General features: G+C 42.1%; 3 protein-coding genes across 3 annotated transcripts; 1 reads left to right on the top strand and 2 right to left on the bottom strand.

Annotated features, from left to right (window-relative positions):
* Positions 1–29,418: 29,418 nt before the first annotated feature.
* LOC134571401 (uncharacterized) lies at positions 29,419–41,686 on the bottom strand. The gene is made up of 5 exons (XM_063429606.1): positions 41,634–41,686; positions 32,938–33,325; positions 32,237–32,363; positions 30,976–31,049; positions 29,419–29,783 (listed from the first exon to the last, which is right to left on the bottom strand). The coding sequence occupies exons 2-5, from the start codon at positions 33,248–33,250 to the stop codon at positions 29,419–29,421; spliced, it is 879 nt and encodes a 292-aa protein (XP_063285676.1). The 5' UTR covers positions 33,251–33,325; positions 41,634–41,686.
* Positions 41,687–65,093: 23,407 nt separating this feature from the next.
* On the bottom strand, positions 65,094–87,539 carry LOC134571400 (uncharacterized). Its single transcript, XM_063429605.1, has 5 exons — positions 87,440–87,539; positions 85,477–85,840; positions 76,990–77,116; positions 67,416–67,489; positions 65,094–65,527 (listed from the first exon to the last, which is right to left on the bottom strand). The coding sequence occupies exons 1-5, from the start codon at positions 87,485–87,487 to the stop codon at positions 65,094–65,096; spliced, it is 1,047 nt and encodes a 348-aa protein (XP_063285675.1). The 5' UTR covers positions 87,488–87,539.
* Positions 87,540–95,096: 7,557 nt separating this feature from the next.
* LOC134572089 (guanylate-binding protein 3-like) lies at positions 95,097–128,531 on the top strand. Its single transcript, XM_063430901.1, has 13 exons — positions 95,097–95,282; positions 99,510–99,707; positions 100,079–100,200; positions 100,283–100,392; positions 104,637–104,821; positions 108,467–108,700; positions 110,081–110,361; positions 111,191–111,403; positions 113,515–113,596; positions 114,193–114,519; positions 114,793–114,907; positions 119,267–119,340; positions 128,239–128,531. Exons 2-13 carry the CDS (start codon positions 99,515–99,517, stop codon positions 128,448–128,450), a joined length of 2,148 nt encoding a protein of 715 aa, XP_063286971.1. The 5' UTR covers positions 95,097–95,282; positions 99,510–99,514; the 3' UTR covers positions 128,451–128,531.
* The last annotated feature ends 15,648 nt before the right edge of the window (positions 128,532–144,179 follow it).

Genomic DNA, 144,179 nt, shown 5'->3' with positions numbered 1-144,179 from the left:
TACTCCCAGTAATGTGTCTGAGTGTATAACAGAGCCCCACAGCAATAATACTCCCAGTAATGTGTCTGAGTGTATAACAGAGCCCCACAGCAATAATACTCCCAGTAATGTGTCTGAGTGTATAACAGAGCCCCACAGCAGTAATACTCCCAGTAATGTGTCTGAGTGTATAACAGAGCTCCACAGCAATAATACTCCCAGTAATGTGTCTGAGTGTATAACAGAGCCCCACAGCAATAATACTCCCAGTAATGTGTCTGAGTGTATAACAGAGCTCCACAGCAATAATACTCCCAGTAATGTGTCTGAGTGTATAACAGAGCCCCACAGCAATAATACTCCCAGTAATGTGTCTGAGTGTATAACAGAGCCCCACAGCAATAATACTCCCAGTAATGTGTCTGAGTGTATAACAGAGCCCCACAGCAATAATACTCCCAGTAATGTGCCTGAGTGTATAACAGAGCCCCACAGCAATAATACTCCCAGTAATGTGTCTGAGTGTATAACAGAGCCCCACAGCAATAATACTCCCAGTAATGTGTCTGAGTGTATAACAGAGCTTCACAGCAATAATACTCCCAGTAATGTGTCTGAGTGTATAACAGAGCTCCACAGCAATAATACTCCCAGTAATGTGTCTGAGTGTATAACAGAGCCCCACAGCAATAATACTCCCAGTAATGTGCCTGAGTGTATAACAGAGCTCCACAGCAATAATACTCCCAGTAATGTGTCTGAGTGTATAACAGAGCCCCACAGCAATAATACTCCCAGTAATGTGTCTGAGTGTGTAACAGAGCCCCACATCAATAATACTCCCAGTAATGAGTCTGAGTATATAACAGAGCTCCACAGCAGTAATACTCCCAGTAATGTGTCTGAGTGTATAACAGAGCTCCACAGCAATAATACTCCCAGTAATGTGCCTGAGTGTATAACAGAGCTCCACAGCAATAATACTCCCAGTAATGTGTCTGAGAGTATAACAGAGCTCCAAAGCAATAATACTCCCAGTAATGTGTCTGAGTGTATAACAGAGCTCCACGGCAATAATGCTCCCAGTAATTTGTCTGGGTGTATAACAGAGCTCCACAGCAATAATACTCCCAGTAATGTGTCTGAGTGTATAACAGAGCCCCACAGCAATAATACTCCCAGTAATGTGTCTGAGTGTATAACAGAGCCCCACAGCAATAATACTCCCAGTAATGTGTCTGAGTGTATAACAGAGCCCCACAGCAATAATACTCCCAGTAATGTGTCTGAGTGTATAACAGAGCTTCACAGCAATAATACTCCCAGTAATGTGTCTGAGTGTATAACAGAGCTCCACAGAAATAATACTCCCAGTAATGTGTCTGAGTGTATAACAGAGCTTCACAGTAATAATACTCCCAGTAATGTGTCTGAGTGTATAACAGAGCTCCACAGCAATAATACTCCCAGTAATGTGTCTGAGTGTATAACAGAGCTCCACAGCAATAATACTCCCAGTAATGTGTCTTTAAACTACAATAAATGTTTTTACAAATCTGTCTGTGTAAATAAGATACATAGTTCTTCTTCTAAATTACATTTTAGTTCTATAAATTGTTAAAAGTGTAACGGCTCGTACCCCTATTTACCACGATAACGTCTTAAAGCATAGAATACAGATATATTAGCAATAAAATTATATAGTTGGTAAGAGTTTCTCTATTTAAAATACATTAATAATTAGAATACAATGAAAATAGGGAATTTGAAACAATAACCTTTTGCCTTTCTAAAATATTTTATTTAATATAAATGAATATACATCAATGAATATAGACATATAAAGACTTAATAATCCATTAATATTTCATAAAGTGGCGTATATAGAATTAAATGAATATATTTTTGCAATATATATAAAGTATTAGTCTAACATCCCCTCCTGATTATACAGGTAATCTCTGAGTATGTCACCAGAGTTGGTCATTAAGTCTCTGTCCAGCATTATCAAGCAGGTATAATCAATACTGGTAGTATATGGGTTAATACATCTTAGGGTTAAAAGCCGTTCATATATGGAAACTAAAGGAAAACATCCTTATCAGTCTATTGTCATAACCTAGACATCTTTAATCTTTATTTGGACTAGATGTTAGTGTTACGGACCGTTTCAGCATAAAAGGGGAAAAATCCGTTTAGGCGATAATCCCCTTTTCCCAAACAAGGCACAGCTACTATAAAAGCACCAAAACTCACGAATTCGGATATAAATGAATGCACCAAACTCCCGAACTGCATACAAGGGAATAAGGTAGCACTCCAGCTGGAACCTCACGAATAGCTGCTAGCAGATGAATAGGGAAAAGCAGACATCAGCTTACACTCCTTAGCAATCAATCTCCAACAGCATACAGTGAATCCCCCCAAGAACGAGACAAGGCTCCGTGTTGAAGGTCAAGCAGTGGTCTGTTTATTCAGGGCTACCTGCCCCTGTATTTATGCAGGTCTCCCACCTGGTGGACACTCCCCTAGGGGACCAGATGGAAGACTGAAACAGCAGACAGACATGTATCATTTTCGTACACACAGCCACAATACTTTCCCACAATGCATCCTGGTTTCCTCCTCCCTGCCCTGGAGATAATTAATGAAGTAATTCAATTATCTCCTAAGACAAAGGCCAGACTCCATTATGCACATGGTGACACAGAAACAGACTATCACTTTAAAATACATACAGACACATTTTATACATAAAACACAGACATGTAACATATCCCCAGATAGCTCAGGTCTGGGCGCACATTATTAGGTGAATGGCACCCAGACCACACAAATACATTTTAATTGCCATGGAGCTAAAGTCTTTAATTATACGAACAGGCTCCATGGCAGGCTATCTGGGTTACTACAGTTCACATAAACTACCGAATTTCCCTGCATTCACCAAATCCATTCGAATTAGAACCAGGGGCTGGAGGTTCAGCGGTGCCTGCACGTAAAAGTGTCCGATTTTGGTGCATGAAAGCCGGGCAGAAAAGTGTTGGCTGCCCGGGGAGCTCCAGAACAGCGCCACCTAGCGGCCGCTAAGTGTAACAGCGGCCACACAGTTAACAGGCAATTAACCGCAGCTTCAGGGAGGTAAATGGAGGGCACACTCCAGCTTCTGGGTGGCCAATTAACAACGCCGGCCGGCTTCCCACGGCTCTGGGGAGGTTGGTGAACGGCTGTTTGTTCGGTAGATGAAATCTACCGAACTGCTGTGCAGAAAGGGAGAAATAAATCATTCTGCACAGTAAAATTAACCCTTTAGCTGCCGGTCCATAGTCCAGAGGTAGCAGGCGGGCAACCAGGCTCCTCCAATACAATGTGGCGAGATTGGTTTCGTCACATCTCTCCCCCTTTCCAAAAAGACTAACAGGGTACCTGACCTCCTGCCGGTCAGTGCCCTTGTTAGTCCAGCAACCCACCCACAAAGCAAAAAAAACAGTACAGCCCACCCACAATAAATAGTTACTACACCTGGGTAGAGGAGAAGTTTGTCCCGGTCCAGGTGCCTCACCACGGCTGTGTAGGGGACTGGTAGGCTGCCTTGGTGGGTTGCTGAGTGGGCAGAGACCAGCGGTACTCTGTCCTGGTGCCAGCACTACCACCGGAGTAGTCTGGTTGGAGCCTGGTTGCTGGAGACGGACTGTCTCCCCCTTAGTTGCATAGCTCTGCTGCTGAGTGGGGAGACCGGTTGTCTCCCCCTTGGATACACAGCTCTGTCGTGGGGGGGTAGGACCGACCATCCCTACCCCCTGTGTGGTAAGTGCAGAGACCACGGTCCCATCTGCACTGGTGGGGGGTTTACAGTCTCCCCCTGGTACATTAAGCTGCCGCTGGGGAGAGGGGGTAACAAGTTCCTCTCCCGATAGAACACTCTGCACATTAATGATCCGCCGCTGGGGAGAGGTGGTAACAAGCTCCTCTCCCATACATATTCCTAGTCTTTGCGGAGGGAGACCGACTGTCTCTCCTCCCAATACAGAGTCCTGCCGCTGGGGAAAGGAGACAGGGCTCTCTATTCCCTGCTGGATACTCTGCCGCTGGAGAATGGAGACTGGGCCCCCAATTCCCGAAAACTCACGCTGCCGCTGGGGAGGGAGGACGCTGCTCTCCTCTCCCTGTATTCCACATTGCCCTCCTGGCATATCACTCTGCTGCTGGGGGGCAGGAACAACTACCTCTGCCCCCTGTAACTCAGCCTGCCGCTGGGGAGGGAGGCCACTGCTCTCCTCTCCCTGCACTTCACATTGCCCTCCTGGCATATCACTCTGCTGCTGGGGGACAGGAACAACTACCTCTGCCCCCTGTAACTCAGCCTGCCGCTGGGGAGGGAGGACGCTGCTCTCCTCTCCCTGCACTTCACATTGCCCTCCTGGCATATCACTCTGCTGCTGGGGGGCAGGAACAACAACCTCTGCCCCCTGTAACTCAGCCTGCCGCTGGGGAGGGAGGCCACTGCTCTCCTCTCCCTGCACTTCACATTGCCCTCCTGGCATATCACTCTGCTGCTGGGGGGCAGGAACAACTACCTCTGCCCCCTGTAACTCAGCCTGCCGCTGGGGAATGGAGACTGGGCTCCCAATTCCCTGCAGGCTCGGTGGAGAGACCTCGGTCCCATCTCCACTGGCCACCTGGGGTTCTTCCCAGTAAAATTGTACAATATCTTCCCAGCTGAAGGGGTCTGGATCTGGGTCTGCGCTTCCCTGTTGAGCCTTCTCACTGGAGTGGAACAGATTTTGGTAGTCCTGTTCCAGCTCCATCTCTAGGGTTACTAGGTGGACCAGGTCTTGCTCAATTTCATGAGTGTCGTCCCAGTCATACCTGCTCTCCCTCCACTCAAAGAGATCACTGAACCGGGCTTGTGTGGGGCTCCCAAATTCAGGCTCTGCAAAAGTCTCCCATAACAAGCCAGGACCATCAAACTCCTCTCCCTCTGGCTTGTCATGCTCGGCTGTCCAGGGCAGGTGCCGTGCAACATACCACCAAAGCGCCTGGTAGGCATCCTCCAGCCACATCTCCTGCCATACCCGGAGCTCCAATTCTTTTACCCATTCCTCCCTGGGCTGCTCTCCACAATGTCCAGTGCCTGGTACCAGATGCCTTTCCTTAACGCCTCCCGGTCATCCATGTCACCCTCATCGTACTCCACTGCTGGTTCCATGCTGTTGCTTTTAGGGTCGCTGTACTGGGACATGCGTTGCCCTCAAATTGTAAAAATCCAAAGCAATGGTGTTCTGTAGCTGTCCTTCTGGCTGTAGGAACGATCCCGCCGCTTGCCACCAATTGTTACGGACCGTTTCAGCATAAAAGGGGAAAAATCCGTTTAGGCGATAATCCCCTTTTCCCAAACAAGGCACAGCTACTATAAAAGCACCAAAACTCACGAATTCGGATATAAATGAATGCACCAAACTCCCGAACTGCATACAAGGGAATAAGGTAGCACTCCAGCTGGAACCTCACGAATAGCTGCTAGCAGATGAATAGGGAAAAGCAGACATCAGCTTACACTCCTTAGCAATCAATCTCCAACAGCATACAGTGAATCCCCCCAAGAACGAGACAAGGCTCCGTGTTGAAGGTCAAGCAGTGGTCTGTTTATTCAGGGCTACCTGCCCCTGTATTTATGCAGGTCTCCCACCTGGTGGACACTCCCCTAGGGGACCAGATGGAAGACTGAAACAGCAGACAGACATGTATCATTTTCGTACACACAGCCACAATACTTTCCCACAATGCATCCTGGTTTCCTCCTCCCTGCCCTGGAGATAATTAATGAAGTAATTCAATTATCTCCTAAGACAAAGGCCAGACTCCATTATGCACATGGTGACACAGAAACAGACTATCACTTTAAAATACATACAGACACATTTTATACATAAAACACAGACATGTAACATATCCCCAGATAGCTCAGGTCTGGGCGCACATTATTAGGTGAATGGCACCCAGACCACACAAATACATTTTAATTGCCATGGAGCTAAAGTCTTTAATTATACGAACAGGCTCCATGGCAGGCTATCTGGGTTACTACAGTTCACATAAACTACCGAATTTCCCTGCATTCACCAAATCCATTCGAATTAGAACCAGGGGCTGGAGGTTCAGCGGTGCCTGCACGTAAAAGTGTCCGATTTTGGTGCATGAAAGCCGGGCAGAAAAGTGTTGGCTGCCCGGGGAGCTCCAGAACAGCGCCACCTAGCGGCCGCTAAGTGTAACAGCGGCCACACAGTTAACAGGCAATTAACCGCAGCTTCAGGGAGGTAAATGGAGGGCACACTCCAGCTTCTGGGTGGCCAATTAACAACGCCGGCCGGCTTCCCACGGCTCTGGGGAGGTTGGTGAACGGCTGTTTGTTCGGTAGATGAAATCTACCGAACTGCTGTGCAGAAAGGGAGAAATAAATCATTCTGCACAGTAAAATTAACCCTTTAGCTGCCGGTCCATAGTCCAGAGGTAGCAGGCGGGCAACCAGGCTCCTCCAATACAATGTGGCGAGATTGGTTTCGTCACAGTTAGGTTGACATAGGCAAGGCCTTGAATTTTTGTTGCATTAAACTTGGAACACTATAGGTTCAGGAAACTATAGTGTTAAAACCACAATCTAGCCCCCCTTACACCATTTTGCCTCCCTAAATATAGTAAAATCTTGTATTAAAATCTGGAGCTGCTGGCTCTGCCCCTGTCTGCCTCAGACCTGCCTTCTGTCAACTGACATCATCAGAAGTGGTAGCCTGATCCAATCACAATGCTTTCCCATAGGAGACTGTCAAGGAAGCAGATCAGGGGCAGAGCCAGCACAAGTCTAACACAGCCCTGGTCAATCAGCATCTTCTCATAGAGATGAATTGAATCAATGAATCTCTATGAGGAAAGTTTAGTGTCTGCATGCAGAGCGTGGAGACACCGAATGTCAGTCACACTGTGCAGCACTGCCCCAGGAAGCACCTCTAGCAGCCATCTGAGGAGTGACCAGTGAAGTTATCACTAGGCTGTAATGTAAACACTGCATTTTCTCTGAAAATACAGTGTTTACTGCAAACAAACTGAAGGGGATGATTCTACTCACCAGAACAAACTCAATAAGCTGTAGGTGTTCTGGTGACTATAGTTTCTCTTTAACCCCTTAAGACCGCAGCCAAATGTACAAGTTGTGAACGAAACAAAACGTAAACAAAACCTGGCATTTGCGCTATATGTCTGTCAACCGTAATTCACCTCTTTCATATTAAATGCACCCCCCCTTATTATATATCATTTTATTCAGGGGAAACAGGGCTTTCATTTAATATCAAATATTTAGCTATGAAACATAATTTAATATGAAAAACATGGGAGAAAATAAGAATTTTTTTATTTTTTTAGTTCTATGTGACATTTTAACTGTCAATGTCATAATACTGTTTGCTTTTACTGCAATAAAATACACATATTTGTATTCAGCAAAGTCTCACGTGTAAAACAGTACCCCTATGTACAGGTTTTATGGTGTTTTGGGAAGTTACAGGGTCAAATATAGCGTGTTACATTTGAAATTGAAATTTGTCAGATTGGTTACGTTGCCTTTGAGACTGTATAGTAGCCCAGGAAATAAATTTACACCCATAATGGCATACCATTTGCAATAGTAGACGACCCAAGGTATTGCAAATGGGGTATGTCCAGTCTTTTTTAGTAGCCATTTGGTCACAAACACTGGCCAAAGTTAGCGTTAGTATTTGTTTGTGTGTGAAAAATGCAAAAAAAGCCAATTTTGGCCAGTGTTTGTGACTAAGTGGCTACTAAAAAAGACTGGACATACCCCATTTGCAATACCTTGGGTTGTCTACTATTGCAAATAGTATGTCATCATAGGGGTAATCTTCATTCTTGGGCTACCATAGGGTCATAAAGGCAACGTAAGCAATCTGGCGAATTTTAATGTGAAAAAAATGAAACACAAGCCTTATATTTGACGCTGTAATTTTTGAAAACACCATAAAACCTGTACATGAGGGGTACTGTTGTACTCGGGAGACTTCGCTGAACACAAATATTTGTGTTTCAAAACAGTAAAAAGTATTGCAGCAATAATATCGTCCGTGTAAGTGCTGTTTGTGCGTGAAAAATGCAAAAAACTTCACTTTTACTGGCGATATCATCGTTGTAATACATTTTACTGTTTTGAAACACTAATATTTGTGTTCAGCGAAGTCTCCCGAGTAAAACAGTACCCCCCATGTACAGGTTTTATGGTGTCTTGGAAAGTTATAGGGTTAAATATAGTGCTAGCAAATTAAATTCCTTATACTTTCGGCATGGGTTGTCAGGCAGGTCCCGCTAATTGTAATTAATTAGGATACCTAATTATGTAAAATTATTACATAAATATATGTGTAGAATTAATATATGTATATATATACATATGTGTATATATACGTATATATATATATATATTTTTTTAAATATTTTTATTTATATATAGGTATATATATAGTGATATATACGTATATATATTTATGTATATAGATATATATATTATTTCGTTCTACGTGTATTTTGATATAAATATATATATTAATATCACAATACAGTTAGAACGAAATAAAACACATCTATATATTTTTTAATATTTTATTTTTAATTATTTTTTTTATTTAATTTTTTTACGTATTTACATATTTTTTTTATATTATTTATAAACATATATATAACAATATTTATATATATATATATTTAATCAGTATCAGTCTACGTGTAATTTGATATTAATATATATATATATATATAATTATATATATATTAATATTAAAATACACCTAGACGGTGTATGTGTATGTGTGTATATGTGTATATATATACTTAGATCATATATATATAATATATATATATGATCTAAGTATATATATATATTTTTTTTTACACTTTTAACTTTATTTTATTTTATTTTCAGCCAGCAGGGGGACCAACTGTCATTACAGTTGGTCCCCCTGCTGGCAATGCCTGAGCCAGCTATACCGGCCATGTGATTGTGAGGTCCTCGCAAGGACCTCACTCTCACATGACCGGGAGGGACCGGAGGAGGCAGATCTGCCGCGGGGGGGCCCCCTGGGAGTCCCCCCAACCGCAATCGCCGGCGTGGGACCACCGGCGACCGGGTAAGTTAAAAAAAAACGGCGGGCGTATATTTACGTCCTGCGGCGTTTAGAGCCGCTTTTAAAAGGACGTAAATATACGCCCGGCGGACTTAAGGGGTTAATGTAGGTAAAGACGGGGTGTAAACATATAATGCATTGAAAATACGTACAAGGTTATTAATTAAAGAACTACAGTTTAAAGAAATACAATTTAGCAATATTTATTATACCTATGATTGCCTATCACAATCGTAAGTTGCCTAAAAGTTCTAAGAACAGCCCCGCCTCTGGCCACACCCACTGACACCCCTAAAATTAAAGTGTCTCTCTTTGTCCATGTGAAATGTTGGGAGGTATGTATATGTAATGGCTACCAAAGGGTGTCTTCTATTGCTAGCTGAGACTGCCAATGTGTCATTTTACAACGGGCACATTGCAATACCTCAGGGCACCAGCAGGTAAACTCAGATATAAATAATTAGCTACATTTATCTCTGTTGTAATCTAAAACAGATTTGACCATGAAATACTTAGGTGAAAAGTAATGATATACATTAAGGTCACAATGCAGCCCAGTGGGTTCCTTTGACGTTTAAAACTATATAAAACAATAAGCTGCAGTAGGATATAATGATGCATTATACATAACCCCATGCTCCAGGACTATGGCCCATGTGTTAAACCTTGGTTCAGGACTGTGGAAAGGCTTTGTTTGTGCCTTTTTTTTTTCTTATGGTTCGGTATATGGGGCTTACCGAATGGATAATACTTATTGCGTTCGTATATCTAATAAACAACCGAACAGTCGGACCACCCGCAAGTGGAGAGTGCAGCCTATTAACCTCCCAGACTTATGGTTAACCACAGCTTAATTGGCGAACAGCTGGGTGTTCGCCGTTCGTATGTACGAACACGTGGCGGCTGCCATCTTGTTTTGTAAAAATGTGACTTCCATAAAAATCTTGAACCCCTGAACCGATCTGGGTGATCTTTGGATATGTTGGTTACCCAGATCGGGGCTATCAGGAGATATAACTTTTATGTGGTTTCCATGGGTTTTAGGGGTACTTTTAGGGTACTGTTGAAATGTGTGCTAATTGAATTAGAATAGTACATTTCCTGATCCAATTATCTCCCAACACAGAGGGGGGGTTATCTGATTATGTATGGGAGTGTCCTGGACCTGAGAGCCAATGCAGTTGTGTGTATGTTTTTACTGTAGTCTACTCTCAAGTCCAGGGGGGAGTTCCCCTTGCATGGGGATTGTCATAGAAGGCCAACTGTGGCTGCCATTAAGTCTAGGCCCATGTTTGGGGGATTGGAGAGCTATATTCACACTCTGGGGATTGCTATAATCACTATACTCCCTTGGATCACAACACTTGCTTATATAAGAGCAGCCTACTTCACTCTCTGGACTCGGAGAGGTCTGCCCACTGGAAGGTGGATCCTGGTCTTGGGTCCATGGTGGGTGGAGGACAGCGAGACCCCAACCAAGCTGCAGCGATTTGTGGGGTTTACGGTGGTTATGGTGTTCCAGTGCAGTACTAGGAAGCAGCGATTGATGGAGGTACCCGGTCAGGTTGCAGGAGGTCCGTCACATATAGATAGATAGATAGATAGATAGATAGATAGATAGATACTGGATAGATATATAGATACTGTATAGATAGATAGATCAATACTGTATAGATAGATAGATAGATAAATAGATAGATAGATAGATAGATAGATAGATAGATAGATAGATAGATACTGCATGGATATATAGAAAGATACTGGATAGATATATAGATACTGGATAGATACTGGATAGATAGATAGATAGATAGAGAGAGAGATGATAGATACTGTATAGATATATAGAAAGATACTGTATCGATATATCGATACTGGGTAGATAGATAGATATATACTGTATAGATAGATAGATAGATACTGTATAGATAGATAGATACTGTATAGATATATAGAAAGATAATGTATAGATATATACTGGATAGATAGATAGATAGATAGATAGATGGATAGATAAATAGATAGATTGATAGATACTGTATAGATATATAGAAAGATACTGTATAGATAGATAGATACTGTATAGATAGATAGATAGATACTGGATAGATAGATAGATACTGTATAGATATATAGAAAGATACTGTATAGATAGATAGATACTGTATAGATAGATACTGGATGGATAGATAGATAGATACTGTATAGATAGATAGATAGATAGATAGATAGATAGATAGATACTGGATAGATAGATACTGTATAGATAGATAGATAGATAGATACTGGATAGATAGATAGACAGACAGACAGATAGAGATGGAGATATCTGATATTATTTCTTCCTATACATTTTTCTATCAAGGCGATATATGCAATATTTATAACACACAATACAACCAATCATTCTGTAGGAAATTGTGGGGGTTAGTTTAGACGTCTTTCTGCTTTATTATGCTGATAATAAGGAGTTTAAAATGCATTAATTATCAAAGCTAGATATATAGATAGATACTGTATAGATAGATAGATAGATAATGTATAGATAGATAGATAGATAGATACTGTATAGATAGATACTGTATAGATAGATAGATACTGGATAGATAGATAGATAGATACTGGATAGATAGATAGATAGATAGATAGATAGATAGGTGGATAGATAGATAGATACTGGATAGATAGATAGATAGATAGATAGATAGATACTGTATAGATAGATAGATAGATACTGGATAGATAGATAGATAGATAGATAGATAGATAGATAGATAGATAGATAGATAGATAGATAGATAGATACTGGATAGATAGATAGATACTGGATAGATAGATAGATAGAGATATATAGATATATAGATAGATAGATAGATAGAAAGATACTGTATAGATATATAGAAAGATACTGGATAGATAGATACTGTATAGATAGATAGATAGATAGATAGATACTGTATAGATAGATAGATAGATACTGTATAGATAGATAGATAGATAGATAGATAGATAGATAGATAGATAGATAGATAGATAATGTATAGATATATAGAAAGATACTGGATAGATAGATACTGGATAGATAGATAGATAGATAGATAGATAGATAGATAGATACTGATAGATAGATAGATAGATAGATAGATAGATAGATACGGTATAGATAGATAGATAGATAGATAGATACTGTATAGATAGATAGATACTGGATAGATAGATACTGGATAGATAGATAGATAGATAGATAGACAGACAGAGATGGAGTTAACTGATATTATTTCTTCGTATACATTTTTCTATCAAGGCGCTATATGCAATTTTTATAACACACAATACAACCAATCATTCTGTAGGAAATTGTGGGGGTTAGTTTAGACGTCTTTCTGCTTTATTATGCTGATAATATGGAGTTTAAAATGCATTAATTTTCAAAGCTAGAAGTGATTATGGTTATTTTACTGGCTGGGAATATTGTATCTTGTTTATTTTGGAGGATGAGACCTGGGTGGTTCTGAAAGCTCACACTCTAATTCTTTATTGGTCAATAGATGTTTTACATTGAGTCGAGAATTTTCTGCCACAATTAAGAGTTGTGCTAAGAGTTTTCTTTTTTACTGTTACAGGTAAGATTCATCTGTAGGAAAAGGTTACTGATTGCACAAGGTTTGATTTCCTGTTGGTAATTATAAGGCATTTGATTGGATTAGGTAGCTACTTGCTATTGATTGCTGTGTAAATTAGCTATTGTTTGCTAATACGCAGAGGCCTACCCAGGTGTTAAACATTCCTAGTGGGAGGTGATTTTAGGAGTATATAAGGGCTGTTGTCATTAGCTTGGCTAATAGAGCTTGGTTGCTTCATCTAAGTGTTGCTTCTAAGTGTGTGTGGTTGGAGATATTCTGGAGGTAATCTGAGGTATTCAGGAGGATAAATAAAAAGTTAAGATTCGTTTGATTTAAATAATTGATCTTATTGGAATGGCAGACTTAGTTCAGTGTAATAGTTGTGTGACAGACCCCTTTTGGAGTGGCAGATACCATCTCGGAGAATTGCCGTTGTATGTGGATTATTGTGGATTTCGGGTACTTGTGGATCCGTACGGTACACACCGCCACGTGGAGAGAACAATGGGTCGCGGCCATTTTGACCGCATGGACTAATGAACGAACTTTCCACACGACGAATTTCAACCTTCCCGGTAACGTACGCCCATGCTGGTCGGCAGATCCAAAGTACCGAAATAAAGACATCGGATCCAAGAGAGAGTTTTTGTTTAGGTTATATGGTTCTTGAGTAAATGGTGCAAACGTGTATCTAGCGAACGGCCCAACCGATCTAGGGGATTTTCACGTATGTTGCTCCCTTAGATCTCCGTTCCCTAATACACGTAGCACATTGTGTTTTCGTTATATATTGTGTGTATTATTAAACCTGTAATAATTGTGAAATATTCTGCCCGGTACAGTGGGAGTGACTCCCACTGTAAATGTATTATCTCCTCCGGATACGGGGAGGAGTTGTTGTACGGCATAAAAGCCCGCGTTGCAGAATAAACTTTATTCCTACTTTGACCTTCAACACAGAGTCTCGTCTCGTGCTTGGAGGGGATGGCTATTACTTGGATTCGTAATTATTGGGAACCTGTTATGCTTTAGCTGACTTCAGCTTGTGGGGGAAAGGACACCTTCTCAGCGGCGTAAACCCCTACTACACCGGGGTGCCGCTACAATTGGTGGCAGCGGTGGGATCGTTCTTTCACCCCAGAAGGACAGCTACCGAGAGCAAACAGGATGGAGGCCTACTACGGAAGGTTGAAACGATCTACCCTAAAAGACTTGTTGGAGAGCCGTGGTCGTTCGGCTAGCAACAAAAAGAAACGAGACATTTTGGCAGAGTTGGTCGCATTGGACTTAGCTGAGCATAATGGCGAACTGGGTGTCGAACCAAACCCAGAACCGGAGATCGCATTGGTCCGAACCCCGGAAGACGAACGATTCGACCACGAGGTGAGGGTAAGGCTGGCTCACTACGGACCCAACCCCTCACCTAGGATTGTAACCCAAGTAATTGCGGCGGTCGATGCCAACCGGCGCCAGACTTCCACCAGCGCCAGTCCAATTGCTGGGACTTTCCAAACTCCCGAGGAAAAGAGGAAAGTACACTTTGCCGCTTTTAAAAATTTTGTGGAAGCAGAGGGGGAGATTGACCAATACCTAGCGGACTTTGAACGTCAATGTGCCTTGCATAAAGTACCCTTCGAGGAGTGGGTCAAGATTTTGTCTGGCAAATTATCCGGACGAGCCAGTGATGCTTTCCGGGCGATCCCGGACCATGAGGTGGGAAACTATCGATTGGTAAAGGAAGCTCTATTGTCCCGATATGCGGTAACCCCCGAAGCATATCGGAGACGCTTCCGAGAATCCCGAAAGCAAACCAGTGACTCTTACACCGAATGGGCCTGCCGATTACAACGCACGGCTGGCCACTGGATGGATGGGTGCCAAGCTACCACCGCGGAGGAGGTCTTACAGTTGTTTTTGTTGGAGCATTTTTTTGAAAAGGTGGACAAGGAGCTCAGAGAGTGGATTCGGGATAGGAGACCCCTTACCCTACCCGAAGCCGCACGGTTGGCCGACGAGTACGCAGACGCCCGCAAACCCGATCTCTCGGTCCAAAAGACAGCTGCCCGAGTAGAAAGCCGCCCCGTCGGCCCTACTCCAACCACCCCCGCTACTCAACCTAGCTACAACACGTCCTCCCGCTTCGCCCAGTCCAGTGTCCCGGACCGCCGGCGGTGCCATAGGTGCCAACAGGTGGGCCACCTGAGAGACAAATGCCCACTTGATCCAGCTCGACAAACTTCCTGGAGGAAGCCCACTGAAGGGAACACCCGGGCCTTTACCCCGGGGGCCCATTGCATTGAAGCCCAGCCCCTGGGGGAAGAGCAATGGGAAATTTTGCACGAGGCCAACCCCCTATATGCGGCTGCTGTAGACAACCGTCAACATCACCGACAAACAGTCCGAGTAAATGGACAAGTTGTCAGTGGATTACGAGACACTGGGGCCACCCTAACCTTGATTCAACACGACCTGGTCCCCGAAAAGGAGCATACTGGACAAACGGTGGCCGTTAGAGTGGCCGGGGGTGCGGTGCATCGCCTCCCCACGGCCCGAGTGCATTTGGATTGGGGGGTGGGAGCTGGCCAAGTGAATGTGGGCCTGATGAAAGGGCTACCAGCGGAAGTACTCTTGGGAAATGATTTAGCCCCGCTGTTGTCCGCTTTTGCTCCTCAAGGCCCTGCTGGAGCCTGTCCTGTCACCACCCGAGCTCAGGCTCGTGCCATTGGAATCGGCCCGCCGGTCGTGGAGACCCAGGTAAGATCTAACCCTCCGACTGTGACCTTAGGACAGACCCCCTTAGACTGGGATACCCCTGAGACTTTCGGGAGGGAGACGCGGGGAGACGCCACTCTACGGAAGTATAGGGATAAAGCTGACAAAAAGGAACTAGGGACGGATGGGGAAAGCTACGAGTGGGTGGGGGATAGACTGTATAGGATCCCCCAGGAGCCCGCAACAGGTAAAAACCCCGTCCCACAGAAGCAACTAGTGCTACCGAAAAAGTACCGACAAGAGATCATGAGGATAGCTCATGATATACCCTTAGCTGGCCATTTAGGAGTACGTCGCACGGGCCATAGGATTACCCAGAATTTCTTCTGGCCAGGGTTTAACCGGGACGTACGACAATATTGCAGAACCTGTGACACTTGCCAACGGGTGGGTAAGAGGGGGGATCGCCCAAAGGCCAAATTAATGTCGATGCCGATCATTGGGGAACCTTTCTATAGGGTCGCCGTCGACATTGTAGGCCCCCTAGCACGACCCAGCCCATCCGGTAAGAAGTACATTCTTACTGTGGTGGACTATGGGACCCGGTACCCCGAGGCAGTACCCCTGTCCAATATTGAAGCGGAGACAGTAGCCGATGCCTTGGTTAAGATATTCACTCGGGTGGGGTTCCCTAAAGAAATCCTATCCGACCAGGGAACCCAGTTCACTGCCGTACTCACACAGCAGTTATGGAAAGTGTGCCACATTAAACCCCTGCTCAGTTCCCCATACCACCCCCAAACTAACGGTCTCTGTGAGCGCTTTAATGGGACTCTCAAACAAATGCTGAGGACCTTTACGGACGGTTGCAGAGACTGGGAAAGATTCTTACCCCACCTGTTATTTGCATATAGGGAGGTCCCCCAAGAATCTACGGGTTTCTCTCCCTTTGAGTTATTGTATGGGAGGAGGGTGCGAGGACCCCTCGATCTCATTCGGGACCACTGGGAAGGGGAGACCGAACAGGCAGGGACACCTATTGTGCCATATGTCCTGGAACTCCGGGACCGCATGGAGCAACTCTCCCTATTGGTAAGGGAGAATCTCCAGGCGGCCCAGGGGCGACAGAAACGATGGTACGATAGGGGTGCCCGGCAACGACTATTCCAAATAGGGCAGAAGGTATTGGTGCTAAAACCGGTGAAGGACAACAAACTGCAAGCTGCGTGGCAGGGTCCTTACAAGGTTTTAGCCCAACTCTGTGATACCACCTACCTTATTGCCAGCTCTGCAGATGAACGGATCCAACGATCCTTTCATGTGAACATGTTGAAGGAGTACCAAGAACGGCAAGAAGATATTCACGCTGTTTGTGCCCCAGCTACTGATGACCCCGAAAACTTACCCCTACCAGACCTGCTAGAAGGGGAGACTCACCCCGACCCAGTTAGCCTAGTGAAGCTGGGAGAGCGGCTGAACCCTACGGAGCTGGAGCAAGCTAGACAGCTCCTATGGGAGAAACAGAGTACCTTTTCCCAGGAGCCAGGATACACCACCCTGGCCATACACAAGGTAGAAACCCCAGGGCAGGCCCCCCTCCGACAACCCCCGTACCGTATTCCGGAAGCCGTCCGGGACGGGATGCTAAAGGAAATACGGGAAATGACCCAGCTGGGGGTCATTGAGCCATCAGACAGTCCCTGGGCCTCTCCCGTAGTCCTAGTCCCCAAGAAAGACGGAACCACTCGGTTCTGCGTCGACTACCGACGACTGAATGAGAAAACTACCACTGACGCTTACCCCATGCCCCGGGTAGACGAACTATTAGATCGCATAGCCAGGGGTAACTATCTTTCTACCATAGACCTCTGCAAGGGTTATTGGCAGATTCCCCTGGCCGAGGATGCCGTCCCCAAGTCGGCATTTGTCACCCCGTTTGGCCTATACCAATTTAAGGTCATGCCATTCGGGATGAAAAATGCCCCGGCTACGTTCCAGCGAATGGTGGATCGGCTCCTCGATGGATTCCAGGAGTTTGCATGTGCATACCTGGATGACATTGCGATCTACAGTGAGTCTTGGGAAGAACATTTAGTCCACGTAGGGGTAGTATTAGATAAGATTCGGGCCGCGGGCCTGACACTAAAACCCGAGAAGTGCCATTTAGGAATGGCCGAGGTCCAATACCTGGGTCACCGAGTAGGTTGTGGAAACCAGAGGCCGGAGCCTGCCAAGGTTGAAGCAGTAGCGAACTGGCCCACACCTAATACCAAGACCCAAGTATTGGCCTTCTTAGGGACCGCCGGGTATTATAGGCGCTTTGTCCCTGATTATAGTACGGTAGCCAAGCCCCTGACTGACTTGACCAAGAAGAATTTACCCAGACAGGTCCTGTGGTCTCCCGCTTGCGAAGTCGCATTCCAATCGCTCAAACATGCACTTGTTAATGCTCCTGTTTTGGCTGCCCCAGTACCTAACAAACGTTTCCTTGTACATACAGACGCTTCCATGTATGGACTGGGGGCTGTGCTGAGCCAAATCGGGGAAGATGGAAAGGAGCATCCGGTCGCATACCTCAGCCGAAAGTTGTTACCGAGGGAAGTGAGTTATGCGGCCGTAGAGAAAGAGTGCCTGGCCCTGGTATGGGCATTGAAAAAACTAACCCCTTATTTGTATGGACAAGAATTTTCCTTGGTAACCGACCACAATCCATTGGTATGGCTTAACCGGGTCGCAGGAGACAATGGCCGATTGCTAAGATGGAGCTTGGCCCTGCAAACGTACAATTTCACCATCAGCTATCGACCCGGTAAGCTAAATGGCAACACCGATGGGTTGTCCCGACAACTTGACAATTCTCCGGACAAGTGAATTCCGGTCATCCCTAAGTTAATCCGAAAGGATTAAGCCAGGTCTGCCGGAGTGTACCACTAGGAGGGAGCCGTGTGACAGACCCCTTTTGGAGTGGCAGATACCATCTCGGAGAATTGCCGTTGTATGTGGATTATTGTGGATTTCGGGTACTTGTGGATCCGTACGGTACACACCGCCACGTGGAGAGAACAATGGGTCGCGGCCATTTTGACCGCATGGACTAATGAACGAACTTTCCACACGACGAATTTCAACCTTCCCGGTAACGTACGCCCATACTGGTCGGCAGATCCAAAGTACCGAAATAAAGACATCGGATCCAAGAGAGAGTTTTTGTTTAGGTTATATGGTTCTTGAGTAAATGGTGCAAACGTGTATCTAGCGAACGGCCCAACCGATCTAGGGGATTTTCACGTATGTTGCTCCCTTAGATCTCCGTTCCCTAATACACGTAGCACATTGTGTTTTCGTTATATATTGTGTGTATTATTAAACCTGTAATAATTGTGAAATATTCTGCCCGGTACAGTGGGAGTGACTCCCACTGTAAATGTATTATCTCTTCCGGATACGGGGAGGAGTTGTTGTACGGCATAAAAGCCCGCGTTGCAGAATAAACTTTATTCCTACTTTGACCCTCAACACAGAGTCTCGTCTCGTGCTTGGAGGGGATGGCTATTACTTGGATTCGTAATTATTGGGAACCTGTTATGCTTTAGCTGACTTCAGCTTGTGGGGGAAAGGACACCTTCTCAGCGGCGTAAACCCCTACTACACCGGGGTGCCGCTACAAGTTGCTATGCATTTGTTTCGCGTTCCACTTTTTGGAGGTTTGGTTGTTGTCTAATCTGTAGACAGTTTTCTATCTTGCGGCAGGAGATTGTATTTTTGAAGTCTGGGATTTGTAAATTATCTGGTAAACAAACTCAGGCTGGAACTGCTGCAAAGCCACTGCCGCAGAGACATACTAGGAATGGCAGATGGATTACTGTAGGATCTGGTAGACTTAGAGTTGTGGATAAAAGGCATATTGCACAGTCTGTTGCTCTACATAATTCATTTTCTGTACTTTCAGAGTGTAATGGTGTCATGGAGACAGGCACTGAGGGTAGTGGTGTTGTAGAGAGAGGCACTGAGGCTAGTGGTGTTGTGCAGAGAGGCACTGAGGCTAGTGGTGTTGTTGAGAGAGGCATTGAGGCTAGTGGTGTTGTGAAGAGAGGCATTGAGGCTAGTGGTGCTGTGGAGAGAGGCATTGAGGCTAGTGATGTTGTGCAGAGAGGCACTGAGGCTAGTGGTGTTGTGCAGAGAGGCACTAAGGCTAGTGGTGTTGTTGAGAGAGGCATTGAGGCTAGTGGTGTTGTGAAGAGAGGCATTGAGGCTAGTGGTGCTGTGGAGAGAGGCATTGAGGCTAGTGGTGTTGTGGAGAGAGGCACTGAGGCTAGTGGTGTTGTGGAGAGAGGCACTGAGGCTAGTGCTGTTGTGGAGAGAGGCACTGAGGCTAGTGGTGTTGTGGAGAGATGCACTGAGGCTAGTGGTGTTGTGGAGAGAGGCATTGAGGCTAGTGGTGTTGTGCAGAGAGGCTTGAAGACTATGGTGAGGTCTAATAGAAAGCAGTTGTTGTTGGGGGATTCCATCATAAGAGGTGTGGAGATGGACAATGGTGGTCTTGTGAGGTGTCTTCCCGGAGCTACTGCTCATAGAGACAGGAGACGTATCTGTAATATTGTTAAGCAAGCAAAGCAGGAAGGGGAATTGGATGTACTTGTCCATTTAGGGACAAATGACTTGGCTTGCAATGAGGGTTCAGAGGTTAAGGAAGTTTTTTGTGTTTTTGCCAATGATATACGGCAGGTTGCTTCCACACTGTCATTCTCTGAAGTTCTGCCTGTGCATAACACTCAGAATGACAGGCGGATGCGTATAAGGGACTTTAACTTGTGGCTTGGTGAATGGTGTCGGGAGCAAGGATTTGGCTTTATTTCTCATGGTAGCTCTGTTTGGAATAAAAATAAACTGTACAAAAAAAATGGTTTGCATCTTTCTCAAAAGGGAACACATGTTCTCAGTGAGCAGTTCAGAGGTTTTGCTAGGATGTATTTAAACTAGGAGGGGGGGAGGCAAAAGGGTGATAAAACATCAATCCAATTGTCCCCCAAAACAAGGACAGAAGGTGTCTGTAGCAAGTGTGTTAAAAAATGATAAGCTTAGAGTCATGTCTACAAATGCTCGCAGTTTAGGGAATAAGATCCATGAACTTGTGGCAATAATGGCAACTGATAGTGTAGATTTAGTTGCTGTTACTGAGACATGGTATAATGAGAAAAATGACTGGGACATAGCAATACCAGGGTACTCTTTATATAGAAAAGACAGGGAAGGCAAGAAAGGGGGAGGGGTGGCCCTGTATGTGAAGGATAGCATAAAATCTAACCTAATAAAGGTTAGTGAGGCGAACATAGAGTCCGTTTGGGTTACGTTAGAATTTGGTAATCACACAGTAACTCGTGTAGGTGTGATTTATAGGCCCCCAGGAAAAATTGAAGAGTTAGATAATCTACTAGTTGAGGAAATAGCTAAAATGACAATGAAGGGGGAAGTTATCATCATGGGTGACTTTAATCTTCCTGATGTGAATTGGAAAACAAAAATAGCTACTTGTGCCAGGAGCACACATATTCTAAACTCCCTACTGGGATTGTCTCTAAAATAAGTCGTTGAGGAGCCAACTCGTAAAGAGGCCATACTAGATTTAGTGTTAACAAATGGAGATTTGGTATCCGATATTACTGTAGGTGAAAGTTTAGGATCCAGTGATCATCAGTCAGTGTGGTTTAATATAAGAACAGTGACTGAGTCGCACCACACAAAAACAAAAGTTTTAGACTTTAGAAAAACAAACTTTTCTAAAATTAGAATATGTGTAAAGGAGTCATTATCAGACTGGAGCAATTTAAATGGCGTCCAAAAGAAATGGGACTATTTAAAAGTTGCACTACTGAAGGCAACAGAAAATTGCATTAGGCTTGTCAGTAAAAGCAAAAAATTCAAGAAACCACTGTGGTACTCCGCAGATGTGGCCAAAATAGTAAAAAAAAAAAAAAAAAAGTTAGCATTTAGTAATTATAAAAAAAAACAGAGTGAGGAAGGCAGAATGACCTATAAGATTAGACAGAAAGAGGCTAAGCAAGTTATAAGAGCTTCCAAATCACACACAGAAGAGAAAATAGCACAGTCAGTAAAAAAAGGGGGACAAAACTTTTTTTTAGATACATAAATGAGAAAAGAAAAGTAAAACAAGGATTAGTTAGATTAAAAACAAAAGAAGGAAGGTATGTAGATGAGGATAAAGGTCTAGCTGACTGCCTCAATGAATATTTTTGTTCAGTATTTACAGATGAAAATGAAGGAAAGGGACCTCAGTTAAGAAAAAGGATAAATGAGTCATTTATTACACGTGAGTTTACAGAGGAAGAGTGTGGCAAACCTAGCCACTTACGAAATGTCCTTGTATATATCTTGCTATTACTGCATTGCTATTCCTATCTGTGGCCAAACCAGCCACTTAAAGTGTAACCCCCCATGAATGTAATTTGATGTAAAGTGTATTCCTGTGTACTGCTTGGTATCTCCTAAGGCAGGAGATGGCTATCTGTAACCCAACCCCCTCCTGCCTGGGACTAAGGGAAGTGTATTGTGTGGAATGCAGACCCACCCTTGCGGAGGTCTGTGCTTAAAGTAAGCTGTAATCAATAAAGAGAGTGACTCAGCCTGGTGAGATGCCAGTGTTTTAACATCCAAGCTATGTGTCGTCTAGTTTTTGGGAGAAAAGGATTTTAACTACGCTACCTGCATTTTACCTACATTTCACCTGCTTTATCCTGTCTACCAGCGGAGATACCGTGGATAATACTACTACTCCGCTACAATTGGTGACAAGCGACGGGATTCAAACCACACAGCAAAGCAGAGTTTGGCAGGGATTGATGCGAGCAAAGGAAAAGAAACAGCAATTCGTGAAACAACCATTCAGATGAAACCGGAGTTCAGGAATACGTGGAATCACACGAACAGCCGGTGAATGGAAACGAATTATGCACTTTTGAAACGGAGTACACTGAAGGAATTACTAGAGGCAAGGGGAACAATAGCCAGCAACAAGACAAAGGCTACCCTTATTGCTGAGCTCATGGAAGGAGACAGAGCAGCGGCTGCTGCAGCACCTCCAATGGAGGAAGAGCAAACAGAATTTCAGAAAGAGTTCAGGAGCAGGATGGCACTGTACCCAACCACACCACCCCAAGCAACCTTTGACAGGATCATGGCAGATGTGCAAGAATACATCATGGGCAAACGGTTCCAACAAAACCAGCAATCCAGAGAGGGGTCACCGGCTCCACCCAGCATTATACTGGGAAAACCAAAAATTCCCTACCAAGCCTTTAAAAACTTCACGGACACAGAGGGTGATATTGATGGATATTTGCAGGACTTTGAAAGACTGTGCCAGCTGCATGATATCGGGCCCCAAGACCAGGTACCACTGCTGGTCGGTAGATTATCTGGCCGCGCAGCAGAAGCCTACCGGGCAGTGCCTGATGAGGACAGCAGAGACTACCAGAAGGTAAAGCAGGCCATCCTAGTCTGGTATGCCATTACCCCCGAGGCATACCGACTCCAATTCCGGGACCTGAAAAAACAAGAACAGGACTCCCACGCAGAGTTTGCACACCGCTTACACCGAGCAGCCACAGGGTGGATTGATGCGGCGCAAGTAACTACCCGGGAAGATCTCATTCAATTACTTTTGTTGGAACAGTTCTACCGGAGACTAACTGCTGATATGCAGAACTGGGTAAGAGATCGTAAACCACGCACCTTACAAGATGCGGCTAAATTAGCGGACGAACATCAAGACACCAGGCGAGCGCAGCGCCCACCACCCAGGGTATTCCCCCAGTCGACAAACCACCGGCCTGCCTTGGCCGAAACAGCTCACCCACGATCCGGGGGAGCTAACAACCAATACCAGCCTAGGTACCCCACCTGGGCACACATCAGATGCCACACCTGCAAACAACGGGGGCATGTACAACGAGAATGCCCCCGAAACAGGGCACGACAATCATGGCCCAAGCAAGGCCGACCCCCTGGCACTCGGGCTGCGGTACACTATCAGAATGAATCATTCATGCAGCCCTCCACAGCCACCCAGGTGGAGGAACCTTTAGGCACCCTCCATGAAGTTAACCCCGTCCAAGCAGCGTCCGATAACCACCAAAGCCACCGCCAAGTCATCCACGTAGAAGGAAAGCGTATGGAGGGACTGAGAGATTCTGGGGCCACCATCACCTTGGTCCGAAACCACCGTGTCCCAAAGGACCAGCTTGCTGGGGATTGTGTAGCAGTACGGGTGGCAAGGGGAGCGATCTACAAGGTTCCCACTGCCAAGATACATTTGAATTGGGGAGCGGGGTCAGGGAACTTGGAGGTGGGGATGATGCAAGACTTGCCCGCAGATGTTATTTTGGGAAATGACTTGGGGGAGCTCACCTGCGCTTTTGTTCCGCGAACCACTGTACAGGAGGCCTACCCAGTCATCACCAGGCAGCAGGCCCGCACCACGGCCCCATCCAGTGACTCTGAGGCTCAGGTAAGCAATATACCCCATAACCACACTGCCCTTCCCTGGGATGCCCCCCTAGAATTTGGTAGCGAGGTCGCTCTAGACCCATCCCTGCAGGTTTACAAAGACAGAATAGACAAGAACCAGGCAGGCTTAGAAGGAGAGAGATATGCTTGGGATCAAGGGTTATTATACCGGTATGCAGAGAAGGTAGTAGCCGGGTCTATTCCCATACCCATAAAGCAGTTAATTGTGCCTCGAAAGTATAGACAGGAGTTACTGCGCATAGCGCACGATATACCCTTATCCGGTCATTTAGGGATCAGCCGAACTAAACATCGGCTGACGCAGAACTTCTTCTGGCCAGGTATCTCCAAGGATATTAGGCAATACTGTAACACCTGTGATACCTGCCAGAGGGTAGGGAAGAGGGGAGACCGTTACAAAGCCAAACTCCATTCCCTGCCCATAATAGAAGAGCCTTTTAGTAGAGTAGCGGTGGACATAATCGGACCCCCGAAAAAACCCAGTCCCTCTGGCAAGAAGTACATCTTGACCTTAGTGGACTACGCCACCAGATACCCCGAGGCGGTGGCTCTAACGAATGTACATGCAGAGACCGTAGCGGATGCCCTTATGCAAATTTTCTCCCGCATGGGATTTCCACGGGAGATTATTTCGGATAGGGGTACCCAATTCACTGCAGAGGTCGCCCACCAGCTCTGGAAGGTCTGTGGGGTAAAATCTAGCCTTAACTCGCCCTACCACCCTCAGTCCAACGGTCTCTGTGAACGGTTAAATGGAACACTTAAGCAGATGATCCAGACGTTCATAGACACGCAGAAGGACTGGGACAGGTTTTTACTCCACTTGCTGTTCGCCTATAGGGAAGTTCCCCCAGAATCCACTGGGTTCTCTCCCTTTGAATTGTTGTTCGGAAGGAGGGTGAGGGGCCCCCTAGATTTAATCAGAGAGCACTGGGAGGGGGAGTGACCACTAATGGTACCCCTATTGTACCCTATGTGCTGGAGTTCCGGGAACGCTTGGAGACTTTGACCCAGACCGTACATACCAACCTCCAAGCGGCCCAGCAAAGACAGCGCAGATGGTATGATAGGGGGGCCAGGGACCGCCTACGACCCGTCCCTAATGACAAGCTGCAGGCCTCCTGGCAGGGCCCATTCAAGGTGGTAGAGCAAATCTGCGACACTACCTATGTAATTGGCCCGTGCGCTGGAGCAGGGGGCAGACGCATGCTCCATGTGAACATGCTGAAGCCTTACCACGAGCGCACAGAGGAGGTGACTGCGATTTGTGCCACTGCCGCAGAGGATTTTGATAATTTGCCCCTCCCAGACCTCCTAGAGAAAGAAGGCCAAAATGAGGATCGGGAAGCAGTACAGCTAGGAGAGCGCTTGAGTACCCAGGAGCGGGCCCAGGCCCAAAGCTTTTCTAACCTCCCTGGGTATACCCCATTAGCCACGCACCATGTAGAAACCCCAGGGCAGACACCCCTCCGCCAGCCTCCTTACCGCATCCCTGAGTCTGTAAAAGAGAATAGGTGTAAGGAGATCGAGGAAATGTTACAATTGGGGGTTATAGAACCTTCTGATAGCCCATGGGCCCCCCCAGTAGTTATGGTCCCGAAGCGGGATGAAACTACCCGCTTCTGCGTAGACTATCGAAGGCTCAATTATAAGACAGTCTCTAATGCCTGGCCGTGGTGTGGGCCCTCACAAAGCTGCAGCCCTATTTGTACGGAAAACCATTCTCGCTACTCACAGATCACAACCCGTTGGTGTGGCTGAACCGGGTGTCAGGAGACAATGCCAGGCTGCTGCGCTGGAGTTTGGTGCTGCAGTCTTTTGAGTTTACCATCCACTACCGCCCTGTGAAGCAAAATGGCAACGCCGACGGGTTATCCAGACAAACTGAACTTGAAAAGTGATTTGTGAGTACTCCTCCGGACATCCCCAAGCCGATCCGTTGGGATCAGACTGTGTATGCCGGCTTGGTTCTGGGGGAGCATTGTGGCAAACCTAGCCACTTACGAAATGTCCTTGTATATATCTTGCTATTACTGCATTGCTATTCCTATCTGTGGCCAAACCAGCCACTTAAAGTGTAACCCCCCATGAATGTAATGTGATGTAAAGTGTATTCCTGTGTACTGCTTGGTATCTCCTAAGGCAGGAGATGGCTATCTGTAACCCAACCCCCTCCTGCCTGGGACTAAGGGAAGTGTATTGTGTGGAATGCAGACCCCCCCCCTGCGGAGGTCTGTGCTTAAAGGAAGCTGTAATCAATAAAGAGAGTGACTCAGCCTGGTGAGATGCCAGTGTTCTAACATCCAAGCTATGTGTCGTCTAGTTTTTGGGAGAAAAGGATTGTAACTACGCTACCTGCATTTTACCTGCTTCATCCTGTCTACCAGCGGAGATACCGTGGATAATATTACTACTCCGCTACAGAGGTTCTATTTGAACTGTCAAAAGTAAAGACAAATAAGTCAATGGGACCTGATGGAATACACCCAAAGCTATTAAAAGAGCTTAGTGGTGTACTAGCAAAAGCATTAACAGATTTATTTAACCAATCGTTGATAACAGGAGTAATCCCAGAAGATTGGAAGTTAGCGAATGTTGTGCCCATTCACAAGAAAGGTAATAGGGAGGAGTCGGGCAACTATAGGCCAGTAAGCCTAACTTCAGTAGTGGGGAAAGTAATGGAAACCATGTTAAAGGATAGGATTGCTGAACATCTAAAAACACATGGATTTCAAGATCAGAGACAACATGGGTTTACTTCAGGGAGATCATGCCAAACTAATCTTATTGATTTTTTTGATTGGGTAACTAAAATTATAGATCAGGGTGGTGCAGTAGACATTGCTTACCTAGATTTCAGTAAGGCTTTTGACACTGTTGCACATAGAAGACTTATCAATAAACTGCAATCTTTAAGTTTGGATTCCAATATTGTTGAATGGGTAAGGCAGTGGCTGAGTGACAGGCAACAGAGGGTTGTAGTCAATGGAGTATATTCTAAGCATGGTCTTGTCACCAGTGGGGTACCTCAGGGATCTGTACTTGGACCCATTCTCTTTAATATTTTTATTCGTGATATTGCAGATGGTAAGGTATGTCTTTTTGCGGATGATACTAAGATATGTAACAGGGTTGATGTTCCAGGAGGGATAAGCCAAATGGCAAATGACATTTAATGTGGATAAGTGAAAGATAATGCATCTTGGACGTAAAAACCCAAGGGCAGAGTACAGAATATTTGATAGAGTCCTAACCTCAACATCTGAGGAAAGGGATTTAGGGGTGATTATTTCTGATGACTTAAAGGTAGGCAGACAATGTAATAGAGCAGCAGGAAATGCTAGCAGAATGCCTGGTTGTATAGGGAGAGGTATCAGCAGTAGAAAGAGGGAAGTGCTCATGCCATTGTACAGAACACTGGTGAGGCCTCACTTGGAGTACTGTACACAGTACTGGAGACCCTATTGTTACAAATCGCTATTTGTAACTGGCCCTTTAAATGGAACATTTCCCTGCTTCCCTGGATTGTGGAGAAGCCTATTTGCCAGCCTCCTTCCTCATGACTATGGCCCCTGGAAGATTGTGCCCCTGAAAACTTATTAACTTTTATTGGGTGTGTATGGCCCTTTAACCCCTTAAGGACACATGACATGTGTGACATGTCATGATTCCCTTTTATTCCAGAAGTTTGGTCCTTAAGGGGTTAAGAACCGTCTGGGGACATATTGTGACTTTGCTGAACAATGTCCCTTTAAGACTATGTTCCCAGACCTGTAAAATAACTTGCCCCTGGCTCTCTCCCACTTGGTTCAGTAAATAGGGCTTACTGAACCAAGTACCACACAGGCGGACCACCCAGAAGCTAAAGTGTGCAGGCAATTTACCTCCCAGGCTGTGAGGTTACTGCAGGTTAAATGCCGAACGCTGGGTGACCGCCATTCGACAGTCGAACACGTGGCGGCGGCCATCTTTGTTCATTCGAACGCAGTCAGCGGTGTATGCTAAAGATTCTGTGGAACTGAAATCGGCTACACATTTTACCGAACACCGCTGACCCTTACCTTCTCCCATACTGAACTTGCAGCTCCAGAGACTAAGTCCCGTTCGAAATGGGACTTAGTCGTTTTTTCGGCATGAAATTGACCGGCCGCACAGCCCAAATCTATGGAACTGTTTCGGGCAGGAAATTGTGCTTGCGGTCGGTCATAAAGGACTTCCAGCTAACTTTTGATCCACTGGAGGGATTTGGCTGATTTTTGGAAGTGTTTATGTTTGATGTATGCGGAGTCTGAATGTACTTTTATGGAAATTGGATGTATGGTTTTAAAGTTACAGTGTGTGTGTAAAAACCTGTATTTTTATTGTATGTAATAATTGGTTTAACTGTTTATCTGAGGGGAGGGGATGTGTGGGTTGCACCAGATGTGTTATTGGTGATTTTATGCCTCCCCCTGGGAGTGTCCTGTTTGCATGTAACCTCAATAAAAGCCAGGCTGGGTGTTCCAGCATCTCAGACCTCTTCTGACCCTCTAACTCGCAGCCTTGACTCATGTTTGTAGGGGACAGCTATAATCACTACAGGGATTGCTATGCTCTTCATACTCCCTTAGCTACTGAGCTCTTGTAAGAGCTCTTGTTCCTGATCCTGCTTCGCTCTACAGAAGGAAGAGGTTCGCCTATTGGAACCTGGAGCCTGGTCGTAGGTTCAGGGCGCAGAGCAGACGGCGAGATACCAGCCCAGCAGCGGTGGTTCGTGGAGTCTGCAGTGCTTATGGTGGCTGCGGTGCTGATGGTCCTTTGGTGAGCGCTAGGAGCATCCTTTTCTACGTTCCAACTTCCAGCCAGCCTGGAGGCAACCGTAACACCTATCTTCAGAAGGATATTGATACCTTAGAGAGAGTTCAGAGAAGGGCTACTAAACTGGTTCATGGATTGCAGGATAAAACTTACCAGGAAAGGTTAAAGGATCTTAACATGTATAGCATGGAGGAAAGACGAGACAGGGGGGATATGATAGAAACATTTAAATACATAAAGGGAATCAACACAGTAAAGGAGGAGACTATATTTAAAAGAAGAAAAACTACCACAACAAGAGGACATAGTCTTAAATTTGAGGGGCAAAGGTTTAAAAATAATATCAGGAAGTATTACTTTACTGAGAGGGTAGCGGATGCATGGAATAGCCTTCCAGCTGAAGTGGTAGAGGTTAACACAGTAAAGGAGTTTAAGCATGCGTGGGATAGGCATAAGGCTATCCTAACTATAAGATAAGGCCAGGGACTAATGAAAGTATTTAGAAAACTGGGCAGACTAGATGGGCCGAATGGTTCTTATCTGCCGTAACATTCTATGTTTCTATGTTTCAATTATTACTGCACGGGGCACTTCCTTTGCATCCTTTCTATTTCTTCCGCCATTCTTTCTGTTTCTTCTCCAAATTCCTGGTTTCTCTTCTCATCATCGGCCGCCTTAATGTATTTAAGAATAAACTTCATCCTGTCTTTCCTTTCACATTTTGGATCTCTCTGCTTCGCCATGCAGAAACTGACTTCCTTCAGAACCTGGCAGAGAAAAGACAGAATTTCCTCGTGTTTTCCCAGCAATTCTCGGTGATCTTCTGAGGTGTAATTTTCAATCGCGTAGATCTTATCGGATCCCAGGTCTTCAAACACTTTTCGCACCTCATTTAGATTGCCGGAGGTTTTATGAGTTAGAATAACTAGGGGATTGATACCTGGAGAAACATAACACATGGCAGTATTATGGTCATAGAAATGAGAGGAAATATGTTACAAAATGTACTGCACAGACAAGGGGGAGTTTATAAATAGAAACATAGAATGTGACGGCAGATAAGAACCATTCGGCCCATCTAGTCTGCCCAATTTTCTAAATACTTTCATTAGTCCCTGGCCTTATCGTATAGCTAGGATAGCCTTATGTTATTTTGGTAAAGTTTAATTTAAAGGAGATAGTTTTAGGATGATTTTTCTTCAACTTTGCTGATGGCTGAATAGGATAGATCTCAGGTTTTTCTTCAGACCTTGATTACTATGTAACTCTCTATCTTGTTGGTCATATTGCATCAATGTGAATAGTGACATAGTTACATAGTTACATTGTGACATAGCGACATTGTTACATAGTTACATAGTTACATAGTTACATAGTCACATAGGCTGAAAAGAGACTTGCGTCCATCAAGTTCAGCCTTTCTCACATATGTTTTTGCTGTTGATCCAAATGCAGGTAGAAAACCCAGTTTGAGGTGCTTCCAATTGTGCAATAAACTAGGAAAACATTCCTTCCTGACCCCAGAATTGCAGTCAGATATCTCCTTGGATCACAGCAGTTGGGGCTTTGTTAACATTGATGTTTGTAAATATTTTTTCAGGGTTTGAGACACTAAGGTTTAGGACTGAACATATTTCTAGCTGAACAGTTTATTATTACTATTGTTACTTTATGACGTGTTTACATGAAATATACTGCAGATCGGTCTCTGCTAAATTGGAGTTAAAGAGACACTGTAGTCACCAAAACAACTTTAGATTAATTAAGTGGTTTTGGTGTATAGATCATGCTCTTGCAGTTTCACTGTTCAATTATCTGCCATTTAGGAGTTAAATCTCTTTGTTTTTGCAGTCTTGATCACACCTCCCTGCAGGTGACTTACACAACCTTCCTAAGCACTTCCTGTAAAGTGAGATCTAATGTTTACACTTTCTTTTATTGTAAATATTGTTTAATTTAGAATTTAATATCTTCTGCTCATGTTAATAGCTTGCTAGACCCTACATGATCCTCCTGTATGTAATTAAAGTTCAATTACAGAGCATATAAGATAAACTTGTTTTGGTGACTATAGTGTAGTCCCAGTGTATAGTAGCTTTCCCACTGTAATAATTCAGGCTGAGCATATTTACCTGTCAGGTCTGTGGCAGTTTTTAGAATATTTCTGTATGTATCAACTTCATGTCCTGATATTTTGTTTTTTATGCTAAAAAAAGTAAAACACAAATATATTAATGAAACAGAAAGACAGATAAATTGAGTGAAATAATTGCTAATATCAGCATAATACAAACTGGGAGGTTCTGGGCGTAACATACATCATGAGGTCCATTCTTCAGTACCCCAACATATTGTATTTCCTTTATCACTTTCTTACCCTTTTACATTTTAATATTCAGTTAGTTCCAGTTATTTGTCTTGTTTGTAAAGCAAAATTCGCCTCCAGCGTCGCAGATGCGCCTCTAACGGCTGTCAGGAAGACAGCCACTAGAGGTTGGGTTAACCCTGCAATGTAAACATAGCAGTTTCTCTGAAACTGCTATGTTTACATCTGAAGGGTTAAAACCTGGGGACCTGGCACTCAGACCACTTCATTGAGCTTGGATTTTGCTAAATCTTATAAATAGGGCACTGGGCTGTTTGTGAGCTGTTTGCTACTTTTGTTTTATCGTTACATCGTGTTTTATATTTACATCTATAATACATCACACAGATGGGGTACACGACTGCCTAACCCCCATCTTCCTTGTAGACCCAGCTGGCATTAGCTGTCTGGTTTTTCATCTAAGGCAAAGAAAAGTTTTTTGTTTTTTTTTACAATAAGAGCAATAAGGATGTGGAATTCTCTGCCTGAAGAGGTGGTTTTATCAGAGTCCATACAGATGTTTAAACCGCAATTGGATAAATACTTGCAAAAACATAATATACAGGGATATAATTTATAATTAGTGGGGTAATAGCTGCTTGATCCAAGGAGACATCTGACTGCTATTTTGGGGTCAAGAAGGAATTTCTTTCCTAGTTTGTTGCAAAATTGGAAGCGCTTCAGACTGGGTTTTTTTGCCTTCTTTTGGATCAACAGCAACAACATATGTGAGGAAGGATGAACTTGATGGACGTAAGTCATTTTTCAGCTTTGTAACTGTAACTATGGTTGAACTGGCTGTCACCAGATAAGCACCAGCAATGATAGATATTGGAGCAGATTTGTACCAACCCAAATTAATGTAAACTATTAATAAAATATATCAGAGATAACTCTTTGTTATACTCTATATGCAGTCTTGATTCTCATTGCTGATTTTAGACTAGGTTTCCCATAATTCTCTCTCTATTTGAATCCCAAAACAGACATAGAATGAAAATAGGTCATAATAAGCAATAATCACTGACCTGTGCACAAAGATCGGGACAATAAAATCCTTGTCATCGGCCGTTTTATCTGCTTCCATCAATCGATCTACATTCTCTGAATAATCTTTACACCATGTCACAGTCTCATTAAGAGGCAATAAATTGGCTGAAATTACACATTGACAAAACATAAATCTCACTTCCATTTATATGATTTGATCAGCAAGATACAATGGGTTCATCGAGCCTCTTACTGAATAATACAGAGCTGTCTGACTTACCTGGTGTGAATGGACGGACTTTATCTGACAAACATGGTAGTGATGGAGCAAACTAGACTTACATTTTATAATACCATGAACTATTTTATCAGGGCTTTACCCCGGGATACCCAGACCCTTCACTTTGAGATCACGTTATCAGTGGGCAGGAATTGTTCATCTCACCATCCTAGTCTAGTTTTATTTAATCAAACTCCACCCAGTCTAATTGATTGCCTATTACCCAACCTTCATTGTAAACCTTTATAGTGCTCTGTGCTTTCAGTTAGTGGAATGATGCCTGTAGAACCATGAGGTGTCAATTACGGTAGTGTTCATGTACATTTTATACTGCCCCCTTCTCGGCCACATTGGTAACTCAGTTGACTCACTTTTCCAGCGTTGTTTCAAAATGGCTTTATTATAGGTATCTGTCAGTGTATCTACAATTATTGTTTTTATTAGACTTTGTTAACTTACCAAGTTGGGCAAAAATCTCTCCTGTCTCGTATTTGTCGAGTGTCGGACAGCCACGATTATCAACCATCATTATAACATTGGTGAGCTCAAAGGGCACTCTCCTTGTAATACATCCACCATCCGATGCCCTTGCTTCTGCAAATTCTCTGTAAACTCCGTCCAGGACAAACTTACAGGAGTTGATGAAGGATGACTTGCCGTTACCTGGTAAACCGAACAGCTGCAAGAGAACTCGTTCGAAGCCCTGATTCCCATGTTTACAGTTATCCAGGCTGTAATTATTGATTGTCTGTCTGTATTCATCAATACTCATATTGGATGCACCAATATTCAGGTATTGATCAGCTGGAAAGATCTGATTATGGAGACTGTTTCTATTATTCTCTACCTAAATAAACAACACAAAACAAAGAGACAGAATGTGGTAAAGTCTGATCAGAGCTGTGTCTTTCAAGATATCTATTAAAGCACATTGAAAAGGAAAGCTCTATCAGAGCGGGAGAGTACATCTTCCAGGACATTAACATTAAAATATGCGATTTACCAATGGGTAGAGATCAGAGGCGTAGGGTGGGGAGTGCAGGGGGGGCCAGCCGCACCGGGCGCAACATCTGGGGGGGCGCATTAGCCGCGAGGCACACAAGGCATGTGTCTTTCAAGATATCTATTAAGGCCTTGGCGGGAAATTTTCCAGGGGGCGGCAAAAAAAGCCGCCCCCAAATGCCCAAGGCAAATGTCTTGTTAGCCTTGCGGCTAACAGACATGCCGGCGGGCTGCTAGGCTGGGCGGGCGGCATTGGTGGGCGGCCGGCGAGGGAGCACTTCCTCTGAGCTGTCTGCTCAGCTCCCTCGCGCGCCGCAGAGTGAGGCTGGGAGCCGGAATATGACGTCATATTCTGGCTCCCAGCCTCACTCTGCGATGCGTGAGGGAGCTGAGCAGACAGCTCAGGGGAAGTGCTCCCTCGCCAGCCTGCCGCCCACCAATGCTGCCCGCCCAGCAGCCACTGGACCACCAGGGAGGAAGAGAACCCCCTCCCCCCCAGCATTTCCAAAGGTAAGGATGCTGGGGGGGGGTTACATTTAAAAAAAAAAATATGTGTTAAAAATGTGAGTGTGTGTGTATGTCTGTAAGTGTGTGTGCGTGTATGTATGTCTGTTAGTGTGTGTGTGTGTATGTATGTCTGTTAGTGTGTGTATGTATGTCTGTTAACACAGAAAAAAGAAAAAAATATACTAGTTCACTGACACATATGCCCAGACGGGTACTGTGCCAGGAAAACGTTGTACAACCCTGTAGAAGTATGCTAAACAGTTAAAAGAAAAATATTTATTGAAACTAAAATCACTTAGTCTCCTGCCAGAATAGATACAAAAGTAGGGTAGGCATCAGCCAATAGCAAAGCTGCAGGTAACAGTCCAAGGTAGAAAGGACTAATATATGTATACTGCAAGCAAACAGTCTATATACACTACATAGTCTGGGGATCACCCAAGAATCTCTCTGTCTGTTACTCCATACTAACAACTAAAAAGCTGCCTAAGACGGAACTCTGTTACCTCAGCATAGCATAATGCTAATGCCTACTATTACTACCAGATCTTGATACGCTGAAACGCGCGTTGGGCTTTTTTCTTTATTTTATTTTATTTACTTTGATTCTTTTTTTCACTATGCACTGGGGTTGTGGGTAGTAGCACTTAGATATTTATCTTAGTCCCTCATTAGATCTGGTAGTAATAGTAGGCATTAGCATTATGCTATGCTGAGGTAACAGAGTTCCGTCTAAGGCAGCTTTTTAGTTGTTAGTATGGAGTAACAGACAGAGAGATTCTTGGGTGATCCCCAGACTATATTGTAGCCCCATGTAGCTAGAGCGCAGCTAAGCAGAAAAAGGCCTTGACAGGGGTTAGGAGGCGGGCTTAGGAGGAAGTAAGCAAGGGTTGGAATTATGGGTAAGTAGGATTGGCTATTTAAATGAGCAGCCATTTTAGGTGAGTCATTCTAACTTTCTACCTGGTTGTGTTCACCTTGGTGTGCGCGGACTTTGCTTGGTCGGATTTCTTTTGTCTCCTCTGCAGGGCCAATGGACGACGTGGAGCGTTTGTTGGAGGGGATCAGGTCGGCAGCACGGCATCAGGGTGTGGACTGGCTACGGGCACAGCTAGGCCTTGCCCTGGCGGAGGCGGCGGATCGGGACGGCGATGGCGGGAGACGGCGATGGCGGGAGGTCCGGGCCCGGAGGCCCCCGAGGAGGCTAAGCCCGGGCGCGGGGCCCGGTGAAGTTGTCCCTGGAAGCAGTGGAGTTTCGGTTGCGACCGGCAGCAGGCCCGGGAGCCGCGTGGTCGAGGCCTTGCCTCCCTGCGTGCGGCCGGAGCCTCGGATGAGCACTCGGCGACAGAAGGATATCGTGGACGGGGGCGCTGCTGCTTTCGGGTCGGAGGTGGCCGGGCGGCCCCCTGGTGGTTCGGGACCCACGGAGGGGAGGTCTAGGAGGGCTTCCCCCCCATCGGAGAGTGACGATGATGATGAGCCTGGATCCGGGAGACCGCATGGCCGGCCTGGGAGGCAACAGGCAAGTGCAGAGGGCTCCGGCCGGGGCCCTCTTGGCGGGAAGGTCGCTAGGGGGAGCTATGCCACAGGGGGGGGCAGGAGTAGGTATGGTCGGCAGGGGCGGCCTGCTGGTAGTGACGGGAGGAGTCGTAGCCCCAGGGGTTCCCAGGTGTCACGTGGTGGTAGAGGTCAGCGGGAGGCTTCGGTGCAGAGCAGGCGCTCCCGGGGTCGTGACGGGAGGGGTATTGATGTCCGTTACACCCTACCCAGGACTTCTTCTCCTTGTCCTAGATCTCGGAGCCGTTCTGCCTCCTCGCAGGCTGGGCACCGGGTGGGCTCCCCGGTCGGCGGGACAGCGGCGGAAGTTCCTCTTCCTGGACGTCGGGCGATCTGCACTGCAGCCCCCACCGTTCCGGTGTCGGGGGGCTTGGCCGGTGAGTCCAGTGGGTCACTACACTCTAGTGGGTTTCCACTCTTCAGGCACTACTCCACTCATTGGGGGTGGGGGGTGACACTAGCGGCATTGGTCAGGTGTGGGCTCCGGGTGCTGTGGCTACGGGCTCTCGGGGCGGGAATTCCACAGGGCCTAGTTCGGGCGGGGACATGGTGGTGCCGCAGGAAGTAGGGGAGGCTGGGAGTGAGCGGGCTGAGTTGACTGGGGGTATCCCCGACGCGGCTAGACAGCACGCGTATGTATCTTTTGCGGGCCCGCTGGGGGTTCATTTGAAACAGGACGTAAAGGATAAGATATGGAAGGGTGAGTTCTGTGAGATCTTCTCCCTCCTCCCATTGGAGGACTTTATTGACCTCAAAGAGGAGGATAAGAAGGACGAGAAAAAGGAGGAGGAGGAGAAGAGGAAGCGGTATCGCAAGATTCCGAAGTCCTTTGGTAATTGGTTGAGGGCCTTTTGCGTGCTGGCTAGCGTGCTCGGCGAGAAATCACCGGGGTTGTGCTCGTCTCTGTTTTGCTATTTGGATGGCATTTGGGAAGCGTACCGGACTTACGGGGGGTTGGCGTGGTGGCGGTATGACGAGCAGTTTAGGCAGCGGCTGGCGGCTAACCCGGGTATGCGGTGGGACCAAATGGACCTGCCGCTCTGGATGAAGCTGATGATGGCGCAAAAGGCGCAGCCCTTTCAGAACTCGGCCGGCGCAAGGGGGCAGTCCGCCTCGTCGGCCACCTTACCAAAAGGGCTTATGCTGGCTCTATAATGAGGGCCAATGCAAATGGGGGGCCACCTGTCGTTTCAAGCACGAGTGCTCCGGCTGCGGAGGCGCTCATGGGCTCAACCGCTGCTTCAAGAAGGGTAAGTCCGGTGGCGCCGGTGCGGCTGTCGCGGCCGGGGGGGGGGGTGCATCCGCTTCCCCTGGGCTTAACCCCAGTGAGGCTAAGCGCGATGGAGCCGTGGCTAAGCCGCTACGGTAACAGGGCGGATGTTGCTGTGCTCCTGGCGGGTTTTGCGACAGGGTTTTTTATTCCGTTTCAGGAGCGGGAGGGGGGTTCGGGGAGGCTGCGCAACCTTAAGTCTGTGGCTGACTTCCCGGACGTGGTTAGGGAGAAGCTGGGCAAAGAAGTCGGGCTGGGCCGCATGGCGGGCCCGTTCGCAGTGCCTCCGCTGGAAGGCCTGCGGATTTCCCCACTTGGGGTGGTTCCCAAGAAGGAGCCGGGTAAATTTAGACTCATTCACCATCTCTCGTACCCGAAAGGGGAGTCGGTGAATGACGGTATTCATAAGGTCTTGTGCTCGGTGTCATATGCATCTTTCGACCGGGCGGTCGATCTGGTTAGGCGGGCCGGGCGTGGGGCTCTGATGGCTAAAGTGGACATTGAGGCCGCGTTTCGGCTGCTGCCGGTCCACCGGGACTGTCATCACCTACTGGGGTGTTTCTTCGAAGGGGCCTACTTCGTGGACTTGTGCCTGCCCATGGGTTGTTCCATTTCGTGCTCCTATTTTGAGAAATTTAGCACTTTTCTCGAATGGGTGGTACGGGTGGAAGCGGGGAGTCGTTTTATTGTGCATTATCTGGATGATTTTCTGTGTGTGGGGCCGGCTGATTCCTTGGATTGCCTGCGCCTGCTGTGGACGGTTGAGTGGGTGGCGGGCCACTTCGGGGTTCCGCTGGCGGCGGATAAAACTGAAGGCCCGACCACGTGTCTGAGTTTCCTGGGTCTGGAGATTGACTCTGGGTTGGGCGAATTCCGGCTGCCCCGGGATAAGCTGGACAGGCTTAGAGTGGCGGTGGCTGCTGTGGCCGGGGCGCGCAAGGTTACTCTGCGGCAGCTCCAGTCTCTGATTGGGCTGCTCAATTTTGCGTGTCGGGTCATTCCAATGGGGAGGGTCTTCAGTCGCAGTTTGTCGGCCGCTACCGCGGGGGTTCGGTCCCCGCACCATTTCATCCAGGTGTCGGCGGCCATGAGAGCGGACTTGGGCATTTGGGATGCCTTCTTGCGGGATTTTAATGGGACGGTGTTGTTCCGGCAGGAGGGCCAGTCGTCGGCCGAGCTGGAGCTTTTCACGGATGCATCGGGCAGTGTGGGCTTTGGGGCATATTTCGGTGGCTGCTGGTGCGCGGAGAGGTGGCCGGAATCTTGGGGTTCGAGCCCTCTTATGCGCAACTTGGCTTTCCTTGAGTTGTTCCCGTTGGTCGTTGCGATGGCACTGTGGGGCGACGGGCTGCGCGATCGGAAAGTGGTCTTTTTCTCGGATAACATGGCAGTGGTTCACGCGGTGAATCGTCAGTCTGCGGCCTCGAGGCCGGTGGTTAAGCTGCTTAGGCGCCTGGTGTTGCTGTGTATGTCTCGGAATGTTGTTTTTCGCGCGCGCCATGTTCCCGGCTATTTGAATGAGGTGGCTGATGCTCTCTCTCGTTTTCAGTGGTCCCGATTCTGGCTGGCAGCGCCGGGGGCATCGAAGGAAGGGCAGGCTTGCCCGGACGAGATTTGGCAGCTGGGAGCATCCTGCTTGGAGGACTTGTGAAGGCTTCTCTAGCACCGGCCACTTGGGCCTCGTACAGTAAGGTTTGGGGCTTGTGGGAGCGGTCGCTGGACGGGTTGGCCATGGACGGCGGGGATGCCCTGCGGGATGCTTTCCTGTGGTACACCTGTCAGTTGCTGGCACAAGGGGCGTCGCCTGCCGTGGTGGACAGGTCCATGGCGGCAATGGCGTTTTGGTTTAGGTGGCATGGGAAGGAGGACTTTACCAAGACCTTCATCATCAGGCAAGCCCTGAAGGGTTATCGCAGGGGACGCAGGTCGCCAGATACCAGGCGCCCGGTGTCGGTTCGGCTACTGGGGGATTTGGTGGGTCTATTGCCTGAGATCTGTTTCGATGGGTTCGAGGCTTCGCTGTTCAAGGTGGCGTTTATTTTGGCGTTTTTTGGGGCATTCCGGATTGGGGAATTGGTGAGCGCTAATAAGATGGTGCAGGGGGGCCTGCAATTTTCGGGGGTTCGTGTCTTGGATAGGAAGGTGGTGGTGCACCTTGGCAGATCCAAAACGGACGTCCGCGGCGTGGGCCGGGACGTGACACTGGGGGCCTTGCCAGGCTCGGCTTTGTGCCCGTTGGCTGCTACGGCGGAGTACCTGGCGCGGAGGCCAGCGATGGGGGGTTCCTTGTTGGTACATGCCGACGGATCGTCCCTTTCTCGGTTCCAGTTCACGAAAGTTTTTCGGTTGGGCTTGGGCAAGTTAGGGCTTCGTGCTCAACGATTTGGAACGCACTCGTTCCGTATTGGGGCGGCCACGGAGGCGGCACGGTTGGGATTGGGGGACGAGGTGGTGAAGCGGATCGGGAGGTGGGAATCGGTAAGATTCCGTTCCTACGTCCGGTTGGGTCTGTTGGAGTGATGGACTTGGGGACCGTTTTATGCAAAAAAAAAAAAAAAAAAAAAAAGAAATAGACTTGTAACTGGCTATATTGATATGGTTCACTGTGTTGTTTGGGCTGGGGTTGGGGTCTCTGTTGGACTTCCCTCATCATTTGTTTTTCCCCCCCAGGGCGTGTGGCATGGATCGTGGGCCATTCGTTTGTCTTCTGGGCCGAGAGGAGGGCCGCAGCTCGAGCGCAAGGCCAGCAGCTGGGTTTTCCGAGGGGCCAGTTGGCAGTTCGTTGGTTTGGGTATCGGGGATTTTGCTGGGGGGATGTTTGTGGTGCACTGTTTGGGATGCTGGCAGCAGGATACACGCCAGACTTGCTGGTCCTACATATTGGGGGTAATGACCTGGGCCGCAACGCCGCAACGCCGGCTGGTGAAGTGGATGAAGCAGGACATCAATAAGTTGAGGGGCCTGCTTCCGGGGGTCATGTTGGTCTGGTCGGAGATTGTCCCGCGGCGCCGGTGGCGGCACGCTCGGGATCTGGTGGCTATGGATAGGTGCAGGAAGAAAGTGAATAGCTTGATGGCAAGCTTTGTCCGGAAGGTAGGGGGTGTGGTGGTAAGGCACCTTGAGCTGGAGGAAGGGTTGCCAGGATACTACCGCTCGGATGGTGTTCACCTCTCGGATGTGTGTTTGGACCTGCTCAACTTGGGTTGGCAGGATGGTATACGGATGGCTCTGTTTCTTCGGGGTGGCGGAGCTCAGACGGCTTAAGGGGTCAAGGTCTGAGCTTGTGGCGGGACGGGGAGCTGAAGGAGAGGAAATAGGCTCCCCTGGATGAACGTGAGGTGGAATAAACTAATTGTGGTCATCGGTGGTTGAGAGGTTTCGAGTCCTGGAGGTGGCTCAGAACCTGGTGGGGCAGGGGTATCCGGGTATACCCCTGCCGTGGTTAATGGATGGTTGGCACTTTGGAATAATGTTGGTGTATGTTATAAATATGTATATGTGTTATTATATGGGGGTCATTGCCTTTTGTATGGTAGCCGAAGGAACAGGATGCGAGGGGGCGGAGTATGGGGGGCAATGACCCATGTTTATCTGTTAATTTATTATCGTTATTAATTATTATTATTATTAATATTATTATTAATTATTGGTTAATAAAGCTGTGGACAAATTTCCCCATATTACTTAGTGTCTGTGTGTTATTGGGTTAGGATATGGGGGTGGTTTGTCCTGGATTCCGACTGCCCAAATGGCGACTATACACCTGTCAAGTGTATATAGACTGTTTGCTTGCAGTATACATATATTAGTCCTTTCTACCTTGGACTGTTACCTGCAGCTTTGCTATTGGCTGATGCCTACCCTACTTTTGTATCTATTCTGGCAGGAGACTAAGTGATTTTAGTTTCAATAAATATTTTTCTTTTAACTGTTTAGCATACTTCTACAGGGTTGTACAACTTTTTCCTGGCACAGTACCCGTCTGGGCATATGTGTCAGTGAACTAGTATATTTTTTTCTTTTTTTTGTGTTTACTAATTAAGGGTTACCCCCTGCTCATTAGTACAACCCGGTGACTTCCTTTTTTGGACTTCAGGTTTTCATTTGGAACCGGGAGTCTAGCTATAGAATGTATGTCTGTTAGTGTGTGTGTCTGTTAGTGTGTGTATGTATGTCTGTTAGTGTGTGTATGTATGTCTGTTAGTGTGTGTGTATCTGTTAGTGTGTGTGTGTCTGCTAGTGTGTATGTGTCTGCTAGTGTGTATGTGTGTATGTATGTGTGTGTGTGTCTGTTAGTGTGTGTGTGTGTCTGTTAGTGTGTGTGTCTGTTAGTGTGTGTGTGTGTGTGTGTGTCTGTTAGTGCTAGGTTACTACATTTGTATATTTGTATTCATAGACCTGCTGAAAATGTGGAGAATGTGTAATGCATGTTCGCACTCAATAACGTGTTGGAAAATAAACTTGTATTTAGATGCATTTTACTTTAATTACATAAGTATTTTCATAACGAACAATACATGTGCTTGGCAGTAAGGGTTTCTTTAACTAATCTGGTGGAAGAGACTCGAGTGCTAAAATCCACGGGTTAGGGGGCGCAAATTACTTGCCTTGCCCCGGGTGCTGACAACCCACGCTACGCCACTGGTAGAGATAGAATCCCACTGGTAGTGCCCTAGGGAGCTTAGAGTCTTGTTGTGCGTGCCGGGGAGATCCAGGCCACCCATCACCTCCTTACTGCCCAACACTCAGACCCTCAGTGATCCTGGTCCCGACATTCCACTGTGAAACATGGGCCAAACACAGAGTGCACCATGTATACCAGGTCTTTGACAGGGTCCGCCTGTTGACATTTCCGGAGGCCCAGACCCAATACAACCTTCCACACAGGTCCCTGTTCTACTATTTACAATTGAAATCATTCCTAATAGGCAAGCTCTGCATACCACCAAACTCAACCAACCAGAAGCACATGCCCCCTAGGAAGCTCATATCTCAGGGATACACCCTGTTGAATGGGGAGGCGGATCTCCCACTAGACAATATTCAGAGGGCATGGCACAAAGAACTAGGGTACAATATAGAGGAGGAGGGATGGGAAACAGTGTGTGTAGGCTTAACACAAAGGCTTAACTGCTTGTGTCTCCCACCTAGAACTCCAGCACAAGCTCCTATATCACTGGTACTTGGTGCAGGACAGGCTGCTCCGAATGTGGACATTGTCCACTAACATTTGCTGGAGATGCAGAAAGGCAATAGGCACTATGCTCCACATCTGGTGGTCATGTCCGACTATCCAGCCCTTCTGGAACCCCATAATGAACCTGCTCAAAAAAAATAACCCCCATGCCCAGGTTAGATAATACAACGGTGTGCATCTTATTTATGTTGCCACAGGTCCTCCCGAAATGGACCCGAATGATACTCTACTACACCCTAATATCAGCTAACTTGTTAATCTCAAGACTAAAAAAAAAAACAAATCCCGACTGTGGATGACCTCATTAACCACGTAGACCTGCACTGGTCGTATGAACGTATGAACGCAATGCTGTCTGCGCAAAGGGATCATACATGCAATCAGGGAGTGGTACTCAAAAATAAAGGGCAGTTGAAGTAAAAAAAAAAAGAGACACAGAGTTGTGTTTTCAATCCCTGGACCGCAATCCAATGACCCCTAGACCAGCCAACGAAGATAGGGTTGTTCTATAGAGGGCCAACATTACCCGAGCACAAGAACTCTTGACAGAAAGTTACTGCTGGCCTCCCCGACCCTCTGGGGTGGGGCCCAGCACTGGTCTGCCAAGCAGGGACTGTTCCCAGTACACCACATACCTCCTCTTCCCTCCCCCTCCACTCGCTCCATAGCAGGTACCAATCCATGCTAACCCGACCTTGGATAATTCACACTGCTGTGGAATAGCCTGGAGGGGCACATACACTGAATGCCACAAACGCACAACCCCTTGGGGGACATGTCACGCAGTACCCTCGGTCCCTGTCAAGGGTGGACAGACACAACTCGGAAAAGTCATACATAATGTGAGGTGATGGACAGATGTATTCAGAATGGAAAGTTGTAACTGTACCATTGTGTTCCCCTTTGCTTTTACCTTTTTCCTTCTGTACCCCCCTTGTTACTTGAAGAAAACTAATAAAAATTTCAAATTGAAAAGAAAAAATATGTGATTTAGAATAATTTATTTTAAGGTTGGATATTGAGCCGTATTCTTTAAATGCTTTAACAATGTTCGTTAGGAAGACCTCAGGGTTTTTGACAAAAAAGCATAAGCTGCTATTTTATGTTGTGTTTCTTTTGTGTCAATGCCTGTGATATTCAGATTCTGTCTGACAAAAAGCAGTGGGGAGGTTCCATTTCGGAGCTGGAAGCACTTCATTAGCGCTCCATTTACTATTAGCTGTGCCTTCGGTTCTCTATGTAGGGCCCCAATTCATTTTCTTAGTGAGTACCTACTCCCATATGATTAAGAGATATTACCAGCAAACTCTGTAGAAAGCTTTCTCAGCAATAGAAGGCCCCCTGCCCCCTTACTTTTTCCATGTGTGATAATGAGTGTTTGACTTGTGTTATTTTATGATTCCCTGTTTTTTTCGAAAACCACTCGATCTGGGTGTATAAGTTGTGGAATATGAGGTTGAAGGCGTAATGCCAGAATCTTCGTATGATTAGTCAAGATTTTGGCTCGAAAAGAGGTACTCAATACACTTAAGCCACTACGAGAATATAGCTTTCGACAGCGATGAGATGTAACATCTCATCTTTCCCTTCCCCGCTGCTGACACACAATGAGGATTTTTACTTCTGGAACTAGACTGAAAGGCATTGCAAACTTTAGGCCCAGATCCTACACCGAGATCTTGCCACATATGCTCCACATCTGGACTAAAGACATTAGAGAATCTTTTATTTATTTTCATTTATCCAATCCTTTAGATACAAACAACTATTCAGCTGTGCTCACAAATTACCCTTAGTTAGTCTATAAACATGCCTATATCCTGACCCCCCCAATACATGGAGTGTCCTATCTGTGCTCATTATTTTAGACACCAACACCCCCTAAGACACTGTGATGAACTCACTATTAAAACTTTATCGGAAAGAATTCCCCTAGTTCGTTTCACAAGTTTCAATTAATCCAAAATGCTATTATCTGGTTTGGTTTTTGAAAACTACCGAACATCAACCACTCCCCTGGCTTGTTAACTACAAAGAAACCACAAACATAAGTGCTCTTTATGGGTGGCCACCATTCATTTAACCAAAAACAAAATTTTCAGGGCATGGCAGCCATTTTGTCTGCCGAACGCGGGCAGCAGTACTTCGTTGTCGAGTTCATGGAGTCCAGATACCTGACTTTGTGAACATTCTATTACCTTCTCTATTCCTAGACAAGCCAAAAGAGTGCTTGTTGGTGAACAGGCACTCCAAAACAGAGAGAGATCATTCACTGCCTACGAGCCAGGGGAAACCTTAGTTTGTTTTCATATAGGAACTCCCGAAAGTTAACCGAGCACTACCTACTTTTCTCTGGAACTATTTTGGGCAACAGCCACGTGCACGGTCAGCCAAAGCTTTATCCCGGTGGCGATTCGGATAGAATGGATATGAGCGCTATTTGGACAACTTGGATGCTCAGATCTGGGCTATCCAGGGATATAACACTTGTGAGGCTTCCTACTGTTATTATATGTATTTTTGGGTGTTTTGTATCATATTTTGTTCCGGTAGTGCCTAGGAGATAATTAGTTTAAGCCAAAGTAAACTCACCTATCTCCCAGACATTTAGACGCCTGGGTGGGCTTACCGTTCTAATGAATGGATACCCCATGCTGGGGGTCTGTGTATATAAACAGGCAACTTGGCCCTAATAAAACAGTTCATTTCGTATCCTTCATCAAATCTTGAGTCATGTTTGGGTATGTAAAAGTTATAATCACTGCTTCACTACAGGACCTGGGAGATTCACGAGCTGAGGTACCACTCAGTGTACTGGGGCTCCGTTACAGACACCATCATTTATGGGCAGATGGCAGATGTACATAGGAGAGAAATTTACTGATATAGAATGGGACAAAATATGTGACCTTACACAGCACTGCTTCATGTCAAGCAAGACATAGGAAACGTCCTACAAACTATTAACATGCTGGTACAACACACCTCGATACTTGCAGTCCATTGACCCGACACATGTAGTCTTATGCTGGAGGCGCGGGAAAGAACTAGGGACACTATTCCACCTCTGGGGGATATGTCCAATGATCCAAATATATTGGACAACAATATATAATATAATAAAATAAATAAGTTCCCTGATGCACCATCTCCTTTTAGACCAGCCCCAATGCTATTACATCATAACACCATCTCACAGTCAAGATATAAGAAATCACTAACAATTTGAATCTTAAATGTGGCAAAACAAATTATCCCTCAATATCCCTCAATATCGGAAACAGGCTGTCACCCTTCCCCCTTCCCGGTGTCAATGTGGGTTAGACAGATCTCCGCATGAATGAGGAACTCTACTTTGGAGCTACTAATAAAATGAACGTGTAGTCAGAAATCTTGGCGCAATGGTTACTGAATAGTTTACCTTCTAATTAGTCTAATTACTGTAGACGTCCATGAAAACAATTTTGGTAAGTTAAAACAAATCCATGCAAGGAAAATAGAGACAAGATCACAAATAAGGAGACGTAACACTCGACCCTGGACTATTATAAGAGATAAAAGATGAAACCTTAGTTTAACCTGTAGAATAAGAACAAGAGAGAGAGGAAGAAACAGGTATGGACCACCTGGCACACCATCCTCAGCCAGCAGCTTTCAGCACTGAAGAAATGTACACTGCTGAAGAATAAAGGTAAATGTACAGGAGGATAATTGCAAATATAAACACATGTGCCTGTGCCAGTTTGTGTATCTGTGTGTCAGGGTGTGCGTATGCGTCACTGTGTGTGTATCTGTGTGTCACTGTGTGTATGCCAGTGTGTGTATCTATGTGTATGTGTGTAAGTGTATCTGTCAATGTGTGTGTGTGTATGTGTGCCTGTTTAAGTGTGTGTGTGTCAGTGTGTGTGCCTGTTTAAGTGTCTGTGTATCTGTCAGTGTGTGTGTATGTGTCAATGTGTGTATCATTGTGCCAGTTTATGTGTATCTATGTGTATGTGTGTAAGTGTATCTGTCAATGTGTGTGTGTGTATGTGTCAATGTGTGTATCATTGTGCCAGTTTATGTGTATCTGTGTGTGTGGTTGCCAGTATTTGTATCTGTGTGCTAAGATGCAAGCTGCAAGTTGCAGACGTATAGGCAGAGGGGTCGATAACACATATATGATAATGTATATGTAAATGATTATAGACTCTGCGGGGGAAATGTCTGACATTGTTTTCTTATCCGTAACTTTGTTATTTGGTAAATGATGTCTTTAAAGCCCACCCAAATTTTTTATTTTTGTTTCAAATAACCCCTTCACACCGGCACTTATGTATACACGACTGCCAGGCTACACAACCATATCGAGCAATCGGGTATAAATGGATTTACATTGTAAATGATGCCATAACTACAGTCAGAGAGCTCACAGCACAGCGACACACTTCTCCAACAACTGATTAGGAATGGCTGCCCTGTCACTAGTTTAAAACATTCAGTCGATATGCCTTCACCTGACACAAGCAATACGGTGGATATTTATAGTTTTTTATTATTTTTTTACTTTTTAATGTGGCCGCTCACTAGCCGGCGCTGGCCAGCCACCACATAATTAACCCTTGCACTGCCAGTGTTTTTTTTTTACTATTTCCCTGCTGGCTTCTAGCGCTGCCAGTGGGAAATGAGTTCATTAAATTATCAATTTACAAGAAAAAGCCAGTAAATGATAATTGGAGAATGTGTATTCTGTAGTCGTTGATACATTTTCGATTCCTACGTTTTATATTGGTTCGCATGCAGATATTACTGATTTTTACAAACACGAACGAATGAGACAGAATCGGTCAGAACGAACAAAATGCAGACCTTATTTGACTTTAGTAAATCTGCAAATATACAATGCGTTCACAATTTGTTCATTTTCACATGGTTCCACTTTTAAAGAAAAGAAGACTCTCATGAGGTGGCAACCAAAAGAAAACATTTCTCCCGGCTAATCCACTTCACATGAAAGACTTGGACTTGGCCCCATTGAGGCATTTTCATTGTAAGGGTGCCTTATAGAAAGCATCAATCCAATGGGAAATGGGAGATAAGACTTGGAAATTGCATATTCACAAGCAGTACCCGCCCAACCAGACTGAACAAAGTCATTTACCAAAAAGAACCGTCAAACTTTGTTGGATTCTCATTTCCAAAGCTGTCAGATACTCAGAATAACTTGCGGATGTAGCTGCAGCCAGACTGTGAATCTCCCAAATATTGACTCCCCAGGATAAATACGCCTGCAATCTATAAATGTCTAGTTTGCTTTTTATGTTTAATTTTAATACAGATTTTTTGTTTATTTAGAATGTTAGATATGTTTTGTAAATAAATTAGTAATTATCACAAAGGCTACAATATAGAAACAGTCTATGTTGTATGAAGCGTCACACGGGGAGGGACTACATACATTATGGAGAGGTGACTGGAATTCTGGCTTTGTACCGCCCTGCATACTCTGTTTGAACCTTGAACAGCAGAGAGCCCCAGAGCTCGTACATCCCAGTGGGTTAATCACATGGGAGCAGGCTCTAGTAGGTTATAGTGTAGAACCTTATAAGGTCTGCCTTACTGTGGTTAATGCAACATATGATCTTATCTTGTAACTAAATCTCCATTATTTTACTTAAGTCAGGGTTTTAATGTTATGTTCTATGAAGCTAATCTGGAGTTGTATGGGTGTACACATGCATATTTCTATGTGTTTATAGTATCTATAAATACTCTGAATGTTCCCAGGAGTGAGGCTGCTAGAAGCACAGTGTTCTGGAATGCTGAGCACATCCTGTGTTCTAACCAGGTCATTTTACTGGGGTGCACAGAAAAAAATAGATATGTACAAATAAATCCCTCCTGCAAATCCCTCAAATAAAACAAAACAGAACAAAATAACCATTTGATTTGGTCCCTGAGGAAGTCCCTTGCAATGGAAGAATGTGTACGAACTGTTTGTATATATATTTCATTTTAATTTAGATAAAGTAGATTTTCTACTATCCCCCCGCTGGAGTTCCTGTGATCCTTGCGATGTCCCACTCCTTCCATGGTGGATCTTCAATGTATTCTGGGTAGAACTCAGTAAGAGCCTCACAGCAAATACCGTGATATGTACAGACATCATATAAATCCAGCTATCTATGTAAACACTGCAACGCACTGACACTGACTGTTCCCCGGTTTAAATAGAACAATATAATATACCTCGGTGAATACATAGATCTAATAGCTAAATAATGCATTAAATAGAGATACACGTGTATACATTTCCCTATTATAAACTAACATTACTATAGTAGTGATTAAACCATATACACATCCCACATATACAGATATATACACAGCCACGCTGTACATACCTAGACGTTTCTTAGTCCTGCGACTGAGTAACTGTTCAATGCACTGGGCGAGCGTAATAAGAACCTGCAGCCAAGTCAAATGGAAAGTGAAAGAGATTTTAATTTGGTTTTTAAACGTACTCCTATTTAACATTTAACTAACGGATATCCTGAGCTGTTTCTTCAAAGATCCAGGAAAAAAAAAAAAAAGTGTAAAAATTAAATAAATATCTACATGCTGAGCTCACCATTAAACCGAAGGTAATGGGGACCAGGGGGCCTACACTGTGCTTTTAGGACCATAGTATCAGGAATACACGTTTTCATTCCTCACAGTATTGTGTTCCTTTAAGGAGTCTCATTCGTTGAGGTTCAAGTCTCCCACAATTCCTCCCCTCTCCAGCCAGGTAAGACTGACGAGGTATTGACGTACATAGCCATTCGGATAGCAAAATCTGGACATCGACCAAGGAATTCAACAATGTCTGGATTTTGTGAATCACACCCCACGGGCCCCTGAATTTGTTCTGGATTACATTGTGCCAATCGCTGCCAGACAGCTACAGACAGAATGCTGCAAATCGGGTGCAGGAAGCTTCAAATCCTCACCCAGATATCAAAAAATCAGTGCTATCAAAGAGCGGGCAAATAGATAAAATCCCTCAGAAGCCACATTAAGTTTTAAAAAATAATACATTAATATATTTGGATCAACAGCAAAAACATATGTGAGGAGGGCTGAACTTGATGGGCGCAAGTCTCTTTTCATGTAACTATGTCACTATGTCACTATGTAACTATATGTAATCTAAAAACCCTATGAGGATCACTAAAACCCTTATATTACGATTATGGAGGGATTTTATCCTATTATGCCCACACTGCAATCAGGGGAATATTTACTAAATGTTTAAAGCTATCGACTGGGCAGCCATTGTTTCAAGAGAAACCTGTCAATTACAGTGAACACAACATGTTTAGTTAAATAATATACACCAGGTATATGGTTAGTGTTATGGCGGCACCTTTCCCACTGCAATAGAGACCCCATATAACTGGGAAGGGTCCAGTAAAGGTGTTTTGTGAGTTTATTTTGCTGTACGTTACATTAGAATAAAAGAAGGGGACTATAATTACATTTGAACATGTACCGTCACGCTAATACCATGAAAAACAGGCTGAGAACCTCATCCCAGAGGGCCTCATCTTTCTGTTTATTAAACTCTGGATCTTTAAATGAACTATTCTAGTAAATGAAAAAAGATTGGTCAGACAAAGACATTTAGATTAAAATCACTTTATTGAATATTAGAACTGCTTTCAGCTTAACAATCAGAGTCTGAACATGTTTTTTACGTCCATTTATTAATAAGAAAATGAATCTTCTTTCTTGCCTTACTCGGCTCCTTTTACTATTTATCTGCTTACTTCTTGTTTTTTATCTTAGGGATCTCTCCCATAAATCCTACGGTGGTCTGACCGCACTGCGCACAACCTTCCAAGACATGGGATTCGATAAGATCTACGCCACTGAAAATTACACAGAAAACGATCATCAGAGAATTCTAGGAAAACATGAAGAAATTCAGGAACTTCTCTGCCAAGTTCTAAAGAACATGAGAGGAGCGCTAGGGTGACATTAGTTTAGAAATACAGAAAGGATGCTGGTGGTGAGAAGTGAACGGCAGAATATGAAGAGAAGATGGAGAGATCTCAATATCTGAATAAATATAAACCTATTATTACGAGATATGGATTAAAGCTGTGAGATTTGTGCAGAACAACTTAGAAATAACCAAATAAAAAAAGAACCCCCGGAAACGTACACAATACTCTATTCCCCTTACTTCCTAACTTAATTACAATAATTAAACATCTAATATTTGCTTTTTTTCATATATACACAAGATCCAGCGCACGCCCCCATTTACTGCACAGCAATTTCAAGGCTCACATTCGTTTCTTTAAAAACACCAGACATCAAATACAATGGGGGTTTAGTTACAGTATATGATCATACATTGTATAAGCCTGCCACACCGTCAATGTACCCCATTCTTGGCAGGTCCTACTTGTAACGATCTCTTACCTTTCTCCATCGCACTCACATGGTGTAGGATCAGAGGCAGACTCCTCACACAGCCAGACACACACACACACACACACATACATACACACATACAGACACACCCACATACATACATACACACACAGACAAACACATACATACAAACACACATACACATACATACATACATACAAACCTACACACATACAGAGACACCCACATGCATACATACACACAGACAGACAAACACATACATACATACATACATACATACACACATACATACATACACACACACACACACACACACAGACAGACAAACACATACATACATACATACATACATACATACACACATACACATACATACATACAAACACAGACACGTACATAGACACACACACACACATACATACATACATACAAACACACAAATACATACAAACACACACACACACACACACACATACATGCAAACACAGACAGACATACACACACATATACAAAATATTTAAGTCACTTCCCTGGGTTCCAGTGGTGGCTCAGCCTGATGGGAGTCAGAGTTCCCACTCTGACTCCCTTCTTCTTCCTCCCGCGCGGTCTCTGTGTGATTGCTGGGAGGACTGACCGGGGCTGTCACTTCCTCCCAGCAGCTGATGTCATTCAGGGGGCCCGGTCGTGCTGTTAAAGCGCCATTGCGCTGACCGGGACCCCTGGAAATTCATAGCCATCGGGTGGCCCTAACAGCATGGGTCCCATGATGGACCCCTGAACACACTTCCCTGGCTGCACAGGGGTTAAATATCCCTCGATAGAGAGAAGGGTGACTGCAGGGGTTAAATATCCCTTGATAGTGAGATGGGTAACTGCAGGGGTTAAATATCCCTTGATAGAGAGAAGGGTAACTGCAGGGGTTAAATATCCCTCGATAGAGAGATGGGTGACGGCAGGGGTTAAATATCCCTTGATAGAGAGAAGGGTGACTGCAGGGGTTAAATATCACTTGATAGTGAGATGGGTAACTGCAGGGGTTAAATATCACTTGATAGCGAGATGGGTAACTGCAGGGTTTAAATATCCCTTGATAGAGTGGAGGGTGACTGCAGGGGATAGTGAGATGGGTGACAGCAGGGATTAAATATCCCTCGATAGAGAGGAGGGTGACTGCAGGGGTTAAATATCCCTTGATAGGGAGATGGGTGACTGCAGGGGTTAAATATCACTTGATAGCGAGATGGGTAACTGCAGGGGTTAAATATCCCTTGATAGAGTGGAGGGTGACTGCAGGGGATAGTGAGATGGGTGACAGCAGGGATTAAATATCCCTTGATAGAGAGAAGGGTGACTGCAGGGGTTAAATATCCCTTGATAGGGAGATGGGTGATTGCAGGGGTTAAATATCACTTGATAGGGAAAGAGTGACTGCAGGGGTTAAATATCCCTTGATAGGCAGAGGGGTGACTGCAGGGGTTAAATATCACTGGATAGGCAGAAGGGTGACTGCAGGGGTTAAATATCCCTTGATAGTGAGATGGGTGACTGCAGGGGTTAAATATCCTTTGATAGCGAGATGGGTGACTGCAGGGGTTAAATATCCCTTGAAAGGCAGAAGGGTGACTGCAGGGGTTAAATATCCCTTGATAGGCCGAGGGGTGACTGCAGGGGTTAAATATCACTGGATAGGCAGAAGGGTGACTGCAGGGGTTAAATATCCCTTGATAGTGAGATGGGTGACTGCAGCGGTTAAATATCCTTTGATAGCGAGATGGGTGACTGCAGGGGTTAAATATCCCTTGATAGGCCGAGGGTTAAATATCACTGGATAAGCTGAAGGGTGACTGCAGGGGTTAAATATCCCTTGATAGGCAGAGGGTTAAATATCACTGGATAAGCTGAAGGGTAACTGCAGGGGTTAAATATCACTGGATAAGCTGAAGGGTGACTGCAGGCAGGGGTTAAATATCACTGGATAAGCTGAAGGGTGACTGCAGGGGTTAAATATCACTGTTTAAGCTGAAGAGTGACTGCAGGCAGGGGTTAAATTCCACTGGATAAGCTAAAGGGTGACTGCAGGGGTTAAATATCACTTGATAGGCAGAAGGGTAACTGCAGGGGTTAAATATCCCTTGCTAGCGAGATGGGTGACTGCAGGGATTAAATATCCCTTGATAGCGAGATGGGTGACTGCAGGGGTTAAATATCCCTTGATAGGCAGAGGGGTGACTGCAGGGGTTAAATATCACTGGATAGGCAGAGGGGTGACTGCAGGGGTTAAATATCACTGGATAAGCTGAAGGGTGACTGCAGGGGTTAAGGATTGGTTAATGTGGAGAAGGGGTTCTCTAAGGGTTAAACATTGAACAATAAAATGTGAGGGAGTGAAAGGAGGTGTAAGTTTTTACTCCCATGTAGAATCGCCAGGAAATACAGTTTTCCTCTAATGGAGATTTATTTTCAATTCACTAAGAAAGTACAGAATAAATACAAGTTCTGCTTTGAAGATCCGGTCTACTTTCAGATTGGAAGGATAACAGGAGACCCACGTTACAGTCAGTTCTCGGAAATGAAGCGGTTTCATAGAATCCCAAATCCTTTCACTTTCACTTCTAACAAAACAAATTGAAAACCTAATGGGAAACCCTTGACTGCTGACTCCTTCGATCACCAAATCCCGTAACCCTTCCATTCCCAATAAGTAACGCAACACCATGTAACGCAGTGGCGGATCCAGAGCCTGATCTCGGGAGGGGCACTTGTAGATTATTTAAAAAAAATAATCCTAGCACAATAACCACTACAGCTCAGTGTAGTAGTTATGGTGCCAGTAGTGCCAGGATCCCACCCCGGAGTAAGTAGTCATACCGTTTAAGAACAGTTTGACAACTTACCTGGGGTCTGCTGGGATATAGGGCATAGGAGAAGTGGTGTGTGTTAGGGGTGAAGTGTGTGTGAAAGGTGCAGTGTGTGTGTGAGTGGTGAAGTGAGTGTGAGTGCGTAAGGGTGGCAGTGTGTGTGTTAGGGGGCAGTGTGTGTATGGGGGCACTGTATGTCTGTGTGGGGCAGTGTGTGTATGGGGGGGCACTGTATGTCTGTGTGGGGCAGTGTGTGTATGGGGGGCACTGTGTGTATGGGGGGGTCGTGTGTGTGTGTTTGGGGCAATGTGTGTATGGGGGGGCAGCAGGGTGTGTAGGGCACTGTGTGTGTATAGGTGTGCAGTGTGTGCGGGGCAGTATGTGTATGGGGCAGTGTTTGTGGGGCAGTGTGTATGGGGACAGTGTTTGTGGGACAGTGTTGTATGGGGACAGTGTTTGTGGGGCAGTGTGTGTATGGAGGCAGTGTTTGTGGGGGCAGTGTGTGTATGGGGTCAGTGTGTGTAGTGTTTGTATGTGGGGCAGTGTTTGTGGGTCAGTGTGTGTATGGGGTCAGTGTGTGTAAGGGGGAAGTGTGTGTATGGGGCAGTGTTTGTGGGGCAGTGTGTGTGTGGGGCAGTGTGTGTATGGGGACAGTGTGTATATGGGGACAGTGTGTGTATGGGGACAGTGTGTATATGGGGACAGTGTGTATATGGGGGCAGTGTGTGTATGGGGGCAGTGTTTGTGTGTATGGGGGCAGTGTTTGTGTGTATGGGGGCAATGTTTGTGTGTATGGGGGCAGTGTGTGTATGTATGGGGGCAGTGTGTGTGGGGTCAGTGTGTGTATGGGGTCAGTGTGTGTATGGGGTCAGTGTGTGTATGGGGTCAGTGTGTGTATGGGGTCAGTGTGTGTATGGGGTCAATGTGTGTAGTGTGTGTATGGGGTCAGTGTGTGTATGGGGTCAGTGTGTGTAGTGTGTATGGGGACAGTGTGTATATGGGGACAGTGTGTATATAGGGACAGTGTGTGTATGGGGACAGTGTGTGTATGGGGACAGTGTGTGTATGGGGACAGTGTGTGTATGGGGGCAGTGTTTGTGTGTATGGGGCAGTGTTTGTGTGTATGGGGGCAGTGTTTGTGTGTATGGGGGCAGTGTTTGTGTGTATGGGGGCAGTGTTTGTGTGTATGGGGTCAGTGTGTGTATGTATGGGGTCAGTGTGTGTAGTGTGTGTATGGGGTCAGTGTGTGTATGGGGTCAGTGTGTGTATGGGGTCAGTGTGTGTGGTGTGTGTATGGGGTCAGTGTGTGTATGGGGTCAGTGTGTGTAGTGTGTGTATGGGGTCAGTGTGTGTATGGGGTCAGTGTGTGTAGTGTGTGTATGGGGTCAGTGTGTGTATGGGGTCAGTGTGTGTAGTGTGTGTATGGGGTCAGTGTTTATATGGGGACAGTGTGTGTATGGGGACAGTGTGTATATGGGGACAGTGTGTATATGGGGACAGTGTGTGTATGGGGACAGTGTGTGTAGTGTGTGTATGGGGACAGTGTGTGTAGTGTGTGTATGGAGACAGTGTGTGTATTGTGTGTATGGGGACAGTGTGTGTAGTGTGTGTATGGGGTCAGTGTGTGTATGGGGTCAGTGTGTGTATGGGGTCAGTGTGTGTATGGGGTCAGTGTGTGTATGGGGTCAGTGTGTGTAGTGTGTGTATGGGGTCAGTGTGTGTATGGGGTCAGTGTGTGTATGGGGGCAGTGTATGTTGGGCAGTGTGTATGGGGGCAGTGTATGTGGGGCAGTGTGTATGGGGGCAGTGTATGTTGGGCAGTGTGTATGGGGGCAGTGTGTATGGGGGAGGGGAGGAGGGAAGGGAGGCTTTTTAATAAAAAAATAAAAAAAAAATGTATTTAATAAAATATATTATGTCCCCCCTCCCTTCTTACCTTTATTGAGGAGGAGGGGGGACATTTCTGGATCCCTGGTGGTCCCAGTGGGGAATCCTTGGTGGTCCAGTGGTTCCAGTGAACTCTAGCCCGCGCTCCAGGGCTAGAGTTCACTCTCGCGAGATTTGGAGCGTTGCCGTGGTAACCGCGGCAACGCTCCAAATCTCGCGAGAGGAGGACCCGGAGGAGCTGCTGGTAACAGCTCCCGGGTCCTCTCTCCCTCCCCTGCCGGTCGGCTGTCAGTAATGTGCCTGCGGACCGGGGAGGGAGATCACTGATCACTGATCTCCCTCCCGGTCTGCAGGCACAATGCAGGGCTGGCACTTGGGCAATGTCAGCCCTGCACTAGCCGGGGGGGGCAATTGCCCCGTTGCCCCCCCCCTGGATCCGCCAATGATGTAACGTGGGTAAGGGCAACGGCCACAGCTTTATTTAAACCAGCATAACCAAATACTGCCAGCTGCTGGTGTTACACTTTAAACTTCTTCCAGAACCTCTTCAGCCTGTCCTTCATCATCCACCAAATTCAGGCTGCGACTCCCCAAGCCCGTCCGGACATTATTCATTTACCAAACTTGCTGGTGCAGGAAACCCGCCACCGCAGACCCCACCCCTACTAGAGGGAGGGGGACGCGCCCCCAAAAGCCAGGCGAGATCACAAAAGAGGAAAGATTATTAAAACTTCACTTTTAATGTAAATAATTAGAAAGGGGGTATACAAACAAATATGTGTAGAAAGATTAATTCAAATGACTGTTGTAAGAAATCCTCAAGTGATGCAGTTACACTGCCTGTTAACAGAGTGAAATGCCACTGTGGGAACAACAGCTACAAATTAGTAGTGTCAATAATGTATCGATATACCAGTACCCGGGCTCAAGGAAAAATAGCCAGTCCCAGTGAGCTGCACTGAGCTGCACTGAAGCTGATAACAATGTTTACCGAAACTGCAGTGTCTGAACTCCAAAACAAGCTTGAGAGCGCCAGAGAGTGTTAACCCCTTAAGGACCAAACTTCTGGAATAAAAGGGAATCATGACATGTCACACATGTCATGTGTCCTTAAGGGGTTAAAGACCGTGAGAAATAGTATCTAGAGGTATGTGCTGGCGGGAGTATCTGCAGTATGGTAACTCGGAGGTGCAAACTGCAAAATGTTGCCTGGTAGATTCTGCAGTAACTGACTTAATAACCAACAAGCTATGGGTAGACTTAGGAGACAGGGACCTTTCAATCAAGTCAGTCAAGTTCCGAAACTGAGGTTCCAGAAGCATTCAGGGCCCTCCACAAGCCTCTGCCTCTGGAGTCACCTCGTGAAATTCCTCCTACTGGAAGTGAGAAAGAGAGTTGGCAATACATTGACACACCTGGCACCTGCACCCAAACAAAATATTACATTCCAAGCAATGCAGAACCAACCATCGCAATAAGGCCCATCCCAGAAGAGAACCCAGGGATAACTGGTTAACGACATGAACCGCACTAAGGTTATCTGCACGGAAAAGAACCTGCTTCTTTGCCAAAGCTGAGACCCAGAGCTTGACCGACACTACAATCAGGAATAGCACAAAAAAGAAATCTGACCACGCCAATGGCCCGCACATCATAGCCCTCAGAAAAAGCACCAAGACCAACCGAGCCACAGCCTCCGTGAACAGCTCAAAGGCCAAGTCAGACACTGTTTTACTGCGCCAAAATGTCTGACCATTGTAACCCACGAGGAATAAAACTGCAAACTCCCAAAAGTTGAGTAAAGTTAAAAGGTAGATGAATACAAACCAAAGCCAAGGAAAGTCAGTGACTTAAAGCACACCCCATGGGCATGATTTACAGCCAAAACTCAAATGGCCCTGTAGGGATTGCAGAATTCAAATAGCCCAATAAGGAGCCCCCTAGATATGACACTAGATATGACAACCTGAAGCTTAGTCTCCGGCAAGTGAAACTCTTTATTAGCCAATTGTATCTAATTCCCTAGGAAGAAAAAAATCATATTAGGACCCTCCGTTTTTTCCACCATAACCGTATGAAAGTGGAACACCAAGTCCGTACAAACCTGAGAACCTGACTAGTGTTGAAAGAGATGGACAAACCACTACACTGTGAGGAATTAGCCAGAACGACAAACAAAAAGTCGTCGAGATAGTGAAGGAGGGAAGAACAGCCCAACACCAACGCCACGATCCATTCCAACAAGGAACTGAAAACTTCAAAATAAAAACAAGAAATCGAACAACCCACGAGAAGGCACATACAAAAATAATCTGAAACTGACACCCCAACAGATGAAAATTGTGAAAAGATCTCGCCACTGTGCATTGAAGGAGCCTGGTTGCCTGCCTGCTGCCTTTTGACTATGGACCAGCATTTAAATACTTTATTTTCCTATGCAGAAAGGTCTATTCATGTATTTCTGCCCTGGCATTCGGTAGATTCTCGGATTTACTGAATGAACTCATTTAACCCAGATAGCTATGCCATGGAGCCTATTCGTGTAATAAAAGACTTTGGCTCCATGGCAATTGAACTGTATGTGTGTGGTCTGAGCACCATTCAGTAATAATGTGCGCTCAGACCTAAGCTATCTGGGGATATGTTGCATGTCTGTATTTTATGTAATAAATGTAACCTTGTGTATTTTATTGTATTGTACTGTATTTTGCTACCATGTGGCTAATGGAGTTTTGCCTCTGTCCTTGGAGATAATTGGATTACTTCTCAATTACTCCAGGATAGAAGACTCTGTGGAACTGGTTTTGGGCAGAAAAGCCATGGTTCATTTGGTCACAAAGGACTACGATCTATCTTTTGAACCAATGGACCAATTTGGATGATTTTTTGACATATGTTTGTATTTGGAGTGTGCTGATTCTGAAAATGTAAGTATTTCATGTGAATGTGATGCATACTTTTAAAGTTATGAATAATGTGGAAAAACTGTATTTCTCTGCCTGTGATAATTGCATTACCCATTGTGTAAGGTAATTGTATCACAGGCAGAGGGGAGGATTTTGTGTGGGAGTGTCTGAGTGTATTGTATGTGTTTATTGGTTGTTTTTCAAAACCCTGTGGGTGGTACTAATTTGTAAGAATTGTGTATATAAGAACAATAAACCCACAGCTCTGTCTGTTCCTGCTTGACCCTCAACACGGAGCTTTGTCTCATTCTTGGGGGGATTTATTGTATGCTGTTCCAGTTCGACTGCTAGGAGTGTAAACCTTTCGTATGGTTTTTCCTATTCGGCTGTTTACGACATTCATCTCCTTAACGGCTTTTAACCCCTTTATGCCTGGGGGTGCCGTTACAAAAATAATCTGCGGGTACTAGCAGCAACTGAAAAGCCGACTGTATATCGGACGTTGCCAACAGGGCCCCGGGTCCTACTCTGTGAACCAAATCCTGTCTTTACGCCCTCACTGGCGTCCTCTCCCCGAGGAACGTCATCCTTGGACGCTGACCTCGGGAGGGGTTTTAAAACAATGGACGGCTGGGTGAGCCCCATCACAGTAGGAGCACTCATGCTTAACGTGTGTTGAGCTGCTTTATTATATCTGCACTTTTCTTTGCACATACTTATTTGTGTAGGATTGGGATACCTGCACGTGTGTTGAGCTGCTTTATTATATCTGTACTACTACTAAGCGCCTGTTTATATACTACACAGAGCACCCTCCTTTTTTTTTGCACTCATGCTTAAACCTTGTTAAAGAGCCAACAGATGCCCTTCTTGTGACCTGCCGACACTCCTCTGGAAGTGCTGGTGGTCGACAGAAAGTAAGAAGCCGACGGACGACAAGGATTAATGAGAAGCAACCACAGGTTTCCGACTTTCACACCGAAATCCAAGTTTGGCCTAACCGCCATATTTTTTTTTTTTTTAATGTATTTATTCATTTATTATTATTATTATTTTAAAACTGCTGGTCATATTTAAACCAGCATTGCCCCCCCGTCCACCTTATAAGCCCCCCAAATCAAGTCCGTATGCAAAAACAGTGACAGGGCCTTTTCCGGAAACCTAGCTAATAGGATGCTAGCATAGGTAGCAAATCCTTGCAACCAATTCCCAAAGGTATGGGGAGCTGCTCACCTTTTTCGCCCTCAGCCGCGTCACACCGACTCCTTGTCAAATGATACCAAGGATAGTAGGTCCATATACACACCCTTAAGTATCTTTTCTCTCACCTCTAAAGACACATGTCACCCCAGGGGGGCAATGTCACAGACAAGTCCGCCCGAAGTATTCACCTCACCTGTACCTGAAGGGGAAGCCCCAGAGGGAAGCGCTGAGCCCTGCACGTCGCCCACCGCCCCAACGGTCCTTGCAGATGCCAACCGGCCAAGTACTTAGCAATTGCACCATTTCTCCTTGACCCTCCCCCACCAGCCCTGAGTCCCCGCCGCACAGCTCACACATAACTGGCCGGGATTTCAGGAGCCTGACTGAGCAATTATTAGGGCTGTCAGCCCAGCCCCAGGTGCCGCGGCCCACCGGGAAATCTCCCGGTATCCAGGTGGGCCAGTTCGACCCGGCTCACGATGCCTGCATCATGCCGTCCGGAGCCAGCCTCACTCGGCCCCAGAACCTCTAGCGATGTCCACTCCTGGTCTGCACCTCCTGCACCGGCCCCTCCTGAGCAGCCTGCTCGCCCTGTACACTGTGGAGCAGCGAGTTGAAGGATTCAGCCCCATGGGTCCTCTGAAAGGCCTACAATATGGTAAGCAGGGGCTCCCCAGACACAGCAGGGGTGTGTGCCATCCTGTACTCTCTCTATAAGTCCATAAGCCCCAACTCAGATCCTTAAAGGGCAATACATCCCAGGGCCATAGTCGCAGGGCAGGATGCTGGCAAACAGGCACCTCCAAAAACCAGTGGCGAGGTTACATTTGTCACAGTGCCGAATCTCTCTGTGTGTTGGGGTTGGTGGTTCCAATTCTCTGTGTGTGTTGGGCTATGTGGTGCAGATTCTTTCTGTGTGCTGGTATATGTGGTGCAGATTATCTGTGTGTGCTGGGGTACATGGTGCAGATTCTATCTGTGTGCTGAGGTATGTGGTGCATAATATTTCTGTGTGCTTGGGTAAATTGTGCAGATTCTCTCTGTGTGCTGGGGTTTGTGGTGCAGATTCTCTTTGCTGTGCTATGCAGATGCAGATAATTTTTGTGTGCGGTTGGGTATGTGGTGCAGATTATCTCTGTGTCCTGTGTGTATGTGTTGCAGATTCTCTCTCTATGCTGGGGTACGTGGTGCAGATAATCTCTGTGTGCTGGGGTACATGATGCAGATTACCTCTCTGTGTCGAGGTATGTGGTGCAGATTCTCTCTGTTTGCTGGGGTACATGGTGCAGATTCTCTTTCTGTGCTGAGGTATGTGGTGCAGATTCTCTTTGCTGGGCTATGCAGATGCAGATTCTCTCTGTGTGTTGGGGTACGTGGTGCAGATTGTCTGTGTGTGCTGGAGTACATGATGCAGATGATCTCTCTCTGTGTTGAGATACAGTCAGGTCCATAAACATTGGGACATCGACGCAATTCTAATCTTTTTGGCTCTATACACCAACACAATGGGTTTGAAATGAAATGAACAATATGTGCTTTAACTGCAGACTTTCAGCTTTAATTTAAGGGTATTTACATCCAAATCAGGTGAACGGTGTAGGAATTACAACAGTTTGTATATGTGCCTCCCACTTTTTAAGGGACCAAAAGCAATGGGACAGATTAACAGTCATAAATCAAACTTTCACTTTTTAATACTTGGTTGCAAATCCTTTGCAGTCAATTACAGCCTGAAGTATGGAACGCATAGACATTACCAGACGTTGGGTTTCATCCCTGGTGATGCTCTGCCAGGCCTCTACTGCAACTGTCTTCAGTTCCTGCTTGTTCTTGGGGCATTTTCCCTTCAGTTTTGACTTCATCAAGTGAAATGCACGCTTAATTGGATTCAGGTCAGGTGATTGACTTGGCCATTGCATAACATTCCACTTCTTTCCCTTAAAAAACTCTTTGGTTGCTTTTGCAGTATGCTTCGGGTCATTGTCCATCTGCACTGTGAAACGCTGTCCAATGAGTTCTGAAGCATTTGGCTGAATATGAGCAGATAATATTGCCAGAAACACTTCAGAATTCATCCTGCTGCTTTTGTCAGCAGTCACATCATCAATAAATACAAGAGAACCAGTTCCATTGGCAGCCATACATGCCCACGCCATGACACTACCACCACCATGCTTCACTGATGAGGTGGTATGCTTTGGATCATGAGCAGTTCCTTTCCTTCTCCATACTCTTCCCATCACTCTGGTACAAGTTGATCTTGGTCTCATCTGTCCATAGGATGTTGTTCCAGAACTGTGGATGTTCTTTGGCAAACTCTAATCTGGCCTTCCTGTTTTTGAGGCTCACCAATGGTTTACATGTGGTGAACCCTCTGTATTCACTCTGGTGAAGTCTTCTCTTGACTGTTGATTTGACACACATACACCTACCTCCTGGAGAGTGTTCTTGATCTGGCCAACTGTTGTGAAGGGTGTTTTCTTCACCAGGGAAATAATTATTCGGTCATCCACCACAGTTGTTTTCCGTGGTCTTCCGGGTCTTTTTTCTTGTTGCTGAGCTCACCGGTGCGTTCTTTCCTTTTAAGGATGTTCCAAACAGTTGATTTGGCCACACCTAATGTTTTTGCTATCTCTCTGATGGGTTTGTTTTGTTTTTTCAGCCTAATGATGGCTTGCTTCACTGATAGTGACAGCTCTTTGGATCTCATATTGAGAGTTGACAGCAACAGATTCCAAATGCAAATAGCCCACTTGAAATGAACTCTGGACCTTTTATCTGCTCCTTGTAAATGGGATAATGAGGGAATAACACACACCTGGCCATGGAACAGCTGAGCAGCCAATTGTCCCATTACTTTTGGTCCTGTGAAAAGTGGGAGGCACATATACAAACTGTTGTAATTCCTACACCGTTCACCTGATTTGGATGTAAATACCCTCAAATTAAAGCTGAAAATATGCAGTCAAAGCACATCTTGTTGATTTAATTTCAAATCCATTGTGGTGGTGTATAGAGCCAAAAAGATTAGAATTGTGCAGATGTCCCAATATTTATGGACCTGACTGTATGTGATTCAGATTCTCTCTGTGCTGAGGTATGTGGTGCAGATTCTCTTTGCTGGGCTATGCAGATGCATATTATCTTTGTGTGCGGTGGGGTATGTGGTGCAAATTCTCTCTGTGTGCTGGGGTACGTGGTGCAGATTCTCTCTGTGTGTTGGGGTACGTGGTGCAGATTGTCTGTGTGTGTTGGGGTACATGGTGCAGATCCAATCTGTGTACTGGGGTACGTGGTGCAGATTAGCTCTGTCTGTGCTGAGGTATGTGGTTTAGATTCTCTTTGCTGGGCTATGCAGATGCAGATTCTCTCTGTGTGCTGGGGTATGTGGTGCAGATTCTCTCTGTGTGCTGGGGTTTGTGGTGCAGATTCTCTCTGTGTGCTCAGGTACATGGTGCAGATTCTCTCTGTGTGCTGGGGTATGTGGTGCAGATTCTCTCTGTGTGCTCAGGTACATGGTGCAGATTCTCTCTGTGTGCTGAGGTACATGTTGCAGATTCTCTCTGTGTGCTCAGGTACATGGTGCAGAGTATCTCTGTGTGCTGGGGTATGTGGTGCAGATTCTCTCTGTGTGCTCAGGTACATGGTGCAGATTCTCTCTGTGTGCTGGGGTATGTGTTGCAGATTCCCTTTGTGTGTTGGCTTACATGGTGCAGATTCTCTGTGTGTGCTGGGGTACGTGATGCAGATTCTTTCTTTGTGCTGAGTTATGTGGTGAGGTTCTTTCTGTGTGCCGAGGTATGTGGTGCAGATTCTCTTTGCTGGGCTATTCAGATGCACATTCTCTCTGTGTGCTTGGCTACGTGGTGCAGATTCTACCTGTGTGCTGGGGTACGTGATTCAGATTCTCTCTCTGTGCTCGGGTATGTGGTGCAGATTCTACCTGTGTGCTGGGGTACGTGATTCAGATTCTCTCTCTGAACTCGGGTATGTGGTGCAGATTCTACCTGTGTGGTGGGGTACGTGATTCAGATTCTCTCTCTGTGCTGGGGTACGTGATTCAGATTCTCTCTCTGTGCTGGGGTATGTGGTGCAGATTCTCTCTCTGTGCTGGGGTATGTGGTGCAGATTCTCTCTGCATGCTGGCGTATTTAGTACAGATTCTCAGATTCTGTATGGCAGATGATAATTAACCAAATGCATCCAGGAAGATGCTCATTCACACATTTTCATTTACTTACTATTTTCAGTTAAAAAAAACCTTGGTGCTAGGGATGGGGCCTGAGAAATATTAAAATAGGGGGATACTTTACATTTTAACAAGGTTTACCTAGCAATGCTGATGGGTGGGTACTTAATAGTTATAAAAAGTGGGGACACCTAGTGTCCTCTCCCCCAGCCCTAACCAATGCCAGTGGGTGTGGGCCTTTACTGCTGTATAGATGGGGCATATTGTTCCCTCCACGTGCTTCCATCTATGCTGATGAGAGGGTGCCCTAATATGTATTGTTTAACCTACTGTCCCCTACCCTCGCCCATGTTGGCAGGTGGAGCCCCTAATATGTATGGGAGGGGCTACTGTTCCAGCTATCTGGTGGGTGGAGGGCCCTCCTCGGACTCCAATCATGCCAGGTTGGTGAGGGCCACAGTGGGTGTGGACCCTAATATGTATGTGTCCTTGTGTCCTCTACCCCTACCCCCACCCATGGCGGTGGATGGGGCCCCTAATATGTTTTATAAGGGGGTCTCGAGACTTGGCTGTCAGTGCACTCTGATTGGTTGGATTACTAGCTTTTAATTTCTAATGGTATAATAAGTATAATTTTAGTTTTTTACAGGTTTTAGATTTTTGCCCACCTCCTCACTAATTTAGGTGGGTGCCAAGGGAGGGGATACTTGGCCCTCCTTACATATATTAGGGCAGCCACCCACCGGCATGGATGCGAGTTTGGGGAGGGGACATTAGGACTTTCTCCATTTTATAACTATTAAGGCCCCCACAGTCAACATGGGTGGGGACCAGGGAAGATGATGTAAGGTTCCCCCCTTAAAATTTGAAGAAGTCCCCACCCGATGTTTGCGGGTAGGGGCATGGGGGGACTATGTCCACCCTGTTATTTCACTGGGTGGACATAGTCCCCCCCAGAGACTGAGCACCAAGGCCGGCCCAGTCGCCCAGTCGTTAGTTTACTTGTTTAGCAGACATGCCCCCACCTGTCTTACTGCAGATAGGGGTATATTGATGTAAAATACCTTCTTTCAAGTCGCCGCTTGCTATATGGCACACAAATCATGGAAATGTGTTACAGTTATATTTTATAATGTTTTGTAAACATCATTTTACTGTATTTATTTTTTTTTATAGCTGTAGCGTTACTGGGATTAGTGAATTTTGAGCAGCGAGTGGGAAATAAAGCAGAGAAATAAATTCATGAAAAACAAAAACCTAATAATGTTTAACCCCTTAAGGACCAAACTTCTGGAATAAAAGGGAATCATGACATGTCACACATGTCATGTGTCCTTAAGGGGTTAATGAAATACGTAAGAAGTAAAAGAGAGTCCACCATAATACACAAACACACAATGAGGTGGTTAGTAATACACAAACACACAATGAGGTGGTTAGTGATGCACAAACACACAATCAGGTGGTTAGTGATGCACAAACACACAATCAGGTGGTTAGTAATGCACAAACACACAATCAGGTGGTTAGTAATGCACAAACACACAATCAGGTGGTTAGTGATGCACAAACACACAATCAGGTGGTTAGTGATGCAGTGATCTAATATGAGGATTTACATTATCGTGCATGTTGATTCTTCTCCCACTACTTTTCCCTGAAGATTCGATCCTTCATGTCCATCTGCAACTTGAAACTTTCTGTAACTCAGATGTGGACGTGAATTACTTAATCTCTCCATTTCCTCTTCATATTCTCTCTTTTTCTTCTCATCGTCAGCATCCTTTATGTATTTAATAACACATTTCATCCTTTCGCCCCTTTCATGTTCCCGATTCCTCTCCTTTTCCATACAGAAATCAACGTTCTTTAGAACTTGACAGAGAAGTTCCTGAATTTCTTCATGTTTTCCTAGAATTCTCTGATGATCGTTTTCTGTGTAATTTTCAATGGCGTAGATCTTATCGAATCCCATGTCTTGGAAGGTTGTGCGCAGTGCGGTCAGACCACCGTAGGATTTATGTGTCAGGACGATAATGGGGCTGATCCCTAAGATGACAAACGAGAAGTAAATGGATAAATAGAAAAAGGGGCAAAGTACGGAAAGAAAAGTTGGTAAGAAGACATTTGTACATTTATAGTTTGATTCAATCTACATTTCTGTCTCTGTTTGTTAATAAAATGATGATTAGTCTTTTAACGTCTTTGGATTGAAAACTACCCCATTGGAATGACACCACCCTTAACTGATCCAACATGTTAATCTTTCACTCTCGACAGCAAAACTGTAACCGGTAACCTGCAACCGAGCCTCTGACAAAAAAATGAAACCACACAGCCGTAAAGCATAGCCCCCCACCCCCGGGCCTCTAATCCTGCCAGTGCTTTAAATGGAAAATTTGGGAGAGGCAGAGATATCTCAGCCACCTCCTAATACTAACATCACAGGAGAAGTTCCATTGCCCCAGGATTTCCTTCAAAAGACAGACATTTAGAGGCTCTTTAATAGTTCATATTTTTAACACAGCATCTAGACGATGCATTATTTGTGCATTTTACAGCCATTCTGTCGTTCTATTTAATTAACCTTAAATCGGTATTTTTTAAGGTAACAAAATATAAAATAAGTCATGTATAAACATAGTGGGCACTGGATGGAATTAAGCAATAAAATTACCTACCTGCAAATCCCCCAATACATACAGACACTAATGTTGGATAAACCAGGCCACAGCGTTTATTAAACGTTTATTATAAATATTGCATAATACATCCATCTTTAATCATACATTTTATAAATATAACAAACATATCAATACAATTAACACATAAATAATACATAGTGTCAGACAGTATATAACCTAATTAAATATTAATAAAAAACGTCATTGCCAACCTAACTGACCAATTGCAGATGATCACAACCCCAAAAGGCTCTCACCTCCCCCCTCGTCTACCATTATTCCCTTTTAACCTTTTAATGCTCACCAGTAGCCGGATTTTAGCTGAGTGTGGCACATTCAAATTGGTAACTTCGCAGTTCACCATAAATGACAGGAGAGGTTGAGACCCAACCCTTATCCACGCTATCAGTCTTAAATTGTCTCCCAACCTAATTGGCAAGGGCACGCCCCCAGCCTGACATGATGAACAAACCAGGGCCCAGTGGCACTGGGTAAGGTAGGCTAACTAGGGATGGTAGGCTAACTAGTTACCATAGAAACATAGAAACATAGAATGTGACGGCAGATAAGAACCATTCGGCCCATCTAGTCTGCCCAATTTTCTAAATACTTTCATTAGTCCCTGGCCTTATCTTATAGTTAGGATAGCCTTATGCCTATTCCACGCATGCTTAAACTCCTTTACTGTGTTAACCTCTACCACTTCAGCTGGAAGGCTATTCCATGCATCCACTACCCTCTCAGTAAAGTAATACTTTCTGATATTATTTTTAAACCTTTGTCCCTCTAATTTAAGACTATGTCCTCTTGTTGTGGTAGTTTTTCTTCTTTTAAATATAGTCTCCTCCTTTACTGTGTTGATTCCCTTTATGTATTTAAATGTTTCTATCATTCCCCCCTGTCTCGTCTTTCCACCAAGCTATACATGTTAAGATCCTTTAACCTTTCCTGGTAAGTTTTATCCTGCAATCCATGAACCAGTTTAGTAGCCCTTCTCTGAACTCTCTCTAAGGTATCAATATCCTTCTGGAGATACGGTTTCCAGTACTGCGCACAATACTCCAAGTGAGGTCTCACCAGTGTTCTGTACATGAGCACCTCCTTACCACCCATTCATATCAGACAAAGCACTCCCACACACATACCAGCCAATCACAGATCATCCATACCCACACTCATACATGTCCCTTGTCCACTAAGCTGTGCTATCTCCCTCGAGACTGGATGGACACTGCACCATCAGATATATTTACCTGTCAGTACTCTCGCCGTGTTCAGTAATTCTTTATACATTTCAATCTCCTGTTTGGGAATCATATTCTTTACACTGAAAAAACAAAACAAAAACATTGATTCCTTGCATATTAAATTCAATTCGGATTTGACATAAAAAAAAAAAATTGTTTATATAAGTCAGTAGTTGTTTATACATAATGTCCTCTCAGGTATAAACAAGTCCGGGAGAACTTACGGCTGAAAATGTACCAAAGCAATTGTTCGTTTAATTATGGATTACTTATTATAAACCAGGAATTGATTTTATTTTACTACGTTAAAAGTCAGAATTGTGTTTTTTAATATGTGCAGTGTATGAAAATGTAATACTCTAGCATGTTCTGATATGTGCCGTCAATACGTCTCACAGCAGCCATTCAGTCTGAAGAAAGTCTAACTTTGGTTTATGGGATGTTCAGGGCGTTGGGTGAAAAGGACATTTGAGTTTCATCTTAAATCATTTCTCAGCAAAAGCAACATATCTATGTTTCTTCCGTGTCTCCACTAAAGCGGAATCTGGTCATGTACACATCTGGATTGTTGAAGGTTTAGGAGGACTAGATGAGAACTAATTTAAGAAACTCTGATCAAGACTATTCATGGGGTAACGTTTATCACTAACATGTTGATTGAAAATACTGGAACTGGGGCTGGTTTACAAGGTTCACATGACCTTCTTAATGGCCCCCAGCTCGCTCACCCTTGTGTGGTGAGGGAGTATAAAGGGATTAAAAATGAATTACCCGCTGACATCCTCCACTCCCATCCCATCTTCTATGAGGTACAAGTTAAAGCAAATGATGACTGGTATGAGTGTTCCTTTTATAAAGTGCCAACATTTTCTGCATAAGTGGGGGCATACAGACACTGCAATATAGAGACACAGCGAGTACTGTTCTTTGTAAAATATTTATACAAAATCCTTGGATGAGTGTGAAGAAATGGCTCTATTATCCGGTATTTCTGCATATTTCTTGCTTTTTCTGTTTATTTTCATTCGGCAGATGGGACTGCCGAACAAAGACCACCCCTGGCTCACTTAACTTCGTACTGCCGAACGCCACGTGGCAGAGAAAACCGCGGCCATCTTTTTTTCGGGACTTGGTCGTCGAGTGTCTGGAACTAAAATCGGACACTCGACTTCCCAAACACCAGTCTCAATCATACAAACGCTGGAACTATAAATACCGATTAGCTAGAAGAGCGCTATTCGGTACAAATGTGCACACGAATGAGGGGAACAATCGCTGCTAGGAGCCAGGGGAATCCATTCGGTACTTTTATTCGTTTTCCCCCTTTTTCTAAAGTGACCGGCAAAACCACACGAACCTCTGGAACTATTTTGGGCAGCCCTCCCACGATGAACCGGTCACAAAGGACTTCCATGGTTTTTGCGAACCCCTGAACCGATCTGGGTGAAATTTGGATATGTTGGTCACCCAGATCGGGGCTATCAGGGGACATAGGATTTGTGGGGATACCCCCCTGTATAAAGGGGTGTTCCAGAAATTGGGGAAAACAGTGATTTTTCAGCCTGGAGATAATTAGGTTGTTACTGTATCAGACCTGATTATCTCCAGGACTCGGGGAGGGAACTACCTGTTTGTGTTGGGTGTGTTTTATATTTTTAATGTACAGGATTGGATAAATGTTACTCCTCCCTGTGGGATGTCCCCTTGCATGGGGACCTGCATAAAAAGCCATGTATGTGAATAAAACCTAGTTCTACTTGTATCCTGATCCTGGACTCTGACTGTTATTTGGAATTCGTATGCTTCACCAAGGGAATTATCTTGTGAAGCTGTTTGTATTTCGTATGGATTTCGTTTCCTGTAACTACCGAACAGAGGTCTCTCTACACTAGACTCTGACATTTCGGGAGGAAACTACCGAAAGAGGTTTGGCTAGACTTGGTTTCCTTACAATGAGTTTTAGATCTTTTTTTTTTTCAATTCTTTATTTATATATCGACAGGTATTCAGTACGACATTTAAGTTGGCTTACGCAGAAGCCTAGTCATCTGCTTTTGCTCAAGTGGTGTGACAGAAAGGAAGGTTAGGTTAGTAGCGTACATAACATATATTGATGGTATCATTCAATTGGCTTGCGCAGACGCCTTCGTTGCGGTTTGTTTGCGTTGCCTGTCATGGCTTTTTTTTATTTTTTATTATTATATATATAGATTCTTTATTTTGCAGTGTCAAGTTTTCACCGGGGGGGGGGGGGGGGGGGGGGGGATACAGGCAAAAAACTCGGGAGTGGGGTTAGAGTTACAGAGTTTGTATATCATGGTTATATAGTGTGTTACAGATATTGCGTTGTAATGTCTTGTCGTCTTTGGGTACTTTAGCAATCGTTAGCTTACGTGGTATTTGGTTTTTCGTTTCGTCTGTTGCTGTTGTAGCTCTAAGGGTTGGGGGGGTAAAAAACTGGGTTGTGGGGGGAGTGAGGGGGGGCGAAGGGGTTCCCTGTCTGGTGGTGTTGCCGGGGAGTTTTGAGTCTGGTCTTCTGCGGTTACGTATCGTATCTGTCTTAGCGGTTTTGTGTTGCATCGTAATTGTTCTTGTTGGGTGTGGAGGACAGGGTGTGAGGTGGGGTTGTCGTGCGTGCTTCCGTTCGTGTGTAATGTCGGGTGAGTGCGTCTAACCGTCGCTAATGGCTATTTGTCCTGGGGTGGTGATCGGGGTTTGGTACTGTGGGCCGATCGTGTGCGTGTTTGGGGTTGTTCTGGGGTGTGAAGTTAGTCGTGGTGGGTGTTTTGCGTGGGGTTCTGGTTTTAGTTGGAGGGGTTAGGTGTTAAGTGTGGGGGCGCGGTGCGTGCACCTGTCTTGCCAGTGTCTGTTTGGGTTGGGCCCCTCCATATTGGGGTTGTTAATATCTTCATATCTAGGCAGGAAGGGGGTGTTTGTGGGTCTGTCTGTTTGTTATATGTTGTATGTCAGGCTGGTGTCTGTGGTATGTTGACTGTTGGATTGTTGTCTTGTGTTGCCTGTGTGATTGTGTGGGGGGAGGTGTAGTTGAGGTGGGGGTGAGAGAAGGGAGGGGGGAAAGGAAAGAAAGAGAGAGAGAGAGAGAGAGAGAGAGAGAGAGAGAGAGAGAGAGAGAGAGAGAGAGAAAAAAATTTGAAGAGGAAGATTGGGTGTTTTCTCCTTTCTCGTTTCTCCCTTTTTTTTTCCCGTTTCCCTTTTTCTTTTTTTTTGGGGGGGGGGAGGGGTGTTTGGGTGGCGGGGGTTATGTGTTAAGGAGGTTATGGCATTATTGCCGCTCTCATTATCCAAGGGTCCCATATCTTGTGGAAAGAGTTAGTCGTGTCGTGGATCAGGGCTGATAGTCTGTCCATTTCTGCAACCTCCTCTATTCGCTGGTGGACTTTCGGGCGTGGAGGGGGTAGTGTTGCTGCCCCAGTGTCTGGCTATGGTTCTACGTGTGGCGAGTGCCACCCGGGCTGTGAGTTTGTTTTGGGCACGTGTTAGAGAGTCGTGTGGTTTTGAGAGGAGCCATATCCAGGGATCTAGCGGAATGTTGCTGTGGAGTACTCCGTTTATCATATGGGCTGTTTCTCTCCAAAGTGGGGCGATTTGGGGACATTCCCACCAGAGGTGGAGGTATGTGCCTTGTTCCCCACATCCTTTCCAGCAGCGGTCTGAGGTGGAGAAACGCATTTGTTTCAGTCTCAGGGGGGTAATGTACCATCGGAACATGGTCTTGTAAGCTTTTTCCTTGTGTGTAACGCAGATTGTGAGTGAGGCTGTGGCGTCCCATATGTCTTTCCAGTCTGAGGGGTCTTCCGGTTGTCCTATGTCTCTTTCCCAAGCCGCTGTGTACGAAAGGGCCTCGTGGGAGGTGGAGTTGTGGAGTATTCCATATATGATGGATATCTGCCCCTTTTGTATTGGGGTGTGCATGCACATCCTTTCAAAGGCCATGGTTGGTGTGGTGGCCGCTTGGTGGTTGGAAGGTTGGGACAAGAAGCTTCTGATTTGTAAAAAGCAAAAGTGGTCGAACGTGGTGAATGGTGTGCTGTTCGGAAGTTCCAGGAAGGGGAGAAGCTGTGGCCCCTTGAAAAAGTGGTAAAATCTGACCAGTTTGTTGTCTTCGAATCGTGCAAAATCTTTTGGGGTCATTCCTGGTTCGAATTGGGTGTTGCGTAGTAGTCAATGGGGATGGGGAGTTGATTATGTTATGTTTGCGAGTGGTCCGATCCCATAGTTGCATGGAGTGTGTTAGTGCTGGGGTTGTAGGGGGGGTCTGCGGTCTGTCTTGTTTTGGTAGCCATAAAAGTAGGGAGGGGAGGTCTCGACCGAGTAGATCATGTTCCAGGTCTACCCAGATCTTGTGCCCCGCAGGGGCGTGTAGGTTCTGAATTTGTGCGAGCTGGGCCCCTTGGTGGTAGTCCCAGAAGTTGGGGAGGCCTAGGCCCCTCATCTTGTGTGGTACATACAGTGTTGCTCTCTTTACCCTTGCTTTTTTCCCCGCCCATATGAATTTGTCAATGCTTTTTTCCCCGCCCATATGAATTTGTCAATACGGGTCTGTAATGTTTTGAAGTCTGCTTTGGATATGGGTATAGGCAGGGCCTGAAAGAGATATAGGAAGCGCGGGAGGAGGTTCATTTTTATAGATGCCAGGCAGCCCAGCCATGAGATGGAGAGGTGTTGCCAGGTCTCTAGGTCTTGTGTCGCTTTAGTTAGTAGTGTGAGGTAGTTAAGTTGATACGTCAAGTGTAATTCCGCCGGTAATCGCGTTCCTAGATACTGTATGGATTGCAGTTCGTATCGGAACGGGTGTTCTGATTTGAGTGTCGCTAGTGTGTCGGTTGGGATGTGGATTGGTAGAGCTTCTGTTTTTCTAAGGTTTAATTTGTAACCCGACACTGTTGCGTAATCCTCTAGGAGGGCCAGTAGTGGGGGGAGGGATGTTGTGGGTTCTGTCAGTATCAGCAGTAGGTCGTCCGCGTAGGCTGCTACTTTGTATTCTTCGCCCCCGTGTTTGGCTACGTTCTGTCGGATTGTCTGTAGGAGGGGTTCCAGGGAGAGGGCGAAGAGAAGGGGGGAGAGGGGGCAGCCTTGTCGTGTGCCGTTGTGGATCGTAAAGGTGGGAGGTTGGGCGTTCGGGATAAGAAGATTTGCTGTGGGTTGGGAATATAGTCCTTTGATCATTTCTATGAAAGTCACAGGGAAGCCCATTTTGTCGAGGGTTGCGAATAGGTAGGGCCATAGGATGCGGTCGAATGCCTTCTCGGCGTCAAGGGAGAGGAAGAGTGTGGGGTGTCTGCGGCTGTTTGCTAGCCAGATGAGGTTGAACGTTCTCCTGGTGTTGTCGCATGCTTGGCGGTATGGGATGAAGCCTACCCGATCCGGGAGTATCAGTTTTGGGAGGAATGGGTGTAATCAGTTGGCTAGTAATTTCGTGAGGATTTTGATGTCGGTGTTGAGTAGTGAGATTGGTCTGTAGTGGCCTGGGTCTTGGTGGTCTTTGTCGGGTTTCGATATTAGGCAGATGTTTGCCCTTAACATGTCTGGGGGGGGTGGGTCGCCGTCCATGATGGAGGTGAATAGTGTTAGTGTCAGGATCGGGACAGGGATCCAACACGCAGAGTACAAACAGGTACAGGGTACGTATACCGGACCTTAGAATGGCCGGACTAACGTAAGAGTAGTAAAGAATGGTCTAGAGACAAGCCGAGGTCGAGGGAACGAGAGAGCAGGTAAACGAGAGACAAGCCGAGTCAAAGGGTAATAGAGGTAAACGAGGTAGAACAGACAAGCCGGGTCAAAACCAAAGAAACTAACAGCATACAAGAGCACTGAGTGACTAGACAAGCTAGAACCACGACAGGGCAATGAACAAACGTAGAAAGGCCTCTTTTATACCCTGATCTAAACAGGTAATCACGCCCCCGACGAATCCTCATTCGTGCTTGGGGCTTGATTGACAGATCGGGTTGGGTTGTCGTCATGACGTCGGCTACTGAACGCCGCGTCATAAAAGGAAGTGGATCCCTCGCGGCCGGCGTGTAAACGACCGAGGGAACCGCGAGGAACGAGTGATTCAACCCTTTTGCGAGGAAGAACGTCCAAGTGTCTCACCTCCACAGAGGTAGAGACGGCAGGTACCCTGACAGTTAGGAGGTGCAGAAGGAGTTCCGTTGGGTAAGTTTTGTAGTAGAGGCCGGAGTAGTCGTCGGGGCCCGGACATTTGTTCGGTTTCAGGGATTTTATAGCTTGTGCAATCTCCTCGGTGGTGATTGGTGTGTTGAGTGTTTGACGTCCCTCGTCTGTTAGTGAGGGCATAGGGATGAGTTCCAGGAACGCCTCTATTTTCATTCTCGTTGTGGTGGGGTTCTGTCATGTTTCAGGGGCGTGATCGTAGAGCGAGGCATAGTATTTCTGAAAGGCGTTCGCGATTTGATGTGGTAGCGTGTGCAGCTGTCCGTCGGGTGTTTTTATTCGGGTTATGTGTTTGGCTCTCTGTCTCCGGTGTAGTCTGTGGGCTAGTAATGTGTCTGCCTTGTTTGATTTTTCGTAGAACATTTGCCTCGTCCATTGGAGTGCTTTTTTAGAGTCTTGTGCCATGAATTTTTGTATGTTATGTCTATGTGTTTGCAGTTGGGCTGTCAGGGTAGGGGTAGGGTTCGTTTTGTGCAGGAGTTCCGAGGGCTCTGAGGGCTGTGAGGTGTAATTCGAGTTCCGCTAGTTGTTTCTTTTTATGTGCTGTGGCCGCTGCAATTAGTTTGCCTCTAATGACGGCTTTATGGGCCGCCCATAGAGTGCCTGCCGAGGTTACTGAGTCTTTGTTGAGGTCAAAGTAGGTAGTGATGTCCTGTCGGATGGCTTCCTTGATGGTTGTGGTGTGGAGGTGAGTTGGATTGAGTCTCCAGGACCATACTTTGGTGGTGTTTGGGATGGTGAATTGAAGGAGGATCTCTGCGTGGTCTGACCATGTGATCGATCCTATCGATGCTTGTGTTATATGGGGGAGTAGGGAGGGGGAAATGAGGAACATGTCAATGCATGAGTACGAGGAGTGGGGGTGTGAGAAGAAGGTGAAGTCTGCAGTGGTGGGGTGTAGTGTTCTCCACGTGTCTACTAGTTGCGTTCGCGTGACAAATGCTTGTAGCAACTTGTCTGTGCGTGTTATTGGTGAGGGTCTTGTACCTAGGGTGTGGGCTCGCCTCCTATCTACGTCCGGGGACAGGGTTGCATTGTAGTCCCCTCCTATGATCATATGGTGCGATGGGAAGACTCGGAGGTGGGTCTGGAAGGCGTCCCAGAAGTTGGAGTCTGGGAGGGTAGGGACATAGATGGAGGATATTGCGTACCTGTGGGGTCCTATGTGTCCCGACAGGGTTATGTATCGGCCCTGTGGGTCTGCCACTGTGCGTGTAAATTTGAGAGGGCAGGAGTTGCGGACCATGACGGCTACACCGTTTTTCTTTTCGGTTGGGGAGTTTGCTAGGTGGCATTCCCTGTAGTGTCTATTGAGGAGGGGGAATGCTCTGGAATGTTCATAATGCGTCTCCTGGAGTAGGATAATGTCGGCCGCGGAGCGGTTCGCCCAGCGGATGAGTTTTAGATCTTAATGGAGTATGTTTAATGGAGTGAAAATGTGGGGTGCATATAAATATGTTTCATTTGGAAGTTGGTTAAAATGTAGTTAGGGACAATGTCAGGCAGCTGGTGAATCGAGCTGTAAAATAAGCTGAATGTGAGGTAGATTAATGTCTGCAGTGCAGATCTTGGAGATACCCTGAGAGAAATGGCATTAGGGAGAGGGGGAGGCAGGTGTATGGGACTGAGAAACTCTCCTGGTAAATCTGAGCAAATTAAATTAAGTTTTTGTATGTAAATAAATAACTTTTGACTAAACTGTGAGCTTCGATGAGATGCAAGTTTGGAGAAAATATATATTTTAGATGCATTGTAGATTTTTATTTTTTTCCATGTCACTTGTCATCTCACCACATCTCAATGCTATATGAATAGGCCCTACTCTATATATTATATAATAATAATTATAATAATAACACTTCCATTCTCCATGCTTGGCATCATGGATGGATATTTGTAAGGTATGAATTGATCTAAAACTTAATTGAACACTCCAACATCTTGACCATTTTCAGCAACCCCTCCTAAAGCACGTCTTGCTTTTGTCATTTAATAAATGAGGGTATCATATTGTGACGGAACGCCGTCACTGAGTACCATGCCCGCATGTGCCCACCCGCTTGCCCACTTATTGTTTTCAACAAATCACCAAAGTTAAACTGTTATTCAGTTTCATGAATGAAATCTTTTGGATATGATATGGAAACACAAGGGTTTATTTTTGTTCTTGAATGCTAATGGTCATAAACATACCAAAGGACTTCCTATCTGAGAGGCAATCAAGACATATGGTCCAAGCTCAATTGACCCTTATGGAATATTAAAATGTGCTTGTGGGGTTTTTGGAACTATTGCAGATTTTTTTGTACCAGATGGATAATTAAATTAAATAGGTTTCCTCACACAATTATCTCTCAGGTACAGAGGATCTTGGGATTGAAACCCCTGTTGTATTGTGTTGGAGACCCCTTGTAGGGATCTGTGCATAAAAGCTATGTGTGACCAAATAAAGTTCAGTTCAGTTGTACTCCCATAGCTATGTGTTGTCTAGTTACTGGGAGGGGAAAGGGCTGTAATCACTGCCGTCCTGTCACGACTAGTAATGTGGTCCAGCACGCAGAAACTATGTAAACATATACATAAGTAAGAAAAGGAAAAATAACAGGATAGAGCGTAAACCGGACCTTAGAATGGCCGGACTAATACGCTAGAGACAGAGAATGGTCAAAGGGAAAGCCGAGGTCAAGGAAGCCAGAAAATACTCAATACCGATAAAACAAGCCAAGTCAGGGAAACCAGAGATCAGAATAACCAGGGAAACGCCAAGGATCAGGATACCAGGAAATCAGAAACACGAAAATAGCACTTTCAGGAAACCAGGAAACTGAAACCACGACATGGCAAAGTACTGGGGTGAATTAGGGGTTTAAATACCCCTCTCTAAGCTATGATTGGTCAGAGGGCGACCTCTGACCCCAGAACGTGCGTGTGCGTTGACGTCGTGACGTCACGCACATGTTAGTATAATTCTCGGGGGCGGGGCTATCCATAGACGCGACCACGTGGTCGGCGCCATATTGGATTCGGGCGTGATGCCCGGAAGAACTACGTGCGCGGTTCCCGGCTCGCCGACGAGCAGGTAAGCTCGTGTAGTCGGTGCGGTCGTGCCGGTCGGGCACGACCGTGAGGCTCGGCGGGCCGGTGACCGCAACACGTCCAATCCCTGGGAGGAAATAGAGCTAGTTCCTTCTCCTGCTCCAGATAGAAAGCGGTCCTTAGCAGAGGTACCCAGCCGGGGTACAGGGAGCTCCGCTACACATATACCGCGCTAGTTTTGGTAGGGGCATCAATGTTTGGCATTATTACAAGCCATCTCCATCTCCCCAGCCCAACCCTTCTTATGTATAATACTTCCCCCAAATAAACCAGGAACTTGTCTCACCTGTGCACGTAGATTGGAAAAATAAAATCGGTATAATTGGGGTTTATACTTTCGTCCATCAGTCGGTCAATATTCTTTGCAAAATCTTCACACCATTCTACCTCCTCGTTCAGGGGTAATAAATTACCTGGGAATGTATAGTGGGAGGGAGTTTGAGTCATTTATAGAATCCATAAACATATTAAAATAAATCAGGTCAGCCATGTCTAAGCAGCAAAAAGTATTCAGTCCAAATCACCCTGTAAAGTGAACGTGGCTGGGAATTCAAAGCCAATTTCAAATTTTAGATGAAAAAAAATTAAACCAGAAGCTGAGAGCATTTTTTTCAATTTAGCTATTTTGGCCTTAAATTTGAAAATCATTTTAAATTCCTAACAATGCTCCGTTTAGTGAATAACCCTGTCATTCTATTCCGGTATGGATTTACTACATTTGTCTTTTTTTTTTTTTTATAAATCTTTCTTTTATTTAAGGCATATGGGATGGGGTACAGAATAAAAACAGGGGAAATGTATGCATAGTTACAACATGGGGTTAAAACACCGGTAGCATTAATACAACACATTTCCGAGGTAGTGATGCCTCATTTTTTAATTTTTGTTGTTTAACAAAAGCGATACCACAGTAGTTGTAAGTTAACAAAGGTAGCGTAGCCTAGTGCTAATATTGTTAAGTAAACTTGTGACACGTACATAACTGCAGCGTGGCTTTGTCGATGCGTTGCGTCTGCTATTCTCGTGGCAGCAGCATTAGCGTAGGAGTAGTGTACTGGTTGTTTAATCAAGCTAGTGTATATAGTCCATGTGAGTCTCCCTATTGTACAAAAGTCTAGCGGCTGAGCCACACCAGCCTAGGCTGGCATATGTGAACCAGATAAAAACAGGTTAAGTACAGTTGTAAGAAAAAGTATGTGAACCCTTTGGAATGATCTGGATTTCTGCACAAATTGGTCATAAAATGTGATCTGATCATCATCTAAGTCACAACAATAGACAATCACAGTCTGCTTAAACTAACAACACACAAAGAATGAAATGTTGCCATGTTTTTATTGAACACACCATGTAAACATTCACAGTGAGGGTGGAAAAAGTATGTGAACCCCTAGACTAATGACATCTCCAAGAGCTAGTTGGACAGTTAGGTCTGCAGGGTTATAGTCATTCTTAGTTTCAGTCCATTTTGTTTAGCCTATGCCAGCTCTGAGGGCTTGACAGGTGGGCCATGTATAGTGGCAGGGTTGATGCCTCGGTAAGACGTCATCTCCAGTAGGCCCATGTCCGCTGCAGGTGGGAAGCCGTGTTAACATTGTGGGTGTCAGTACTTGGAGAGTATGTTGTATATGGGAGAAGTGCGAGGGCGGCATGCCCCCGCTCTGGCCCCAGGTTCTGTGTGGGGTCTGCATCTTGTCGCCACAAACTCGGCTGCCTCTAGAGGCCAAGTTTTTCCATGCAATGGCGGTCAGGCTTCCGGCGATGTGGCCGATACTGAGGAGTTAGCCTACTGGTGACCCTCTGCCCGGGTGGGCGGTCGGTGATCGACATTGGCGCATATGGGTATGTATTGCCCGGAGCAGACCCGCTCCGCCTCCTCTTCCCCAGGCAGCCGTGCTGTACCTCTGTGTTTCATAGGGGGCTTTGCGAAGAGTCGGTCCAGTTTTTCTATAAATTGCTGGAATATCAAATCCAGGCTTGTGGGTTGTGTGGGTACAGATTGCAGAGAGTACGGGCCTTCTGCCATACTGCTGAGCCCAGAGTATGCAGAGCCCAGGCCTGAGTGGGCAGGTGCAGTCTGTGCAGCCGTGTGTGTGTCGCTTTGGTGGGGACCGGGATAACCCCCACCGGTCCATAGGGGGATTACGGAGGTTCCAACTTTGCCTTGCCGTGTGTATCAGCAGTGAGAGAGCGGCCGTCTCCCCGACCGCTGCCATGCTTGTAGGCCGTAATCCTGGGTGGATCCACTTGCGTGGTGTCATTATGCCGGTCTCAATGTCCCCTATCGCTTGGGAGCAACAAGATGTCGGATCACAGCCTCTGTTCATCGAGAATTGGCATTAGGTGAGTTTAGATGCGGAAGCAGCAGCGACATGCGTCTGCTCCACTCTGTAGTCAGGCCCCGCCCCCTACATTTTTCATTTTAACTCTTTTTAAACTGAGTCATTTTAAATAACATCGTTATTACTGGTATTTGCATTTATATAGCGCCACTGTATTCCGCAGCGTTTTACAATATTATAAAAGGGGAATTTAACAATGAATGAGATAATTACAAATTGTTAGAGTAACAATAGGCTGATGAGGACCCTGCTCAAATGAGCTTTCAGTCTAGAGGGGTGGGGTGTAAAACACAATAGGAAGGGCATTGACCAATACAGACATCAAATAAAGATGGTAACAGAAATAGGGGTGAGAGTGGAGTGTGGCCCTTTAGGAGAGAGCCAGAGGAAGGTTTGAGAGATAGAAGTTACTCTGGGAGGTAATAAACTTTTCTGAAAAGATGGGTTTTGAGGGACTTCTTAAAGTATTGAAGGCTAGGGAGAGTCTGACAGGGGTAGGCAGGCTATTCCAAGGAAAGGAGCCGCCCGTGAGAAGTCTTCCAGGCGTGTATTTGCAGTAAGGATGCGAGCAGCTGACAGGAGAAGGACACCAGTAGAGCGGAGAGACCGAGAGGGGGCATACCTATGAATTAATGAAGAAATGTAAGAGGGGCTAAAGTTGGTTAGAGCTCTATAGGTAAGGGTTAGTATTTTGAATTGACTCCTATAGGATACAGGAAGCCAATGTAAGGATCGACAGAGGGACGAGGTGTGAGAGGAACGACAGGAGAGAAAGATCAGCCTGGTGGCAGCATTCATTATAAATTGTAGCGGGGGCAGGACGGCTTCTGGGGAGACCAATTAGGTGTCATGGGTTTGTGGTGAATGGGCTCGGTACACAGAGATTTTATACGGACACAGTCACTGAATTAAAAGTTGTATTTTGAAAACAAATATAATGCAAAAGTCCCAATGCAAGAATAACGGTAAATAAAGCAATTCCTTCATAAGAGATAAAAGTCTTAAAGGAAAAATAAAGTCTTTACCAGAGTTTCAGCACTTGGCATACTGAAAGGCTTGATTGAAATTGTAGTTGAATTGCAGGAGATAAATCAAAGTTGAGACAGCATTGCAGGGGTTAAGCGAGGTTGAGACAGTGTGGCAGGGATTAACCAAGGTTGAAACAGCGTTGCAGGGGTTAACCATGGTTAAGACAGCATGGCAGGGGCTAACCAGCGCTGAGATAGTGTTGCAGGGGTTAACCAAGGTTAAGACAGCATGGCAGGGGTTAACCAACACTGAGACAGTGTTGCAGGGGTTAACCAAGGTTGAGACAGCGTGGCCGGGGTTAACTAAGGTTGAGACAGCATTGCAGGGGTTAACAAACATTGAGACAGTGTTGCTGGGGTTAACTAAGGTTGAAACAGCATTGTTGGGGTTAACCATGGTTGAGAGATCCTCTGGGTAATTGGTTGTCCACACCTCCCTACAGGGGTGTATTTGCCGCGAGGCAAACAAGGCATTTGCCTTGGGCGGCATTTTCCAGGGGGCGGCAAAAAAAGCCGCCCCCAAACGCCCAGGGCAAATGCCTTGTTAGCCTTGCGGCTAACAGACACCCTGGGCTGGTGGCTGCTGGGCGGGCGGCTGGCGAGGGAGCACTTCCTCTGAGCTATCTGCTCAGCTCCCTCGCGCGCCGCAGAGTGAGGCTGGGAGCCGGAATATGACGTCATATTCCGGCTCCGCCTCCCAGCATCACTCTGCGGCGCGCGAGGGAGCTGAGCAGATAGCTCAGAGGAAGTGCTCCCTCGCCAGCAACCAGCCCAGCAGCCAGCCCAGCAGCCCGACCGGCAGCCCCACTAGACCCCAGGGAGAGGGAGAACCCCCCCCCAGCATTCCCAAAGGTAAGGAGGCTGGGGGGGTAAATTAAAAAAAAAAAAAACGAGTTAATGTGAGTGAGTGTGTCTGTTAGTGTGTGTGTGTGTCTGTTAGTGTGTGAGTGTGTCTGTTAGTGTGTGTGTGTGTCTGACTGTGTGTGTCTGTTAGTGTGTGAGTGTGTCTGTTAGTGTGTGTGTGTGTGTGTGTCTGTTAGTGTGTGTGAGTGTGTCTGTTAGTGTGTGTGAGTGTGTCTGTTAGTGAGTGTGAGTGTGTCTGTTTGTCTGTTAGAGTGTGTCTGTTAGAGTGTGTGTGTGTCTGACTGTGTGTGTCTGTTAGTGTGTGTGAGTGTGTCTGTTAGTGAGTGTGTGAGTGTGTCTGTTAGCAGCTAACAGACACACTCACACACTCACTAACAGACACACTCACTAACAGACACACTCACACTCACTAACAGACACACTCATACACTCACACACACACACTGACAGATACGCATCCATTAGCTAACAGTTAGCTAATGGATGCGTATCTGTCAGTGTGTGTGTATTTAGAAGGCGGGGGAAGGGTTGGGGGGGGGGTGGGGGTGAGGGGGGCGCCTGAGTTTTGTCCTGCCTAGGGCAGCACAAAACCAGGATACACCCCTGCCTCCCTATGTAGGTGGGATGCTTTGTCTGTTTGTAGCTGAAAGCCATTAAAGGAGCACTATAGTGCCAGGAATACAAACTAATTTTCCTGGCACTATAGGGTCTTTAGGTCCCCCCCCCCCACCCTCAGGACCCCTCTAGGGGGCTGAAGGGATGCCTCACTCACCTTGCCTCACTCACCTTTCTCCAGTGCCGTGCTCTTTTGACGTCAGCGCTGAATGCGCATGCCACGCACGCATTCAATCAGTCCATAGGAAAGCATTACTCAATGCTTTCCTATGGACGTCAGCGTCTTCTCACTGTGATTTTCACACTGAGACTCGTGGAAGCTCCTCCAGCGGCTGTCAATGAGACAGCCACTAGAGGCTGGATTAACCCTCAGTGAAACATAGCAGTCTCTGAAACGGCTATGTTTTCAGCTGCAGGGTTAAAACTAGAGGGACCTGACACCCAGACCACTTCATTGAGCTGATGTGATCTGGGTGCCTATAGTGGTCCTTTAATCCATACACTGCTTCCAGGTAAACCAGCATGGAACCAATCCTGGGGCAGTGTGGGGTCCTGGCACATATTTTACTTGGTCCGTGACATTGGGAGAGAATGTCAGTAATCACATTGTTATATCATGAAAAATCTACATTTTGTGTATAATTTGGGCAATGTGTTTAAGGTGGAATGTGAGGTGGAATGGTGAGGCCAGGATCAAAGATAACAACAACACAGTGAGCTTGCAAGGATGATCTGATGCGTGTACCGTCATTGAGCAGGGCCCTCCTGTGCGTTCAACTTGTCTGGTCACAGTTACATGTGTGTTAGTCCACCCACTGTAAAGCGCTGCGGAATTTGTTGGTGATATAAAACTAATAATAATAATAATAACTTACAGGGAGAGCGAAAGAGGAGGATCAGCATTAGGAGGAGGAAAGACAAAGAGCCCAGTTTTAGAGAGATTGAGTTTCAGGAAGCGGGAGGACATCCAGTCAGAGATGGAAGAAAGGCAAGCAGTGACACGTTGCAGGACAGCGGGGGAGAGATCCGGGGAGGAGAGATATAGCTGGGTGTCATCAGCGTACAGGTGGTAGCAGAGTCCAAATAAATGAATAGGTCTACCTAGAGAGGCAGTATAACGAAAATAAAAGGGGGCAGAGCTTTGGTTGCAACACTTGTTAGCTCGGAGTCGTAACAAGGTGTAATGTAGGGCTGGTAATTATACACCATTGTCACAGGAACGATTTGCTATTTTCATTTTCATTCTTGCATTCTTGCTTAATGTTTACAAGGGAACAGCTTATGAGAAACCTTATTAATGGTCTTAAAACTGTAAAATCCATTCTCCCTCATGTCTTCACTTACTATTCATGTTTTATGTCACTAGAGAAAAATTAAAACAAAGGAAATAACTAACAGCTTTATATTCTAAACTGAGAATTCAAACGTAGCCGAAATGAAAGCTGACAGAGAATTTTCCAATTCGACTTTTTGACCTTAAATTTGAAAATGAGCGGGCGGGGCCGGGCCGCCGAGCCAAGCGGCAGCCATTCATGCCAGCTCCGGCTCTGAGCCACCGAAAAACTTAAAATGCAGACCGAGAGCCCACTAAAAGCCGGGGCACAACATGCCACCAGATGGGGAATAGCCCAGGAACACGGCGGTGTGTCATACGCCGCACCGGCAGCATACTCGGAGCACGGCCGACACACGAGGCCCATACACCCGAGCGGTAAGCAGAGGCAGCGGAATGAGGCGACAGCGGGTGAGACAGGGATATCGGCCCGGCCCCGCTTCCCCCCCCCCGGCCGGTGGGGGTGATCCCGGCCCATGAGTCCAACCTTCGGAGGCTGGAGAGGGAGGCCCACGCGGCACATTTCCCCTTCCCGCACAGAAACAAGATGGCTGACGCACATGCTGCAGGGGACCGCGCTGAGACACCTCGGCCCCCCCGGGTTGAAGGATCCCGCGGATGGACCCTCTGGGCGGCAAACTGGTAGGCGAGGAGCCGGCCTTAACCCCTGGATTTGGTGGTGGATCCAGGGGAAACAGCCCCCAGCTCTGTGAGCCCTGTGAGGCCGGGGCGTGTGGCCCCCCCTGGCGGACCGGTGGCCGGGGGGGCGCGGACCGGCGCCATGAACAGAGGGGGATTTGCCACGATGGGGGCGCAGGGAGGACTTGGCTGTGGACTACCTGCCCATCATCTATACCCTAAATCTATAAAGCCGTTATGCATATTCCCAGGAAAACGACAAAGCCAAATGGACAGTCGCCTCACACCGGGCGCTAAAACGCCATCTCCAGCGGAGTGGACTCTCCTTGACCGGTGTATAGTCGCCATATGGGCAGTCGGAATCCAGGACAACCAACCCACATACCTTACCCAATAATGCACTGACACTAGAGATATATGGGAAAAATTGTCCACAGCTTTATTAACAATTTCAACTAATAACCATTATAATAATATCATAATATAACATAACCAAATAATTTAACATGTAAACATGGGTCATTGCCCCCCATACTCTGCCCTTGCACCCGTATCCTTCTGTCAATATAAAAGGCAATGACCCCAATATAAATAAAACGTATATACAAATACATAACATATCAAATTATTCCCACATGAACCAATTTAAAGTGCCAAACCATTAATTAACCACGGCAGGGGTATACCCGGATACCCCTACCCCACCAGGTTCTGAGCCACCGACAGGACTCGAAACCTACCAACCACCAATGTCCACCATTTTCCAATTCCATCCGGTTCCTCCTGGGGAGCCTATTTCTTCTCCTTCAGCTCCCCATCCCGCCGCTGTGACAAAACGGGATACCCTTAAAAACAAAACCACAGGGAGGGTGGGCGGGACAAACTTAGCCAGGTAGGAATTAAAAGTGACTGTTATAAAATGGCTGCCTATTTAAATAGACAGCCCACTTACCCATAACTCCATTCCTATCTTCCTTCCTCCTAAGCCCGCCTCCTAACCCCTGTCAAGGCCCGTTTCCGCTAAGCTGTGCTTTTGCTCCATGGGGCTACATTCTTATCCTCAGAGGTTTTGGATAAAGATACGCCTGATTAATCTCTTGCGTGACAAGCTACTACAAAGCCACATCCAGTGGAGAGACTCACCAGTTATCATTTTTTCTTTTTGTCAAAAATCACTGCCAGTGATCCTACAACCTGTTATGTCTTGCTGACTCAGCCTGTAGCTAGTATAGCATGCCTTATCAAACTTACGTTTAACTCTTAACACGCTTAGTTATCCTAGCATGTTATGTTAAATAAGCGACTTGTATTAGCCTAAACCGTACTACAGCAGACACAGTATGCCTAACTATATCTAAATCAGCCTGTTGTTAATTTAGAATGCCTCAATATGCCTACTTACGCTAGCATGTTATGTTCTAAACGGTATTAATGATATTATTTACCAAGTTGACGATCTAGTGCAGTCTAAGCTAGTAACTTTAAATGTAACGAGCAAGCAACGCCGACTCATGTTTTGTTTCTACAACCAAATATAAAAATGTGCACTGCTCAAATGCCAATATTGCAATATGTTTATGCTAACGAACGCTATTGTGGCAGAGTAAGCTGTCTTGTATATCAATGCACTCAAAAATAAAGAATTAAAAAAAAAAAAAAAATATTTGAAAATCACTTCTAATTCTTCTTGAATTCACACTTTAGTCACGTATGTTATTAGATAAACATGCACACAGCCATATATATATATATATATGGCCCTCAGTCCCTCTGTTCCTGTGTGTCCAATTCATCTGGTTACAAATATGTGTTGGTTAGTCCACCCATTGTACAGCGCTACGGAACTTGTTGGTGCTTTATAAATAATAATAATAATATTAATAATAATAATATATATATATATATATATATATATACAAAAAAGTTAGCGATCTATAAAGTACGTGACTTACCGAGTTGAGCAAGAATCTCTCCTGACTCGCATTTGCTGAGCGTTGGACAGCCGCGGTTATCGACCATCGTTATGGCATCGGTGAGCTTATAAGGCACTCTCCTCGTGGTACAGCCACCATCTGTCGCACGTGCCTCGGCATGTTGTCTATAAACCCCGTCTAGAACAAACTTACAGGAGTTGATGAAGGAGGACTTGCCGTTACCCAGCAAACCGAACAGCTGCAGGAGGACTCGTTTATAGCCCTGATTCCCACGTTTACAGTTACTGAGACTGAAACTAGTCATGAACTCTCTGCGTTGCTGAGAATTCATCTGAGATACATTCATTTGCTGATAATTCTTATTTTTACCCTTATAAAAAAGGTAAATTGGGGGCGGGGCCGGGCCGCCGAGCTGAGCGGCCGCAGGAGAGCTCAGCTCCCGCACAACATGGCCCAAAAGACCCATTCCTCGGCTAATTTGGGATGGAAAAACTCACCACCTGAGGCCTGCGACCCACACGGGCTACCGGAGCCGAGGAGAGGCTTGCCGCGAGGGTTTTAGTCCCTCGGAGGAGAGACCCCTGCTACACCAGGCGGGGGCCTACCTGGCAGTGAGTGGAGTGGACGGCCGCCACTCCACTATCCTGCCCGACGGAGCCCGCACGGAACGCCGGCGGACCCGGTCCCGATCCCCCCCCCTCTGGACCGGGGGGGTGATCCCGGTCCTAGCCACAAAGCCATACCTGGAAGCTTCGCCCGATCACCGAGCACTGCGGGCCCAGGGCCCAACCCAAGATGGCGGAGATTGAGAGAGCGGGAGACAGACAGCAGTGTCCACTGCAGCATACAGGCACCTTGTGGCCTGGCACACGCACACACCGAGCAATGTATACCCTGCAGAGGCACCCAGAACCAGAAACCACTGGGAGCAAGGCGTTGGTAACCCGGCTTGTACTGAAGCAGGCCTGCAACCCAGCAAAATGCCAAGAGACACTCACCCTGAGACGCAATGCAATGCCCCGACGGCTCCAGGCATGAGAAACCAGCGCAACAGGCAGCCACATCGCCGCACAACACAGGAGCCCTGAGCCCACACACACTGGAAGAGGGCCACATTACCATGACCTGCTTACCGAGAAGCACTCCTTAAGATGGCCGCCGCACGCAAGCCATGTGCGCTACCTGCATAAAGGAGCTGATCGAGGAGACCATCTGACCATCAGCACAGCTTACCTTAGAGCCGACCACACGGAGACCGGCAGCAGTGAAAATGAAGAGAACGGGAACAAAACGGAGGAGCAAGTAACCTCTCCCAGCTGCACAAGCCAGCCCATAGATGAAGAGAAGGCAGTTAACTCCAGATATTCAGGGCTTGGGACACATTAACTTGCTGCTCCACCATAAGCAATAATTCTGCTAGCCTAGTTTCTCCCTCTGCTCGATTTATTGTGGGGGTGCAACCCAGTGGCTATTTTCTTATATTTCTTATATTTTATTCCATCCTGCATCCTATCTAACCGTATAATGCATTCATTGTTATGTTAAGCGACTGACAATAGTACTAAAGCGACTGATAACTGTAGTAAAGCGACTGATAACTGTAGTAAAGCGACTGATAACGGTAGTAAAGCGACTGATAACGGTAGTAAAGCGACTGATCACAGTACTGACGCGACTGATCACAGTAGTAAAGCGACTGACAATAGTAGTAAAGCGACTGAAAATTGAAAATAAACACTGACCAAGTTTTATTACAATGTAAATCCACTTTTAAAATACGTACTTAAGCTAAAAATATCAAACTCGTGACTTATCCTCTTGTACTTAAAAATTATACAATTGTGCTCTGTTCCTATATACCCCATTGTTACCTATGTTCTGAACCATGCAAGTGAACTGCCGTTGGGGCATCACATGCCTGTATGTTATCTTAAAATGCACTGCAAAAATAAAAAATTTAAAAAAAAAAAAAAAAAAAAAGGTAAATTATAAAACATATAATAAGCCAGAGAATGAAATGCTCCAACATTCTGCTAACGTTTAGATTCTCTACAGCCGAGAGACTTCCTGGAGGCAGAGAACTGAAACTAAAAAAGGGTTATGCGATGAATGGGGCGTATCCTGAACAAACTTCTGGCTGTATTAAAGGAACCAGCTCACTGTCACACTGCTCAAACATAAAGACCTGAAGGTCTAAGGATAATGCTTCATTTCTGGCTGTGCTTGACGTTTATTTGATGCACATCTGTACACGATGACAGAAAATTAATTAATCAAATCTATCTGAAGCACGAGAATACTTTGTAATCAGTGCGCTTGCCCTCTTTTTCTCTACCAGATTTCTTTGTGGCCAATTTTGGAAGGCAGGAGCACTCTAGTAGAACGGGCCTGCTACTTCTTTTAGTTTAGTGATTTATATTTAAAATTATATCTACAGTTTCTGGGGAAATTGTGTGAAGTGTTCTTGCCTCCACCAGTAGTCTACAACTGGAGTGGGCAGAATAACAGGGTGGAGTGGGCGGAGTAACTGTTGTGTGGTTGGAGTGGCTGGAGTAACTGTGGAAAGGTTGGAGTGTGGTTCACTCACTCTACATCAAGGGCAGAGAAGAGCATTCAAATCTTTCAAATCCCTCGGACATTCCACCAACTGCCAACAGGAACTAATAGATTCCAAATAGGGTAGAGAAGAGCTTTCAAATCCCTCGAACATTCCACCAACTGCCAACAGGAACTAATAGATTCCAAATAGGGCAGAGAAGAACTTTCAAATCCCTCGAACATTCCACCAACTGCCAACAGGAACTAATCGATTCCAAATAGGGCAGAGAAGAACTTTCAAATCCCTCGAACATTCCACCAACTGCCAACAGGAACTAATAGATTCCAAATAGGGCAGAGAAGAACTTTCAAATCCCTCGAACATTCCACCAACTGCCAACAGGAACTAATAGATTCCAAATAGGGCAGAGAAGAACTTTCAAATCCCTCGAACATTCCACCAACTGCCAACGGGAACTAATAGATTCCAAACAGGGCAGAGAAGAGCGGTTAGAAACAAACTGCTCCAAATTGATCACGTCACTGGCGGTTGCCATCTTCAAACGGTCGTATTTTAAAAACTATAAATCCTACAGCGAAGAGCTTTATATTGTGAGAATCACAAGACCAAGACCTACATTTTGATGCATAGTATGTCTCTGAAATATTAACAATGAAGGCACAGTCGCAGTTTAGAAATTGCCCTTCAAGTTTGAGCTGGCTAGAGTGGAGTTTCAATGAATGTCAATGGAAGGCGTGAGTTGCAAACAAATGGTCATATTGTGAAAACTATAAGGACTATGGCTTAGCTGTGGACATTTTTAGTGGCAGCAGGGATAGCTGAACGTTTTGATATAAGATTTGTGTAGGTGGGCCTGAAAATGAGGGAGCGGTGGCAGTTTAGAAATCATGTCCTGATTTTTCAGCTTTTGCCAGCTCCCACTCTAGCTTTGCCATTCATTCCTATGGGACAAATTTTGCCACAAGAACGGCGATATTCCGTGAACCATTCGGCGAAACGTTCCACAAAGTAATAGCAATCCGATCGGGAACAATCCGCACGTTTCGGTATATTACTGTTGTAACGGATCACCTGGCACCCCGACTGAGTACCTCCGTTAATGGATGCTCCTAGTGCTTCCTGAGGACTCCAAGCACTCTGGCAGACACCACAATCACCGAATCCGAGAAACCTTTAAATTCTCCCAAGCATATGAATGCTGTAGACCATTGAATAGGAACCATACGAATAGGCTTGTACTCCTAGCAGTCAACTGGAATAGCATACAATAAATCCTTCCCCCAATAATGAGACGACACATCACTTTGAGGGTAAAACAGGAACTCTGGACTGGCTCATCCAGCCTGGCTTTTATTACAATGATACACATACAGGCCACACCTAGGGGGAGGCATAAAATAACCAATAGCATAGATGTTACCTCCCACACATCTCCTCCCCTTAGATTAACACTTAACACAATTATACAGTACACACTTTTCCCCAATTCCTCAATGTACCCCAAATACATTTGATACACCCCTAAAACATGTATCCCCTGATAGCCCTGATCTGGGTGAGCAACATACTCAAAAATCACCCAGATCGGACCAGGGGTTCGGGAGTTAGGAGCAGGCAAAGTTTTGACCGACCGCATGGGTAAAGTATCCGAAAACAGTTCCATGCATTTTGGCCCTGCGGTCGGTCACAAACAAGGGAATAGAAACAGGCGAATTACTTGTGTTATGTAGCCTAAGGGGGATTCGCCTGAATCCCCTAGTTTGTGGGTTTCTTTCTACCGAACGGCGGGCTGTTCGGTAGTTTCCCCACAAAATCCTGGAAGTCTGGAGGTCTCAGCGGTGCTTGCCTAGTCGAGTGTCCGATTTTAGTTCCAGACACTCGACGGCAAAACACAGCTGTTCGGGAGCTTAAGATGGCCGCCGCCACGTGTTCGGCTCCCGAATGGCGGCCACCCAGAGGACAAAGACCACACTGCACGGATTGCCAATTACCCATTTGCAACATTGTTGCAAACGGTAATTGGAGGCACACTTATGCCTGGGTGGTCTGGTTGTTCGGTAGTTTCACTCAATATAATGGAGTGATTCTACCGAACAATCAGATGAATGCTGCATATATATAACACAGGTTAACCGAACACATTGTAACATATGTAATATTAAAGGCAGTATATTGAAATATGCTCCACAGTCTTAAAGGGACAGTAGTCCCAAAAGTCCCAATATGTCCATAGATGATTTTAAAAGGGCCAGCAGCAGCAATATAAAGTACAGCATGCCCAAATATAGTTCTTTAAATGTACCAATTTTCCAGGGGCCATAGTCAGCAGGTAAGAGGCAGGCAGCCAGGCCCCTCCAATGCCCAGTGGCGAGGTGGATTCCGCCACAACTGTCTATGTAGTGTAAAAACTGTGGGAGGAGTTAGGGCGGCAAAGTTGGCTATAATAATAATAATAATAATAATAATATATATGTGAGATAATAGCAAGTGGTCTTGCCATGCAAGAGCACTAAAATATAAACAGCTCCCCAGCTGTCAAATAGCTCGGGAGTCATTTCTGATTTTAATTCTAAAAGTGCTAATTTCACAATAAAATAGGCACTTTTATAAACAGACTTTTAAATTGGTACTCCTTAGCAATACAGCAATTCAGCAATTCAGCAATGTGAAGTGCTCTATGTGTGTGCAGTGTCCCTTTAATACTCCAGGCAATCACTTCTACTCAATATGACAACTATACACAATGCATGCAAGTAATCATTTAACACATTGCATCTCAATGCCATTTAGAAATATTACATAGGGCCCCAATGGAGCAACAAGAGCGAGGGGCATAAACTCTGATAAGCTTACTGCTTAAAAAGACAAACAACAATACAAAATAATACAAACAGGACTTGTAACAACACAGTTTTAATTCTATTTTAATTATTTTGTAATATTCTATATTTTAATGTGGGATATCTTTATTAACACTCTAAGGACTTTCCAATCACCCACACAACAATACAAACCGAAAACAAGGGACAAAAGGAAAGGAAAACAAAAAGATAAAAATGACAGTGTGGCTTTAAGTTGTGGACGTAATTTTGTGAACATTTTACGCTCATCTTTATGGATGCTTTCTGCCAATCCAGTTCTTCCCCACAGGGAAGCATTGGGAAGCTGGTGCACATGCAGAGCGAGAAGAATAAATGTTGAATGTTGGCCCTGTAAAGATTGCAGGGTTGTAACAGGAAGGACCTCTAGAGGCTGTCACTGAGGTGGGCTTAAGGACCAATATAAACACTGCGTTGTCTCCATAAAGACAAAGTATTTGCACCAGAGCCACTACATTAACCCCTTAAGGACACATGACGTGTGTGACATGTCATGATTCCCTTTTATTCCAGAAGTTTGGTCCTTAAAGGACCACTATAGTGCCAGGAAAACATACTCGTTTTCCTGGTACTATAATACCCCGAGGGTGCCCCCACCCTCAGGGTCCCACTCCCGTGGCGCTGAAGGGGGAGGAAGGGATTAATCCCTGACCTTTTTTCCAGCACCGGGCTCCCTCGGCGCTGGCACTTTCCTCCCTCTTCAAGAGCCGCGCGCGCATTCAGCCAGTCCATAGGAAAGCATTCTCAATGCTTTCCTATGGACGCTGGCGTCTTCTCACTGTGAAAATCACATTGAGAAGCGCGGAAGCGCCTCCAGCAGCTGTCAGTGAGACAGCCACTAGAGGCTGGATTAACCCTCAGTGTAAACATAGCAGTTTCTCTGAAACTGCTATGTTTACAGCAGGCAGGGTTAACACTAGATGGACCTGGCACCCAGACCACTTCATTGAGCTGAAGTGGTCTGGGTGCCTATAGTGGTCCTAAGCTGTAGTAGGTTTGGGGGTTAGAGTGTCCTTATAACAGGTCCTCACACTGCCCCCACAGGTTTAGTGTATATCCCCACTGGAATAGTATGTGTAATAGTAGGTGAACCAAAACACATTAGGGGTATGTGAGAACTGGCTAAAATACATTAAATCGAGGCAAAGTTATTTGAGTTTATAAGTGACTCGCACATTTGTTTTTGAAAATAAAAATGGAAGATGTTCCATTTGATTATTAGGGTAGGATAACCGAGTATATATGAATAACCTTTTATAAAGATGGAGAGACAAATCACACAGGTACTTCTTACTTCTATGTCTTTATTGTAACTAACTCAGCTTCTGCTTTCTGTTTCAGAAGGGAAAGGAAGTAACAACAAACTGTATTTACCAGCAACATCTGTATACACACACACACACACACACTACAATACATTCTATGTGCATACACCACCAACAGCAACATATGTACACACACACACTACAATACATTCTGTGTGCATACAGCACCAACAGCAACATATGTACACACACACACACACACACACACACACTACAATACATTCTGTGTGCATACAGCACCAACAGCAACATATGTATACACACACACACACACTACAATACATCATGTGTGCATACAGCACCAACAGCAACATATGTATACACACACACACACACACACACACTACAATACATTATGTGTGCATACAGCACCAACAGCAACATCTGTATACACACACACACACACACACTACAATACATTTTGTGTGCATACAGCACCAACAGCAACATCTGTATACACACACACACACACACACACACAACAATACATTCTGTGTTCCTACAGCACCAACAGCAACATCTGTATACACACACACACACACACACACACACACTACAATACATTCTGTGTGCATACAGCACCAACAGCAACATCTGTATACACACACACACACACACACCTACACTACAATACATTCTGTGTGCATACAGCATCAACAGCAACATCTGTATACACACCCACACACAGAGACACTACCATACATTCTATGTGCATACAGCACCAACAGCAACATCTGTATATACACACACACACACACACACACACACACTACAATACATTCTGTGTGCATACAGCACCAACAGCAACATCTGTATACACACACACACACACACACACGCACACTACAATACATTCTGTGTGCATACAGCACCAACAGCAGCATCTGTATACACACACACACACACACACACACACACACTACAATACATTCTGTGTGCATACAGCACCAACAGCAACATCTGTACACACACACACACACACAACAATACATTCTGTGTGCATACAGCACCAACAGCAACATCTGTACACACACACACACACACACACACACACACTACAATACATTCTGTGTGCATACAGCACCAACAGCAACATCTGTATACACACACACACACACACACTACAATACATTCTGTGTGCATACAGCACCAACAGCAACATCTGTATACACACACACACACTACAATACATTCTGTGTGCATACAGCACCAACAGACACATCTGTATACACACACACACACACACTACAATACATTCTGTGTGCATACAGCACCAACAGCAACATCTGTACACACACACACACACACACACACAACAATACATTCTGTGTGCATACAGCACCAACAGCAACATCTGTACACACACACACACACACACACTACAATACATTCTGTGTGCATACAGCACCAACAGCAACATCTGTACACACACACACACACACACACACACAACAATACATTCTGTGTGCATACAGCACCAACAGCAACATCTGTACACACACACACACACTACAATACATTCTGTGTGCATACACCACCAACAGCAACATCTGTACACACACACACACACTACAATACATTCTGTGTGCATACAGCACCAACAGCAACATCTGTACACACACACACACACACACACACACACACAACAATACATTCTGTGTGCATACAGCACCAACAGCAACATCTGTACACACACACACACTACAATACATTCTGTGTGCATACAGCACCAACAGCAACATCTGTACACGTACACACACACACACACACACACAACAATACATTCTGTGTGCATACAGCACCAACAGCAACATCTGTACACACACACACACACACACACACACACTACAATACATTCTGTGTGCATACACCACCAACAGCAACATCTGTACACACACACACACACACAACAATACATTCTGTGTGCATACAGCACCAACAGCAACATCTGTACACACACACACACACACACACACACTAAAATACATTCTGTGTGCATACAGCACCAACAGCAACATCTGTACACACACACACACACACACACAACAATACATTCTGTGTCCATACAGCACCAACAGCAACATCTGTACACACACACAGACACACACACTACAATACATTCTGTGTGCATACAGCACCAACAGCAACATCTGCACACACACACACACACACTACAATACATTCTGTGTGCATACACCACCAACAGCAACATCTGTATACACACACACACACACACTACAATACATTCTGTGTGCATACAGCACCAACAGCAACATCTGTATACACACACACACACACACACACACTACAATACATTCTGTGTGCATACAGCACCAACAGCAACATCTGTATATACACACACACACACACACACACACACTACAATACATTCTGTGTGCATACAGCACCAACAGCAACATCTGTATACACACACACACACACACTACAATACATTCTGTGTGCAAACAGCACCAACAGCAACATCTGTATACACACACACACACACACACACACACTACAATACATGCTGTGTGCATACAGCACCAACAGCAACATCTGTGCACACACACACACACACACACACGTAACACAGCAGCATTATCAGAGCACGTTTAGTTTATATCTCAACAGAAGACTGAAAATTATTCTCCAGCTCATTGTCCTCAGTCAAACGAAAGGAAAATAATTTCTGATTTGTGTAATATGGCCATTATAGATAAACCCCAGTGTGCGCTCGTAGTCTTGCTCATAGCATATAATCTATGGCAAACAGTTCTGGATTGCTTTCACTTTCATTCTGACACAGACTGCTTCCAGCACACGGTACAAAAAAAAACAGTTTGAAAACAGACAAAGAGAGAGCGAGAGAGAACGAGAGAGAACGAGAGAGAAGAAGGAGAGACGGCAGAAATAGTAAGAGAGAGACAGAACAGCCAAAACTGAATCACAATCACAAAGTGCAGAATCTAGAACCTGCAGGGGAATGCTCGAGTTATAAACACTGCAAACATAGTAACAAAATATACAGTAAGAGAACACGAGACGATCTCCGAGCAGTGGGTGAGTCACTTTTTATTTTTCATTTACCGTATTCATTTATGAACATTTTTTGGGAATGTTAGAGAGTATACATGGTCCTGTATCTTGCAATATTGCACAGAATCTGGCATGTCAGTATAAAAGCAAAGCATATACATTAAATGTTACATGAAATATGTATATTCGCCTTTACGGCATATGCGGTATAAAAAAAAACTAAAAACCCAAGGATTCTCGGACACCTTATGTTTGGGGAAATTATCACAGCTTTATTAATAATTACAATATAAATAAAATATTAAGGGTCATTGTCAACAGATCTAGCATAACATCTCAGCCCCAACTCTTTTAACAATTTGATCCTGACAATGACCCCCATAAACAACAATATTAACATAAATAACATCTAACCACTTAAACCATTGCCAGCGAGGGCATGATTTACCATGTTCCACCATGTGGGGATATACCAAGATACACCCTACACATACCAGGTTCGGAGCTACCGACGAGCTTGAACCAACCAAAATCTATCCAAACCTAACAGTTCAAACTAAACTATATTACATCTGGACAAACAACCTACACCCCAACTTGTTTATCCATCCCCCTCCGCCGTGACCAAACGGATCCAAAACCTACTTAAAGGGAGGGTGGGACAAAACAGGTAAGTGAGGATTAATTAAGATGGCCCTTGATTTAAAATTGCCGCTATATGTACCCCCATAATATAACCCCCCCCCACTTTCTATAGCCAACCCCCCCCCCCCCCCATATTAACACCTCCTATGCCTGTCTCCTAGCCCTGTCAAGGCCCATTCCATCTAGCTGCGCTGCTCCATGGGCTACAAAATAGATACACGTGGTAAAATACCCTGTTTATATATATATATATTTGTAAAGACCCTGAATTAATTCCTAGCAGGGCAGTTTATTGCAAATGGCAAAAAAAAAAAAATATAATAATGTCTGCATTGAGCGCAATGACCACATACAGTAAATACAGTTAAATCGTATATTTCTAAAATAAAGGGATTTAAAGCTGCTTTGGAAGCAGGGAGTGAGCTTCTATTTTCAGCAAACTTGCAGACATTAAATGATTGGTCAGTGACTTCTGCCAGAGACATTCATTCCACTTCCGGCTGGTATCATTCCCGGAGTATATAGGACAAAGTATCAAGTGCATAGTCCCAGATGTCTAAACCCAACCCCGAAATGCAATGGAAAAACACACAATAGACAGAGAAATACTGTAAGGTATGGGAGTTATCTATGGGAAAAACAAACAAATTTAAATACAGCAAATTTAGCTAAGATTGAATATTGGTTTAAGCGCACAAAGTTGAAGCCAGTGAGATCACTTGGCTCAGTCTGATAATTATGGGAGGTCCTGATCCTTCTAAGCACTGGTATGTAGTGGTATGGACAGGATACCCTCATAGCATGATACTGTACAGTATAAGGAAACAGCCTATATAGATTAATGCACTCACGTGGTCCAAACAAGTATACTGCCAGTCTAAATGGTAATAAAGTATCCAGGAATCTCCCACAGGAAATGCGGTAAATCCTTCCATTGGTGCAAGAATGAATAAAAACATACAAATAAAATGTGTAGATAGAATAGTAAAACACAAATTAATAATGCCCAAAATTGGAGAATAAAAATAACGTCCAAATGTCCAATGACTTAACTAAGACATGTTTCGCCCCTATGGAGGCTTCCTCAGTGGGTTTATTAGTGCTCACTCTGTTCATTCTTTAAATTCTCCAACGTTGCCACCGTGAGTCACTTACTTCCAGCCTTTCTTTGGAACGCAGATTTCGTTCCACGATTCAGAGGATGAGTGAGGCTTTATGGACTAAATTCCATTCTGCACATGGAAGTAAAAACATTTATCACTCACTTCTGGTGGTGAAGTGGTTGATGAGATCCGTGCACGAACACGGCGACAACCTAGAGATAAAATGACTCTCCACCTAAAGAGACACACAGATATATCTCCAGGAAATCCTTTATTGATGTTGATTTACAGCTAACACCATTGTGAAAATACAAGGGCCATTCTGGAAAACTACAATTATAAGTGTGAAAGATTCCATTCGCTTGAGTAAGTGGTATTGGCATATGAAGCCATTCCCACGGTTTCCCCTCCATAGTAGGGACTTATTAAAGGATCACTCCACACCCCACATGCACTTTTCAATTAGGAGTACCTTAGTCTAACCCCAGTTTATAAAAGTGCTGATTCCCCTGAGCTAAAGTAAGTGCCTGCCTTCCCCTCCCTCACAGACCTCAGATCAGCTCCTCTGCTCCAGATATACTCGAGTGCCCGTGACCACCAAGTCAGAGACTTCCCACTGACAGTCTCCTGTAAGGAAACAAGGGAGGGCTTTCAAAGGCTTTTGCAAGTTCCTTTATGATATGCCCCCAATAAATACATGCATGAAAATTCTAAGCATGTATGGTGTACACCTACTAAACATTGATATTTTATTTTGTACTAGGTGGAGTGCTCCTTTAAGCTAATAGTGATCAACAAAGACAGTGAGCTTCCATAGAGGATATGATAGGGTTTAGATAGATAGCTATATATTCTAATAAATAATTGGACATTATTCTTTATGTCCTGCCCTCCCGATCGCTTCATAAATAGTTTTAAAATAAGTATTACTTACCTGAAATGCAGGACCAGGCAATGCTTCTGGCAGTACTTTCCACAGCCCCTCCTTGTGTCACGCAGCTGCCATGCCGTCCAATCGTAAAGAAGTCTATGAAGGAGGGAGCCAAAAAAAAAAAAATGAATTGGTGAAAATGGGAGGTAGGAGGGTTGCAGGCAGAGAGGGAGGGGACACATAAGACTCCCATTGCAAGTATAATCGCATGATGTCTGTTGCTAGAATGCAGTGGGTACTGAAATTAGTTGTAAAATATGCACAGAATTTACATTAGGCAATGCCACGTGTGCCAGGATGTGACTAGCCCCTGACAAACAGTTGCAAATTACTGTGGATGTGCAATGTTTTAAGCTTTATAAGGCAGAAGTGGTCATGGTAGCTGGAGTAATCCTTTATTATTATTATTATTATTATATTATTTATAGAGCGCCGTCAAATTCCGCAGCGCTTTACAATGGGTGGACGAACAGACATGTAGTTGTAACAAGACAAGTTGGACACACAGGAACAGAGGGGTTGAGGGCCCGGCTCAATGAGCTTACATGCTAGAGGGAGTGGGGTAAATTACACAAAAGGTAAGGATAGTATTAGACTAGTGACAGTTGCAGAAGAGGAATCAGTTGGGAGCTATTAAGAGTTTAATTGATACGCTTTTATGAAGAAGTGAGTTTTTAATGATTTTTTGAAGGAGTGGAGACTGGGTGAGCATCTAACGGAGGAGGGAAGTGAGTTCCACAGGAACGGTGCAGCCCTCGAGAAGTCTTGAAGGCGAGCATCAGAGGTGGGAGTACGGACAGAAGATAGACGTAAGTCTTCAGCAGATCGTAAGGGCCTAGACGGGACATACTTGTGTATAAGGGAGGATAGGTAGGTGGGAGCAGCATCATATAGAGATTTGAAAGCAAGAACCAGAATTTTAAATTGAGCTCTATATTTTATAGGAAGCCAATGTAGGGAGTGACAGAAAGGTGAGGCATGGGAGGTGCGGGCGGACAGGAAGATGAGCCTCGCTGCCGCATTCATTATGGACTGTAACGGCGCAAGTTGGGAGCACATAAGACCACTGCGGATTACAGTAGTCAAGGCGAGAAAGGACCGTGGAATGGACCAACACCTTAGTCGCATCTGGCGTTAAGTAGGGGCGTATGCGCGCAATGTTTTTGAGATGGAAATGACAGGATTTGGCGATAGAGTGAACATGAGGCTTGAAGGAGAGGTCGGAGTCAAAGAGAACACCTAGGCAGCGAGCCTGCGTGGTGGAGCTGATGGTAGCACCATTGACTTGGAGGGAGACAGACACAGGAGTAACAACACTTGAGGGAGGAAAGACCAGAATTTCAGTTTTGGTCAAGTTTAGTTTAAGGAAGTGGGCAGCCATCCAGTTAGAAACAGCAGAGAGGCAGTCAGAGACACTAGTCAAGAGGGACGGGGAGAGATCAGGAGAGGACAGGTAGATTTGCGTGTCATCTGCATAGAAATGATATCGGAATCCATATTTAAGGCATATTTAAACCGAGAGTGAATGGAGAGTGACTGTAAAGAGTCCTGATTGTTATTTTCTCTCTACAGGAAACATGCCACCCATTCCACCAGTAACTCAACCCATCTGTTTAATTGAGAATGATGTTGGTAAGAAAATGCGAGTGAATCCAGAGGCTCAGAAGATCTTGGAGAAGATCTCCCATCCATTGGTGTTGGTGTCCATCGTAGGACCTTATCGTTCCGGAAAGTCTTCTCTAATAAACATGTTAGCTGGAGATCAAAGAGGTGAGACCCCTGGACTCTCAGGCCCTCATACACATTTAATCTTAGACACAAATAACATCTAAATCTGATTATATTTTCTGTAAATTAAATAAACATATATATATTTAACATTATTTTCATTATTTCATTATAATTATTTATTAAGCACCAACATAAACTGCAGAGCTGTACACTAGGTGCACAACAAGACAAGTTTGGCTCACAGTACAATAGGTGGAGAAGAACCTACTTAATTACTTTTCAACCTAAGGGAAGAGGGGTAACAATAAAGACAGTACACAATTACACTGTGATCTTAGCACATTATCTCTTTGTATTCAGAATTATTCTCCTGTGTTATACAAACCCCATATTAATACATATTGTTTTAGGTGGTTTTCCTGTGGGCCATACAGTCGAGGCAAAGACTAGAGGAATCTGGATGCGATGTGTCCCTCGCTCCGATCATACATTAATTTTATTGGACACGGAGGGTCTTGGTGATGTAATGAAGGTAAATAGAGAGCAGTTTTTATAGAGTTAAATAGAGTAATTTTTTTTTTTTTTGTGACAGTCTGATCCATATGGTTTCTTAGGGCAGCCAACACAATGACTTTGCTGTCCTCTCGCTGGCCATGCTAATCAGCAGTGTAATGATCTACAACGAAAAGACCACAATCAACCAAGACGCCTTGGAGAAGTTATAGTATCCTTTGACACAATCGGACTATGATAAGGAATGCCATTGACAATATTGTGTCGTTATCACTGCTTTCAGTGAAATTTTCAGTCAAATTTGTAACAAAATATAGATTTTGTTTAAAATTTATATTTTCAGTTAAATTCAGGTTATAAAATGGCTCAGGGTCATTCACTCAGGTATGAATAAGTTTTGCAAAATTAAGGGATCTTCACAAATCTGACAAAAAACATTGTGGGAGTAGTCAGAGAGAAAACATGACACATTTAGAGATTAGATGTTAATGTCTGTCTTGAGCTTTGTGCCTGGCTGACAACTGGGACTGAATGAATAATCACATCTCCCAAATGCCTGAAGAGACGTTGTATATATGAAATGTGTGTATCTGTGTGGGTGTCATTGTAACTGTGTGGGTGTGTGTATCAATCGGGGTGTAGGTATTTTACATTTTACTAGGCATGTGCATGGGGAAAACTTTCGGTTCGGCATTCCGAAATTTGGGACTTTCGCAATTTGGGACTTCGGCAATTCGGCACTTTAACACTTCGGAATTTCGGCAACTTCGGAACTTCGGAACTTCGGAACTTCAGAACTTCGGAACTTCGGCACTTCGGAACTTCGGCACTTCAGCACTTCGGAACTTCGGCACTCCGACACTGCGGAAATTTGGCAACTTTGGCACTTCGACACTTCGGAATTTCGGGACTTCGGCACTTCGGGACCTCTTTTGCAGCCGCTTAGTAGATAACTCCCCAATTCCCACGGTATTAAGGAGTTACCTACCAAAAGGCTGAAAGACCTAAATTGGTCTTTCAGCCAAATTTACTAATACTAAGTAAAAATTACTTAGTATTAGTAAATTTTGCCCTGTGGCTGCTCACTGTTAAATGTTTTTATTTTTTTTAAATAGGGTCCCCCCTTTAATCTAAAGGGGGGTCCTATTGCCGCCCCCCCCCCCCCCCGCTCCCACCCCTGAGTGGCGGGTGGGGGCCATACAGTAAAATAAGGGGGGGACCTAATGTCCTCCCCCTGGCCCCCACCCCTGAGTGGTGGGTGGGGGCCCTACAATAAAAAGGGGGGGCCTAACATCCTCCCCCCTGACCCCACCCCTGAACGGTGGGTGGGGGCCCTAAATTATAATAAGGGGAGGGACCTAATGTCCTCCCCCCTGGCCCCCACCCCTGAGCGGTGGGTGGGGGCCCTACAGTAAAAAAGGGAGGGGGACCTAATGTCCTCCCCCCTGGCCCCCACCCCTGAGCGGTGGGTGGTGGGCCTAATTACTAATTACTAATTACCCTAATTACTAATAAGGGGGGGACCTAATGTCCTCCCCCCTCACCCCCACCCACCGCTCAGGGGTGGGGGTGAGGGGGGAGGACATTAGGTCCCCCCCTTATTATAATTTAGGGCCCACACCCACCACTCAGGGTTGGGGGCCAGGGGGAGGACATTAGGTCCCACCCCCTCATTATAATTTAGGGCCCACACCCACCACTCAGGGTTGGGGGCCAGGGGGAGGACATTAGGTCCCCCCCTTATTATAATTTAGGGCCCCCACGCAGGGCACCCACCAACCGCTCAGGGATGGGGGACAGGGGGGAGTACATTAGGTCCCCCCCCAATATAGAATGGAAGCTTGATCGAGCAGGGTCCTCTTCAACCTATTGTTCCTGTAAGTTTATTTGTACACCTCCTATAGAATGGAAGCTTGATCGAGCAGGGTCCTCTTCAACCTATTGTTCCTGTAAGTTTATTTGTAATTGTCCTATTTATAGTTAAATCCCCTCTCATAATATTGTAAAGCGCTACGGAATCTGTTGGCGCTATATAAATTGCAATAATAATAATAATAATGTTGCATTATTGTTGTAAGTGTTGCAAATGCTTACAGCTGAATCCTGGCTATGTTTGTATACTTTTTATTTAAAATTGTATACAATGTAACATTCTTCTTCTTTCACTGGGTAAGTATATTAGTACTTGGGCAATACTGTGCTTCGGAACTTCGGCAACTTCGGAACTTCGGAATTTCAGCACTTCGGAACTTCGGCACTTCGAGACTTCAGAAATTCTGTAATTTCGGAACTTCGGGAACTCGGCAACTTCGGCACTTCGGCAATTTGGCACTTTGGCAATTTGGACATTGGGAAGTACCCGAATGTCCGAATTGCCTGAAATTCGTCCAAATTCATATTCGGACCGAAACGGATTGCACATGTCAACATTTGACACATCTTTATATGTGTGTGTACTGTTTGTGTGTGTACTATATGTGCCATGATTTAAAATCTGCCTCAAAATGCAGCAGTGCACCTCTCGGGGTTGGGCTCTGGAACCAAAAATAAAATAAACAAATAAAATTAAATGAGGGTCCACTGCACCATCTATTAACTTGTGTTTGCTGGAAATATATGTGCAGAGATGTTAAAACAATTCCCAGTCATTCACAAGATATCTGTTATTATTTCCTGACAGCCACACCAACGATATAACGTAATACTTAAGGAACACTATAGTCACCAAAACAACTTTAGCTCAATGAAGCAGTTTTGGTGTATATATCATGTTCCTGCACTCTCAGTGCTCAGTTGTCTGCCATTTAGGAGTTAAATCACTTTGTTTATACAGCCCTAGCTGCACCTCCCTGCATGTGACTTACACAGCCTCCCTAAACACTTCCTGTAAAGTGAGATCTAATATTTATACTTCCTTTATTGCAAATAATATTTACATTAGAATGTATTATCTCCTGCACTGCTAATAGATTGCTAGACCTTGCAGGAGCCTCATGTATGTGATTACAGTTTAATTTACAGAGCAAGAGATAAAAACATTTAAGTAAGTTAACATGTGATTAAAAATTAAGCCATTTTTTTTTCATTCAGACTGTGTGAGTCACAGCCAAGAGGGCTGCATAAACAGAAACAAAGTGATTTAATTCCTAAATGCTAGAGAATTGAGCAGTGAGATTTCAGAGGCATGATCTAAACACAAAAACTGCTGCATTAAGCTAAAATTTTAAAAAGTTTTGGTGACTATAGTGCCTCTTTAAAGAACCTCAATGAAAGACAAAGAATGCCTACTGAGCTTTACAGGGATCGTGATATCTTGACATGCGCATAGTCTTCCTTTTCAGGCATAGATGGCTAACCCACCCAATAAGACACGGACACAAATTAGTGTTGGATTTCATTTTCCAAAGCTTTAAAAAAAAAATCATAACATTCACAAATAAGGTCATTGTGAAACATCCCGTAATAACCCCCTAAAATCCCCACTATCCCCATTTACCCCTGACAATGACCCCACAACGTACATCACCGTCTAACCATAGACAGCCTAAGAAGGCACCAGGGGGAATGGAGCAGGCTAGCCATTTGCTATAAACAAGTAAGTATCTGGCAACCAAAATTCTATCAGCCAGATTATTAATAACTACATGTAACACCAAGTACAAAATATTACAGTAAGTAAACTATATGTAACAATGGTAGCATCATTATAGTAAAGTAATAATCTAGTAACAAAATGAAAGAAATCTGGTTGAATATCTTCTCCATCTCAGTCCGTACCTTACAGCTGCAGTGATCGATATTAAAAGGCCTTCTAATATCTCATATCTTGGTGGGATCTAAAGTGGGGCATTTGAATTATATTTCTAGATTGCTGGTTGCTGAGATTCAAATAGAAAATAAAAAATATGTAAAACAATTTTTGGCAATGTCAGTGTAATGCAGAAACATATAGACAGAATGAGTAAATATGGGACAATATATACTGGGAATATCTGGGACTAACATGAGAGGATTATTGGAATATGTGGGAGAAATGTCAGTTTTACTATTCAGAAACCTTATTTGGTTACAATGCTATTTTCTTCATTATTCGGTACTTTGTTTTTTAAATGTTTCCTGTCCAGTAAATATATATATTGTTTTTCATTAAATAATGCAATATCTACACATAATGAAACAAAAAATACATTTTAACATCACTTTTCAGGACACACATAATACTCAGATTGCAGATTTGTGATTTTTAGAAACCGCTTGGTAGTGAAGGGGTTAAAGATTCTGAGGTCTAAAGCATGCAGTGTATCAGATATTTCTTGAAGTTCAACATCTACATTGTCTGTAACAAAAGACAAACATGTTTTTCCTACACAGAGAGAAATACACAATTACTGACATTCGCAGAGTAAGTTAGAGATGAACTTGGTGATACATAGTTTTTCTTAATTAAAATTATAGCAAAATGTCTGAACAGAGTGAGTGGATCCTGGACAGAAAAGCTCGGGAAGATGGAGATGTGGGGGGCTGGGAGGAGAGCCCCCTCTTTATCTGGGTTGTGCGAGATTTTACCCTCAAGTTAGAGCTTGGTGCTGGACCAATCAGTGAAGATGAATACCTGGAGAATAGCTTAAAGGATATCACGCGTATGTAGCAGTAATTATTACATGTGTGACATAACTGTAAATCCTCTGTGCCAATACTTGGAACCTTTCCGGACTCATTCAGGTCATAGTTTAACACAGATGGACAGACAATTGCACATTGGGGGTCTTGACAGATAGCAGACCAGCAAGCTCGCCAAGCTAAATCAATCTCATAGAGAACAGAAACTTTCATTAACCCCTTAACGCCGTTACGACGTTCTATGCCGTCACGCTTTAAGTGGGCTTTAAAGCCGTTGTGACGGCATAGAACGCCGTAACGGCTTTGAGCCCTGGAGCGCCCGGGATACTTACCTTCCCGGCGCTCTGCTTCGGGAGGACTGCCTCACAGCCCAGGCAGCCCCCCCACGGCAAATCAGGCCCAGGGGGCCATGTGATCGCTCTCAAAGAGCGATCACATGGCCCCCTATAGCTGACTGTGGATCTGCCAGCAGGGGGACTGTCTAAAATATTAGACAGTCCCCCTGCTGGTAGGTAGTGTAAAAAAAAAAATATTAAACATGTTTAAAATAAAATAAATATATTTATATCTATATAATATATGTATATATATATTGTATATATAATATATATGTATATTATATATTTAACGTCATACATAGTGTATTTTAATACTAATATAAGTACATATATTAGTATTAAAATACACTTAGAATGACGTTACATATATATAATATACATATATTATATATATAATAGATATATACACATATATTATATATGTAAATACGCATAATTACAATAATAAATAAATAAAATAATAAAATTAATAAATAAAATATTGAAACAAAATTTAATATAAATTATATATACATATGTAATTTCATTCTAACTGTATTTTGTTATTAACATATATATTTTGGTAACAAAATACACTTAGAATGACATTCTATATATATCTATCTATATATAAAATGCAAATAACCGCAAATATATATATAGAGATAAATACATATAATTACATAAAAGATTACATTAGTATACACGTATAATTTAAATAACTATAAATGCATATATATTAAAATTCTACGTGTAGATTTAAGTAATCTTTTAACATAATTAGGTGATTTGATTAATTACAATTTGATTGACATACCTGACAACACAGGGAGAAAGTGCTGAGAATTTAATTCGCAAGCACTATTTTTGACCCTGTAACTCTCCAAGACACCATAAAACCTGTACATGGGGGGTACTGTTTTACTCGGGAGACTTCGCTGAACTCAAATATTAGTGTTTCAAATTGGTAAATTGTATTACAACGATGATATTTTAAGTAAAAGTGACGTTTTTTGCACTTTTATGAACTATATTATTGTTGTAATATGTTTTACTGTTTTGAAACACTAATATTTGTGTTTAGCGAAGTCTCCCAAGAATAACAGTACCACCCATGTACAGGTTTCATGGTGTTTTGGAAAGTTAGAGAGTCACATATAAGGCTTGCATTTCATTTTTTTACATTGAAATTTGCCAGATTGGTTATGTTGCCTTTGAGAGCGTATGGTAGCCCAGGAATAAGAATTACCCCCATGATGGCATACCATTTGCAAAAGTAGACAACCCAAGGTATTGCAAGTGGGATATGTCCAGTCTTTCTTAGTAGCCACTTAGTCACAAACACTGGCCAAATATTAGTTTTTTGCTTTTTTAACACAAAAACAAATATGAACGCTAACTTTGGCCAGTGTTTGTGACTAAGTGGCTACTAAAAAAGACTAAACATACCCCACTTTCAATACCTTTGGTTGTCTACTTTTTCAAATGGTATGCCATTATGGGGGTAATTCTCATTCCTGGGCTACCACACCGTCTCAAAGGTAACATTACCAATCTGGAAAATTTCTATTTGAAAATGGAACGTTCTATATATGACCCTGTAACTTTCCAAAACACCATAAAACCTGTTAATGGGGGATACTGTTGTACTCGTGAGACATCGCTGATTACAAATATGTGCATTTTTGTGCAGTAAAAACAGTATTATGACATTCACAGCTAAAATGGCAGACGGAAATACAAATTTAAAAATAAATCTTATTTTCTCACCTTTTTTTTAAAATTTTATTCATAATGAATTATGTTCCATATATGAATAGTTAATGATAAATTAAAGCCCTGTTTCTCCTGAACAAAATGATATATAATAAGTGTGGGTGCATATAATATGAAAGAGGGGAACTACGGGTGAACAGACATATAGCGCAAATTCCAGTTTTTGTTTACGTTTTGTTTTGATCAGAACGTGCACTATTGACTCCGTCCTGAAGGGGTAAAATAACTGTGTAGACAGCATACTATTTTTAGAAATAAAAAAAATTAAATAAACGTTGTAACGGATAAACGGGCACCCTGACTGGGTACCTCCATTATTGGATGCTCCTAGCGCTTCCTGAGGGCTCCAAGCACTCTGGCAGACACCACAACCACTAAACCAGAGAAGCATATGAATAATCCCAAGCATAGGAATGCTGTAAACAACTGAACAGAAAAGCATACAATCAGCTTACACTCCTGGCAATCAGCATACAATCCAATTCCCCCAATAACGAGACAACACTTTGTTTTGAGGGTCAAGCAGAACTGACTGTACTGGCACATACAGCCTCTTTTATTCACAATCTACACACATAGTACTGCCCACAGGGTTTTGAAATACAACCAATCAATCCGTACAATACACACAGACACTCCCACACAAAATCCTCCCCTCTGCCTGTGATATGATTACTGAACACAATGGGTAATATAATTATCACAGGCAGAGAAATACAGTTTTTACAAAATATTAATAACCTCGAAAATATACATGTCATTCACATAAAACATACATTTTTAGAATCAGCATGCTTGAAATATACACATACTCAAAAATCAGGGCAATCGGTTCAAGGGTTAAAAAGTTAAGGGAAAGTCCTATTTGACCAAGTGAAGCATGGCTTTTCTGCCCAAAACCAATTCCACAGAGTCTTCCATCCTGGAGATAATTGGGAAGTAATCCAATTATCTCCAAGGACAGAGGCAAAACTCCATTAGCCACATGGTAGCAAAATACAATAAAATACATAAAAAATATATAACTGTGCAGCTATTGCATAAAACAGGTACATTCAACATATCCCCAGGTAGCTTAGATCTGAGCGCACATTATGACTGAATGGAGCTCAGATCACATACATACAGTTCAATTGCCATGGAGCCAAAGTCTTTCACATAGTCTTTCGTTTTACAAATGGGCTCCATGGCATAGCTATCTGGGGTAACACTGCCCACATAGGGAAAGTACAGAATGACCCGGCTTTCGGGTCTTTGCAGGGGAAAATCAAGCATTTTAACATGGGGCCATAGGCACAGGGCAGGAGGCGGGCAAGTAGCCCCCTCCAAAAGCTCATGGCAAACTCCCTTAAAGGGGTGAGTTTGCTACAAACTTTACTAACTTGTTAACATCCATCTCCAGTAAACGTAAAATGAAACGTGTATTTTACTGAATTCTGATAATCACAGACAAATTAATGTAGGAAAATGATAAAGAATATAATAATACAATTCTTAAAGTTTTTAATTTTGAGGTTCACTGGCATACATGTACATGTACTAAGCAAACTGTGTATTTCTGACCCAAAACAGCAGAAAAATCTCCAAACACGCAGTATAAGAACGAGATCAGACGGGCTCTCAGGGCTATGTTCCCTGTTCGTAAATGTTTCCAGTTTGGGGTTCCCACGTCGAGCACACAGTCTGTGGAGGATAAGGGTAACCTACAGGAAGACTTTGTGAGGAAGAGTAAGGAACTCAGTCAATACATCCATGAAAATGCCAAGGTGAAAACATTGCAAGGAGGACAACCCATGACAGGACCCAGTGAGTATTCAGACTATGTCTTATATTATAGGCTGGTATGTGATATACAATTGATAATATATTGGTGGAAAATACAAGTTGTTTTGCGGGTGTCCTTGCCATGTATGTCATTTTGTTGCCCAAATACCTACTGTGGTGGCTGGCCATTTAATGTATTGGGAGCTGGGGCTCTGGAATCACTATTTTGGTAAAGAGGTGGTATTTGAATATATAATGGACACATGGTAAATGAGCCATCAATCATATGGAAAATGCAATAAAAACAATAATACAATCTCAAAATGATGTTTCATGCAAACATTTTAGGTTACACTCATTTATGTAGAGTAGATGGTCTTCTCACATCTATTAATTCCCCAAGGAGGTAAATCCCAAAAAGCAATGTTTAAGATGCCCAAGTATATCGTGCACCAGGATGAAAAAAGAAGGAATATTGACACATATGATAGTACATATTAATAATAAATCAATAAAAGCCTACATTTCAATATTTTACAGCATGTGTTGTTCACAAGAAAAAAATTTGGCCTAAAAAACATAGTAGCTCCATTTTTTATGGTCCATTTGCTTGGTGGACCATGGTTTAACTTCAAAATGACGACTTGCATTATATGGTTTACCCACCAATGGCCTTTTTCAAAGCTCTGCTTTCTCCTTCTCCCATCTTAATGTGTTCATGGTAAATTTTAAGCAAGTTTTCAAGGAACCAAATGGCAGCCTCAGCATCGCCCAGCCTACACAGTCACCTTGTTAGTCAACAGCAATTGTGAATACTGTTACTTGTGACATTTCACCTCATTTTGATATATTTGAACAACTCAGCATAAGTGGACCCCTGCAGCATCATGGCTGGTTAGCCTTAGATTAACAGCTCTAGATTTTCCCATTCTTTGCATTTTTTTCACCTCCAGATATCTCATCTATCAAAAAATGATTCACTCATCTCATGAATCTAAAGGTGCACTCCAGACACAAGCCAAGAGCTTCCTCTTTGTTATGCATCATATAGATACTCTATGTAACTGTCTATTATGTAGTTTATGTTGAACCTAGAGGGGTGGTCCCAGGTTTTTGAAGGACATGAACTCCAGTGAACCTACATCAATGTCTCCATCTAAAGATTTAACAAACATGGCCCAGAGTCAGACCACTTTCTCCTCCCTTTTGGGAATAGTGAAGGGCTGGGAGAAAACCTCTTGGACCTCTTTTTACACTTGAAGTGCTGTAGAAGATGATCCTCTTGCATCATGGGGTACTTGATGTCATGCTATTAGTTAAATAAATCTGCCTATTTCGATGTAAAGTATACTGAGTCAGAGAAACTAACATACTTTTAACATTTGTTTATATGTTTATTATTATGTTCACATTATGTTTCAGTTCTGGGAAAACTGATCCCTAAATATATTGATGTTGTAAGCACAAATAATATCTCCATTCTGGTGGATCAGATAAGTCACATCTCAGTGGAACACAATGAACAGATCATTGCATCAGCTACCAAACTGTATGAAGATAAGATGGGATCTAAATTTATCAACACCGAAAGGGAATTCCAAGACTTGCATGATGCTTGCATGGACGAGGCTATGCGTTACTTCCAGGGGTGTTATTTTAAGGATCCTAATGAGGAATGGACTAAATCTGAGGACAAACTGAAGGTAGCCTCTTAATCTCCTCTAGGCAGACCCAATCTTAGAATGTCTTGAAAGAGCAAATTAGAGTTCTCATTCTAAAATGATCATTTTAGTCATTAAATACTCTACACAGTATGTGCTCAACCAATCCTCAAATCACACCAAGTGTCCAGGATTTAGGTATTTAAAAGTTCTGTTCCAGTGGGGATACTGACAAAACCAGGACCACTTGTGCGCCTTGAGGACCACTGACCTATCATCAGCAATGGTTGCTGACCTGCTGCAGATTGATCCTATGGCCCCTTTAACTCTTATTCTTTGAAATAAAATGCATTCTAAGAGTTTATTCTAAATCCTTTCTGAACACACAATATTACAAAAAGACTGCTGAATAGAATTACATATTTCATATGAGATGCCTATTTATATAGTAAACTTCAATAATTATTACCTTTGTTTGCCTTTTAACACTTCGTGGGGATGTATAAAAGGTATTTATGTGACAAGACCGACTTGTGTAGATAATTAGGTGATCTGCTGGAATAGAAAAAAGACTAAAATGGGGTAACACTTATTTATTAGCTGTGAATGACTATGATGACCAGTAAGACAGAATATTAGAAAGATGTGTGAAAGCAGACAGTATAACATTTGTTTCGTTGCATCAATGTACCATATAGTCCTTCTGCAGAATTATACAATATTGTTTTATTGTGTGTGATGAACATCGTGTTTCATTGAACATGTAATAATTTACTGATGGACAATGACAGGGTTATCTTGGGAGGGCCAGCTCATTTCTAGAGCTTCTGAATCAAGAACAGGTCATCATTGTTTGCGTTATTCTTGGTAGACCACCTTGATGAAGAAGAAAGATGATGTGTGGAAGATGTGGAAGGATTCCTCGGAGAAGACTTGTAAAGACCTCATCCAACGTTTGTCCGAGTCACTGAAGTTGAAGCCAGATCAGCAACATTACCATGCTGCCGGGGGGCACCAAAAATTTACCCGGGACAAGAATAGATTAGTGTCGGAATATAACAAGGAGGCTAAAAAAGGTGTAATGGTAAGGGTAACATTTATTAATGGAATACTCTAAATACATAGAGTACCTCCGCAGGTTGAATCGTGTATCATCTGTGTTATTTTATAAAAGTATCAATTTCAAGAGAATTCAACATCGAGGCAAAGGTTTAATTGTCGAGAGCTGCATTCTGATTGTGAACCCATGCACTATCAGTCTCAGCCAGTGCAGCACATTACACGTCCACCAAACTGCATGTTTACTGGAACAATAAAAAGCATTCAACCCCTGGAATAATCTGCTACATGACATTTTTATTTTCATTACAAGGCAATGGAAAACTTACCAAGCCCCACTACCTTCACCTATGTTCACACTCTAGGCTTCACACATTGGAGAAACACATTTCTCTGCTGGGACTCCATTCAGTCCCTCTGCTTTGTGCAGAGATACTGTGACAGCCAGCTCATTGGAAAAAGAGAGAGAGACGAGGATCTCTGACCTTATTGTAACATATATATTATCAGAATATTTTATTTAATTTTGTCACATGTAGTGTTTGCCTCAAATATAGTAAATTAATAATGCAGGAAAATAAGGAAAATTACAGTAAATTTAGTAATAGCTAGTCTAGATTTTGCAAGAGAATTAAAAAAGCATGTAAAAAAAATCACAGAATTGCCCCACATTTTCTTAAATTCCATCCAGGAGAAACACCTTATCAGGATAGTTACAATAAAACCACAGTTATTCACCAAACATCGAACTGTCAGAAATTCAAAGGGAATTTAAAAATATTAGGTGAACAAACCTGAACTGTTACATCCAATTCAGCATATTCACAGTTACACTATTTTCTCCTAAAAAGTTTAAATTCACATTCCTTTCATGTAAAACCCTGACTGTCTAACCTGGGAGGACCACTAAAGGACCACTATAGTGCCAGGAAAACATACTCATTTTCCTGGCACTATAGTGCCCTGAGGGTGCCCCCACCCTCAGGGTCCCCCTCCCTCCGGGCTCTAGAGAGAGGAAGGGGTTAAACACTTACCTTTCTCCAGCGCCGGGCGAGGAGCTTTCCTCCTCCTCTCCTTCTTCCTCACGACGTCATCGGCTGAATGCGCATGCGCGTCAGGAGCCACGCGCGCATTCAGCCGGTCTCATAGGAAGGCATTCTCAATGCTTTCCTATGGACACTGTGATTTTCACAGTGAGAAGCACGCAAGTGCCTCTAGCGGCTGTCAATGAGACAGCCATTAGAGGCTGGATTAACCCTAATATAAACATAGCCGTTTCTCTGAAACTGCTATGTTTATAAAACAAAGGGTTAACCCTAGCTGGACCTGGCACCCAGACCACTTCATTAAGCTGAAGTGGTCTGGGTGCCTATAGTGGTCCTTTAACCCCTTAAGGACCAAACTTCTGGAATAAAATGGAATCATGACGTGTCACACACGTCATGTGTCCTTAAGGGGTTAAACAAACAAAATCCCTTTTAAAGGGACACCTGGGCAATATGACTCGGCTTTATGGTTAACTGACTGCCCCATTGTCCCCATTCAAAATTGCAGATATTAGAGAAAAAATGAAGGAACAGCTTCCATAGGGAAGAATTGTCTTATTTTATACGGGGGGTGCCTGGCACCTTCATGGGTAAAGGTACACTGCAGACATTAAAAGCAAACTTGTTCTTAGAGTTGGAGTGTTCCTTTAAAATATAGTTCTGGCAAGATCCATCTCATTTCCTCCCATGGCTAGAATTAGCAATGTTACAAAGCTCGTGATTTTTTGCTGTTTATATTTGTGGCAATTGTTTTTACTCACTTTTCGAAAGGTAAATTAAATGTTCATCTTAGTAATTAGTAACTGAGTGATCAGAAAGTTATCTCAAAACGTTTTATGTTTTAAGCATTTTAACCCCTTAAGGACACATGACGTGTGTGACATGTCATGATTCCCTTTTATTCCAGAAGCTTGGTCCTTAAGGGGTTAAAGGACACGTTGGGTAAATTTGCCCAACATTTTTGTTTGGTCCAGAAGTCCAGTCCTGGGGATTTTATTTTGTATTTAACACTTTGGGTGGGAAATCTCAAATTTAACTCTGCAGGAGCAGTTTTTATTAATTTATTTCTTCATTTTCTGTACCCCGAAAGGCAGAACACGTTCTCCAGGATTATTTGAAGGAAATTGAACCAATGGAAGAAATTATTAAACAGACCGAGAAAAAGTTATCAGGTGATTTTTTTTAATCTTTATCCTTTTTCATAAATATATAAACAATGTGTTTGTGTACATAAAGCGTAACGATGTAAAACATATTGTTCTGGCTGATATCTGAAATCTTCATTTAGATTACTTTTATAAAAATCCTAAAATGTTGCAGTGAATTTGACTTTATTTACATTATTATTTATATTTAATCTATGAGAGCAGTGATTAGAGATCAGTAAATATATATTTTTTGGCATTTTAGACATTAGTTATTCACCGTGGTTTTTAAACTCTAGAACGCGACTGCTGTCTGAATTTCGAATGTTGCTCTAACCATCCAGAACATTGCAACTCTCCAAATTCAGCCCAATGCACATTCCCAGCTTTAAACCTGCCAAACCGAGCCTGATGGTGGAATTACAGTGTCCTGACTATGTATTTATTATTATTATTTATATAGCACCAGCAAATTCCATAGCGCTGTATAACAGTTTCCAGCAAACGACAACAGAGAAAGTGTTCTTCTTGAGCTGATGGTAGATTCCAGTCATTTGGATGTACAGCATGGTCTAACATTTAGCAAACTGAGTCTTTTAATTTCAGTCTCTTTCTGGTTTCAGAGAAAAAGAACCAAGAATATAAAGTGGATAATATGACTGACACCGGCCAGCTCTCCAGATATATCAGTAATTACCGGCTGGAGAACAGGAACTATGACAGCATTCTCATACAAATGATTGGCTTTGTTGGTCATGGGAAGTCATCGCTTGTCAATTCCTGTTTATACGCAATGAGTAGTAAGGGCTTCCAGGACCGGGCTGGAGAAGGTAGAACTAATGAGGCTGAAACAATGATTAGAAAGGCGTACCCACTGACAGAGACCATGGTTCTCGTGGACAACCCAGGCTTCACCAAGCTGGATTCCTGTGAAATTTTTGCTCAGCTCAGTAGGTTCCCAGTTTGAAGAATTCTGGTTGTAAAATATATATATATTTTTCCCAGTTATATAATGACACGAAATAACAAGAATGAACATAATACAGGGAATAAAATATTTATATTATTAGTAACTGTCTGTTACTTTACATTATTTTCTGTTAGACTTATATATTTACTTATATTTCTGTGTAATATCTATATACTATATTAATTGTTGATATTAGTAAATTAATCACAATTGTGACAGATATTTTATTTCTCTAAATTTTGTGTATTTTCAGATAACTGTGTGGGATTGAGCAAAGACATGGTTTGGGGTGTAAATGAAGGATTGGAGCCAATAACTGAACGGAAGGTTAACAAACCTGACATTATAGTGCCAGTCCTTATACACAGGTAACTGTCATATAATATATAATAAAATAATGTCAGTCCTTATACACAGGTAACAGTCATATAATATATAATAAATAGTGCCAGTCCTTATACACAGGTAACAGTCATATAATATATAATAAAATAATGCCAGTCCTTATACACAGGTAACAGTCATATAATATATAATAAAATAATGCCAGTCCTTATACACAGGTAACAGTCATATAATATATAATAAATAATGCCAGTCCTTATACACAGGTAACAGTCATATAATATATAATAAATAATGCCAGTCCTTATACACAGGTAACAGTCATATAATATATAATAAAATAATGCCAGTCCTTATACACAGGTAACAGTCATATAATATATAATAAAATAATGCCAGTCCTTATACACAGGTAACAGTCATATAATATATAATAAATAATGCCAGTCCTTATACACAGGTAACTGTCATATAATATATAATAAAATAATGCCAGTCCTTATACACAGGTAACAGTCATATAATATATAATAAATAATGCCAGTCCTTATACACAGGTAATAGTCATATAATATATAATAAATAATGCCAGTCCTTATACACAGGTAATAGTCATATAATATATAATAAAATAATGCCAGTCCTTATACACAGGTAACTGTCATATAATATATAATAAATAATGCCAGTCCTTATAAACAGGTAACAGTCATATAATATATAATAAATAGTGCCAGTCCTTATACAGAGGTAACAGTCATATAATATATAATAAAATAATGCCAGTCCTTATACACAGGTAACAGTCATATAATATATAATAAAATAATGCCAGTCCTTATACACAGGTAACTGTCATATAATATATAATAAATAATGTCAGTCCTTATACACAGGTAACAGTCATATAATATATAATAAATAATGCCAGTCCTTATACACAGGTAACAGTCATATAATATATAATAAATAATGCCAGTCCTTATACACAGGTAATAGTCATATAATATATAATAAAATAATGCCAGTCCTTATACACAGGTAACTGTCATATAATATATAATAAATAATGCCAGTCCTTATACACAGGTAACAGTCATATAATATATAATAAATAGTGCCAGTCCTTATACACAGGTAACAGTCATATAATATATAATAAAATAATGCCAGTCCTTATACACAGGTAACAGTCATATAATATATAATAAAATAATGCCAGTCCTTATACACAGGTAACTGTCATATAATATATAATAAATAATGTCAGTCCTTATACACAGGTAACAGTCATATAATATATAATAAATAATGCCAGTCCTTATACACAGGTAACAGTCATATAATATATAATAAAATAATGCCAGTCCTTATACACAGGTAACAGTCATATAATATATAATAAAATAATGCCAGTCCTTATACACAGGTAACAGTCATATAATATATAATAAAATAATGCCAGTCCTTATACACAGGTAACAGTCATATAATATATAATAAAATAATGCCAGTCCTTATACACAGGTAATAGTCATATAATATATAATAAAATAATGCCAGTCCTTATACACAGGTAACAGTCATATAATATATAATAAAATAGTGCCAGTCCTTATACACAGGTAACAGTCATATAATATATAATAAATAGTGCCAGTCCTTATACACAGGTAATAGTCATATAATATATAATAAAATAATGCCAGTCCTTATACACAGGTAACAGTCAGATAATATATAATAAAATAATGCCAGTCCTTATACACAGGTAACTGTCATATAATATATAATAAATAATGCCAGTCCTTATACACAGGTAACAGGCATATAATATATAATAAAATAATGCCAGTCCTTATACACAGGTAACAGTCATATAATATATAATAAAATAATGCCAGTCCTTATACACAGGTAACAGTCATTTAATATATAATAAAATAGTGCCAGTCCTTATACACAGGTAACAGTCATATAATATATAATAAATAGTGCCAGTCCTTATACACAGGTAATAGTCATATAATATATAATAAAATAATGCCAGTCCTTATACACAGGTAACAGTCATATAATATGTAATAAATAATGCCAGTCCTTATACACAGGTAACAGTCATATAATATATAATAAATAATGCCAGTCCTTATACACAGGTAATAGTCATATAATATATAATAAAATAATGTCAGTCCTTATACACAGGTAACAGTCATATAATATATAACAAAATAGTGCCAGTCCTTATACACAGGTAACAGTCATATAATATATAATAAATAATGCCAGTCCTTATACACAGGTAACAGTCATATAATATATAATAAATAGTGCCAGTCCTTATACACAGGTAATAGTCATATAATATATAATAAAATAATGCCAGTCCTTATACACAGGTAACTGTCATATAATATATAATAAATAATGCCAGTCCTTATACAGAGGTAACAGTCATATAATATATAATAAATAATGCCAGTCCTTATACACAGGTAACAGTCATATAATATATAATAAATAATGCCAGTCCTTATACACAGGTAATAGTCATATAATATATAATAAAATAATGTCAGTCCTTATACACAGGTAACAGTCATATAATATATAATAAATAATGCCAGTCCTTATACACAGGTAACAGTCATATCATATATATTAAATAATGCCAGTCCTTATACACAGGTAACAGTCAGATAATATATAATAAATAATGCCAGTCCTTATACACAGGGAACAGTCATATAATATATAATAAAATAATGCCAGTCCTTATACACGGGTAACAGTCATATAATATATAATAAATAATGTCAGTCCTTATACACAGGTAACAGTAATATAATATATAATAAAATAATGTCAGTCCTTATACACAGGTAATAGTCATATAATATATAATAAATAATGCCAGTCCTTATACACAGGTAATAGTCATATAATATGTAATAAATAATGCCAGTCCTTATACACAGGTAATAGTCATATAATATGTAATAAATAATGCCAGTCCTTATACAGAGGTAACAGTCATATAATATATAATAAATAATGCCAGTCCTTATACACAGGTAACAGTCATATAATATATAATAAAATAATGCCAGTCCTTATACACAGGTAACTGTCATATAATATATAATAAATAATGCCAGTCCTTATACACAGGTAATAGTCATATAATATGTAATAAATAATGCCAGTCCTTATACAGAGGTAACAGTCATAATATATAATAAATAATGCCAGTCCTTATACACAGGTAACAGTCATATAATATATAATAAAATAATGCCAGTCCTTATACACAGGTAACAGTCATATAATATATAATAAATAGTGCCAGTCCTTATACACAGGTAATAGTCATATAATATATAATAAAATAATGCCAGTCCTTATACACAGGTAACTGTCATATAATATATAATAAATAGTGCCAGTCCTTATACACAGGTAATAGTCATTTAATATATAATAAAATAATGTCAGTCCTTATACACAGGTAACAGTCATATAATATATAATAAAATAATGCCAGTCCTTATACACAGGTAACTGTCATATAATATATAATAAATAATGCCAGTCCTTATACACAGGTAATAGTCATATAATATGTAATAAATAATGCCAGTCCTTATACAGAGGTAACAGTCATATAATATATAATAAATAATGCCAGTCCTTATACACAGGTAACAGTCATATAATATATAATAAAATAATGCCAGTCCTTATACACAGGTAACAGTCATACAATATATAATAAAATAATGCCAGTCCTTATACACAGGTAACAGTCATATAATATATAATAAATAGTGCCAGTCCTTATACACAGGTAATAGTCATATAATATATAATAAAATAATGCCAGTCCTTATACACAGGTAACTGTCATATAATATATAATAAATAGTGCCAGTCCTTATACACAGGTAATAGTCATTTAATATATAATAAAATAATGTCAGTCCTTATACACAGGTAACAGTCATATAATATATAATAAAATAATGCCAGTCCTTATACACAGGTAACTGTCATATAATATATAATAAAATAATGCCAGTCCTTATACACAGGTAACTGTCATATAATATATAATAAAATAATGCCAGTCCTTATACACAGGTAACTGTCATATAATATATAATACAATAATGCCAGTCCTTATACACAGGTAACAGTCATATAATATATAATAAAATAATGCCAGTCCTTATACACAGGTAACTGTCATATAATATATAATAAATAGTGCCGGGTCTCTCTCTCTCTCTCTCTCTCTCTCTCTCTCTCTCGTTGTATCCCCCAAACTAGGACTATTCCAGTGATATGTATTTCGTGTTTCTTTTTATTTATTTTTTTAGTGCGAAATATTCTTTAAATGATCAGGAATTTACCAGCATGAAAGAACTTATTACCAGCTCTCACAAACGGAGCAGTAAGTACAGCCACCTACACCCTTACATACTGACCCCCCCCCCAGAGAGTGGCAGCTTCAATCAAAGCAGCATTATTGATAACAAAGCAGATATCCTCTGAGATTAACCATTTACAGCCCTAAAGGCTCACTAAGGCATGATCACATATTTCCAGAGACCAAATATGGGCAAGTCATTTACCATTAAGTGTTATTTAATTGGGGTGAAAGGGTGCAGGGCCATTGATGTACCATAGATAGACTGTGCCAGCGATGAGCAAGGCTGCCATGCACACTGAAAGCACCGTACTGCCATCTAAGCTGGCCGTCTGCAGAGCTCAATGGAAGTGGGTGTAAATTCTCTACAATGACCGTGTGCTGCCAGCTGTGTGCGTAATAATTCACTCAAACTGCACTGTGCTCCATTGGTGCTCCATTACTGAGGCAGAACCCGAGTAAAAGCAAGATAGGTCCCGAATTGGGCTGTCTCGCAGGGTCCAGGACTGGAGGTTAGAGTGGAATTAATGGGCACATTAGAATTTCTCTTTGTAGATCATTATGTTTCATAATTTCCTCTTGTCACCTCCCTCCTTACCTACCGAGCGTTTTACTGCCGTTAGGATTATGCAGCATTCACCCACAAATCTAGGTTAGCCCAGAGAGATAGTAACGTGTTACCAGTCCCTAGAGGTGGCCGGGCTTAACGTATGAAACGGAGGTAGAATGATGACGATACAGGCCCGGCCAAGGGAGAACAGAATAGCAGCATAATGAGCCATGGTCAGGTCTGGAGAAGTCTGGTTGGTCATTACACACACCAAAGTTAAAAAACCGAATAAGAGAGACACCAATGAACGTACTCAGGTTACTACAGACAATGACAGGTCAGACAGGGTTTTATAACCTTATTGTCCTGCATCAACGGAATGATGCCAAAATGGTAATGAGTGTCCTCACCTAATTGACGCCATGCCTATGTGTCATATTTGGGCAAATGGCTGCTATGGGTGACGTGGTCTGAATCTGTCTCGACAAGAACATATTTTGCATAAATAGGTGATTTTAAGCAACCTTGTAAGATTTAAACCTATTTATTCATGTGTGGGCTGTTCCTTAATTGGTATTCTGGAATCACGCATCGCATCATTTTCATGATGATGGAACAAAAAGGGGCATTCCCTGTCAAAGCTGTCATCAGAATGATGCACAACATCCCATCATATAATAAGATGACATCAGAATGATGCACAACATTCCATCATATAATAAGATGACATCAGAATAATGCACAACATTCCATCATATAATAAGATGACATCAGAATAATGCACAACATTCCATCATATAATAAGATAACATCAGAATGATGCACAACATTCCATCATATAATAAGATGACAACAGAATGATGCACAACATTCCATCATATAATAAGATGACATCAGAATGATGCACAACATTCCATCATATAATAAGATGACATCAGAATGATGCACAACATTCCATCATATAATAAGATGACATCAGAATGATGCACAACATTCCATCATATAATAAGATGACATCAGAATGATGCACAACATTCCATCATATAATAAGATGACAACAGAATGATGCACAACATTCCATCATATAATAAGATGACATCAGAATAATGCACAACATTCCATCATATAATAAGATGACAACAGAATGATGCACAACATTCCATCATATAATAAGATGACATCAGAATGATGCACAACATTCCATCATATAATAAGATGACATCAGAATGATGCACAACATTCCATCATATAATAAGATGACATCAGAATAATGCACAACATTCCATCATATAATAAGATAACATCAGAATGATGCACAACATTCCATCATATAATAAGATGACAACAGAATGATGCACAACATTCCATCATATAATAAGATGACATCAGAATGATGCACAACATTCCATCATATAATAAGATGTCATCAGAATGATGCACAACATTCCATCATATAATAAGATGACATCAGAATGATGCACAACATTCCATCATATAATAAGATGTCATCAGAATGATGCACAACATTCCATCATATAATAAGATGACATCAGAATGATGCACAACATTCCATCATATAATAAGATGACATCAGAATGATGCACAACATTCCATCATATAATAAGATGTCATCAGAATGATGCACAACATTCCATCATATAATAAGATGTCATCAGAATGATGCACAACATTCCATCATATAATAAGATGACATCAGAATGATGCACAACATTCCATCATATAATAAGATGTCATCAGAATGATGCACAACATTCCATCATATAATAAGATGACATCAGAATGATGCACAACATTCCATCATATAATAAGATGTCATCAGAATGATGCACAACATTCCATCATATAATAAGATGTCATCAGAATGATGCACAACATTCCATCATATAATAAGATGACATCAGAATGATGCACAGCATTCCATCATATAATAAGATGACATCAGAATGATGCACAACATTCCATCATATAATAAGATGTCATCAGAATGATGCACAACATTCCATCATATAATAAGATGTCATCAGAATGATGCACAACATTCCATCATATAATAAGATGTCATCAGAATAATGCACAACATTCCATCATATAATAAGATGACATCAGAAGGATGCACAACATTCCAACATATAATAAGATGACAGCAGAATGATGCACAACATTCCATCATATAATAAGATGACATCAGAATGATGCACAACATTCCATCATATAATAAGATGTCATCAGAATGATGCACAACATTCCATCATATAATAAGATGACATCAGAAGGATGCACAACATTCCATCATATAATAAGATGACATCAGAATGATGCACAACATTCCATCATATAATAAGATGACATCAGAATGATGCACAACATTCCATCATATAATAAGATGTCATCAGAATGATGCACAACATTCCATCATATAATAAGATGACATCAGAATGATGCACAACATTCCATCATATAATAAGATGACATCAGAATGATGCACAACATTCCATCATATAATAAGATGTCATCAGAATGATGCACAACATTCCATCATATAATAAGATGACATCAGAATGATGCACAACATTCCATCATATAATAAGATGTCATCAGAATGATGCACAACATTCCATCATATAATAAGATGACATCAGAATGATGCACAACATTCCATCATATAATAAGATGTCATCAGAATGATGCACAACATTCCATCATATAATAAGATGTCATCAGAATGATGCACAACATTCCATCATATAATAAGATGTCATCAGAATGATGCACAACATTCCATCATATAATAAGATGACATCAGAATGATGCACAACATTCCATCATATAATAAGATGACATCAGAATGATGCACAACATTCCATCATATAATAAGATGTCATCAGAATGATGCACAACATTCCATCATATAATAAGATGTCATCAGAATGATGCACAACATTCCATCATATAATAAGATGTCATCAGAATAATGCACAACATTCCATCATATAATAAGATGACATCAGAATAATGCACAACATTCCATCATATAATAAGATAACATCAGAATGATGCACAACATTCCATCATATAATAAGATGACAACAGAATGATGCACAACATTCCATCATATAATAAGATGACATCAGAATGATGCACAACATTCCATCATATAATAAGATGACATCAGAATAATGCACAACATTCCATCATATAATAAGATAACATCAGAATGATGCACAACATTCCATCATATAATAAGATGACAACAGAATGATGCACAACATTCCATCATATAATAAGATGACATCAGAATGATGCACAACATTCCATCATATAATAAGATGTCATCAGAATGATGCACAACATTCCATCATATAATAAGATGACATCAGAATGATGCACAACATTCCATCATATAATAAGATGACATCAGAATGATGCACAACATTCCATCATATAATAAGATGTCATCAGAATGATGCACAACATTCCATCATATAATAAGATGACATCAGAATGATGCACAACATTCCATCATATAATAAGATGACATCAGAATGATGCACAACATTCCATCATATAATAAGATGTCATCAGAATGATGCACACCATTCCATCATATAATAAGATGTCATCAGAATGATGCACAACATTCCATCATATAATAAGATGTCATCAGAATGATGCACAACATTCCATCATATAATAAGATGTCATCAGAATGATGCACAACATTCCATCATATAATAAGATGTCATCAGAATAATGCACAACATTCCATCATATAATAAGATGACATCAGAAGGATGCACAACATTCCAACATATAATAAGATGACAGCAGAATGATGCACAACATTCCATCATATAATAAGATGACATCAGAATTATGCACAACATTCCATCATATAATAAGATGTCATCAGAATGATGCACAACATTCCATCATATAATAAGATGACATCAGAAGGATGCACAACATTCCATCATATAATAAGATGACATCAGAATGATGCACAACATTCCATCATATAATAAGATCACATCAGAATGATGCACAACATTCCATCATATAATAAGATGTCATCAGAATGATGCACAACATTCCATCATATAATAAGATGACATCAGAATGATGCACAACATTCCATCATATAATAAGATGACATCAGAATGATGCACACCATTCCATCATATAATAAGATGACATCAGAATGATGCACAACATTCCATCATATAATAAGATGACATCAGAATGATGCACACCATTCCATCATATAATAAGATGACATCAGAATGATGCACAACATTCCATCATATAATAAGATGACATCAGAATGATGCACAACATTCCATCATATAATAAGATGTCATCAGAATGATGCACAACATTCCATCATATAATAAGATGACATCAGCATGATGAACAACATTCCATCATATAATAAGATGACATCAGAATGATGCACACCATTTCATCATATAATAAGATGACATCAGAATTATGCACAACATTCCATCATATAATAAGATGTCATCAGAATGATGCACAACATTCCATCATATAATAAGATGACATCAGAAGGATGCACAACATTCCATCATATAATAAGATGACATCAGAATGATGCACAACATTCCATCATATAATAAGATCACATCAGAATGATGCACAACATTCCATCATATAATAAGATGTCATCAGAATGATGCACAACATTCCATCATATAATAAGATGACATCAGAATGATGCACAACATTCCATCATATAATAAGATGACATCAGAATGATGCACACCATTCCATCATATAATAAGATGACATCAGAATGATGCACAACATTCCATCATATAATAAGATGACATCAGAATGATGCACAACATTCCATCATATAATAAGATGTCATCAGAATGATGCACAACATTCCATCATATAATAAGATGACATCAGCATGATGAACAACATTCCATCATATAATAAGATGACATCAGAATGATGCACACCATTTCATCATATAATAAGATGACATCAGAATGATGCACAACATTCCATCATATAATAAGATGACATCAGAATGATGCACAACATTCCATCATATAATAAGATGACATCAGAATGATGCACAACATTCCATCATATAATAAGATGACATCAGAATGATGCACAACATTCCATCATATAATAAGATGACATCAGCATGATGAACAACATTCCATCATATAATAAGATGACATCAGAATGATGCACACCATTCCATCATATAATAAGATGACATCAGAATGATGCACAACATTCCATCATATATTAAGATGTCATCAGAATGATGCACAACATTCCATCATATAATAAGATGTCATCAGAATGATGCACAACATTCCATCATATAATAAGATGACATCAGAATGATGCACAACATTCCATCATATAATAAGATGACATCAGAAGGATGCACAACATTCCAACATATAATAAGATGACAGCAGAATGATGCACAACATTCCATCATATAATAAGATGACATCAGAATGATGCACAACATTCCATCATATAATAAGATGTCATCAGAATGATGCACAACATTCCATCATATAATAAGATGACATCAGAATGATGCACAACATTCCATCATATAATAAGATGTCATCAGAATGATGCACAACATTCCATCATATAATAAGATGACATCAGAATGATGCACAACATTCCATCATATAATAAGATGACATCAGAATGATGCACAACATTCCATCATATAATAAGATGACATCAGAATGATGCACAACATTCCATCATATAATAAGATGTCATCAGAATGATGCACAACATTCCATCAAATAATAAGATGACATCAGAATGATGCACAACATTCCATCATATAATAAGATGACATCAGAATGATGCACACCATTCCATCATATAATAAGATGTCATCAGAATGATGCACAACATTCCATCATATAATAAGATGACATCAGAATGATGCACAACATTCCATCATATAATAAGATGACATCAGAATGATGCACAACATTCCATCATATAATAAGATGTCATCAGAATGATGCACAACATTCCATCATATAATAAGATGTCATCAGAATGATGCACAACATTCCATCATATAATAAGATGTCATCAGAATAATGCACAACAGTCCATCATATAATAAGATGACATCAGAAGGATGCACAACATTCCAACATATAATAAGATGACAGCAGAATGATGCACAACATTCCATCATATAATAAGATGACATCAGAATTATGCACAACATTCCATCATATAATAAGATGTCATCAGAATGATGCACAACATTCCATCATATAATAAGATGACATCAGAAGGATGCACAACATTCCATCATATAATAAGATGACATCAGAATGATGCACAACATTCCATCATATAATAAGATCACATCAGAATGATGCACAACATTCCATCATATAATAAGATGTCATCAGAATGATGCACAACATTCCATCATATAATAAGATGACATCAGAATGATGCACAACATTCCATCATATAATAAGATGACATCAGAATGATGCACACCATTCCATCATATAATAAGATGACATCAGAATGATGCACAACATTCCATCATATAATAAGATGACATCAGAATGATGCACAACATTCCATCATATAATAAGATGTCATCAGAATGATGCACAACATTCCATCATATAATAAGATGACATCAGCATGATGAACAACATTCCATCATATAATAAGATGACATCAGAATGATGCACACCATTTCATCATATAATAAGATGACATCAGAATGATGCACAACATTCCATCATATAATAAGATGACATCAGAATGATGCACAACATTCCATCATATAATAAGATGACATCAGAATGATGCACAACATTCCATCATATAATAAGATGACATCAGCATGATGAACAACATTCCATCATATAATAAGATGACATCAGAATGATGCACACCATTCCATCATATAATAAGATGACATCAGAATGATGCACAACATTCCATCATATATTAAGATGTCATCAGAATGATGCACAACATTCCATCATATAATAAGATGTCATCAGAATGATGCACAACATTCCATCATATAATAAGATGACATCAGAATGATGCACAACATTCCATCATATAATAAGATGACATCAGAAGGATGCACAACATTCCAACATATAATAAGATGACAGCAGAATGATGCACAACATTCCATCATATAATAAGATGACATCAGAATGATGCACAACATTCCATCATATAATAAGATGTCATCAGAATGATGCACAACATTCCATCATATAATAAGATGACATCAGAATGATGCACAACATTCCATCATATAATAAGATGTCATCAGAATGATGCACAACATTCCATCATATAATAAGATGACATCAGAATGATGCACAACATTCCATCATATAATAAGATGTCATCAGAATGATGCACAACATTCCATCATATAATAAGATGACATCAGAATGATGCACAACATTCCATCATATAATAAGATGTCATCAGAATGATGCACAACATTCCATCAAATAATAAGATGACATCAGAATGATGCACAACATTCCATCATATAATAAGATGACATCAGAATGATGCACACCATTCCATCATATAATAAGATGTCATCAGAATGATGCACAACATTCCATCATATAATAAGATGACATCAGAATGATGCACAACATTCCATCATATAATAAGATGACATCAGAATGATGCACAACATTCCATCATATAATAAGATGTCATCAGAATGATGCACAACATTCCATCATATAATAAGATGTCATCAGAATGATGCACAACATTCCATCATATAATAAGATGTCATCAGAATAATGCACAACATTCCATCATATAATAAGATGACATCAGAAGGATGCACAACATTCCAACATATAATAAGATGACAGCAGAATGATGCACAACATTCCATCATATAATAAGATGACATCAGAATTATGCACAACATTCCATCATATAATAAGATGTCATCAGAATGATGCACAACATTCCATCATATAATAAGATGACATCAGAAGGATGCACAACATTCCATCATATAATAAGATGACATCAGAATGATGCACAACATTCCATCATATAATAAGATCACATCAGAATGATGCACAACATTCCATCATATAATAAGATGTCATCAGAATGATGCACAACATTCCATCATATAATAAGATGACATCAGAATGATGCACAACATTCCATCATATAATAAGATGACATCAGAATGATGCACAACATTCCAACATATAATGAGATGCCATTGGGATCAGGTGGTTACCCTGACAATTGCTCTCCTTAACTTTCTTTTCCAATTCCAGGGATCATGCCATTCGTTGTTCTGACCAATCGGCAGGATGCAAAGTCTGATGTTTTAAAGGAGTTAGAGGGGAAATTTCACAAAATGCACGTGGAACAGATCCACGCAATAGAAAATTACACCCGGTCAGATCACGTCGCCATTCGAAAGCAACATCTGGACATCCTGACATTTCTCTATTATGTTTTGCAAAACGTTGATTTTATTTTTTAGCATTTCTTTTAATTAATTCTGAATGACATGGAGATGTAAAGACATTGTGCCGGATATTCCATTTCCAGAATTCTAATGCCAGCCATACGAAAAAAAACAGCTTATTTTTTCCTGAAATAAATAAACAAAATAAAACAATAGCACAAAAAATTATTCATATATTCATTTAATGCAGCCTTTAATGGAACCTTATGCTGTAATTACAATCCTATCCCTGTAAATTGTCTGTTACAATGCAATGTTCCACGTTTCTACCTGTGACAGCACTATGCAGCCTTATATTAAGCAACTACACCGATGTTTAAACTGCAATTGGATAAATACTTGCAGAAACATAACATACAGGGATATCATGTATAATTAGTGGGCTAATAGCTGCTTGATCCAAGGAGACATCTGACTGCTATTTTGGGGTCAAGAAGGAATTTTTTCCTAGTTTGTTGCAAAATTGGAAGCACTTCAGGTTTTTTTTTGCCTTTTTTTAGATCAACAGCAAAAACATATGTGAGGAAGGCTGAACTTGATGGACGCAAGTCTCTTTTCAGCTATGTAACTATGTAACTATGTAACTATGTAACTATGTAACCGAGTAAATAAATCACTGGAATAGGTTTGTTAAAGAAAGGCATAGACCAGGGATCAGCAACCTGTGGCATACAGTCAAGGTGTCTTTCCAAGCCACTCTAGGATGCCAGAGGCTCCCAGTCAGACTTCAGATATCTGCTAGCGCTCACCGAGCAGTGATTGCAGGTGGTGAGGGACAATCCTCAGTTTACACATTGCAGCACTTAGAGAAAGTGATCTTAGGATGGTTCCTCCCAGCACCTGTGAACTAAAAACCACACGGGAGGAGTAGAGCAGCCCACAGCAGCTATTGCAGCTCCTTCCAGGTTAAGCCTCCCTCTCATACAAATAATACAAACAGCCCACACACAAACACACACACACACAGCCCCTCAAGCCACCTCCTAAATGCAGCCCCACACAGAGACACACCACCAGACACAATGTGGCAAAACATATCATACAGACACACAAGAACACAATCAGCTTCCATGCACAACCCACATTCATAGTTATCATACACAATACCACAAACTACTCATTAACATATATAATATAACAGCCCACATACGCATACATACAATGTAACAAAGCAACTGCAGCAGCCATAAATAACACATGCACAATACAGAAACATACACCTCAATTTAAAAAAAAAAAATAAGAATGGCACGCCAGGGGACTTCAAAATCTTGTTTTGGCACAGTGCTACGAAAAGGTTGCCCTGGCATAGACCATTATTGAGTGGTAAATGTACTTTATGTGTCTTCAAATTGTGAACCTTCATGGAAATCCCCCAAATTGACCCAAAATTACCATTCAGGCATTTACAAAATGTTATTGGGAATGATGCATAACATTCCATCATATAATAAGATGACATCAGAATGATGCACAACATTCCAACATATAATAAGATGACATCAGAATGATGCACAACATTCCATCATATAATAAGATGACATCAGAATGATGCACAACATTCCATCATATAATAAGATGTCATCAGAATGATGCACAACATTCCATCATATAATAAGATGTCATCAGAATGATGCACAACATTCCATCATATAATAAGATGACATCAGAATGATGCACAACATTCCATCATATAATAAGATGACATCAGAATGATGCACAACATTCCATCATATAATAAGATGACATCAGAATGATGCACAACATTCCATCATATAATAACATGACATCAGAATGATGCACAACATTCCATCATATAATAAGATGACATCAGAATGATGCACATCATTCCATCATATAATAAGATGACATCAGAATGATGCACAACATTCCATCATATAATAAGATGACATCAGAATGATGCACAACATTCCATCATATAATAAGATGACATCAGAATGATGCACACCATTCCATCATATAATAAGATGACATCAGAATGATGCACAACATTCCATCATATAATAAGATGACATCAGAATGATGCACAACATTCCATCATATAATAAGATGACATCAGAATGATGCACAACATTCCATCATATAATAAGATGACATCAGAATGATGCACAACATTCCATCATATAATAAGATGACATCAGAATGATGCACAACATTCCATCATATAATAAGATGACATCAGAATGATGCACAACATTCCATCATATAATAAGATGACATCAGAATGATGCACAACATTCCATCATATAATAAGATGACATCAGAATGATGCACAACATTCCATCATATAATAAGATGACATCAGAATGATGCACAACATTCCATCATATAATAAGATGACATCAGAATGATGCACAACATTCCATCATATAATAAGATGACATCAGAATGATGCACACCATTCCATCATATAATAAGATGACATCAGAATGATGCACACCATTCCATCATATAATAAGATGACATCAGAATGATGCACAACATTCCATCATATAATAAGATGACATCAGAATGATGCACAACATTCCATCATATAATAAGATGACATCAGAATGATGCACACCATTCCATCATATAATAAGATGACATCAGAATGATGCACACCATTCCATCATATAATAAGATGACATCAGAATGATGCACACCATTCCATCATATAATAAGATGACATCAGAATGATGCACACCATTCCATCATATAATAAGATGACATCAGAATGATGCACAACATTCCATCATATAATAAGATGACATCAGAATGATGCACAACATTCCATCATATAATAAGATGACATCAGAATGATGCACAACATTCCATCATATAATAAGATGACATCAGAATGATGCACAACATTCCATCATATAATAAGATGTCATCAGAATGATGCACAACATTCCATCATATAATAAGATGTCATCAGAATGATGCACAACATTCCATCATATAATAAGATGTCATCAGAATGATGCACAACATTCCATCATATAATAAGATGACATCAGAATGATGCACAACATTCCATCATATAATAAGATGACATCAGAATGATGCACAACATTCCATCATATAATAAGATGACATCAGAATGATGCACAACATTCCATCATATAATAAGATGTCATCAGAATGATGCACAACATTCCATCAAATAATAAGATGACATCAGAATGATGCACAACATTCCATCATATAATAAGATGACATCAGAATGATGCACACCATTCCATCATATAATAAGATGTCATCAGAATGATGCACAACATTCCATCATATAATAAGATGACATCAGAATGATGCACAACATTCCATCATATAATAAGATGACATCAGAATGATGCACAACATTCCATCATATAATAAGATGTCATCAGAATGATGCACAACATTCCATCATATAATAAGATGTCATCAGAATGATGCACAACATTCCATCATATAATAAGATGTCATCAGAATAATGCACAACATTCCATCATATAATAAGATGACATCAGAAGGATGCACAACATTCCAACATATAATAAGATGACAGCAGAATGATGCACAACATTCCATCATATAATAAGATGACATCAGAATTATGCACAACATTCCATCATATAATAAGATGTCATCAGAATGATGCACAACATTCCATCATATAATAAGATGACATCAGAAGGATGCACAACATTCCATCATATAATAAGATGACATCAGAATGATGCACAACATTCCATCATATAATAAGATGACATCAGAATGATGCACACCATTCCATCATATAATAAGATGACATCAGAATGATGCACAACATTCCATCATATAATAAGATGACATCAGAATGATGCACAACATTCCATCATATAATAAGATGTCATCAGAATGATGCACAACATTCCATGATATAATAAGATGACATCAGAATGATGCACAACATTCCATCATATAATAAGATGTCATCAGAATGATGCACAACATTCCAACATATAATAAGATGACATCAGAATGATGCACAACATTCCATCATATAATAAGATGACATCAGAATGATGCACAACATTCCATCATATAATAAGATGACATCAGAATGATGCACAACATTCCATCATATAATAAGATGTCATCAGAATGATGCACAACATTCCATCATATAATAAGATGTCATCAGAATGATGCACAACATTCCATCATATAATAAGATGACATCAGAATGATGCACAACATTCCATCATATAATGAGATGACATCAGAATGATGCACAACATTCCATCATATAATAAGATGACATCAGAATGATGCACAACATTCCATCATATAATAAGATGACATCAGAATGATGCACAACATTCCATCATATAATAAGATGTCATCAGAATAATGCACAACATTCCATCATATAATAAGATGTCATCAGAATGATGCACAACATTCCATCATATAATAAGATGACATCAGAATGATGCACAACATTCCATCATATAATAAGATGTCATCAGAATGATGCACAACATTCCATCATATAATAAGATGTCATCAGAATGATGCACAACATTCCATCATATAATAAGATGACATCAGAATGATGCACAACATTCCATCATATAATGAGATGACATCAGAATGATGCACAACATTCCATCATATAATAAGATGACAACAGAATGATGCACAACATTCCATCATATAATAAGATGACATCAGAATGATGCACAACATTCCATCATATAATAAGATGACATCAGAATAATGCACAACATTCCATCATATAATAAGATAACATCAGAATGATGCACAACATTCCATCATATAATAAGATGACAACAGAATGATGCACAACATTCCATCATATAATAAGATGACATCAGAATGATGCACAACATTCCATCATATAATAAGATGTCATCAGAATGATGCACAACATTCCATCATATAATAAGATGACATCAGAATGATGCACAACATTCCATCATATAATAAGATGACATCAGAATGATGCACAACATTCCATCATATAATAAGATGTCATCAGAATGATGCACAACATTCCATCATATAATAAGATGACATCAGAATGATGCACAACATTCCATCATATAATAAGATGACATCAGAATGATGCACAACATTCCATCATATAATAAGATGTCATCAGAATGATGCACACCATTCCATCATATAATAAGATGTCATCAGAATGATGCACAACATTCCATCATATAATAAGATGTCATCAGAATGATGCACAACATTCCATCATATAATAAGATGTCATCAGAATGATGCACAACATTCCATCATATAATAAGATGTCATCAGAATAATGCACAACATTCCATCATATAATAAGATGACATCAGAAGGATGCACAACATTCCAACATATAATAAGATGACAGCAGAATGATGCACAACATTCCATCATATAATAAGATGACATCAGAATTATGCACAACATTCCATCATATAATAAGATGTCATCAGAATGATGCACAACATTCCATCATATAATAAGATGACATCAGAAGGATGCACAACATTCCATCATATAATAAGATGACATCAGAATGATGCACAACATTCCATCATATAATAAGATCACATCAGAATGATGCACAACATTCCATCATATAATAAGATGTCATCAGAATGATGCACAACATTCCATCATATAATAAGATGACATCAGAATGATGCACAACATTCCATCATATAATAAGATGACATCAGAATGATGCACACCATTCCATCATATAATAAGATGACATCAGAATGATGCACAACATTCCATCATATAATAAGATGACATCAGAATGATGCACACCATTCCATCATATAATAAGATGACATCAGAATGATGCACAACATTCCATCATATAATAAGATGACATCAGAATGATGCACAACATTCCATCATATAATAAGATGTCATCAGAATGATGCACAACATTCCATCATATAATAAGATGACATCAGCATGATGAACAACATTCCATCATATAATAAGATGACATCAGAATGATGCACACCATTTCATCATATAATAAGATGTCATCAGAATTATGCACAACATTCCATCATATAATAAGATGTCATCAGAATGATGCACAACATTCCATCATATAATAAGATGACATCAGAAGGATGCACAACATTCCATCATATAATAAGATGACATCAGAATGATGCACAACATTCCATCATATAATAAGATCACATCAGAATGATGCACAACATTCCATCATATAATAAGATGTCATCAGAATGATGCACAACATTCCATCATATAATAAGATGACATCAGAATGATGCACAACATTCCATCATATAATAAGATGACATCAGAATGATGCACACCATTCCATCATATAATAAGATGACATCAGAATGATGCACAACATTCCATCATATAATAAGATGACATCAGAATGATGCACAACATTCCATCATATAATAAGATGTCATCAGAATGATGCACAACATTCCATCATATAATAAGATGACATCAGCATGATGAACAACATTCCATCATATAATAAGATGACATCAGAATGATGCACACCATTTCATCATATAATAAGATGACATCAGAATGATGCACAACATTCCATCATATAATAAGATGACATCAGAATGATGCACAACATTCCATCATATAATAAGATGACATCAGAATGATGCACAACATTCCATCATATAATAAGATGACATCAGAATGATGCACAACATTCCATCATATAATAAGATGACATCAGCATGATGAACAACATTCCATCATATAATAAGATGACATCAGAATGATGCACACCATTCCATCATATAATAAGATGACATCAGAATGATGCACAACATTCCATCATATATTAAGATGTCATCAGAATGATGCACAACATTCCATCATATAATAAGATGTCATCAGAATGATGCACAACATTCCATCATATAATAAGATGACATCAGAATGATGCACAACATTCCATCATATAATAAGATGACATCAGAAGGATGCACAACATTCCAACATATAATAAGATGACAGCAGAATGATGCACAACATTCCATCATATAATAAGATGACATCAGAATGATGCACAACATTCCATCATATAATAAGATGTCATCAGAATGATGCACAACATTCCATCATATAATAAGATGACATCAGAATGATGCACAACATTCCATCATATAATAAGATGTCATCAGAATGATGCACAACATTCCATCATATAATAAGATGACATCAGAATGATGCACAACATTCCATCATATAATAAGATGACATCAGAATGATGCACAACATTCCATCATATAATAAGATGACATCAGAATGATGCACAACATTCCATCATATAATAAGATGTCATCAGAATGATGCACAACATTCCATCAAATAATAAGATGACATCAGAATGATGCACAACATTCCATCATATAATAAGATGACATCAGAATGATGCACACCATTCCATCATATAATAAGATGTCATCAGAATGATGCACAACATTCCATCATATAATAAGATGACATCAGAATGATGCACAACATTCCATCATATAATAAGATGACATCAGAATGATGCACAACATTCCATCATATAATAAGATGTCATCAGAATGATGCACAACATTCCATCATATAATAAGATGTCATCAGAATGATGCACAACATTCCATCATATAATAAGATGTCATCAGAATAATGCACAACAGTCCATCATATAATAAGATGACATCAGAAGGATGCACAACATTCCAACATATAATAAGATGACAGCAGAATGATGCACAACATTCCATCATATAATAAGATGACATCAGAATTATGCACAACATTCCATCATATAATAAGATGTCATCAGAATGATGCACAACATTCCATCATATAATAAGATGACATCAGAAGGATGCACAACATTCCATCATATAATAAGATGACATCAGAATGATGCACAACATTCCATCATATAATAAGATCACATCAGAATGATGCACAACATTCCATCATATAATAAGATGTCATCAGAATGATGCACAACATTCCATCATATAATAAGATGACATCAGAATGATGCACAACATTCCATCATATAATAAGATGACATCAGAATGATGCACACCATTTCATCATATAATAAGATGACATCAGAATGATGCACAACATTCCATCATATAATAAGATGACATCAGAATGATGCACAACATTCCATCATATAATAAGATGACATCAGAATGATGCACAACATTCCATCATATAATAAGATGACATCAGAATGATGCACAACATTCCATCATATAATAAGATGACATCAGCATGATGAACAACATTCCATCATATAATAAGATGACATCAGAATGATGCACACCATTCCATCATATAATAAGATGACATCAGAATGATGCACAACATTCCATCATATATTAAGATGTCATCAGAATGATGCACAACATTCCATCATATAATAAGATGTCATCAGAATGATGCACAACATTCCATCATATAATAAGATGACATCAGAATGATGCACAACATTCCATCATATAATAAGATGACATCAGAAGGATGCACAACATTCCAACATATAATAAGATGACAGCAGAATGATGCACAACATTCCATCATATAATAAGATGACATCAGAATGATGCACAACATTCCATCATATAATAAGATGTCATCAGAATGATGCACAACATTCCATCATATAATAAGATGACATCAGAATGATGCACAACATTCCATCATATAATAAGATGTCATCAGAATGATGCACAACATTCCATCATATAATAAGATGACATCAGAATGATGCACAACATTCCATCATATAATAAGATGACATCAGAATGATGCACAACATTCCATCATATAATAAGATGACATCAGAATGATGCACAACATTCCATCATATAATAAGATGTCATCAGAATGATGCACAACATTCCATCAAATAATAAGATGACATCAGAATGATGCACAACATTCCATCATATAATAAGATGACATCAGAATGATGCACACCATTCCATCATATAATAAGATGTCATCAGAATGATACACAACATTCCATCATATAATAAGATGACATCAGAATGATGCACAACATTCCATCATATAATAAGATGACATCAGAATGATGCACAACATTCCATCATATAATAAGATGTCATCAGAATGATGCACAACATTCCATCATATAATAAGATGTCATCAGAATGATGCACAACATTCCATCATATAATAAGATGTCATCAGAATAATGCACAACATTCCATCATATAATAAGATGACATCAGAAGGATGCACAACATTCCAACATATAATAAGATGACAGCAGAATGATGCACAACATTCCATCATATAATAAGATGACATCAGAATTATGCACAACATTCCATCATATAATAAGATGTCATCAGAATGATGCACAACATTCCATCATATAATAAGATGACATCAGAAGGATGCACAACATTCCATCATATAATAAGATGACATCAGAATGATGCACAACATTCCATCATATAATAAGATCACATCAGAATGATGCACAACATTCCATCATATAATAAGATGTCATCAGAATGATGCACAACATTCCATCATATAATAAGATGACATCAGAATGATGCACAACATTCCATCATATAATAAGATGACATCAGAATGATGCACAACATTCCAACATATAATGAGATGCCATTGGGATCAGGTGGTTACCCTGACAATTGCTCTCCTTAACTTTCTTTTCCAATTCCAGGGATCATGCCATTCGTTGTTCTGACCAATCGGCAGGATGCAAAGTCTGATGTTTTAAAGGAGTTAGAGGGGAAATTTCACAAAATGCACGTGGAACAGATCCACGCAATAGAAAATTACACCCGGTCAGATCACGTCGCCATTCGAAAGCAACATCTGGACATCCTGACATTTCTCTATTATGTTTTGCAAAACGTTGATTTTATTTTTTAGCATTTCTTTTAATTAATTCTGAATGACATGGAGATGTAAAGACATTGTGCCGGATATTCCATTTCCAGAATTCTAATGCCAGCCATACGAAAAAAAACAGCTTATTTTTTCCTGAAATAAATAAACAAAATAAAACAATAGCACAAAAAATTATTCATATATTCATTTAATGCAGCCTTTAATGGAACCTTATGCTGTAATTACAATCCTATCCCTGTAAATTGTCTGTTACAATGCAATGTTCCACGTTTCTACCTGTGACAGCACTATGCAGCCTTATATTAAGCAACTACACCGATGTTTAAACTGCAATTGGATAAATACTTGCAGAAACATAACATACAGGGATATCATGTATAATTAGTGGGCTAATAGCTGCTTGATCCAAGGAGACATATGACTGCTATTTTGGGGTCAAGAAGGAATTTTTTCCTAGTTTGTTGCAAAATTGGAAGCACTTCAGGTTTTTTTTTGCCTTTTTTTAGATCAACAGCAAAAACATATGTGAGGAAGGCTGAACTTGATGGACGCAAGTCTCTTTTCAGCTATGTAACTATGTAACTATGTAACTATGTAACTATGTAACCGAGTAAATAAATCACTGGAATAGGTTTGTTAAAGAAAGGCATAGACCAGGGATCAGCAACCTGTGGCATACAGTCAAGGTGTCTTTCCAAGCCACTCTAGGATGCCAGAGGCTCCCAGTCAGACTTCAGATATCTGCTAGCGCTCACCGAGCAGTGATTGCAGGTGGTGAGGGACAATCCTCAGTTTACACATTGCAGCACTTAGAGAAAGTGATCTTAGGATGGTTCCTCCCAGCACCTGTGAACTAAAAACCACACGGGAGGAGTAGAGCAGCCCACAGCAGCTATTGCAGCTCCTTCCAGGTTAAGCCTCCCTCTCATACAAATAATACAAACAGCCCACACACAAACACACACACACACAGCCCCTCAAGCCACCTCCTAAATGCAGCCCCACACAGAGACACACCACCAGACACAATGTGGCAAAACATATCATACAGACACACAAGAACACAATCAGCTTCCATGCACAACCCACATTCATAGTTATCATACACAATACCACAAACTACTCATTAACATATATAATATAACAGCCCACATACGCATACATACAATGTAACAAAGCAACTGCAGCAGCCATAAATAACACATGCACAATACAGAAACATACACCTCAATTTAAAAAAAAAAAATAAGAATGGCACGCCAGGGGACTTCAAAATCTTGTTTTGGCACAGTGCTACGAAAAGGTTGCCCTGGCATAGACCATTATTGAGTGGTAAATGTACTTTATGTGTCTTCAAATTGTGAACCTTCATGGAAATCCCCCAAATTGACCCAAAATTACCATTCAGGCATTTACAAAATGTTATTGGGAATGATACATAACATTCCATCATATAATAAGATGACATCAGAATGATGCACAACATTCCAACATATAATAAGATGACATCAGAATGATGCACAACATTCCATCATATAATAAGATGACATCAGAATGATGCACAACATTCCATCATATAATAAGATGTCATCAGAATGATGCACAACATTCCATCATATAATAAGATGTCATCAGAATGATGCACAACATTCCATCATATAATAAGATGACATCAGAATGATGCACAACATTCCATCATATAATAAGATGACATCAGAATGATGCACAACATTCCATCATATAATAAGATGACATCAGAATGATGCACAACATTCCATCATATAATAAGATGACATCTGAATGATGCACAACATTCCATCATATAATAAGATGACATCAGAATGATGCACAACATTCCATCATATAATAAGATGACATCAGAATGATGCACAACATTCCATCATATAATAAGATGACATCAGAATGATGCACAACATTCCATCATATAATAAGATGACATCAGAATGATGCACACCATTCCATCATATAATAAGATGACATCAGAATGATGCACAACATTCCATCATATAATAAGATGACATCAGAATGATGCACAACATTCCATCATATAATAAGATGACATCAGAATGATGCACAACATTCCATCATATAATAAGATGACATCAGAATGATGCACAACATTCCATCATATAATAAGATGACATCAGAATGATGCACAACATTCCATCATATAATAAGATGACATCAGAATGATGCACAACATTCCATCATATAATAAGATGACATCAGAATGATGCACAACATTCCATCATATAATAAGATGACATCAGAATGATGCACAACATTCCATCATATAATAAGATGACATCAGAATGATGCACAACATTCCATCATATAATAAGATGACATCAGAATGATGCACAACATTCCATCATATAATAAGATGACATCAGAATGATGCACACCATTCCATCATATAATAAGATGACATCAGAATGATGCACACCATTCCATCATATAATAAGATGACATCAGAATGATGCACAACATTCCATCATATAATAAGATGACATCAGAATGATGCACAACATTCCATCATATAATAAGATGACATCAGAATGATGCACACCATTCCATCATATAATAAGATGACATCAGAATGATGCACACCATTCCATCATATAATAAGATGACATCAGAATGATGCACACCATTCCATCATATAATAAGATGACATCAGAATGATGCACAACATTCCATCATATAATAAGATGACATCAGAATGATGCACAACATTCCATCATATAATAAGATGACATCAGAATGATGCACAACATTCCATCATATAATAAGATGACATCAGAATGATGCACAACATTCCATCATATAATAAGATGACATCAGAATGATGCACAACATTCCATCATATAATAAGATGTCATCAGAATGATGCACAACATTCCATCATATAATAAGATGTCATCAGAATGATGCACAACATTCCATCATATAATAAGATGTCATCAGAATGATGCACAACATTCCATCATATAATAAGATGACATCAGAATGATGCACAACATTCCATCATATAATAAGATGACATCAGAATGATGCACAACATTCCATCATATAATAAGATGACATCAGAATGATGCACAACATTCCATCATATAATAAGATGTCATCAGAATGATGCACAACATTCCATCAAATAATAAGATGACATCAGAATGATGCACAACATTCCATCATATAATAAGATGACATCAGAATGATGCACACCATTCCATCATATAATAAGATGTCATCAGAATGATGCACAACATTCCATCATATAATAAGATGACATCAGAATGATGCACAACATTCCATCATATAATAAGATGACATCAGAATGATGCACAACATTCCATCATATAATAAGATGTCATCAGAATGATGCACAACATTCCATCATATAATAAGATGTCATCAGAATGATGCACAACATTCCATCATATAATAAGATGTCATCAGAATAATGCACAACATTCCATCATATAATAAGATGACATCAGAAGGATGCACAACATTCCAACATATAATAAGATGACAGCAGAATGATGCACAACATTCCATCATATAATAAGATGACATCAGAATTATGCACAACATTCCATCATATAATAAGATGTCATCAGAATGATGCACAACATTCCATCATATAATAAGATGACATCAGAAGGATGCACAACATTCCATCATATAATAAGATGACATCAGAATGATGCACAACATTCCATCATATAATAAGATGACATCAGAATGATGCACACCATTCCATCATATAATAAGATGACATCAGAATGATGCACAACATTCCATCATATAATAAGATGACATCAGAATGATGCACAACATTCCATCATATAATAAGATGTCATCAGAATGATGCACAACATTCCATCATATAATAAGATGACATCAGAATGATGCACAACATTCCATCATATAATAAGATGTCATCAGAATGATGCACAACATTCCAACATATAATAAGATGACATCAGAATGATGCACAACATTCCATCATATAATAAGATGACATCAGAATGATGCACAACATTCCATCATATAATAAGATGACATCAGAATGATGCACAACATTCCATCATATAATAAGATGTCATCAGAATGATGCACAACATTCCATCATATAATAAGATGTCATCAGAATGATGCACAACATTCCATCATATAATAAGATGACATCAGAATGATGCACAACATTCCATCATATAATGAGATGACATCAGAATGATGCACAACATTCCATCATATAATAAGATGACATCAGAATGATGCACAACATTCCATCATATAATAAGATGACATCAGAATGATGCACAACATTCCATCATATAATAAGATGTCATCAGAATAATGCACAACATTCCATCATATAATAAGATGTCATCAGAATGATGCACAACATTCCATCATATAATAAGATGACATCAGAATGATGCACAACATTCCATCATATAATAAGATGTCATCAGAATGATGCACAACATTCCATCATATAATAAGATGTCATCAGAATGATGCACAACATTCCATCATATAATAAGATGACATCAGAATGATGCACAACATTCCATCATATAATGAGATGACATCAGAATGATGCACAACATTCCATCATATAATAAGATGACAACAGAATGATGCACAACATTCCATCATATAATAAGATGACATCAGAATGATGCACAACATTCCATCATATAATAAGATGACATCAGAATAATGCACAACATTCCATCATATAATAAGATAACATCAGAATGATGCACAACATTCCATCATATAATAAGATGACAACAGAATGATGCACAACATTCCATCATATAATAAGATGACATCAGAAAGATGCACAACATTCCATCATATAATAAGATGTCATCAGAATGATGCACAACATTCCATCATATAATAAGATGACATCAGAATGATGCACAACATTCCATCATATAATAAGATGACATCAGAATGATGCACAACATTCCATCATATAATAAGATGTCATCAGAATGATGCACAACATTCCATCATATAATAAGATGACATCAGAATGATGCACAACATTCCATCATATAATAAGATGACATCAGAAGGATGCACAACATTCCAACATATAATACGATGACAGCAGAATGATGCACAACATTCCATCATATAATAAGATGACATCAGAATTATGCACAACATTCCATCATATAATAAGATGTCATCAGAATGATGCACAACATTCCATCATATAATAAGATGACATCAGAAGGATGCACAACATTCCATCATATAATAAGATGACATCAGAATGATGCACAACATTCCATCATATAATAAGATCACATCAGAATGATGCACAACATTCCATCATATAATAAGATGTCATCAGAATGATGCACAACATTCCATCATATAATAAGATGACATCAGAATGATGCACAACATTCCATCATATAATAAGATGACATCAGAATGATGCACACCATTCCATCATATAATAAGATGACATCAGAATGATGCACAACATTCCATCATATAATAAGATGACATCAGAATGATGCACACCATTCCATCATATAATAAGATGACATCAGAATGATGCACAACATTCCATCATATAATAAGATGACATCAGAATGATGCACAACATTCCATCATATAATAAGATGTCATCAGAATGATGCACAACATTCCATCATATAATAAGATGACATCAGCATGATGAACAACATTCCATCATATAATAAGATGACATCAGAATGATGCACACCATTT

The sequence above is a fragment of the Pelobates fuscus genome, chromosome 8, assembly GCF_036172605.1.
Source record: "Pelobates fuscus isolate aPelFus1 chromosome 8, aPelFus1.pri, whole genome shotgun sequence".
Lineage (NCBI taxonomy): Eukaryota > Metazoa > Chordata > Amphibia > Anura > Pelobatidae > Pelobates > Pelobates fuscus.
Note: the sequence above shows the minus strand (reverse complement) of the source record. Positions and strands in the feature narration are given on the sequence as shown.

Coding starts and splice junctions, on each gene's coding strand:
- LOC134571401 (XM_063429606.1), bottom strand. CDS start 33,250: ATGAGTATTGATGAATACAGACAGACAATCAATAATTACAGCCTGGAT. Junction 31,050..32,236: donor GTCCCGATCTTTGTGCACAG/GTCAGTGATTAT, acceptor TACTTTTTTTAG/CATAAAAAACAAAATATCAG. Junction 29,784..30,975: donor AACTGCCACAGACCTGACAG/GTAAATATGCTC, acceptor ATGTTTCTCCAG/GTATCAATCCCCTAGTTATT.
- LOC134571400 (XM_063429605.1), bottom strand. CDS start 87,487: ATGTTGGAGCATTTCATTCTCTGGCTTATTATATGTTTTATAATTTAC. Junction 85,841..87,439: donor TTATATGTTTTATAATTTAC/CTTTTTTTTTTT, acceptor CCCCCAATTTAC/CTTTTTTATAAGGGTAAAAA. Junction 67,490..76,989: donor TTTCCAATCTACGTGCACAG/GTGAGACAAGTT, acceptor TTGTTTTTTCAG/TGTAAAGAATATGATTCCCA.
- LOC134572089 (XM_063430901.1), top strand. CDS start 99,515: ATGCCACCCATTCCACCAGTAACTCAACCCATCTGTTTAATTGAGAAT. Junction 99,708..100,078: donor GTTAGCTGGAGATCAAAGAG/GTGAGACCCCTG, acceptor ATATTGTTTTAG/GTGGTTTTCCTGTGGGCCAT. Junction 108,701..110,080: donor ACAACCCATGACAGGACCCA/GTGAGTATTCAG, acceptor ATTATGTTTCAG/TTCTGGGAAAACTGATCCCT.